Genomic DNA, 102,257 nt, shown 5'->3' with positions numbered 1-102,257 from the left:
CTGAACATTTTGCCAACAATTCATGGCTCTTGCATCACGACAATGCACCAGCTCACATGGCACTGTCTGTGAGGGAGTGTTTAGACAGTAAACAAATAGCTGTATTGGAACACTCTTCCTATTCACCTGATCTGGCCCACAGTAACTTATTTCTTTACCAGAAGACAAAGGAAATATTGAAAGGAAGACATTTTGATGACATTCAGGACATCAGGGTAATATGATGACAGCTCTGATTGCCAATCCAGAAAGAGTTCCAAAATTGCTTTGAAGGGTGGACTAGGCACTGGCATCAGTGCATAGCTTCTCAAGGGGAGTACTTCAAAGGTGACCATAGTGATATTCAGCAATGAGGTATGTAGCACTTTGTCTAGGATGAGTTCATGAACTTAATTGTCAGAACTGGTATGACTGTTTTGCTGTGTTTGCATTTTAGAATAAGTAAACTTGAACCATTCAACTAAGGGAATAAAAAACAGATTTTTAAAAATCATTCCTATGGAAGTTCTTAACTGGATATCACAGAGCGTTTTTATTGTAGCATAATAGTTAAAAGCCATTCTCTCTGGGTTTAAGAACCAGACTCAGAATACTGTGAACTTAGAGAAGTTACTTAACCTTCATTTCTAATGAACTACCATGAGTTACTTAACCTCTCTGCACCTCAGTTTCTTTATCTGTAACCTTAAAGTCCCATAAAGATAACAGTATCTACTTCACAAGGATATTTGAAAGATTAAATGAGTCAATGTTTGTAAAACTCTTAGAATATCATCTGGAATTTAGCACAAAACAAATGTGCTGCACCTTGGGGTGTGTGCAGAAGTTAAGTAACTTGCTCATGGTCTGTGGAAGTAAATAAAGGAAGTGGCCTGTTTCATATTTATGCAGAATCCTGTTAGCTGTTTATAATTTGTCAGCTACTATGTTTGTTGAAGAAAAACCACAAATTTTCAGTGACCTGTTTAAGTTTGTTCCATAAACAATAGTTAAGAGAGATTAGAAAAAACAAAAACAAAAACAAAACCTCTGCATGCCTTTTTTACTTTTATAAACTTCATAAAATGAGCCTGTGTTACATTTACAATTAGAAAACAAAACAATACATCTTTCAAGTTTTAAAGAATAGCTTTTGTAGCTCCTGGCCAGTTTCCCACTAAAACCCAGAGCATGACTGATGACAGAAGGAGTAACTATACAAACTTTCAATAACACATAAACTAGTCACATATTTGATAAGCTTTAGATTATATCTCGTTTCTTACGGCATAACACAAATTGTAATGTTCTTTTAATTTTCCTGGTTTTTCTCTCAGGACCATACTGATAAACACTAGAGTATTTTTAAAGACGGTCATTCGTTTTGTTAATCATTCCCAATAAAGAAGATGGACAGTCTTTAATTCAAACTCCCTTTTTTACAGATGAAGTGATTGAAAAAAGGACTATAAAATAAATCAACGATTGGTTCAACAGTAAAAACAAAAACAAGAACCCAGTTAAGTGCATCTCCTGGTAGAGTATAGACGGATACAGAAAAATTTAAATGTAAAAAAAGAAAAACTGAGGCGTGAATCTTTCCATTACAATTTTTTTTTCTTTATACAATGATTCACATACTCGGAGGTTGAGTTTCCATTTAGGCAATGTTAGAAAGAGCTATTTCCATTTTATTTATTTAACAAACATTTATAAGGCCATTAATCCATGCTGGCTCTCACAAATGTTGACTCATTTTTCCTAACTACATTGGGGTAGGCAAAGAAATCTTGAACAACTTCTAGGTGACAGGTACCAATTAAATGCAGGCAGCGTCACTGCTCACCAAGTGTCTGCCTATGGGGTGCAGGCTCTTAACCACTGAGCTGGGCTGCCTGGAGCTCTGTCTCCAAACACCCATTCCTAGGTCAGAGGTCATTCCTTTCTCCTCTCCCACCTCCCATCATATTTCCATGTCTCCAAAAGGTCTGAATCCAACCTGGAGAATTACACTTTAAACCCTCTATACCTAATGTTGACGCAATCAATGTTTTACTATTTGAAAAAATATTGATAGGTTCAAAGACTGAAATGCTCCAGTCAGAAAACAGATACATCAATGTTTGTTTCTAGAGAAAAGGTGACCAACACTGGAGGTCCTGCAGCGAATGAAACGGGGTTTGATGAACGATGCGGCATTTCACATTTCAAACGCACACACGACCAGAGGAAGGCTGCTACACAGCAGGTCCCTACTCTCCAGTGTCCAAGCGCTGTTTTGTCCAAGGATAGACCAGGAGAGGTGATTCCCGTAAGCCTGCAGGATGAGTCCTTTGGCAGCTTCAGGGTGACCTCTGGTCCAGTATTTCCTAGATCAAATCCGAACCCCTCATACATGGAAAAGTTCCAACATTACAGAGGGAAGAAGGAAGTTCAGCGGGATACGGAAGAAGAGGTCATGTTACACAGACCACGACGTTCACTGAAATTAACACTCACTGGATTCAACTTTTGGCACTGATCCCTGTAACCAGCAAATGGAAAAGAAGACCAAGATAGAATTCTAAGTGTGATTTGACAATATACAACTAGGGAACAGGTCGAACATTCTCTAGAATCCGAGATGAAGACGGTATTTTTAACACAGCATTCACTTCAGGTGTATGAAATTCTCAAAATTGAAATTTAGAGAGAGAGACATAGAATACATATTAATAGAAGATAGATAGATAGATAGATAGATAGATAGATAGATAGATAGATAGATAGATAGATGGATGATAGAGAAGTAAAATTTACCCCCTCACCCCTCCTTGATTTATTCCCCCAGGTCTGTTAACTAAAGAGACATTAACTCTTTCCCTCTAAAGATGTGCCACCCTTGTCGAGGATCTCACAGATTCGCCCCCAGCGTTTTCCCACCTCCGCGCACTGGGGTCACAGGGCGCCCACGGTCCCCCCCTCAGAGGCGGTAGCTCGTGCATGGCAGCGACTCACTCACTGCCCCTTTGGGGATCTGGGCTGAAACAATATCACAGAGTCAGTGGAGTTATGCGGCAGGTCCCGCAAGGCCACACTGGCGGGTCCAGCCTCCAACTCCCCCCAGGGGCGGGGCCGCGCCTCCGGGACCCGGAAAAGACCTGAAGATCTGGGAATTTCCCGAGTCCAGGGACTTCGAACTTACCGCTTCAACAATGGATAAAAGGGGTTCGCTCGTTTCGGGGAGCCACAGAAGCCTCTCCACCAGCTCTCCCGCCAGCTCTTGTACTCCAGGCACCGCCGACCCGAACCTCCGAGCTCAGCCCCATGGCCCGCACCGCAACCGCCGCCACCCCCTGCGCCCCTCGGCTCCTCCGGGCCGCGCTGCTGCTCCTGCTCCTGGTCGCCGCCTGCCGGCGCGCAGCAGGTGAGATTGGTGCTCTGGGTTCCCAAGGGCCGGACAAGGGACGGGTGGGCGCCCATCGGGGGACAGCCCCGCTAACCAAGTCTGTTGTCCCCGCAGGAGCGCCCGTGGTCAGTGAACTGCGCTGCCAGTGCCTAAAGACCTTGCAGAAAATTCACATCAAGAACTTCCAGAGTGTGAAGGTGACACCCCCGGGACCCCACTGCGACCGAACCGAAGTCATGTAAGTGCTGCCTCTTGCGCTGCTGCTGCTAACAGAGTCCTGTCACTTCCACCGCCCCGATGCCCGCACCTTGATCCGCCAGCCCGACCTCCTGTCTCACATGGATTCTCTCTTCTCTCCGCAGAGCCACTCGCAAGAATGGACAGAAAGCTTGTCTCGACCCCGCAGCCCCCATGGTTAAGAAAATCATCGATAAGATGCTAAAGAAGTGAGTTATGTGACTAGAGTCATTGGCTACAACGACTGCTTCCTGAAAATCCTATCAGTGAAACCCAGGGTGTAGCTAAAGGAGTGAAAAGTCATTATTTCACAATTAAATTTGTCATTAAGATCATTAATCTGCTCTGGTGTAGAAGGATATCTCCAGTACCTTCCATCCCCATACCCCTCTCCGTCCCCATTCAAGTGAATGAAGCTACCTTCATTAAAATTCTCAATGGCGTTGGCCAGTTACTCTAAAAAAGTTTTTCACTTGTTAAAAAAACACTGGCATTTTACCCCCAGCCTTCTGTGCTTCATACTTTAAAAACAGATCCCTTGTTTCTCTGCAACATGGGCCCTAAAACTTAGTTAGTGGTGAAGAGCAGGGATTTTGCAGTGACACTGCACTGAGTGCAAATCTGGATCCCACCTCTTAGTCATGTGACTCAAGGACAATTGTTTGGCTAGGGAAAACTGTAGTAACCACTACCCAGGGTTGCTATGAAGCTGAAGTGAGACCCAGTGTGACAGATAATCAACTGTCACTCCCCCTTGGTTCTCATCTACCCAAAAGATTCTGGCTGTTTGTAGGCAATAATTCAGTAGAGACCACAGACACCACCCCCATCCCTCCTTTCCTGAATAAGAGCATGCAATAGCCTAGAGGTCTCTGCCACAAAGTCTAGAAATAACCACTTGGTTACTTCTAGGCTAGGAAAACTAGATTCAGAAAATTCTGGAACCTAGAGGGCAGATCAGAAGAGTGCTGTGAAACCAGCTTTCCTGAGCAGCTACTAAAGACAACTGTTTTCTCATTAAAGGGGCAGCTCCAACTGACCAGAGGAAGCAGGAAGCTGATTGGTGGCTATACTTGAAGCAGGCCCTATCCTTACAGAAATCAAAGGAAAAAGAGGAATCTTCAGCTCCCAAGGCCACCTGGATTGGACTTACTATGTTTTGAGCATCTCTTAGGAGAATTCTTCTACTTATTTATTTATTTTATTTATTGGCTGGTTTTCTAAGATTCTGTGTTAATATTTTACATGTAAAATCATTAACTATGTGATTAACTCTACTTGTGTACTATACTTTTATTTTATGTCAAACCCGTTAGTTCACTTTTGATTATTTAATTTGAAGGTAAAATGTTTGCAGATATTCTCTAGTTATTAAATTAATATTTCCGAGGAGCCCACAGCATGCCAGCCAGCTGCTATGACAGACGCTGGAGGATCTAAGCAAATAATGAGGTCATTGTTAGAGTAGGGGAATGCCTGTGTACATTTATTTTTGTAACTGTTTAAAAGGATGTCGGTTGTTCTTTATTGGAACAATTTCACAGTATGTGATCAACATTTCTCATGTTGAAGCTTTAAGAACTACAATGTTCTAACTATCCTTTAGACATTTTATGTCTTTCTTGTAAGGCATAATGCCTTGTTAAATGTTAATTATGCAGTGTTTGTGTCTTATAACAAAGAGTTTTAAATATTTATTGATATTTTTGCAAAAAATATGACAATAAAGTATTTCAAAATAGACAATTTTTTTTTGTTTGTTTGTTTGTCTTTTTCATTTTCTGGGAAATCTGATGATTTACATCAATGTGTCTCGACACTTTTTTTTCTCCTGGGCATTAAATTGGCTATACATATAAGTTAAATTATAAATTATGCTTAACTTCATGTGGTGATACCTGTCACTCCCCTTGGCTCTCACCTCCCCAAGAATGCTCTTTTCCAAACTGTGGGCTGTCCCTTTTCCCTTCAGTGGGAGAATCACTGATACATACTGTTTTTTTGTTGATTTTTTTTGTTTGTTTTAAGGAACTCCTTGCTACCTTGCTACTTGAGTTTATTTCCTTAAAAACGTTTATATTTTTATTGTTATCTTAACAAGGACTCTCATTTAACAAAGACTTTCATTTCGTTGTTTTTGCTAAATGATTTTTCAAATAATTTTTGACAGTTTAATTAAACAGGCAGTGAAGTAGTGGTAAAATAGATTTTTTTTCTTCAGAATTCAAATAATTTGTATCATCAGTAGAGCAGAAAAAGTGAATGGTTGAGTACTTCACCTGTGAAAAGATACCATTTATTTTAGGTTGAATTTTCTAACTTTCATTGCTAAGGAACTAACTTAAGTTTAATGTTATCCCAATCCTTTATATCAATTCATCAAAGATAATGGCTTTAAGATTTGAGTGCATTAGTTCCCACTTTTCCTAGTGCAATTTTGATGGAATCTGATAGGTAGTTTAGTTTGAGAAAGTCTTCTGGAACTTGCTATTCAACGCTGTCCCAGGATGACAGCAGCACTCCAGGTTTCCAAGACAAACAGAATTGGTAAGTCAAGGAAGGGAAGATCCCTATAATCTAAAAGAAACCATCTTCCAAATCTGAAAAGAAAGATTGTTGGTGAATGTGTGGGGTGTGTGCTTGTCTCTGACTCAGGACTCATTTAGGAAATCCTGAGCCTTAGGTAAAAGCCTTCTGCAGAGGCAAGAAGGTGGGACTGGCAGCTTAAGTACATAAGATCAAGTTCTAGCTTGACCCAAGTAGCTGGGTAAATAAGGGTTCTAAGTAGCAAGAAACAACCTCTGTGAGTTTTGTTTTTTCACTTAAAAGTTAAAAAATAATCTCTTCATAACTCCAATGTTACTAGTTATAAATTAGATGAGAAGGAAGAAAATCTGTGAACTGTACAGAAGTAAATAAATGAAAACCATTCTAGAAGCTCCACAAATGCTAGCATTCATTCCCCAACCCCAAGTCAAAGGACATTGGAAAATATTTACAAGTAGGACCCCAAGGATTTAATAAAGCCCTCACTTCTAAGACCAGTCCTTACACTCAAAACACTGTCTTGAGCTTGCTGTACTGGCCGCTTAGCTCTTGTCAATATGGAACACAGAGCATAAAAAGTAGAAAAATGTGTCTGTTCATATGGTGGTTAAAGACATAGGTTTCAAAAAATCAGATAAACTTTGTATTAAATTCCAGCTCTATCACTTGTTGACTGTGTGATCTTGTGCAAGTTTCTTGACTTCACCTAACCTCATTTCCTTTTCTATAGAAGAAAGATAATAGCCGGATATATTTTCTGAAGTTGTTGCAGGGATGGCTTCAGAAATATTCCTCTGGGCCTCAGGCCAACTCCCTGGATATTTTCTCAGTGCAGTCCTGGATCAAGTGGATAGATAGTGCAGTTTTCACACCAAATTGCCCTGAGACTTTGCAAATACAAAGCAGACTCTCATTGAGTGTGTAATGGCAGGAAATGGGACACAGGACATGTGAGGTGCTGGTCATGGGGTAAAGGAAGTAAGAGAAGAATATTATGTGACATATCACAACATTAGCAGGAACGAGAAATGGCAACAATGACTGAGGTTTCTTGAACAGTGTTACCAAAGGAGCTAAAGTCAGAAAGGAGGAAATATGGCTGATTCTATTCTGTCCTTGTGAGGCTACTTTTGTGTTCTACTATGAAGGTCACTCAGGACTTCCAGAACTAACTGCAGAGCTATTAGAGGATGGCAAAGGTAACCACGGTTACGAGCCCAAGCAAACTCCCTAGTCCTAAAGGACAGTGGAGTTATAAGCATTCACTCACACAATCACACTCCTCTTTCACACGAAAGTGTTAGTTGTTTCTTTTGAATTCCTTTGTCACCCTGGTTAAATTCTCCAAGTCCATAGACTACCTCCTTACCCCAGGTAGCTGCCGCGGTGGATTCTCGCAGTCCCTTCACCGTGTCTGCAGATCCTTACGACTCTTAGTCATCCTTCCCTTCTCGAGCCCCACGTTGGGCACCAGATGTCACGTCCAGCGCAACACGGGCAGTGAGGGTGCGAGAAGGGGCAGTTTGGGTTAAGTTTTTAAGAAAGAAACAAACAGAGACTTAATGTAGTTAAATCTCTCCAAAGGCCAGGGGTCTCTCGGTCTCAGAGGACTGGAACCCAGAATAAGGCCGACTGGGGGTTTTTATTGATAGGTATACAAATACAAGAAAGTAACATTGTTTCTTACATGGTCTGTGAGACTCATATATCATAACAGAAAAACGTTTATTCCAATCACCCTTTGTCTGTAAACAGCCGAAGTACAAGTTCTCATAATGTCTTACCTAAGGTATGTACCTTCTCAGGGTCAAGTCTCTCATATTGTAACAGCTCTGTTGAGATAAGTGAGAGAACTGATCTTTGTTGTCCTCATGACTTCTCTCACAAACAGGTGCCAGGGAAAAGCCAGAGCCGGCAACAGCTTTTCCCAGGCAGGGGGAAGGGGAAGCAAGGCTCTTTCCCATATTCTTCTAAGGCAGCTCATTGGGGGTCCCCACTCAGTTCCACCTGGCTTAGGTTGTATCTCACGTGAGATATCTTACCCGTCTTTGGCTGCAAACCATCTTTTGGGGACCAGACAGAGAGACATAAGGTGTAAACACAAGGATGGAACAGAGTCCCAGAAAGGCACAGTCTCACAGACTCTTCTTTCCTTAAGGAAAGACACGGGGGGACAGTTGGCTAGGCTGTTGTGTGACTACAGAGGGGCATATGTTAGAAAGAGTTTCCTCAGTTCACAGGCAAAATGGCCTGTCATTTAATGCTCTCAGAGGCAACAATCATTGAAGGGCAGGAGATAGTGAATGAATTTTCTATTTTCCAGTCCCCCTTGGTTGGACAGTGAGAGAAGTTACACTATATATCTATATCTATCTACATCTATGTCATCTATATCTGTATCTATATATCTATGTCTATTCTATATGAGTATCTCTACACACTTTCTGCTTCTCTCTTTATTATGCTCGCACTCTCTTTAAAAACCCTTGAACATATTTATAATAGCTATTTAAAAATCCTTGTCTCCTAATTCTGCCATCCTGTCATTTCTACCATCCTGTGATCCTGTCAATAGAAATAGAGTCTATTTCTATTGACTGAATTTTCCCCTCTGGTTCTGGGTTACAATTTTCTACTTCTTAGTATGTGTTGTAATTTTTTATTGGGTGCAGGAAATTTTGAATCTTGTGTCGAGATTTTGTTTTCTTCTTTTAGAATCTTGATTTCTGTTCTGGCAGTCAATTAAGTTACTGGAGCATCAGCCTGATATTTTTGAAGCTTGTTTTTACGCTTGGTAGGGTGGTCTAGAGAGAGTGTTATGGCTTAAGGCTGAACTGCTATGTCCCTTCTATATCTTTCCTGAACGCTCTAAATAATCACAAGTTCTCTCCATTCTAACAAGTCAGGCCTCAACTATTTCCCCATCGCATATGAGGTCTGAGAATTTCTCAGCTTGCAGATTCCTAGCCAGTCTCTGCCTGACCTTACAGAGTTTCACCCTGTGCATGTGTGACTTTATGTTGATCAAAGAGACCCAATGGACACTTGACGCAGACTTGTGGAGCTCTATTTTCCTGCATAGATGTCTCCTTTCTGCAAGTCTACTCCAAAACTTCTAGTCATGTCGGTTTTCCTGAATTCAAATCTGTGTCTCTTCAACTCAGTAAGACAACTGTACTCTGTTTGGGGTCACCTTCCCTGCACAGTGATCCAGAACTGCTCTGGTAAAAAGCAGGGGTGACTATGGACCTAACCTTGTTTGTTTACTTTTTATCACAGACACTTGTTACCTACAGTGATATCTCATTTATTACATAGACTTTAGTAGCTTTTTTCTCTTCCCTACCCCACTTCCCTACTCCCCTGCTTCCCATCTTGTTCTTCCTATAATCATCTCCAAGTTAAATTATGGCACACAAGTCTCTGTATCAGAATCTGCTTTTGGAGGAACCCAAACTTGGTCACTTGGATTTCCCAGAAATTAAATCTCAGGGCTAAGACTCATGTACTACTGTTCTATCAAAGAGTATAATACCAGAGAATCTGAGGGGAGAAAAATGTGAAGTGGGGCAGAGGAAATTGATAACTAACAGGAGAGTACACAGCCACAACCACACTGGCCATCACTAATTACAAGTGACCTTCACTTCCCAAGAGGCTCTTGTGAGTGTTTGCTTTCTCACTTTGAAGAAACTATAAAACCAACTCAAATCAAGACATTAGAGTTGCTGGATTTACATTAGAGAGTCATAAATCACCCAAACAGCAGGGCATCAGCCTCTGATTTTTCTTTTTTGGCTGAACTTGAAGTCAAAACCTTGCAGCTGGGTCCAGAAGGCCCTAAAAGTGGGTGTAGGTGGGGGAAGAGTCAACCAGGACCTTATTTGCACCTGCAAAGAGAAAGATGACATTTTTGTCCTCCAAATTAAAAGTGACACATACTCTTTTTTAAAGCAAGAGATGGTTGGAATTGTGCCTTTTGCTTCCAACAATTTCCTGAAGAAGAAACTACATATTTTGGAGAGGAGTAAACGAGTCAAATATTAAAACCAGAAACTGATCTTTTCGCAGCCAAGCAGGAGTTTGGTTCAAAACCCGAGAGAACACACAAAAAAATTAGTTCTTTCATTTTATAGATGGGACTGTGGAGGCTCAGAGGCCACTAAGGAATTACCAAATGCCACAGAATGTTTTTATTTAAAAATGGACTAGAACTCAAGTTTCTGATATTTAGTGCAGGGCTATTTGCATTAACAAGATCACTGTGCTAATTGCCAAACAGGATTATTAGCTTGAACATTGGTTCCAGGATGGGCTTTCTAATACTTGTAGATCCAGTCTCAGAGTATTAACTAGTAACTAATAGCCCATTCATACCATAGCAATTGTAGGGTAGTCTAAAGAAAATATGATGAATATTGTGGTCAAATCATTTGAAATAAAAAAATGGGATCAGCCACTTTGGGTGATCTGCTAAGTTACTCTGTTATGCTCTGTTATAACAGAGTAACTTCTACATTTATCTCCCCTAAATGTAGAAGCTTAAAACAACAAGCATTTTATTCTGGTTCATGACCCTGTGCATCAGCAGTTTGGGTTAGGTGATTGACAGCTGGACTGGGCTCAGCTCAGTGGCTTGTCTGATGGTTTCTCCTGGTGTCACTCATGTGACAGTAGTCATCTGGTGACAAGCAGGACTGCCTCACTGGCATGTCTGGTGGTTGGTGCTAGCTATTGGCTGGGCCTCATGTCTCTATCAGATGAGCTCTGCTCTCTCTTATGGTAGCAGCAGCATTTCAAGAGGACAAGAGTGAAAGCTCCTAGGCTATCTGCATTTTTACCTGGAGTATCCACATCACTTCTTCCACATAATGTTGGCCAAAGTGAGTCATAAAGTCAGCACAGAGTCAAGGGGTTTGGGAAACAGATTTGACACCTTGAAGTTAGGACCTACTAAGAATTTGTGGCTATATTTAATTTTTCACAATTACTTAATCTTTCTGACATATCGGATTTCCTCACCTGTGAGATAGAAACATCCCTTGTGAGGTTTCCAGATAATATACAAAAAGTTCATAAAGGTGTATTGACATAAAACAGAACTCAATAAATGATCCTTACTATTATCACATTATGTCCTATCTCTGTTAGTGTTGATAAATATTTTGAACAATGAAACAAAATTACAATAAAAAATTGGATTTTTTTTTTTAAGTAACTTGAGTGTTTGCATAGATCCAAGGCTGTGTGAAATTTCAACTAATAAAATAAATGGTCTATAAAACCTTAGAGGTTGACAATCTGAGTATTTTAAACAATCTAGATCCCACTATAAATTAATTCTGCTCCAGATCTGGCATAGATTTTAGTAGGTCTAGAATTAGAGACCCATATTTGATAACAAAAATCCATGGATCTTTTATCACCATCTGTTCAAACAAACTCCTTAACAACTATCATGATGTCCTAAGCTTATCTTTAAGAGTTTTGAAAAACTAAATTATTTTGTGTCTTTCAACATTTGGTTGTCTTATCTTTGTATACGTTCTTATTATCATCATAATATCTATACATGTTGATAACACAACACTTCACAACCTCTACTTGGTACGGAAGGAAAATGATGCTAAAATAAACTAAGGTTATGTATGAATAGTGTTTCTAACCTATGTGCAGATTTCTGGTTTGTATAAGGCCAAGATCTGATCAGTCAATCGAATGCTGACAAGTTTTTAAAACTTACCTCATTTTGAAATTAAAACAACTTTTTCCCCCTTCCTTAACATGCCAAGACCCTTGCCTTAATGTGTCTGGGTTTCTCTAACATAATACCATGGATTGGGTGGCTTATAAACAACAGGTATTTATTTCTCACAGTTCTAGAGGCTGGAAGATCGGGAAGACAGCATGGTCAAATGAGGGTCTTCCTCTGGGCTGCAGACTAGTCTTGTATCCTCACATGGCAGAAGAGGCTAGGAAGCTCGCTGGGGTCTCTTTTAGATGGATCTAATCCCATTCGTGAGGGTTCCACTCTCATGATCTAATCACCTCCAAACCTCCCCCCCAACACCAGAATACTGGGGGTTCCAACATGTGAATTTTGGGGAGACACAAACATTCAGAACATAGCAACTCTTCACAACACTGTGCCTCTTTGCTCATTTCTCTGTCTGGAATGCCTGTCAGCCTTTTGTTATGATGCACCTCCTTTCATCTTTTAACAACTCCAGTGTTAGTGCCCCTGTGAAGTCCTCGGCCACCAGAATGCCTCAGGTACACATCTAGTATAACACAGATCACTTTCTGGTTTAAGCTACTTACATGTCTGTCTCTCCAAAGAGGCTGTGAACATCTCAAGAGCAGAAACTCAGTTTTCATTCTTTAAATACATAGTGTATAGCAAAGGCCCTGGTAGATAATAGACGCTCAATGAGAACTGGCAAAAGAAAAGACCTACTTATCATTTAGCCTAGGTTTACCGCTGGACTATACCAGCCCTTCAGTAATCACTGATTTCTTCAGTTAAATGCTGTTATGCATTGAATTATATCCCTCTCCCAAATTCATTGGTTAAAGTCCTAACCCCCAGTACCTCATTTGGAGATAGTCTTTACAGAGGTAACCAAATTAAAGTGAAGTCATTAGGGTGGGCCCTAGTCCAATATGGCTGGTGTTCTTTTATAAAAAGGGGAAATATAGGGAAAACACAATGTGAAGACGAAGGTAACCATCTACCAGCCAAGGAGAGAGGCTTGAAGCAGCCTTAAGAAAGAAACAACCTTACCAACACCTTGATTTTGGACTTCAAACCTCCAGACCTGTAAGACAAAAATTTCTGTTGTTGAAGCCACCCAGTCTATGGTACTTTGTTATGGCAGCTGTAGAAAAATAGTACAAATGCTTAATGTTTGATTTGTTAATGCAAAAAAAAGAAAGAAAGAAAATGTGGTCACTATGGGATAATTGAGGTCACTTACAAACCTTAAGGAAACAAATTGAAGTTCCTAAGTTCTTGTTTCAGCTTCAAGCCCATTGTAACTGTTGCCTTCAAACCAAAAGTAAACTGGAGTTTGCTGTTCTCGACAGGACAAGCATAACTGTAGTCTGAACTTCAGTTTCTTTGTCAGTTACCTATGCAGTAAGTGTATTTAGAGCTTGGCAGATTCTATTATGACCTTGAGTGGAATTATACAAATAGGCACAAAAGCCATAAGCAAACACTTGCTGAGGAAAACCATGTTAATTTTCTACTTTGTACAAACATGACCTTTGAAAAGATATATATATATATAGTGGCTCTATGACTCCATTCCATAAGTCACCATCAAGAGCAACTGGCACTGAACCCTTCATAATTATGAAGTTTCACCCCCTCCTACAAGAAAGAATAGGTTCACTTCTCTTTCAACAAATTCACCTCATCCTGTCTCAACCCCACAATTTAAAGCTTGAAAAACAAACCCAACTTCCTTATTGACTTACAAGTGACATACATGCCACTTGATAGGCTGACCTTTCCTTCTTCAGTGGGCAGAGAGTACAAGAACAACAAAACTTCTCAAGGTTGCAGAGAGCACATAAAAGAGGGCTCCAGTGTTGATCCCACCATTCAGACAAGGATCAAGGTCAAGCCACAGACATGAGTGACGAGAGCTCAGGAATATTCCTCCTGCTGGCGGTCCTTGTCCTGGGCATCTTGGGTAAATCAACTATTGCTTTTGTCTTTTCCTTCATGGCACTGGAAAAAGTTTAAAAAGATTCCAAATCTAATGAGATTGTATTTGGCATTAGGTAAAATGTAGAAACTGTGAAATCAATACCTAAGCAGAACATACGAGTATATTTAGATTGTGGAGTGTCAAAAAATTTCTTCAGTTAATTTTTAAAAAGCTGTTTAACCTTCAAAAAAAATATCTGATTGTAAGTGTCTGTGCTTTTCTTATTAGAGATGATAGTGGGAACATGACTGCAAACAAGTTTATGGTGTTTATTGTGTTTATTTTAATGGTGGTAGGCCAATAGAAATCATCACCTTCAACGGATAGAATTCACACATAATCTTTATGTTTATAACTTTTCATAAAAGGAAATCAAGTTGACTTTACTGTTACATGAGTTATCTTATTGACCATCCATACTTTGAAGAAATGAATTATTGAGCTAGTGTAATTACCAGTTTCCCAAACATAGTAAACGTTCAATAAATGTTCATTGGTCATCATAAGAGCAGATGATTAGATTTGTGTGATTGTCTCCCTAAATATTTCTATCAGTACTTACTTTGTCTGTTGACTGTCCTGCTGCACTAATTTCAGATTTTGGGCGAAGAATTGAGCCTCATGGTTGTCTTTGTTGTTACTCAGGGTTCTGCTGTTCTTTTCTCACACAGCTGATCCCTGTGAGAGCCAAGAGTTGCGATGTCAATGTATTCAGACATATTCTGACTTTGTTCCTCCCAAATTCTTTACAAATGTTCGGTTGATACCAGAAGGTGCCTACTGCAGTAGAAAAGAAATTATGTAAGTACTGAAGATGTGGGGAAGAATGGAAGCTTCTAGTATAGGCTTTTCTTTTTTAACATTTTTCCTAGTTACATTGAGATATAATTGACATATATCATTGTATAAGTTTAAGGTGTACAGCATAATGCTTTGAAATGATATATTGCGAAATGATTATTGTGATAAGTTTAGTTTCCATCATTTCACATAGATACAATAATATATATATTATATATATAAATATGTGTATATATATTTATACATATATACATATATATGTTCTTTATTCATTCATCCATCGATGGACATTTAGGTTGTTTCCATATTTTGGCTATTGAAAATAATGCTGCTATGAACATGAGGGCACAGATATCCTTTTGAGTCAATGTTTTTATTTTCTTTGGATATATTCCCAGAAGTGGAATTGCTGGATTATATGGTAGTTCTATTTTTTTTTTTTTTTTTAAACAGGACTTTATTGGGGAACAATGGTCAAATTGTTGTCCTTTCAATCTTAGATGTGGAGGGTTCTGTTCAGCTTCAAGTTGTTGTTCTTTCAGTCTTAGTTGTGGAGGGCGCAGCTCAGCTCCAGGTCCAGTTGCCGTTGCTAGTTGCAGGGGGCACAGCCCACCATCCCTTGCGGGAATCGAACCGGCAACCTTGTGGTTGAGAGGACAGGCTCCAACCAACTGAGCCATCCGGGAGCTCAGCGGCAGCTCAGCTCAAGGTGCCGTGTTCAATTTTTTTAGTTGCAGGGGGCGCTGCACACCATCCCTTGCGGGAGTCGAGGAATTGAACTGGCAACCTTGTGGTTGAGAGCCCACTGGCCCATGTGGGAATCGAACCAGCAGCCTTCGGAGTTAGGAGCACGGAGCTCTAACCGCCTGAGCCACCGGGCAGGCCCCGGTAGTTCTATTTTTAATATTTTGAGGACCCTTCATACAGTTTTCTATAGTGGCTGTACCAGTTAACAATCCCACCAACAGTGCACCCATTTTCCTTTATCTCCACATCCTCATCAGCATTTATTATCTCTTGCTTTTTTGATGACAGCCATTCTAACAGGTGTGAGGTGATATCTCATTGTGGTTTTGATTTGCATTTCCCTAATGACTAGTGATATTGAACACGATTTGATGTCTGCTGGCCACTTCATTATCTCCTTTGGAAAAATAAATGTCTACTCAGGTCTTTTTTAGTACTATGCTTTTCAAAGCTGGCATTTGCTTATAAAATGTACTAGATTGACAGTGCAGGCAACCAGGGCTCTGAGCATTATTCCTGCACAGTGTGGGAAGATAATTGCCCAGTGTTTATGCTCTCATTTCTGAAAGCATCATGTATCCCCTTCAAAAAACAAAAAAGCTCTCAAATGGAAACATGGTTAGGGTGCAAATTCTTCTGAGTGAAGTTTGAAGTCAATGAACATGCACTTGTATAATAAGCAAAGATAGCCGGTCCTCTGTAAGGATGAATGAATAATTCTTGATTATCTGGAAATCTCTGCTACACACAGGAATAGGCAATAAGTTCAGTATAGCCTAGTGGCTCTGGAAGCTGACTTGACAACATTTCTGAAGCATCAGCGTACAAACATAGCACTTAGAGACTGTGAGGAATATTTCTGCATTTTATTGAAACTTTTTAAAATTATGAACTATAGCATGCATACTGTTTCAGTTGTTCATTGCTAAGTAACACATTATCACAACTTAGTGGCTTAAAATAAACCTATTTATTATCTCACAGTTCTGTAGGTCAGCAGTCCAGGCAGCTGGACTGGATTCTCTGCGTAAGGTTTTCTCCTTCCTTCCTCCTTTTCTTCTTTCTTTCTTTCCTTCCTTCGTTTCAGATATAATTAATTCATAATATTGTTTTAGTTTAAAGTATACAACATGTTGGTTTGAGACATTTATATAGTACAATATCATTACCATTATAGTGTTAGCTACCATGTTTCCCCAAAAATAAGACCTAGCCGGACCATCAGCTCTAATGCGTCTTTTGGAGCAAAAATTAATTTTTTTAAATTTTTTATTATATTATATTATATTATGTTATATTATATTATATTATATTATATTATATTATATTATATTATATTATATTATATTATATTATATTATATTATATTATATTATATTATATTATAATAGGGTCTTATTTTATTATAATATAATTAGGTGTTATTTGCATTTAACCCCTATATCATGTCACATACTGTGCATAATTATCTGTGTGTGTGTGTGTGTGTGTGTGTGTGTGTGTGTGTGTGTATGGTGAGAATACTTAGAGTTTCAAAAGGGATTAAAGTCAAGGTGTCAGCTGGTCTGAAGCTTGGTCTAGAAGCTCTGGGGAGGAATCCACTTCCAAGATTATTTATGTTTTTGGCTGAATTCAGTTCTTTGCAGTTACAGGACTGAGTATCCATATTCTTGCTGGCTATTGGCTGAAGGTCACTGTCAGCTCCTAGAGGTTGCTTTTGAATCTGCCTCTTGTTGAGTTAATCTCATACTTCAAATCTCTTTGACTTCCTCTTCTGCTATCAGCCAGAGACAAGTCTCTGCTTTTAAGGACCATGCAACTTCCTTAGGCCCACTTGAACTATCACATTTTGGTTTAATCTAGTCAACTGATTAGTAACTGTAACTACATCTGCAAAATCCCTTTGGCCCTGTAATGTTACATAATCATGGGTGTAATATCCCATCATGTTCACACTCCTGGGAATTAGGGAGGGAAATGTGGTGGGTCTTCTTAGGATTCTATAACACCTAGTATGCATACAAAAGTATATGAATACATATCTGTACAATTTAAAGAGCAATAATAAAATAAATACCTGCTCATCTGCTACCCAAGCCAAAATCTAGACCATAAATAGTACATCAGAAACCTCCAATGTGAAATTCCTGCTATGGGCTGAATTGCATCCTCCTTAAATTGATATGTTGAGGTCCTAATCTTCAATACCTCAGAATGTGACTGGAGGTAGAACCTTTAAAGAGGTAATTAAGGTTAAATGAGGTCATAAGGGTGGGGCCTAATCCAATATGACTGATGTCCTTCTAAGAAGAGAGAGAGACATCAGGAATGTGTGCAGACACAGAAAAGGCCCTATGAGGACATAGTTAGAAGAGCACCATCTGCAAACTAAGGCAAAATGCCTCAGAAGAAACCAAATCTGCCAACACCTTGATCTTGTACTTTTAGCCTCCATAACTGTGAGACAATAAATTTCTAATTTTTTAAGACACCCAGTTTGTAGCATATTGTTATGCATAACAAACTAATACACCTCTCAAATCATATACTCAACCCCTTCCAAGAAGTAACCACTATTTTAAACTGTGTTATTTCTTGCTTTTAAAAAATAGTTTTACCACTTATATATAAAACCTAAAACAATTATTATTTATTTTGTCTGTGTTATGGAATAAATGTGTTACCACCCCCAAAATCCGTATGTTGAAATCCCAATCCCCAACGTGATATTAGGAAGTGATTAGATTATGAGGGTGGAACCCTCATGAATGGGATTAGTGCCCTTATACAAGAGACTCCAGTGAGCTTTCACCCTTCCATAATAGGAGAACACAGCAAGAAGATGGCCACCTATGAACCAGGAAGTGGGTCCTCACCAGGTACCGAATGTGCCAGCACTTTGAATTTGGACTTCCCAGCCTCCAGAACTGTGAGAAATAAATGTTTGTTGTTTAAGCCAACAATTTTGTTACAGCAGCTGGCCAGGGATAGGTCAATGGAATCATACTAAATGTATTCTTCTGTGACTTGCTTCTATTATTCAATATTAAATCATCTAATACATACATTTTGATGTGTTTAGCTGTAGTTTATTCAATTTAAGTGATATTGAGTATTCCATTGTAGGAATATTAACTCAATAAATACAATTTAAAAAAAAACCAGTCCACTATTCATGCACGTTTGGGTTCTTTCCAGATTTGTACTGTCATCAAAGTTCTTATGTCTCCTGGTTCTTGTATATGAGATTTTCTCTAGGAATGATTTGCTATGTTTATGGTGTACACATCTTCACCCTTACTAGGTAATGCCACACTGTATTACAAAGTAATTTTACCACGTGACACTGCTTCCTACATTTAATCATCTGTTGCTTCACATACTGGCCACTACCTGGTGTTGTCAATTTCATGGGTATGAATTGGTATTATTATTTTTAAATTTTTCATTTTTATATTATTAATGAGGTTGAAATTTTTTTCATATGTTTATGAGTATTTGTGTTTCTCTCCTTTGTGAAATTACTATTAATTTCTCTGCTTCTTCTCCTATTTGTATACTATCCTTTCCCCCGTTGACTCACAGGCATTTTTCACATATTCTGGCTATTAATCCCTTGTTAGATTTATGGATAGGAAAGTTCATTTTTCAATTTGTGGCTCATATTTTCATTCTTTTTATGGTGCCTTTTGTATTAACATTTTTATATTTTTAATATAGTTGAGTTTAGCAATATGTTCTTTTCTGGTTAGCACTTGTAATGTCTTGTTGTAAAAAAACAAAATACCTCCCTTCAGAGAGTTTATAAAAATGTAGTTCTATATTAACTTCTAAAATTTTTACAGTTGTTTTTCTTTTGTATTTAAGAATTTAATCCACCTGGGGTTGATTTTTGTATAAGATGTGGAGGAATTATCTAATTTTGTTTTATTTTTCTATATGGTTCTTCAATTGTTCCAGCACTGTTTATTAAAATTTCATCACTTCCTCATTGATCTACAATGCTACTTCTTCTATAAATTGAGTTCGCCCAATGTGTCGGGATGGTTCTGACCTCTTTATTCTGTCCCATTAATCAATTTGTCTGTACTTGTACATCATCTTTGTTATTAACATTTTATAATAATTCTTAACACCAAGAAAGGAAAATTCTCCCCTCTGCTCCTGGGTGGCTTTTCTTTTCTTGGACTTTTGCTCTTCCACATAAATCTTAGAATAAGCAGCTTGCAAATTTGCACTAATTAAATTATAAATTTGGGTGGAATTTCTTTGAAATTAGAGATTAATTTATGAATTATCAACATCCTTATGACTCTGATTTTTCTATTTCAAGAATGTAAAATAGCTCCCAATTTATTGAGGCCTTTTTAATGTCTTCAAAGTTTTACCATTTTCTCTATAAAGACCTCCCGTATCTTTTATTATTATTATTAAAAACATTTCTAGTCCCTTTATTTTTTTGATACTATCATAAAGATTAGCTTCATAAAATTTCACATTCCAGCTGTTCTTAGAGTTCAGACAAAATTTTCCATTGCTTTTGTAACCACCAAGCCTTTACTTGTGTAGTCACATCTTCTGAGAATAATGGCAGTTTAGTTTTCCTCTTTTGAAAACACTATGCCTTTCATTTGTCTTTCTAACTTTGCTGAGATGGCTGTGGTGGTAGCAGGCACCCTTGTCTTGTTTCTGCATTCAAAGGAAATACTTCCAACTTTTCACCATTATGTAGGATGTTTTGTGGCTATCTTTGTGTTGGTAATTTGCTAAGGAGTTGTTAGTATATTATTATCATTGTAGATTTTTTTCATAACTGGTATTTTATTTTGTTTTTTACTTAAACCCTGAAATGTGTACCCCAGCTTAGACTGGTAAAATAATCTGGTCCTCGAGTAATGAACTTCAAAAGGGTGGAGTTTGTGGTTAAGTAAAGTGCAATTGAAAACTACAGAATTAATTTAAATAAGCAAGTTATGCTCTCCCTCTTTCTCCCTGTAATAAATGAGGCTTTAACAAGGGCTTAAAAACTAATAAAATTTGCACAGATATAATGATAAAGAATATGTAGTAGTGGTTGATAACTGACACCCTGGAAGATACTACACTTACGTAGATTTTCCAGAGCTAACACTATACTTTGTACATCATAAGACCAATAAATGTTTGCTGATTAGTTGACATCTCAAAAGTCTCTAAGAAAAGATGTTATTTTTCAGTTGATTAAAAATATTTTAGTGAGACACTATGATTTGAGTAAAAGTCCTATTCTAATAATATGATTAATGTTTTTTTTTGCGAAAACCATGTGTTCATTTTAAGCATATGCATTTCCTGTTATAGAAATTCTAATGAATAAATTTAAAGCATTATTAAATTAAGTGCAGTTATTATTTAACCAAAACACTCTTTTATTTTCAGAGTCACATTGAAAGATGGGAGATTAGTTTGTTTGGATCCTGAGGCTGAATGGGTGAAGACTATTATCAAAAAGATTACGGACAGGTATAATTAATACCAGGGATTCTCATATTCTTGCTTTCTCTTTTCTTTTGGTTAAATATTTATTTAGAAAATATACAGACTCTGATCTAAATTATAATAAAATTACAATACGATTAGAATAAATCTATACCAGGGAATCCAAAAGTGTGGCCCCCAGACCAGCAGAATTAGCATTAACGGGCAATTTGTTAGAGATGCAAATTCTCAGGCCTCACCTCAAACCTACTGAATCAGAAACTCTGAGGGTGAGCTCAACAGTCTGCGTTAACAAGCCCTCTAGGTGATTCTGATGTACTCTCAAATTTGAGAACCACTGGTTCACACCTTCTGTTTAATGGGATATCCAAGTTGACCTATGTTATAAATATCATCATTTAATATGAAAGAAATTAAAATTATTAGAAGCTGTCTTATGCATACTAGCAAGGAAGGCAATAGACCCATTTTATAAAAGAAATTTTAAGAAAAAAAATTCCCCCTTTGAAAAAAATTATTTCTGACAATATTTCTAGAAACTAAACTCCAAATGGCATTTGCAAATTTGTAGATGGAGCAGGTGATAATGGGAGTGTATCTGGATTAACTTCTGAAAATAAAATGATTTATTTTTTTTAGCTTTTTGTGATAGCAGTGGTTAGAAGGAAGCAATAACCACTCATAATAAACACAAACTAAAATTTGTGGGTTTTTTAAATTGAAAATTAAAAAGGAAAACAAATTAAGGGAATGTGAAGTTTATGATTCACCTGAGGATTACCTTGGTAGTTGAATGATGCAATGTGGGTGGGGGAGCTTGATTTTTTTAATCTTATAGCTATGATTTAGTTTGCCAGATCCACCAGCTCTAAGTTATGTCATTCTGGATAATTCTCATAACACTGGGGGTTTACATGCTTTCATTTGTTCTTACTTTGCTCTACCATGGGAGAGGTAGAGACAATGCACATAAAGTGTTTTAATTATGGCTATTATTAATTTTCAACTAAAAAACACATGTGCTTCTTTCTTTATTCTTTAGATTTTTTGTTTTTTGTTTTTTTCCTTACAAGGGATTATTCATGGGTAATGCTGTGTATCTGTATAATTACATGTCACTCTGCTTGTATTATAGTGCCCCTAACTAATGGACATACAAGGAAGATCACATCCTATGAGTATCAAGAGCCCTTTCATCATGAGCTTGGACATCCTCCAGAAATTTCTTTGAAAGTAGCACAAATTTATGCTAATTTAAGACTAGAATGAACTGCTTTCTCTACTTATCCTGGAAACATAAAGATTGTTTTCAGTCAAGTTACTGGCTACAAGTGAAGAGAGTAATGGGGGGAAAGGTGATGACATTTCCATTACGTAAGAAGGATAATCCCCAAAACTCATACAGTAGGTAAGAGGTTTTCCTGTTAGGATCAATATATCTTAACAGATTCCACCTCCTCCATGCTGTTCCTTACCACCTTGTAGTCCACTTAACTTTCTGGTGAGCTCTGACATTTGACCTTATATTTCTTTCTACCACATCCTTTGAAATCACCCTTAATGACATCAATATTTTTTAAAATGAACACTCTGGTCTCTTGACTGCTCAACCTTTTAAGTTCCAAAAGCCTTAATATCCACCTTATTTTAGTCATCCACGACCTTGGATCTCAGCATAATGTAAGATTATTTATCTACAGTGTTCAAACTAAAATATTTCTTTCAGAGGAATTTTTCATCCATTATAAAATCTGAAGTAAGTATGCATTTAAGAAGCAGGAAATGGGATGCCATACGGTTGTATAATAGAATTTTCTTAAATTTTAAGAATTCACTTTTAAATTAAGCAAATCTGATAACATCAGCCAAGAGTAGGAGTGACCCAACCTAGGACACTGTAAGGTCATCATGTAGGGCAAAAGGGACAAGAAATTTATGACCATCAAGACCCAGGGAAGATCAAGGATGGTGCCTCAGAAAGAAGAGATGGAAAACACAGAGCTCAAGCTATGTTGTAATCATCTAACTTCTTCTTAGACTTTCTGCATATGTGACACCATATTGAGTGAATAAACACCAAAATTTTTTTTTTTCTAGTTTAGAAGAAAAACTGTGTTAACAGATGAGTGATATTCTAATGGAGTCCATGACCAGGAATGCTGCTTCAGAAGTGTCTTAGTCAGTCGGGGCTGCTGCAACAAATTACCATGCACTGAGTGGCTTACACAACAAACATTTATTTCTCACAGTACTAGAGCCTGGAAATCCAAGGTCAAGGTGCCAGTATGGTCAGGTTCTTGGTGAAGTTCCTCTTCCTGGTTTATAGATGGCCGTCTTCTTGCTGTGTCTTCTTATGGTAGAAAAAGGGACAGCTAGCTAGCTCTCCGGCCTTTTCTTATAAGGACACTAATACCATTCCTGAGAGTTCCATTCTCATGACCTAATTGCTTACAAAGGCCTCACTTCCAAATATCATCACATTGGAATTTGGGTTTCAACAATTGAACTTTGGAGGGACACAAACATTTGGTCTAAAGCAGAAAGGGATTCAGTCAATGTGTACTGGAACTCTCAGGACTTTTCTTGTCATCTGCTGTGTCTTTGCCTCCCTCTGCTGACTTGAGGTTTCTTTCTTTCTCTCTGCTTTTCTGGTTTCTATGGCAAGTCACCCACAAAAAGTAATTTGCCTTACCTAAGATTCAATTTCCAGCTCCTAGGATAGAAGACCTTATTTACCATATTGACTCAAGTGTCCACATAGGTCCAATCATCTGTGGCCAAAGGACCATGGTTACATGGTGCTAACAAAGCCATCTGGAACCCACCACTGTAGAACAAAGAAACAGAGAAGTGAGAGTTTTTATGCATGGGGCAGTTACCTCCAAAGGATTCTATCACTGCATGTGTGTGTCTGCATGTGCAAGAGGGGAAACAATGCCAGATAGAAAGAAAGAGAAAACACAGTTTCTCAGGAGAACCTAGTGCTCTTTAGATAGGCAATATGTACATATTGAAAGAGTCTTAGGCAAAAAGAGGTTTGGGATCTATAATTCTGAGCAAGTTATCTGAACTTTTCTATACTCAGTTGTAAATGTGAAAATATGGCAAAACAAGGCAAAACAAAGTACCTCCACCTTACACAGGATTGTTAAGAAGGTTTAATAAAATTGAAGTTGCTTTGAAAGTTAACATTAAAATCAAAAGGTGTTGTCATTGTTATTAAAATTAGAAAAATCACTTACTGATCAGTGCTTAATAAAGCCAGTTTTATGGTTCCTATTCACTTTCTCTTATCCACAATCATATGGACCAAGCCTCTAAACTTGCCTGAAGCAGGTAGCAAGTTTCACTGCTGTGGATCATGACAAAAATATTACATTATTAAGCTGTACACTAACAATTAGCCCTAAGACTGAGCTCAATAAAAGAACTATCTCAGGACCGTAAGTAGAAGACTCAGAGTATTTTAAAATACAAAATTCTAAATTTCAAAATAAAAGGATCTAGTTGGCACAGTGTGAGTCACGCGCCCACTTACTGGTCTGGCCCCCTGTGAACAGAGACACAGCCACCAGGAGAACCCAGGGGGAGGCAGGTCATTCCCCACGAAGCTGGCAGACAACTCAGGGGGACTCTACAAGTCCAAGAGCACTCTTCTCAAAACTAAGGATAAGTGAGTATGGAACTTCTGGTTCCAGTAGGGTTATTTATTAAAAGAAAAATTTTTTGGACAAATAACCTAAAAGCCCTTATATTACAAATCACCTAGAAATACTAGATAAGATGTGAAATAAATATTTTCAAATGAATAGAATAGTGCTCTAGAAAGTAGGAAAAATCCTCAGCATCTTCCCCCAGACCCCTCAAAATTAGAAGCAGAAAATAGAAGAGGAAATCTCATAGGTAAATAACGTATGTTGTGCAGAGTGAGGATTCAAGGTAATTCTATCAGTAAACTAGATGTTGGCGTTTTAAGCTCACATTAGGACAGATGACATGACTGTGAATCTTGGTAAGATATAGAGTTGTAACAAAGATCCTTGTATAAAATTAGAGCCTTCAGTAGAAATACAGATACTGAAAAACACAGGTTTGTGATAAGGAAGCGTGTCTGCCTTAACATGAACAATGATTGGGGGGAAAAAATTGTCCCTGAAAAGTTTCTACCAAGAGCTTGCCCTCAGGCAGGTTTGGGATTCCATTATAACACCTGTATGGTCTGAGAGCATACATAGACGGGGCCTCAGGTCAATGTCGGGTAGAAATGAAAATAAAACTGCCCTAGCAAGATATACCTTCAGCATGGATCTCACAAGAGTCTCAAAGATAAAGCCATGTTGAAGATGAGTCTATAGTCCAAATTTATATAACTCTGGAGGAACCAGCCATCCTAAACAGAAGTCAAGACCCACAATATACAGCATCTCTAAATTGAAAGTGTTAAAATCAATAAAGGCGACTGTTATAAATATGCTTCAGATCCTTTGACCTCAAAGAAGGAATTGAATCATAAGAAAAGAATTAAATACCAGAAAACCAAGAAGATTGGGGTGGGGGGGACAAACATATAATAGGGAAAAAACAAATTTTTTAAAAAGGAAACTTTTAGAAATAAAAAATATAATTATATAAAGTAAAATCTCATTGGATAGCTTAAACAGTAAATTAGATTCAGCTAGAGAGACAATTATTTTAAATGCATCTAGGATGCAGTAGAGAGATAAAAAATACGAAGATACAAAAAAAGGTTAGAGACTTCAAAAACAGCATGAGAATATCCAACTTATCTCTGAAAGGAGTTGCAGACAGTGAGGGGAGGGAGAATGGGTGAGCAGTAATATTTAAAAGGATCATGACTGAGATGAAACCCCCATGTTCAGGAAAACCAATAGATTCTCAGCAGGATAGAAAAATAAAATTCACACCCAACTACATTGTAGTGAACCTGCAAGTCCCAAAATAAAAAGAAAAGACCTTACAATGAATACGGACCTACCATGTGTCAAGTGCTCCAAAAGGAGCAAGTCAAACGTGTGGCAGGTCTCTGGAAATGCATGCTTTTTTTTCTACAATAGAATTGCTTTGGATGAATTAGTTGTAGAAGAATATCAAATTGCTGTAATTCTTATGCACATTTGTAATGAATGACGGAGACCATCAAATTTGGTTTGTGTTAATTGTGCCTAAAGGTGAGACAGTTTCTAAAGACTGTTGTGAACTATTAAGAGGAAGCCAGGGTTAGTAATTCATTGATTTATTTGACTGATATCACTAGAAACGTTTCGCTTCCCTGTGTTTGTGGTTCAAACACTATGTAGCTAATGACTCACACATTTCACAGTTTTTGTCTGTGATTTTTTTTTTTTCTTTAGAGTTTTCAAAGAGATTTTCAAAATGTAACCTGCTGGATACATTGAGAAAAGGATGCTTTCATTACTGCTGCCCCCTCCCACCCATCTTAATGTGTTAATGTGGGGAAGTGGTAAAATTAATAGTTAAAACAGGATTTGGAACAGACAGACCTTACTAGCTCTGCCATTCAGAAGTTACATGATTTCAGGCAAGTAACTATTTCTAAATTTCAGTGTTTTCTTTGTCGACAGTAGGATCTACTTTAGAGGGCAAGTGAAAGAACTGAAGAAGGGAATCCCTTCCCTTCTTATGCTCTGGAAGTCATATCAAATTACTTATCATCTTTCTGAAAGTACTATTCCATTTCTTGGCTTAAAGCTTTTATTCATACTGTTTTCTCTACTTGGTTCGGTTCCCCTTGCCCTGCCTCCCTCTGCTTTACCTGACCTAACATTTAGAGGAACTAGGATCTCAAATATATGGTGGTGGTGAACACACAATGTGAGATATAGATGATGTATTACAGAATTGTATACCTGAAATTTATGTAACTTTACTAATCATTGTCACCCCAATAAGAATTTTTTAGAAAAGGAATTGAAGAATAATTTGGGTTTATATATCACCTCCCTTAGGAGGCTTTCCCATACCGCTAAAGTCTGGGGTATTTGCTACTTCTCTATATAAGTTGTCAAATTACAATTGCTTCACATTTTACCTTTTTCACAGAGGAAACTTTTAAGTCAACACAAATTTAAATGACTTGCCAAGGATTATAAAACCAGCTAGTGGCAGAGCCCAGGCAGGACTCCAGGATTCCTGATTTTTATCTCCAATTACCTTCATTATTTCCGCTTCAGCCAGCTCCACCCTTGTCACGCCCTGACTGTGGGATGCTGAGACAGAAATCCTCCAGAAAGAGACCCTCTGTGTATTTCTGGGTGAGGTGCATTTCTTCCCCATGACGCAGTAATTCATCCGGTCATCTAAGACATCTGACTGCTACTCCTTGCCAGGTATACTAGCCTCCCTTCACTGAGCATAAAGTGTGATAATCTTTGTCTGGATCAATGCCTGTCTCTGCATTTTCTTCTTGGCACCAACAAAATTATGTTATTTTAATTTAGTTAAATCTCCTTCCAGAACTCACCATTCACATGGGGATTTTTCTCTTCCCCAGAGACTCAATAACTGTCACTGCTGGAAAAAAAAAAAATGTTTCCCCACCTCTCACCACCATCCCCTACCCTGAAACACACACAAGTTTATCCATGATTATGCCCAACCCATGGACCAGGGAACTCAAGGAGAAGGAGGTACATATATTATCTGACCCCAAATCCCTTGTTTTTCTATTTTATTACATGACAATTCATCCAGCTGCCTAAGCCAGAGACTTAGGGGTCATCATAGACTGCCTGACTCTCTTCCTCTGTCCTCCATCCAGTCGTGCTCAGGTCCTGCCATTTCTAGCCTTTTGCAACCTTTATTTAATCCTCCCTCCTCTCTTTTCCCTCTGCTACAGTCTTAGTTCTGGCCTTGTCAAACTTTCACCCATATCCCTGAAATGGCCTCCTAACTAGTCTCCACAGCTCTAGTGTGTCCCTATTCCAATCAGTCTTAGTCACTGCAAAATGAGTATTCTAAAATGCAAATCTCACCGAGTAAGATGAGATCCCTCAACTATAAGGCAGGGCAATAATTAAGAACGACCATTAATTGGATCCTTTATGAAAATTATCCATTATTCGTAAAATTTGCCTTAAAACACATTGGATATACCCAGCTGTGACCCAGGTCTCTTGAAGTCATTCAAATTACAAAATTCCTAGGGCCATCTGCTCAAAAAACATATCCACACCCCTACTGTCCCACAATTTTATTCAATTTACTATTTCTTACCCATGGGCTAAAACTTACATCAACAAATAAGTACATGTGTTATATTTATTGAAGGAAAATATGTACATGATAAAAATTCAAATTGTGTAAGGGGTTACGTAGTTGATTTTTTTTTTCCAACAAAAGAGGAAAAGTAAAATTTCTTCCCACCTCAAATCCTAGGTTGTCTAGTTTACATCCTCTAAGAGTCATGATTATTTACCAATAATTCAATATATTCCTAGAAATAAGAGCATTGCTTCATTTCAGTACACCTACCTTTCTCTCTCTCTCTCTCTCTCTCTCTCTCTCTCTCTCTCTCTCTCTCTCTCTCTCCTTCTTTCTTTTCTTACTCTCTCAGGATGGGGAGTGGGGGCAGAATATTTTATTGAGGGTATGTATGATTGTTAGTTTACCAGTCCAGTCTGATAGATATTTAGGTGTTTCCAGGATTCTGGAAATATTCAGGTGAATATTTATGTATTCAGTTTTTGTGCACATGTTATGCAATTATGTCTTTCTATCTGTCATAGAATAGGAATTTCTGAGTCAAAGGGTACATGCATTTTACATTTTGATAAACAGTGCCAAAACATTCCCAAGAATTTGCATTAGTTTAAACTCCCTCTACTAGACTATGAAAATGCCTATTTCTCAACATCCTCAAAAGAGGGAATTGGCCAACAAAGATGAAACTGCAGCAAATAAATGAAAAATGATAAATCTGGATGTGAAATTCAAATCAAACATAAATGGAGTTATAGGAGAAATAGCTGACCGTGGGAATGCTGACACTGATGCCTTGGGAGAGACCCTCACTATGCAGCCAGAGGAACTTAGCAAAGGTGACTTTAGGGACATTGATGAGGAGAATGGTGGTGATGAAAAGAGTGAGGCATCTCAGAGGAATTGATGCAGGCAAAAAACTTCACATTGAAGTCTCTTCAGAGCTATTTCATGACATTGAAAGCGCAAAGGATAAAATGGATGGTAAATGCAGGTCCAAATTTAGAAAGAAATTTAAGAGCCAAGGTATAGAAAAGATGCTCAATCTTTTCTATCTCATGTAAGTTTTATACAAGAAGATGACAATATCGCTTCTCGGCCTTTTGGCTAAGATCAAGTGTGAAGAAGATGACAAGCACTGTTTAAACTACTCTTGACAAGTTTTTTTTTTTTGTTTTACAAAGAAATAAAACATTCATACTCACTGTTTATAATGTTTGAAATTACAGTGTACTAAATAAGCTTCAGTTTCACTATTTTTTCATTTCTGTATATATTTATAACTGACAATAAGGGAGATTTTAATATTTTGACAAAAATTTTAGAGGTGATGGAAAAACTGTTTTTCCCCACAATCACTAAGATCACTTTTACGTAATCATAGCTTGCATAGTTATTTTTGTGGCCCCATACCTCAGTGTAAAATGAGGACAGAACAACCTATATCAGATAGAGTAAATATTATAGTAACCTTTAAAAAATGTTCCCATATGCTAGATACAGAAAGTGAGAATATCCCATTACTGGTTAAAATAAGTATAGACAGAAACTCTAAAATTAAAGTAACAACAATAATATTAATGGCAATAGATAACATTTATTTAGCACTTACTATATATGCCAAACACCTTAAACATTTTTATACATTAAGTTATTTACTCTCTACAACAATCTTATGAAGTAGGTACTGTATTATCCCCATAAACAGATGCAATGGGATGAAGAGATTTAATAATCTTGTTTCGTAGAATGAACACAGAACTGTTTTTATTTAACTTTAACCAGTTTCCAAGGCTAGATTCTAGAAAATGGAGAGAAAATAGAATCTTTCACTGTCTTAGACCAAGTCAGTTTGAAACCTACCAATACATGAAAACTCTGCTCCATATAGCCTAAGAGCCTGGCATATTTACATTAATTTAATAATTGAACGGGTGTGTGTTGCATGCCTCCATTTGCGTGGCCCACTTCTAGAAACTGAGGATACGGCAAAGCTCTGTCCTCAAGGAGCTTATGTCATAGTGGGGGAGACAAGACAATAACAAACATATCACATACTATCAGGTTACACTATGATATATTCTGATATTTATATCAGAAAAATCAGATAGGACAAGAAAATTGCTAGGATATCTTAGAAAGACTTTTCTGAGGAGAGGTCATTTGGACAGAAAACCTAGTAATATGAGGGAATGAGCCATGTGACTATCTGGTGGAAGAACATTCCTGGCGTATAAATGAGCGAGAGCAAAGATCCTGAAATGAAAGTATGAGTGGCAAGTCGGAGGAAGAATAAGGAATAAATGAGAGGAAGGGTCTCAGAAATGAAGCTGAAGAGGTAGACAGTTACTCTAATAATGGACTTTGAAGTCACAGAAAATATTTAAAATTTTCTTCTTAGTACAGTGGATGAAGCCATTGAAGGACAGAACAGAAGAGTGAAATGCTGTTTCATTTCAAAATATCCTAGCTAGAATGTAGAGTGGTGAGGATGGGAGGCTAAGGTGATGGCAAAGAAACAAGTTTGGTGGCTATTACAGTAGCTCATATGAGACAGCAGTGGTGGCTTGCACTAAGGAGGTTACAGGAGGAGGACAGAGAAATATTGAATGAATGATAGGGTATGAAAAAAAGTGAAGGGGCAAGGCAGGCAACATACAACGTGTGACAATTAAGTTGGCAAATGTGCCAGTGCGTGCTTGCATTAGCAACACTGTATAAACAGCTCGGTAAGGTTTCATAACCTTGGTATATCAGTGTCTCACAGCTGTGTTCCTGTTGACATGTGATGGTGTCTTGCTGAGTGGCATTTATTATTGTTGTTGTGTGTTTTGTGTGCCGTCGCGAGAATGTCTGAAGTTGAATTAAAGCAATGAAAAAACATTAAATTTCCTGTTAAACTTGGCAAGAATGGAAGTGAAATCAAGGACATGTTGGTCCAAGTTTATGGGGATAATGCCATGAAGAAAACAGCAGTGTACAAATGGATTAGATGTTTTTCTGAGGGAATAGAAAGTGTCACTGATGAAGAGAGGTCAGGGTAGCAAGTAAAGAGCAGAACTGATGAAAATTCATAGAACTGTGCATCAAAATCAACTGTGTGAAGCACAGCAGACCAAGTACACATTGATAGAGAAACAGTTGGGAATATCTTAACTGAAAAGCTTGGCATGAGAAAGGTGTGTGCAAAACTGGTCCCGAAAGACCTAATCAATGAACAAAAGAAAAGGAGAGTCGAAGTTTGCCAAGACCTTTTGGAGAAGCAAGATGATGTTTTGGGCCATGTTATCACTGGTGATGAAACATGGGTGTACCAATATGACCTTGAAACAGAGTATCAAAGTGCACAATGGAAATCAGCCAATTGTCCAGGACCAAAAAAGTTTTGTCAGTCCAAATAAAGTGTCAAAACAGTGTTGCTAACTTTTTTGATATCAGAGGGATTATTCGTTATGAATTTGTACCAAATGGATATTTAACCAAGTTCACTATTTGGAAGTACTGAAAAGGCTGCATGAAAAAGTTAAATGGAAACGACCTGAACATTTTGCCAACAATTTATGGCTCTTGCATCACAACAATGCACCAGCTCACATAATACTGTCTGTGAGGGAGTTTTTAGCCAGTAAACAAATAACTGCATTGGAACACCCTCCCTATGCACCTGATCTGGCCCCCAATGACTTCTTTCTTTATCCAAAAATAAAGGAAATACTGAAAAGAAGACATTTTGGTGACATTCAGGACATCAAGGGTAATATGAGGACAGCTATGATGGCAATTCCAGAAAAATAGTTCCAAAATTGCTTTAAAGAGTGGACTAGGCACTGGCATCAGTGCATAAGTTCCCAAGGGGAGTACTTCAAAGGTGACCATAGTGATATTCAGCAATGAGGTATGTAGCATTTTTTTCTAGGATGAAGTCACACACTTAATTGTTGGACCTCCTAGTATCTCTCTCTCTCTCTCTCTCTCTCTCTCTCTCTCTCTCTCTCTCTCTCTCTCTCTCTCACACTCTCTCACACACACACACACACACACACACCCTTACACATTCTCAGTTTCTGCATGGATGTGGTCATATTCTTACAGGCAGCAAATAAAACATATTGAACTTGATGATGGTAAGTGTGTGTATGCTGCTCATTGCCTTTCTACGAGTTGATTGGTGTCCAACTGCTACCAGTCCAGGATGACCTTGATTCTTAAAACTTGAGGGTTAACATTACCTGGACTTAACCATTCAGTGTGAAATATGGTTGAGGGCTGGTTTACACCTGGTTCTTCTTTATCCTGTCTGTGTAGTCACCTGAGTCATGAACTTATTGAAGGAAGTCTTCTATTAGACTGACCATTATATGTGGGTGATCAAAATTAAAGTTTATATTTTGGGGAATTAGCCAACCTCCTTAGGGACTAAAGGTTCTTTCATGCAACATTTATTTATGAGCTTTTGATTTTCTTCAAATCTTGACCTAATGTTTTTTTTGTTTTTGACTCTTCAATTTTTAAAAATATTTAAAAAAATATTTTATCTAGAATCTTTACCTGTTTTCTGTAGAAGTGTGACTCCAAACAACCTAGCCTGCCATTATTGGGAACCAGGAGTCTCAATCCATCTGTACTTGAGAAAAGTTTACTCAGGTTTTCAAAGCTCTGACATTGCTTCCACAGTGCTCTTCTTGTTTGCCTCATATATATGTGATTTCTTCCTTCTTCAAAACCCCATGTCACCTCTCTGACCCTCTCTCATTCTCCTGTTAGTCATGAATGCACTTGGTGGTTCCCTTTTTTTCATGTTAGATTCTTAATGTCAGGTGCAGGTCTCAGCTCCTGAAGCAACTAGTTTAAGCTTTGCACAAAGCAGATACTTAAGATTTATTTAATTGAAAAATATTTCAAAGTATTGCTTAAGAAACCAACTTTGAAACAATCACTTCGGTTATTTCCCATATTTCTCAATTGCAACAAGGAATCATCTTGAGTAATAAAAAAAATGTCCCCAAGCGTTTTCCCTCACATTCCACTTAACCAGAGTTTACATAAAATAAAGTTTATTCTTCTAAAAAGCTCAGATGCTGGAAAATTCAATCATCATTATTTCAACTTGTGACAATAAACATGTCTCATTAAACTGCTTCACAGAACTAATAAAGTAGCTTCAGTTCACAGAGAAAGAAATAATTTGGCTCACAAGAGCCAAATAATTTGACATAATTCTACACAGATGTGCTCAAGCAAAATGAACTGATAAACTTCAAGACAATGTATGAAATCCTGTGGGAAAGGAAGGAAATCATTTGCATAAAACAAGAAGCACATGATTCCTCATTGCCAGGAATCTCCATCCATGAAGATCAGATGAAGAATGGTAAAATACAGACAGCCTCAAGAGGCTAGAATAACATTTGGAGCTAGTGAATTTGGAACAGTGCAGAAGGAGATGTTCTAACAAGTTTGTACTACACCTTGATCTGACATCTTTGCAAGAGAAAGGTACTAGCCCTAAAGGAATGGTGTTTATAAACCTCTCTAATATAACGAGATGTTATAAGTACCTATTAGAAAGAGAGAGAGAATGCAGTTATGAAGCAAAAGCAAGACTCGGTGCACACTGAATACAGATATTAGTGCAGTCTCTATATGTTATTGAGAGGGTTAAATGAGATAATCTAACAAGTTTGTACTACACCTTGATCTCTATATGTTACGGAGAGGATTAAATGCGATAATCACTTACACTCATATCCTATTGGTATCATACGGCTTTGTAATATGGCTATGCTTCGGTGAATGGGCAGCTAGGAAATGTAGGTTCTCACTAGACAGTTATATTCTGAATTAAAGGGAAAACAAACTGTGGTTTCCCCTAGGTGTCTAACACATAGGCAGAGGAAACAGAAAATATAAAGCCCTAACATGGGAAAGAGGTTGGCAGGCAGAAGGAGCTGAATGGAGACCAGAACGGCTTGGGGAAAGTGGTATGACATAGGCCTAAATGCCAGGATCCCATACTGCAATCAGTTTACAGTCTACTGGGAGAGATAGAGAAGTAAGCAAACATGACGAATGTTGTTATAATTGTAAACAAACACCAGGTGTGGTAGCAGAGAATCAGAACAGATTCATTTTTTCCTGGGGATTTTGTGTAGAATGGGTGTTTGTGTAATTTTCTTCTGGGGAGTTTGTTTAGCTGGACCTCTGTGACTAAGAACACGGGTGTGAGGCGATAGGTGGGGCCATGGGAAAGGAGATGAAGAGCGTTTGAACAGAGCAAAGAGCAAGAGCAAAGGCAAGAAATCAGAAACAGACAGGGTGTGCTCTAAGAGAGGTAAGAGCTGTGACATTATCAGAGAAACATTAGCAAAAAAACTGTTTGCCTCTGCTACTCTTAAATATCCCCCAAAGAGAAATTCTACACAGTTAGGCATACAACTAAAAAGGTATTATAACAAAAGATCATGGAGTCAAAATGTAATATCAATTTCTTGAGTTATGTTCAAAAAAATTTCAAAAACAATGCTCTCTATCTTCATCTAACATCATTGCCAACTTTGTTCATTTTTCCCACTAAGGAACAACTCCGATGCATCAATGTTTTGTTGAACTGAATTGTTCTGATGTGCGAGTTTTATCAAAAACAGAAAATATTGCTGCACTCTTATCTGAAACATGCAGGCACTACAAAACTAATTTTTTATTTACTCTGAAAGTTAGTTTAGTTCAATAACACTTAGAACTTTTAGTGTTTTCCCCTCAAAGCTGAAGACAGGTGCAATACTTTCATTAACTTACTCATACAGTTGTTCATTCAGTAATGTTCATGGATGTCAATAATCTGTACTAAATCCTAGGCACTGGGAATGTTAATAAGACATAGCCCTTGACATCAAGAGATACAGGGTTTCATCTGAATGGGAAAGGAACTAACATCACAGTACAATGCAAGACAGAGTAAAAGACATGATATTATGTAGGTGGAAATAAGTGCAGAGTCAGTGAGAGTTACTCTATGAAGAGAAAGAAAACAGAAAACTTTGTGGGAAGAGAACCGTTCGAGATCACCTGGACATTGCTTTGGATTTCTGAAAGACAAAGAGGAGTCTCCTGGTCTGTGAAAAAAATCATGAATAGCTGACTATGATTGGCTAGTTTAGGGGTGGCAATTAGTCTAGAGTAGATGGGATGGCTAGTCAAAAGAAGGAGAAACGAAGATAGAATATTAAAAGAGAGTCAACTTACAAAGAGCCTTGAAAGCTGGGCAAAATATTTTTGTATTTGTTTCATAAATAATGGGGGGATACTACAAATCTTTAAGTAGGGAGGGCCATGACCGGATCGAAGTTTTAAAAAGAGAGCTCTGAAACCAACATGAATGGTAAGAGGCCGCTGAGCACAGAAGCATGGTCTCTGCAGCAAATCCCGCCCCTTGACAGCTGTGACACTGAGTAAATGTGGTACCCACACCGTACCTTATTTTCCTCAGCTGTAAAACAGGAATAATAATGATAACTATTTCACAGAGTTTTTGTAAGGATTAATGAAGTAATTCATGTCAAGGGTCTAGAACAGTGTCTGACATTTAATAAGCACTACATAAAGGTTTATACACACACCCCAATATATACTTTGGAGAGAAATGGAAACAAGGTAAGTGAACAAACAGCTATTTTGTGCTAGGCCTACAAAGATCACTTGAAGGATAGAAGCAAGGGATGTGTAAACAGATTACCTGGTGTCCAATCCTAGGTAAACTACTTCTTAATCTTTCTGAGACCCTTCTTTGCAAATTAGAAACAGTAACAGTAACTATTTCCTAGAAGCAGGAGGGATTAGTTTAGATAACATATGCAAAGTGCTCAGCAAGAACCTGGAACCTGATCATTCACACACACAAACACACACACACACACATACACACACACACGACTTTATTATCAAAATATGTTCATTCAAGGAGCTTGCAATACCACACCTCTTTACCCCTCATAACTCCCAGACCTTGGGATGAAACTGACATAGGACAGAGAGCACAGACTTTGGAATCAGGGAAACCTGAAATGAATTCTTATTCTGTCATTTAAAATAGCGAGAATGTAGACATTTTTCTACAACTAGGACAATCCTGTTTCCTCCTGAGATAATTAGAATACTTCCCACCTCAAAAGGTTGCTGTTAAAATCATATAAAATAATTTACATAAAGTAGCTAGACTGGTGCACAGTAAGTACACAGCAGCAGTTGCACCCCCATCTTTTTGGGGCTCCCTTTCACATCTGCTCTGAGAAATAGGTTACACACCCAGACGTCCGCCTGAGTATGTCTAGCCTCAAAGACAGTCTTGGTGAGAAGCCAGGCAGGAGATGAGGCACTATTTTGGATCAGGAATTAGAGGTTACAGAAAAGGGGAAAAGTAGAGCCAAACTAACTCAACCAGTTTCACTTGCCAGACCTCTTGTTGTCTCCCTCCCACTAACAGCTAACAGAAATTAGCCATAGACTAATTAGCCATATACAGTGGGCGAGTGAACCATTGTGCAACATTACAACTGGATAAAGCATGGAAAATTAGGAAAGAAAGAAGGGCCAACAAACAAGGCAGTTGGGGGTTGAAAGCATGGCGATAATTATAAAGGATCTGAAGCAGATGATAGCATATACATTAATTTAGAAGGAGTGTTTTGTTTTGTTTTGTTTTGTTTTGTTTTGTTTTGTTTTCACATGCAAACACAAAATTAGACCACCTAATGAATGAGCTTTCTTTTTATTTGGGAGGTGTTATTGTATAGTGATTAAAGAAGCTGGTTTAGAATAGTGATTGTTGAGTTCAAACCCTAAGCCCACCACTTGTGAGCAGTATATGAGTAACTATAGGCAAGTTATTTGAAATTTCTGACCTGTGGTTTCATCTGTAGTTCCTAAATCATTACATTAATGTAATGATTAAATATTATAATCCACACAAAGCAGGTGAAATAGTCTTGGCATATAGTATGTGTTCCAAAATATTAGCTATTGTTACTGTAATTTAAATTTTTAGCTGAGCCAACTAAAATAAGGATAACAGAAGTAATTATCTATCTATTGTAAGTGGTACAGGTGACAAGTAAGATGCGTAAGCCTGAGCAATCTAATTTATTAGAGTTAGTATAGAATTAATTAGAGTTAGTATAAAATTACTCTCCTGAAAATGACTTTCCTACTACATTCCACATCTTTTTTTCCCATTTAAGAAAATGGATGGATCTTGAGATTCTTATGCTAAGCAAAATAAGTCCCACAGAAAAAGTTGAGAACCATATGATTTCACTGATATGTGGGATATAAAACTGAAAGCAACAAAGGAACAAGACAAACAAAAAAACAAAAACTCATAGACACAGACCACAGTTTAGTGGTTACCAGAGGGTAAGGGGGGCAGGGGGTGGGAGATGAGGGTAAACGGAATCAGATATATGGTGATGGAAAGAGAACTGATTCTGGGTGGTGAGCACACAATGTAATATATAGATGATGTATTACAGAATTGTACACCTGAAACCTGTGTAATTTTACTAACCATTGTCACCGCAATAAATTTTAATTAAAAATATTTGTTTTTCTAAGCTTCTGATATATGGCATTTCTCTGTTTCTTGAGAAACTGCTCTTATTAAAAATTTTTATCAAGTAACTTGCTTCTCAAGTACCTTCTGGCTTGGCTATTGCTCATAGATCTTTAATCTAGTCATTAGCACTCCTCCCTGTGGTTTGGATTTTACTGCCTTTCCTTCTTACTCAACGGGAAGATCGTAATCTGGCTAACACACCTTAGAGGCCACAAAGCCCTTTTCACCTTCTCGCTTTATGAGAGCGTTCTCTTTACCTGGAAAGTGCCCTCTGTCCTCTTCTTAGCATTTGTCAAGCACATTTTTGTGCATAACATTGTGCTGGGTACTCTGAGTCTACAGATGCAAAACATGGGACTTGTCTTCCAACAGTGTAGAATCTGAGAAGATATAAATTTCATGTGCATGAAACAAGTAGAAAGCAGAGTCAAGGCAGTTATGAAAATAAGGAGGATAATAGGGTAAACACAGGATTTGGGCCCACCAGAGGCCTGAGAATAGATATACAGTGTATTGTTTTCTTGGAGACAGTCATCACTACAATGGGGACAGTGAGGGGAGGCAGTGAAGAAACATTTCTGTGGCCAGATGGCTAGCTGGCAGCACCACAGCCGGGGGCTTCATACTTCTTGATCTACTACAGCCCTTTCTTGCCAAATAGTGAACTTCCCTCTGTAGAGACATTATAAGTAGACATCATAAGTAGCTACTCTTTGGTTTAAATCTCCCTTGGTAAACAATGTGGGAAACATTGTTTACCAAGGGAGATTTAAACCAAAGTGTAGCTGGCCCATAGAGTACTAGAGTACACGAATAACTAACATTTTGTAGGATATTATAATATGAAAGAACTTCGGCTTACCTTGCCTTAGTTACTGTTCACAACCAACTACCCTATGAGGGAGTTACTATTATTCCCATTTTCAAATAAGTAAAATAAATGTAATAGTAGTGAAGCAAATTTCCTTAAGCTACTAATTTAGCCTATCACCATTGCAGGTGGATTATTTCCATATCTACTACCAAAACCTGTGCTACACTATACTGCTTCACATTTGGGATTAGAAAGTGTAGATTTGTGTGTGTGTGTGTGTGTGTGTATGTGTGTGTGTGTGTTGTGTTGGGCGGGGTGTCAAGATAAGGGTTATTCTGTGAATTAATCCACCACTTAGAACATTATTTCTGGAGGAAAAGCATTTCAAATACTAACAAGCCACCCTGGATTAAAAATTTTAGAACATAACCCATTTATAAATTGGAATCTGATGATACAAACTGAAAACTGGACTTGCAGCCTAATATTTTATTATCTGATTTCTCTGTCAAGCATAAAGATATGGATTTCCTTTTCAGTATATTTTTTTATATGCTGATTTACTGGGTCCTTGAAGATCTACTAATATAGATCTATTTTTCTCTTTCACATTAGAATAACAGTTAATTATCATGCCAGCAGTGAAATGATTCCCTCTATCACTAATAGCACGCTTCTTTGGTAAGATGTATGATGCATTAGTGTCCAAGAAATTTTCTGCTATAAAACCTCATTACAAAATGATGTTTATAATATATTTTACTTAGTCTGCTTGGTTTTACATTAAGCTATATTCCACACTTTATTCCATTTTATATTCTAGTTTTTTCTTGTCTAAGTTCCAGTTTTTGGTCATAGACAATCAAGCCATATAAGTTTCAGTGCATTCTTAAGTCTTGTAAGCTCTTGGCTGTCTGTCCCAAGAATATCCCATCACCACTCTACTGTGTGCTCTAATCACATGTACCCCAGCCAGGACACTTTTTCTGCTAAGACATTTTACTAATGATTAAAGATAAATGTTAAAAAGTATGTTGAAAGACTCTGACTATTCTCTTTTCTATGGTTCTAAAAATTTGCCAACATGTGGTTGATAGAATGAGGTCTTGGGAAATAAGTAATCTAAGAGATGCAATGTCACCAATTAATATTTTTACAAGACTTTGATCTCTGTTAGAGTTGGCCAAAATTTTAGAGTGTTTTCATTTGGCCAACATTTTATTTATTTTATTTTATTTATTTATTTATTTATTTATTTATTTATTTATTTATTTATTTATTTTTAACTTTTTTTTTTTTTACTAGTTTCAGGTGCACAAAACAATGTAATGGTTATACATGGATGGGCCTAGAGAACATTATGCTAAGTGAAATAAGTCAGACAGAGAAAGACAAATACCATATGATCTCACTAATATGTGGAATATAAAGAAAAGAATAAATGAATGGCCAACATTTTAGAATGATTTCAACTATTATATGCTAGAATATGACAACTATGTTTTCATTATTTTTAAAACCCTCATAAGTGTTAATATTAAAGCACACATATAATTAAAATAAATTTTAAAAAGAAAAATATTAAAGCATACACACACTGAAAAATATGACATTGGTTGTGGGCTGAACAGTGACTTATTTCTATTCTCACCTCTTCTCCAAATGACCTTGGCTTGGATGGATTGGTTTGTAATTTTCCTCATAATTTGCACTTGCTATTGAGAAAAAAAGTTAAAGTAACTTGTCCAAACATGTAGTCATTGTCAAGGCTGGGATTAGACCCCAGGTTTTCTGATTTCTATCTCTTAGTCCTAAACTTGACACACAGGATTCTACTCCTCTGATCCCTATTATTATAAGCCTGGTACCAATATCTCATCTAAACAGGAAGCTGTCATGGACAATACAGTTGGTCTTTGTTGGTCTTCTGTAGGATCCCATGGTCATCTTCTTGGCAACTCACTGAGCTCTTCCTAGTCCTTTCATTAAAAAGTTGAGATTTGTTTGCCGGCTAACTTGTGTTGACCTATCTTTTGTTTGAAATGTGGGTTTAGCACTAAGTGTGTAATTGAAAATTGGAGCTTATCTCTTCACAGTGACTTTGTGAAGTGTTGAGTTATGGTATTGAGAATAATCATAGTCCTGCTTATTTACAGGATCTTCTCAGGTCATGCCTGTGAGACATCTTGTGGGTTGGGAGATTTTCCCTTTCCCTCCTGCTTGATATAACATGTTACACAACAATTCCAAGTAGAAGCCTGATCACAGAGCCCTGCACCCAGGGGAAGTCAGGAGACTTAGGAGAACATACAGCTGTCCTCAAACGTAAAGTTTGCTTGTCCAGACAAAAAACAACAACAAACAAACAAAACAAAACAAAACAAAAAGCTTTCAGCCACCAGAGAAGCTAGGAAAGTAATAGAACTAGCTTGAACCAGGCGGTAGAATCCATATTTGAATAATATTGTGAGGCAGAGAGAAAGTGAAAGGCTGGAAGAGGGAGACTAGAAAAATCCAAGAAAAGTAAGACTTTCTGGGGTAAGTGGCAGCACAGATAGAACTCTGGATCCAGAAAACACTAAAGTATCCAACGCCTATGTTAAGGGGTAAAATGATTGATTAGACTAGCTGGCCACCATTTAGAAATTATGTAGTCCTCTAAATGACTGGAAATTTGGAAATCTTCAGGTGTAAAAGCCACTACAGAGGAGTAAATAAGGGGTCAACAGGCAGAAAAAATAGAAAGTTTTATGGGAAGTTCTAAATAAATTTTCATTCAAAAAAGACTGGAGCTCTAAAACAAAATCATGTCTTTGGCACAGGAATTACACTTCTAGGGATATATCCTGAAAGATAATCTTAAATAACTGCATAAAATGTTTAAATACAAAGCTATCAATGTAATATTTTTATGGTAAAAAATGAAAACAATGTAAATTCTTAAAAATAAGGAAATAGTTAAATAAATGATAATATACCATAGAAAATGAAATCACAAAAATACAACTCAAAATAGTTTAAATCGAGCCTTACGATATATCAAATGAAAAATCTGAAAACTTTGCACCATTCCATATGTGTGCAAAACTTTATATAGACAATGGTTATTTCCTAGCAATGCAATTATGCATGACATTTATTCCTCATTGTTTTCCAAATTTTCTAAAGAACATGGGAAGAAATATAACATAATGAATAAAAACTCAAGATCTGCATGTGGCTGTCTGGCTTCTCATTTTCACTAGCTTTACAATCATGTAGATTTTACCAGCCTTGTGATCTTGGGTACTTTACTTAAAATTCTTGGGGCCTTAGTTTACTCATCTGTGAAAATGGTATAATAATAATAGCTATCTCATAGAGTTGCTTTAAAGATTAAATGTAACAATATAAAATGCATAGACAAATCCTGGCACACAGTTAATGATTCAATAAATTTTAGTCATTCATTACCTTTAAGAAAGAATATGTGTGTGTGCAAGTTTGTGTATGTACGCCCACACATATATACATGTGCATATTTAAGTTTTAGAATGATGAAAATAAACTCAGCGGCCCTTTCTGTAAGACAGCTGAGTATTGTTCAAAACCCAATTTAATAACATTTAGTTTACATTGAGAAAGACATAGGGAGGAAACTGATGAAGGGCAGGCTGGCTGGTCAGGGCCATATCAAAGCCTCATCCCTGTAGCTTCATTCATCCCTGTTCCTCATGGATCACATTTGTCCAGTCCTCTCTTGATTGTTTAATGTGACATGATATACCTAGAAATACAGGTTTTTCTACAAACCCTTGAATGTGGAAAGCATTATGCTCAAATACTATTTTGCCATTCTCTGAAGACTATGAATGCCATTTTCCCCCTACAAGCCAGCTGCAGAAAGGAGAGAAATATTAGAAAAAAATGCATTGAATTGACTTTGTATATTTTTTCCAGTGCTCTACAAGTTATTGTAGGTCTCAGTCTCAGAGTCATTTTTGCTCCAAAGGGAAGCAAAGTGGATTGGAAGAGCCAATCGTCCAGAGAATAGAACTGCCAGAGAACTAAGCAGTTTAATCTCTGTTCTCCATAGTGATCTCTATCCATGGAACTCTATGTGTTAGCAGGAAGACACAGTTTGTATTTAAGCTCTGGATTTGCTATAGCTGAAATTGGGCAAATTATTGGATTTCTGAACATTGCATTTCCCATTTATAAATTAAGATTTATATAGATACTTCAGAGAGTTATTGAAGAACAAATTAAATAATACTTGGGGTAAACTATGCAGTACAAAGTAAGCATTCATTAAAGTAGTAGTTACTGCTCTACAAGATAACAGGGAACAAACAGACATGTAGAGTTTCCATAATGATAACAAGAGCTAATACTTGTCAACATTTAATATGTGTCAAACACTGTTTTGAGCACTTTATCTATGGTAATATTAGCAGGTAATCATCACAACAGCCTTAAGAGTTGATGATGTCAAACTTGGCAGAATAAGTAAACACTGTCTACTGTCTCCCATGATCACATTAAAATTACAACTAAACTATAGAACAATGAACCTCAAGAATCATTGGAAGACTAACTGAACAGAACCCATATAACTAAGGATACAAAGAAAAGGCTACATCAAGGCTGGTAGGAGGAGGGGTGGAGACGTGAAATGGGCTGAACCCAAACTCACAGATAATGGTTGAGAGCCAGGAGGGACACCTTGGCAGCAGATGTAATCCCTGAAGAGTGAGGAGTCCCAGCCCCACACTGAGCTCCCCAGTCCAGAGGTCTTACGTGGGAAGAGACATCCCCACAATATCTGACAGTAAAAATCAATAGGGATACCATCCATTATTCAGTGAGACAGAAAGTGGCTGGAAACGAAGACATCCTCTTAAAAGCCCTGCATACAGACTCTCTCATTTACAACCACTCACTGTGGGCTCCGGTGGAGGTACAGCAACTTGAGAGACACTAGAGACATACAGGAAAGGACTGAGTTGTGTGGCTGCAGGACAAGGGCTACAGGGACAGCTGCCATTATCTGTTTGGAGCTCACCTCCAGTGTAACCTACAGGAGAGTGCCATCTTTCCTGTGTTGAATCCTCCATGACAGGGCCAAATTTGAGACCACATTGGTCTGTAAAATCCATACACATGCACCACCTTGGTGACTCCCTTGGACCCCACCCTGCCCAGCCAGTGCTGCATCACCTGGGTACTCTCAGCTCCTGGGGGGCCAGCCCCATTCCACAAGCTGCCAGAGGCTTATACAGCAGCAGACAACCCACGGGGGCTTGGGAAACATTCAATGGTGGATGGTCAGCCCCAGCTTGTGCTGCAGTCTTTCTTGGGCAGTTCTCAGGGTTCTATGAGCCCAAGGTGAACGACAGCTGGCGTGGTATTCACAGGGCAATTTGAAGAGTGGCCACAGGCTCAGCACTGGCACAAGAACTGAATCTGCATTAACTTTGTGAAAATCACCAGCCATGCCCTGTGACTCCCTAGAACCCCACCCTGACCAACTCAGATGGCATTGCCAGAGACACTATTAACACCAGGTCAACATGCACCTAAGGAGGTTCTTTCAGTGGCTGAGCCTGTGGGCAGCTAGCAGGTGGCAACAGGCCTTGGGGGGCTTTGGGCCTTTTGCTAAGCTTCCCCAGGTCAGATACTGGTGGCAGCGACCTTGATTCACAGCAAGGCCACTACCACATGACTCCAGGTCCAACACAGGCAGCAACCAATTGCATATAGCTTTGTGGCTCCTACTAAGGAGCCCCAGCTCAGACACAGGCAAAGCTGAAATTGGCCTGCACATGAACACTTCCTAAGAGGCACCAGAAACAACACACCCAGAGGCTGGCCTCAGACCACACCACAGCACTGACTGATTAGCCCTACAAGTGGCGAAATCAAAGGGTGGTCTCAATAGCAATAGGGGTAAATCCATCTCTGAGGGGTCAGTCCCCACACAGCAGCTCATATATTGTGAGTGTAGCCAATCTTCACAGCCAGTCAACCTGAGAGTCAATACCACCCACTGAAATGCCCAAAGTAAATAAGGCTCAACTAGAGCAGAATACATACAACACACACAGGGGATTCCTGGAACACATGCACAGGTGATCAAGGAGACTGTGCCACTAGACCACACAGGACACCTACTACATAAGGCCACCCATAAAGACCGGAAGACATAGAAGATCTACCAAATACTTAGAAGCAAACACAGAAAGAGAGCCAGAATGAAGAAACAAAGAAACATGTCCCAAATAAAAGAACAGGAAAAAACTCCAGAAAAATAGCTAAATGAGATAGATGCAACTAACCAGAGACAGAGTTTAAAACATTGGTTATAAGAATGCGTAAGGAACTTAGTGAGACTTTCAACAAAGAGATAGGAAGTATAAAGAAGGACATAGAAAGCATAAAAAAGAACCACTCAGAAATAAAGAATACAATAACTGAAATGAAGAATATACTAGAAGAAATCAACAGCAGATTAGATGAAGAAGAGGGTCAAATCAGCAATTTAGAAGACACTGTAGAAGAAAACACCCACTCAGAACAACAAAAAGAAAAAAAAGTGAAAATAGTTTAAGGGATCTCTGGGACAACATCAAGTGCAACAACATTCACATCATAGGAGTAGCAGGAGGAGAAGAGAGAGAGCAAGGAATTGAGAATCTATTTGAAGAAACAATGACTGAAAACTTCCCTAACCTGGTGAAGGAAATAGACATACAAGACCAGGAAATGCAGAGAGTCTCAAAAAACATGAACTCAAACAGGTCCACACCAAGACACATTATAATTAAAATGGCAAAGGTTATAGACAAAGAGAGAATCCTAAAAGCAGCGAGAGAAAGGCAGTTAGTTACTTGCAAGGGAGCTCCCGTAAGACTATCTGCTGATTTCTCAACAGAAACTTTGTAGGCCAAAGAGAGTGGCAGGAAATTTTCAAAGTGATGAAAAGCAAGGGTTTACAACCAAGACTACTCTACCCAGCAAGGACATGATTTAAAATTGAAAAAGAGATAAACAGCTTCCCAGACAAGAAAAAGCAAAAGGAATTAATTAACACCAAGCTAATAATACAAGAAATGTTAAAGGAACTTCTTTAAGAAGAAGGGGAAAACAAACAAACAAAAGATAAAAAATATGAATTCTCCAAATGGCAAGAACTATGTACCTATCAATAGATATATAAATATAAATGGATTAAATTCTCCAATCAAAAGACATAGGGTAGCTGGATGAATCAGAAAACAAGACCCATGCATATGCTTATTTACAAGAGACCTACCTCAAACCTACCTATGTATGTCAGATCAAAAGACATACATAGACTGAAAGTGAAGAGATAAAAAAAGACGTTTCATGCAAATAAAAACAAACAAAAAATCATCTGGGGTAGCAATACTTATATCAAACAAAATAAACTTGAAAACAAAGACTATAATAAGAGACAAAGAAGGATATTACATAATGATAAACAGACTAATCCAACAAGATTGGATTGCATAGTAAACATCTATGCATCCAACATAGGAGCACCTAAATATATAAAACAAATATTGACTGACATAGGGAAAGATCAATAGAAACACAATCATAGTAGGGGACTTTAACCCCCTCTTGACACCAATGGACAGATCTAGATAGAAAATCAACAAGGAAAGAGTGGCCTTAAGTGACACATGAGATCAGGTGAATTTAATTGATATTTTAGAGCATTTCACCTCAAAGCAGCAGAATATACATTATTTTCAATTACACAGGGAACATTACTCAAGATAGACCACGTGTTATGCCACAAAATAAGTCTCAATAAATTTAAGAAGATTGAAATCATATCAAGTGTCTTCTCTGACTACAACGGTATGAGACACAACATCAGTTACAAAAAAAACCTGAAAAACACACAAACATGCAGGCGAAATAACATGCTACTAAACAATGAATAGGTTAACAATGAGATCAAGGAAGAAATTGAAAGATATTTTGAGACAGAGGAAAAAGCATTAATTATGGTTGCTACTGGAGTTGGGGTTTTGGGCTCTACTGATTTGTTGGGGCTAAAGCAGGGAGCAATTGGTCATGGCATTAAGTCCTGATGTCAGTCATGACATTGTTCTGTCTGGTTTACAGGGGATGTGCTCTGTAAAATCTGTGGAGCACAGTCTTCTTAGGACTGCTTTTGTCCTCTTAGCATTCATAACAATGCAGGACTACCTCAGGAAACAAGAAAAATCTCAAATAAGCAACCTAACTCTACGCTTAAAGGAACTGGAAAAAGAACAACAAACAAAGCCCAAAGTGAGTACAGGAAAATAAATAGTAAAGATCAAAGTGGAAATAAATTAAATAGAAGCATAAACAACAATAGCAAAGATCAATGAAACCAAGAGCTGGTACTTTGAAAAGATAAACAAAATTGATAAACTTTTAACCAGATTCATCAAGAAAAAAAGACAGCCAACCCAAATAAATAAAATCAGAAATAAAAGAGAAGTGATAATGGACACCACAGAAATACAAAAAAAATTGTAAGAAATTCTACAAGCAACTATATGCCAACAAATTGGACAATCTGGAAGAAATTGATAAATTTATAGAAATGTACTATCCTCCAAGGCTTAATCAAGAAGAAACAGAAAAATCTGAACTGACCATTTACTACTAATGAAATTGAAGGAGTAATCACTCCCAACAAATGGCTTCACAGGTAAATTTTACCAACCATCCAAAGAAGAATTAATACCTATTCTTCCCAAGCTATCCCAAAAATTTCAAGAGGAGGGAAAGCTCCCAAGCTCATTCTATGAAGCTACCATTACCCTGATTCCAAAACCAGACAAGGCCTTATAAAAAAGGAAAATTACAGTCCAATACCAGTGATGAACATAGATGTAACGATCCATGAATTTCATTTCTTTAGCATACATATTGCTTTAATCTAAGTTAGCTTTGTTTATCCTGATAGAACTGTAAGTCACTTGTATTCTTTCCCCAGATCCTCCTCCCTGTATTCTATTTCCACTCCTTTTAATCAGTAATCCCTTAGGACATAAAGTGCTGGTAAACACCAGACTTATTTAAGAATAAAGCTTCAGGCCTACTAATCATGACCAAAATACAATAACTAAACCTCAAACCAAAATAAGGTTTTAATCAAACAAAAATAACATCTTGGCTTCAGTTATGTTTCAGGTCCAGACTCATGAAAGCAGAACATCCCCACAGAGCACATCCCCTGTAAACCAGACAGAACAATGTCATGACTGACATCAGGACTTAATGCCATGACCAATTGCTCCCTGCTTTAGCCCCAACAAATCAGTAGAGCCTACAACCCCAACTCCAGTAGCAACCATAATTAATGCTTTTTCCTTTATATAATCTAGACACTAGAGGCTATTGGGGAACCACGTTTTAGAGAGCACTAGCTCACCTGTGTCTCTGGGCTTGGCGCCAACTCCTAAATACACCTTTACTTTCTTTGCTGCAAACTCATGCTCATGTTTTCTTTTTGCTTGGATACATGTAGGCAAGCAGACACTTTGAGTCTGCAGTAACATAGAGCAAAATCCTCAACAAAATATCAGCAAAACAAATTCAGCAATACATTAGAAAGAACATACACCACGACAAATTGGGATTTATTCCTGGCATGCAAGATTGGTTCAATATCTGCAAATCAATTAACGTGATACACCACATAAACAAAATGAAAAATAAAAATCAGATGATCATATCAATAGACGCAGAAAAAGCATTTCACAAAAGCCAGCATAGATTTATGATTAAAAAAAAAACCCCATCAAGTGGGAATACAGGGGATATATCTCAACATATAGTAATAAAGGCCATAACCCACAGCTGAAATCATACTCAAAGGGAAAAAGATAAAAGAATTCCTCTTAAGATCATAAACAAGACAAGGAAGCTCACTTTCACCACTTTTATTCCACATAGTACTGGAAGTCCTAGCCACAGCAATTACACAAGAAAAAGAAATAAAAGGCATCCAAATTGGAAAGCAAGAAGTAAAACTGTCATTATTTGCGGGTGACATACTATATAGGGATAACTTCAAAGATTCCACCAAAAAACTATTGGAATTGATAAATGAATTCAGTAATGTAGTAGGATGCAAAATTAATATTCAGAAATTGGTGAATTTTATACACCAGTAACGAACCATCAGATAGAGAAATTAAGAAAACAATCCAATTTACAATTGCATCAAAAAATAAAATACTTTATAGGAATAAATTTAACACAAGAAGTAAAAGACCTGTACTCAGAAAATTATAGAACATTGAAGAAAGAAATTAAAGAAGATACATATAAATGGAAGTATATACCATGATCATGGACAGGAAGAATTAATATAGTTAAGATTTTCATACTACCCAAAGTAATCTATAGATGCAATGCAATCCTTATCAAAATACCAATAACATTTTTCACTGAACTAGAACAAATAGTCCTAAAATTTATATGGAACCATTAAAGACCCCAAATAGCCACGGCAATCTTAAGAAAGAAGAATAAAGCTGGACATATCACATTTCCTGATATCAAACTATGCTACAATATTAATATAATCAAATTATATTATCAATACAACCATAACAATCAAAACAGCATGGCATAAAAGCAGACTCATAGATCAAGGGAAAAGAATAAAGAGTCCAGAAATAAATCCACGCCCATATGGTCATTTAATTTATGACAAAGGAAGCAAGAATTGACACTGGGGTAAGGACAGTCTATTCAATAAATGATTCTGAAATAACTGAACAGATACATACAAAAAAAATGAAACTGGACCACCTTCTTACTTCATATACAGTAATGAACTCAAAATGGATTAAAGACATAAATTTAAGATCCCCAAACCATAAAACTGCTAGAAGAAAATACAGGAAGGAAACTCTCAGACATTACCCTTAATAATATTTTTACTGATATATCTCCTCGCACAAGGGAAACAAAATAAACAAACAAAGAAATGGAACTATATAAAACTGAAAACTTTCTGCACAGTAAAGAAAACATCAATAAAATGAAAAGACATCCTATTGAATGGGAGAAGATATTCGCCAATGATACATCTGATAAGGGGTTAATATTCAAAATTTATTTAAAAATCTTATACAACTCAATACCAAACAAATAAGCAATCCAATTAACAAAAGATCAGGAGACATGAATAGACATTTCTCCATAAAGGGTATAAAGATGGCCAATAGACATATGAAAAGATGGTCAACCATCACTAATCATCAGATAAATGCAAATAAAAACAACAATGAGATATCACCTCACACCTGTCAGAATGGCTATCACCAATAAATCAACAAACAACAAGTGTTGGCCAGGATGTGGAGAAAAGGGAACACTTGTACACTGTTGGTGGGATTGCAAATTGGTGCAGCCACTATGGAAAACAGTATGGAGGTTCCTCAAAAAATTAAAAATAGAACTACCTTATGACCCAGCAATTCCAATCCTGGGTATTTATCCAAAGAAATCCAAAACACTAACTCAAAAAGACATAGGCACCTCTGTTCACTGCAGTGCCATTTACAATAGCTAAGATATGGAAACAACTGAAATGCCCATCAATAGACGATTGGATAAGACATTGTGGTACATACTCATATATACAATAGAATATTACTCGGCCATAATAAAGACTGAAATCTTACAATTTTCAACAACCTGGATGGACTTAGAAGGTATTATGCTAAATGAAATAAGTCAGACAGAGAGAGACAAATACCATATGATCTCACTTATATGTGGAATGTGAAGAATAAAATAAACAAACAAACAAAACAGAAAGAAACCCATAGATAATGAGAACAAGCTGATGATTAGTAGATGGGAGGAGGGTTGGGGGGCTGGGTGAGAAAGGTGAAGGGATTAAGAACTACAAATTAGTAGTTACAAAATAGTCACAGAGATGTGAAATACATTATGGAGAATATAGTCAATAATATTGTAAAAACTTTGCATAGTATCAGATGGGTGGTAGACTTATCAGGGGCATCACTTCATAAATTATTTGTCTAACTACTATGCCGAATACTTGAAACTAACATAAAATAATACTGAATATCAAAAAAAAACACAACCTATTTCTAGGATGGTGGGGGAAGAGTTGGATAATATTATTAATTTACCCATTATTATTTACACAATGTTTAAATTATCCATTTATAATTAAGACTTTTATGTATGAAATTCAATTTGGAATAATTTTAGAGCTCCTTGCAACCTAATTAATATTTTTATTATAAAATATCCCTCTAGACTGTGAAATTTTCATTGACAAAAACCATATCTTTTTATCCCCAAGTTTGCTTGGCTGACAGAAAATATACAATACATATATTCTAAAGAGAATCTATCTGCCTCGGTGGATGGAAATAGCTCAATACAGAAATTCGTTTCATTTAAGATTTCAGTGGCTACAAAGGACTGGATTCAAATCTTCTTCATTCCCAATACATATTTTCATACTTGGAGATCAGAATTTTATAATAATTGTCAAGATCATTCATCACTTTGTATTGAGCAATGTCTCACTATAGATTTTATACTGGGTATTACAGGTTGTATTAGTACTTTGGCATCTCTGCTGCATATTCAGTGTTCTCATCATTTTCTGCTGTTTCCATGACCGTATTGAATCAACCACAGCGTAGCCCTTTTCTTTCACCTGCTTTTACTCAAGGCCTGTGTCCACATCAATTATCAAATCAAATGTGTACAAATCAAACCAGTCATTAGACAATAAAATTAACCAGGGACCAGGACATACTCTGAGGGGTCTGGGGTCTGGCTAAATGGCCACAATCATGGCTGATGTCAGACACATTGGGATTAGTGCATCAGTGAACCACAAGCAATGCAACAGAATGCATACTAACAAAAAGTCCTTTAAAAAATATGGTTTTCTGCATTAAGACATCAAAATAAGCAAATGCCAAAGAATGTTTCAAATCATTATAATAAATCTGTTTGACCTCTTAAAATCTTTAGAACTGCATTTCTTGAAAAGAGTAAATTGCCTTGACCGTTTCAGGGAGGAGTCAGAGATTAAATGACTTTTACACAAGATATTTATTTTCTAATTACATGAATATTTAAAAAAAAACAGGACTTTGACATAACTTTAAAACATTCATATGTAAGTGGTTAGTGGCTGGGGGTATTTAACCTTTTGATTTACCATTTTATTGGCTTCTGAAAATGTTGTGGTTGTTCAGGAATGTGTTTTGATATTCCAATGGGGATATGGACTAATTAGAAAAGTCCACAATTTTCTTTAGACTTTTATTCTTCAGTGATACAAAATGACCCTCATTTAAACATGCAACTACCTATGCTAATTAACGGTTGCCAATAAACGTCTCTTTTAAAATAAGCCAGCAACCTTTTTTAGAGTACCAGAGAAGGACTCTGCCTGAAAACATAACCCCTGGTAGCTGCAGAACCTCATTCCTTCCACTTGCTCCCTGAGAAGGGCACACGTATGCACACAGGCAGGGAATGGTAAGATCTGGGGTCTGCAGCAGCTAAAGGAGCATGGATAATATTTAAGGAAACACATATCATTTATTAGCACTGGTTTGATTTTCAATTAAAATTTCAATTCAGTAATTCTGTAACACAATTTATGGTGAAATGGGCACAACTTTTAGTCCATAATCATAGGTATGCAAGAAATGTGTCTATTTTTCTGTGGTTCAGCTCAATTCCTATTCTTAATCCTATTCTACCTGGGTGTTGGACACACAACCTCACTTGTTAGTTGGTCCTTTCCTTTTCAAAGAATTATTTCTAAGTTAGGAGGACACAGAACTGAGATCCTAGGGTGACCCCTCTGGACATCATTGTCAATTGTTTACTTGGCATCCACAATTATGTCCATATTTCCCATCTGCCTAAATTCCTTAGGTACATGACTCTCTCCACAACTTGTGGCAAAGGACTGAAAAGAGGTGAATCATTGTTTCTTCCATGCCATTGCTAGGACATACACATCTCTATGCTCTGTGAGGAGATCTGAAGCCTCCTCTGCCCAGATTTCTCTAGTACAATGCTTGTTATCAGATCCCACAAATCTATTTTGGGTTTTACTACTTTTTCAACACTCTTCTGGGAGAGAAAGAGCATGGCATCCCTCTCTCTGAACTCCCCCCCCCAGTATATGTTATGATCCCCCCACCCCTTCAATCCATTTCACCCCGACATCAGCGAAAAGTATTTTTGTCTCTAGAAAAGGGTTTCCCCAACCTAAGAACTATTCACATTTTGGACCAGATAATTCATTGTTGTGAGAAGCTGTAGTGTGCATTATAGGATATTTAGCAGCATTCCTGGACTCTACCCAATAGATACCAACAACACCCTCTTTCTCAAGTCGTGACAATCAAAAATGTCTCTGGACTTTGCCAAATATCCCAGGGAATTGGGGGGGGGGGGTGAACACAAAAATCATCCAGTTGGGAACCACTACTCTAAAGAAGCCCTTTTCAAATCACTTGTTTCAAGTATTTTGTCTAAGCTCTAAATCCTCAAAATGCCCTCTGGGCTTATTCTATCACACCAGGGCTAAAAGCAAGGGAACAATGTATGAAAGGAGAAAAAAAATGGTATATAAAAAAAAAAATCCTTCCCTAATAACACCTTTTCTTGATCATTTAATAATAATTCCTTCTGTTAAGTAAATGAATAACAGCTTGCATGAAGTCTTCGCAAGAGCGATCAGATTGTTGTACTAATTACCTTTTCAAAAGTGAGTGTAGCCTAAGAAGACATCCTCAGTATTGACAGAATAATAATCATGAATTATATAATCCTTTCTTCTTTTCCAATTGATTAGTTTAAAAATTAAATTATTATATTTCATAAATTCAAAGCAGTGTAAAATTAATCTGATAAACAGCTATATGTCCACCAATCCCTTTAGGAACTAAAATATTACCACTGCATTTGAAACCCCTGTGGATTTCATCTTCTTTACATCTTCAGGAGTAGCCACTATTCTGAATTTGATGATAAAATGTGCATAATCACATGGAAGTTCTCCCTGCTAGGCCACCATGTAACATACATAGCGACTCCAATAGTCAACACTTTGGCTCTGGCTACTGGCAGTAGAACATTTCAAAATAAAAAATGTTCAGACAGAATTAGGATAAGGAGCTTTGGCTTATTTAAAAAGATGAAATCTGCTGATATGCTAACAAAACAGAGAATAACAACTCAAAATAGCCACTCAAGTAACTAGATGTTTCTTTGAGATACAAATCAATCTCAGTCCCATTCTCCCGATCTTGTTTACATCCTCTTTCTCCCATTATCCCAGCTGCCAAAAGGAGGGAGAAACATCTTAAGTTGAGAGCAGAGGGTCACAGACCCTTCAATTTTTCTATACTTCTCTCCCTTCCTGTTGCTTTCCCACAACATCACGCACTTTGTTCTTTTAAAAACAAAACAAAAAAACAAAAAACTTCTGAACATTGTGGTTTTAATCCAAGTTCTTTTTAATAAGAAGATATGTGGTATCACAGGAATAGTCACTGTTTATTAGTACTCAGTCCCATATATGATTTTATAAGATCAGAAATACTGTCAAAGGATAATTACATCTTTTTATCCACTATCAGTAAAGTGATACAATTTCTAAGGAATGAAAATAGATGGAATTGGCAATCAGGTCGCCTGAGCTATTGGGGTATGAAGAGATCAAATAGTAACAACCCCAACTAATGCTTTGAGGAGACGTTTAATGGTGACCCAGGGAAAGGATGTAACCCTGTGAAATGAGGATGTGTTTCCAGCTTGTATTCCAAGCAGGAATTGACACTTCCTGCTAGCATTCCTTATATTGTCACATATTGCTGGGAATTCTCACCACGGAGGAGCCCTCTTCCCCCAAAGAAAACATAGAGATTTCAGGTTAGAGAAACAGAGTTACAGAATCACACAACTATTTTCCAAGATAACAAATGTTGTATAATATTTTGCAGATCATATTGAAGGAAAGCAAAACTTTCTAAAGATATGGAGTAATAAGGACAACTCAATAATTGAAGTTTGTTTTTCCATAAATATGTAACCATAGAATATTATCAGGGATGAATAATATGGTCCAGGAAATAAAAGAAAGCAGGAAATAGACATTCCTGCAAAGACAGGGTAGGACAGAAGCAGCATGGAACATTCAGCAAAGGATTAGACCAGCATAGATGCTGCCTTTCTTACATGCTCTGATGAACAGTTTCCTTGGATAAGAAGGGGAACTGTAGAAGAATTCACTGTATACTTGAGCATTTGTTCGATGTAAATAGGTATGAGAAGACAGGCATTCTTATGAGTAAGTATCCTCCATGTTTCTTCTTTTCTTGTTTATCTAAGGATGAAGCTAGTGTGTGCCAAGGTCTTTGTTATGTTGCTTGGAGGAGGGAATACTGGGGAGGTGTAGGAGTGAAAACTAAAACCTAGGTTCATTTTCATTAGAAAGAACAGTGAACTCATGAAAGAAACGTCTGTTGAAACTTAAAGACTAAAGAAGGAGATGGATATAAGAATTGAGAAGAAAGTTAGGTAAGCCAGGACTAAAGTGTTTTTATAAATTTGACAGAGAGGTGAGATTTAGGGGAAGGGACTATTAGGTTTTTAAGGAGTTAGTTGAGTGGAGTAGATTCCTAGTAGTTTTGCTCTGACCTAAACCATGAGATTCTTCTCTGCGACATTGTAGACAGAGTTTGGTAAACACGAACATTACTTTTCAGCTGGAATGCACCAGCTCAGGGATGACTCAACAGTTGGGGCACTGTCTTCCAGGCTGTGATACATATATTCAAACAATGGTCATTGTATGCTGCTTGAATACATACTCGGATGTGGATCTGGGAAATACCAGGTAGAGTAGTACTCAGCTCTCTAACCACCATTCCCAGCAACTATTTGCATATTTTGTGCTTCCAGAATTCACAATCCTAAGTTCTGATATCTCAAAGGTTCTGGCTTCAAGGAGAAGAACTTGGGACCAGTGCCCACTGATGAGTTCCCCTGAACCTAAAACTACAGCTGCCTCCTGGTCATGTTGGACTCCTCATGCTCCTGGACCAGTAGATAGATCAAAGAGTTAACTCTATTGGTTGATATGATTGACCCTGATTATCATGAAGATTTAGGAATGCTGATACATATTGGGACTTGTGGTGTTTCTAGGCCATGGGGAAAAGGGCAATTTCAAAAACTGTGGCCAAATAAAGGCAAGACAACCAAAGGCTCAGATCCTTCAGGGATGCCACCAGGTAAGCCAATGAAATCAGTTCAGTTTCTAACCAAGGATAATGAAAATCTAGAAGGGATAAGGAGGAGGGAGATGATGAATACTAATGAGGGCCTAGGACTAGATGCCGTAGAGAAAGTGTATCTTGTTCCACTAGGACTTAGTGACCATGTTAGCTCGCATGGAGCTCTGCTGAATCTGAGTGGTGCAGGCGGCAGCCTCTGACATTTATGTACTGTTCTCTACATCCATATCCCACACTTACCTCTGATTTCAGTCACAACTGTGGGGAAGAGAGTTCCAGATAATCTCACATTCACCTTGCATGGGTAGCTGCCCACCTCAAAAGCAGAAATCTTTCTGCATTCTGCTGTCAGAGCTTTCCCCGAGGTAATGGACGTCTGCCTGACTAGTGTGCAAGAACAGCTATAAGAAGGGGTGGAAGTTAATGCCCCTGGGGACAACCCTCAACTACTGAGTGAGAAGAAGCGATAGTTACATACTCCAGACTCCAAACCTTTAAGGCAGACAATTCTAGGAGGCGTGCTGGGTGCCTCCTAGAAGTTCCTGAGGAATAGAGCCCCTCTTGCCCATCGCAGCAGCTCCTCAAGGGACACTTATATTTGCTTCTACCCTTCCCTGTTCTACTTCTCCATTCTCTCACACTGGTGTCCTGAATCTCTTTGTAAATGAACTACCAGCACTTAAGGCCTTCTTATGTTCTGATTCTAGGAGAGTGAAAATTATGGCAGTTCTTTAAAAAGGAGGGAGAGGGAGCAAGAATATTTTGTCTACAGAAATAAAATTATTTCCGGGTGTTCTATAGATTGTAAAATCATTTATCTTTCCATTATCCAGCTGCCCACTTTCAAGTTCTTTGGTTTACATTTCTTTGGTCCTATGTTGTCTTCTCTTCTTGGAACTAGCCAGTTACCCAAAACTCATCTCCGTTTAGTCTCTGGTTGGTCACATTGCAGTCCCCAAAGCTGTGCCCCTCACTTTGCTTAGGTTTATGTTACAGCAAAAAAAGGTAAGACACCACCAGAATTCTGGGATATGTTTAGCACTTGCTCAAGAGGCTACAGTTCTTATACATTTTTATTAAACAGTCGATTTCCTCACAGTCCCTGTGGTTAGTTGTGTTTGGAAGTATTTGGCTATGAAGTCAAACATCTAAGTATGGTCTTCCTTTAGAAAACACCAGACTGTGAGTCAGAATTCCTTGATACTTTTCCATTATTCCACTTATGTTGAGAAACCTCCTACCCTCTGCAGGCAGTTTCTCCATCTGTCATGGAGCCAGCCAGCACTTGTGTCCCAGACGCAGAGAAACAGAGTTGAGAGTGCTGGGAGCCTCTTTGATACTTAAATCAGGATCTGGCCTAATTCTGCCACACTCTGTTATGTTTATAATCTAAAGAACTTCTATTAGTTGTCTTATCTTGATGAGGTTGAAAATAGTCTTTAACTACAAAAGAAGAAAGAATGATCTTTCCTGCTTTTACGTAATAATTTACTTCTGATATTAAACTACTTCGGAGATTAAACTACTTCTAAGTGAGGTAGAAGTCAAAATCACTTAAAATATGAATGGACTGTTAGTTCTTTACATCTCTTTCCGAACTTCATCCCGACCAAGTCAATACTATGCTTCCTTCTAATTTTACTAATAAGCATTTCTTCAGATAAAACAACGCACAAATTCAGAGTACACTGCTAGGAAGCTAAGAATGCCATTTAAGAGTACACTGTGAGGACATACGCGTAAGCCTATCCTATACTGAAGCTCTGCGTATGAAACTACAGTTGGGAATGAGGGAAGGGGTATGGGAGCAAAGGATTGTATGTAGCTGCAAAGTTCATTTCCTGTGATTTTACTTTTGGTATGGGAGTGTGTGCGTGTGTGTGTATACACACACTCCAGGCTCCTGTTTGTGTGTTGTTAGGGTATTGTTGAGAGGTAGTCTGCAACAAAATATAACCCCCACATATTATCTTATAGAGATGACTTTAGTTGTGTACATCTCTTTAAAGTTCTTTGACAAAAGCTTTGGCTCACTCACTTATCTTAGGATCAAGCACTCTGAGCAGATCAATTACTTATTTGATCTGCAGCACTGGTGGTGGTGGGGGGGGTGAAGTTTGCCTGATTGAGTCAGTGCAAAGCAAATGATTGTCAAGAAATTACTTGTAAGTACTAAATTAAAACCACAAAAGCAACTGAAATTCTGGGCAGAAAGTATAAAATCTGATAATCATGATTCCAGTGTTTATACTAAATCTGTAAATGCCAAAATATTGGTGTAATTTTACACAAAATAAAAGATCTTCCCATTGGAGGTTAAATTAATTTTTTCCATTTTCTCATGCTATTGTGAGTGAAAGCAGTGATGGTAATCTAGTTGCTATTACGTCCTTATTATGTTCCAGGTAAAATGTTTAGCACTTTATAGTCAATCTTATTTAATTCTCACAAAAACCTTCATGAAGTATGAGTACCTTGAAGTGACTTATCCAAGCTATATTACTATTAAGTTAAACTACAATACCAAACTTCTGACTCTAGTGCTATAAATAAATTAATGTCTAGGCTAGTTTTGGAAATTAGCTACACTTCTAATTGTAAGAATGAGTCAAACTGTAGGATTGTAATTAACTCTTATTGGAAGCAGAGGGACAGAAGAGTGGAGGAGCACATAGGTTAATGTAATAATAGTAATAAAGTTCTAGTTCTGACGGTCACAGTGTGCGTGCATGAGTGTTCATTTTTATTATACTTTTCATTATGCTTTATACTTTACATCTTTAGTAAATGTTTCCTTCATGTGTATCAATTTTTACATAATACAGTAGCACATTGCCAACATTTTGGAAACTATTAATTTAGTGTATCAAGCTTTTGGTTTCTTCATATGTTAAATGGAGATAATAATACTTATAACATTGTTGTTAAAATTAGATGAAATAATATATAAAAGTATGCAACAGAGTGGCTGGTATATATGCATATATATATGTATGTGTGTGTATATATATATATATATGATTATCATTAACTCTATGTATGTATGTAACTATTTATATTTATTTTGTTCCAATTTTTAGTCATTAAAAGTGTAACTTAGTTTGGGGTAAGTTTTGAAACATCATGCATAAATATTGCATTTAATCCATCTTGAAATGTTTTAGGCATACAACTACATTCTTAATGAAATTGGCTGTGTCTTAATAATACATTTATCTTGGAAAATAAGCACTAAACAGCTTTCTGTAAAATGCAGAGAGCATATCGAAAACATCTCGTGTTACAAATGCTGCCTAAGGTCTTGGTCATGATTGCTAATTGCAAAAGCCCTTGCCATAAATCAATTGACAATAGAATTTTAACAATTCATGTAAAACATTATGCTGGAAATTCTGGGCATAAGGCAAGTCATATTTGATTATGAATTGTGATTTAGCTATACTACAATTAGATTGTATAATTTTGCCTTCTTACTTACAAGACAGATACAGGAAAGACTTCTGTAGGTTACTAAATTCAACAATTCCATCTTATTTCTGCTTCTTGTCCTGAGACAAAAATCAAGTATGTGGTAGAGTGTGTGCAATCAAATCAAGCATCTCTCATTTACTTTGAAAAGTCTATGAACTCATTCAAAAATATAATTTTCTTTATTTTTTTTGGCAAAAATACATACTCAGACCATCACACTAAATTCCAGACTGCACTTTTCCAAGCAATTTGGGCTAACCACACTTCTGACCAACTCTTCTTCCACACAAACAAACAACCATGGAAGTTATCATATCATGTAGATCTGGATTTTAAGGTTCAATTCAGAATCAATTGAGAAAGATCATCAGGGATGTCTGGATCTTCCCATTGGAGGTTAAATTAATTTTTTCCATTTTCTCATGCTATTGTGAGTGAAAGCAGTGATGGTAATATAGTTGCTATTTCGTCCTTATCATGTTCCAGGTAAAATGTTTAGCACTTTATATTCAATCTTATTTAATTCTCACAAAAACCTTCATGAAGTATGAGTACCTTGAAGTGACTTATCCAAGCTATATTACTATTAAGTTAAACTACAATACCAAACTTCTGACTCTAGTGCTAAGACTCTAGTGCTATTACATATAGCAGTTATCATATGCTCAGTTTCACTGTATTAATTCTTTGACCATTTATTCACATATTATCTATTTGCTGCAATCAATTGCCAAGAGTTGCTTCTAGCAACACACTACCTAGCCTGAAAAGAATTTTTCACTGTCTGAAAGGAAATTTTTGAGGCTCCATCTTAAGACTTCAAGGATTCTGAGATAAGAGGAAGAAGTAACAAGTTAGTCATGATCTTATAAAGCCTTTAATCAGAGGCTTTCCTGACAGGATCTTACATGATTTATAATCTATAGTTTTTCTCCGTGTTTCAGGTAGGAGAGGATAAAGAGGAAAGGGTTATAAAGCTGTTTGACAAGTACTAAAGTAAAGCCAAAAAATAAGTAATTGCTAAATAACCAATTTGAAAAAGAGTGAAATGGTAAAGATTAGAGGTTTTTCTCAGTCAAGCATGCTAGGCCATGTACGACTTGAAGTGTTCAACGTCAAGAGGATGACTTATTTACCACTCTTATTGAAACTTGCCTTGAAGAAAAATGTCTAGACACATTTAACAGCCTCCTTGCTCATTTCCAATCATAAGACTTACTTTTCTCTCTTCTTCTAGCCAAATGGACAACCAACTGATAGTAAGTGGACCACCTACACTTTGGATTAATATTATTACCATGGATTTTTTGCTGCAATATCTTGCTGTTTGATTCATTTCCTATGAATGCAGAGCCATGAAGGATATGGATTTGGGGCCACCTTGTGACAGATTTAGAAAATTTTTTGAATTTTGGTTTTCATTCCTAAATCGTTATTGTTCAAAAAACGTCTTTTGCAAGAGTATCATATGATAACGGCTGATTTTTACAAATGAAAGGATGGTCACCAGTATCATAACATATTCAGTTACACATATTGACTTGGTTCTGTGTGCCAGCCACTGCCATAAACCATCACATACATTATACCATTGAACGCTCAAGTGATCCTATGAAGTACATGCCATCGTATCTCCATTTTACAGATGAGGCAAATGAGGTTTAGAAAGAACAAGTAATTTGTCTAAGTTCATGCTGAGAACAAGTGAAATCTTAGAGAGCTCCAAAATATTCTGGTTGCAAATGTGAAAAAAATGGTTCTATATGAAAGTACAAAATTACATGAAAATATTCAGATGTAAATCAACATATTTACCCTTTACTAACATTTTAAAACTTCAAATTGCATCTCATTAGCATATTTTGGATTAGAGGTTCTATTTTTACAAAAGCACAAAATAACAACAACAAAAATAAAATGCAAAAAACCTGGCAGAACACCATAAGAACTAATAATATTACGAATAAATTCAGTATGATAGAAATTAAAAAGCTTAAATATATTCCATCTTTCATACTCATATCCCTCTGATCTTATTCTTGACCTTTTAAGTATATCATGTTAAAAGAGGCTGTGTGTGTGTGTGTGTGTGTGTGTGTGTGTGCGTGTGTGTAAAACCAAAAGAGCAGGTATTTTCTAGCTAAAATTGATACTAAGTACCCTTGGATTCTATTTTCAGTGTACTGGATTTGTTATTAAATCATATGTCTTATATTAGTCCTTCAGGGATCTCAGACATCATCAAAAATGCAATCATTGTATTCCACTTTGTCATCTGTATTTCCTATCTCAAATAATGGCAGTAGACATGAAGTTCCACTGCCCAGCTCCCCCTTCAAGGATGAACTTGCTGTTTCAGTGCAGAGAGCTGCCTTGACCAAGGTCACATCCTGCCTGGGGCAGCATGCACCCAGTTCCTTAGTGAGACGGTGAAGGTGGGCCATTGCAGATTTAGGCAGGACAAAAATGTTGGCTTTGGGGCTTGCCCTGCTGGGTTGTCTAAGTCTACTGTGTTTCCCTGAAAATAAGACCTAGCCGGACAATCGGCTCTAATGCATCTTTTGGAACAAAAATTAATGTAAAACCCAATATTATATTATGTTATGTTACGTTACGTTACGTTACGTTACGTTACATTACATTACATTATATTATACCCGGTATTCTATTCTATTCCATTCCATTCCATTCCATTCCATTCCATTCCATTCCATTCCATTCCATTCCATTCCATTCCATTCCATTCTATTCTGTTCTATAAGACCCAGTCTTATAGTAAAATAGTAAAATAAGACTGGATTTTATATTAATTTTTGCTCCAAAAGATGCATTAGAGCTGATTGTCCGGCTACATCTTATTTTTGGGGAAACACAGTATACAGGGCTTGCACATGCAATTTGACTGTTCACCTCTGCCCAGCCCTCCTTCTTCCCCCTTTATTTTCTTAGGTTTTTGATACTTAACAAATGTCTTGAACTCCAAAATCATTTGAGAATCTACCTCCTGTTTTTATTTTATAGAGATGAAAGAAAAACATGACCTAAAATTTTCCACCTCAGCCGTGTTCAAGTATATAGTAGAATAGTGTTAGCTCTATGACTGTTGCACAACTACTTCTTGAGAAGCCAAGCTTCATCAGAATCTGCTTCTTGAGAAGTCAATCTGTGCCAACACTTTTGTGTTAATGCTCTAAATCCTTTTCAGATGTTTTGAAGTGCTGCTCTCCTTTCTCGGCAATACCCTAACCAGGCTTGCAATATAAAATCGTGATGATAAAAGATGACAGAAAACCCAGAATACAGAGTATTTGCACTGATCAGCCCCCTTTTTAATGGGATCTGTGAATATTTTCCATTCAACTTGAAAATTTGAGTTTTTCTTTTTTCTAGCCCTCACGAGAAATACTTAGGAATTGGACGGCTTTCTCCCGAGAAGTTGAAGCACACAGCTAAAGGTACTTTTTATTAGAGACAGGCCAAAAGCAATGTGACAGATCCCTAACAAAGTTTTTGACTTAAAGTTTTCCTAAAGTCCTGAGCATCATATTCGGAGTTTTAGAGTTCATTGCCTTTACTCAAAATTGATGCCCTATCAAAACTCTGTGCTTTGGTATCTCTGTAACATGGGGAGGTTACTACAAGTTACTATAGTGGTTTTCAGTCCTACTGTGGCAACTTAAAGATGGCTGAGAATTTTTTTGCTAGTCTTTGCATTGAGAGGTGGAATCTAATTCCCCTCCTTTTGAATCTGAGTTGACATTAGTGACTTGCTTAACAAACAAGATGAGGCACAAATGATGTGGCGTGACTTTCAAGCTAAATCAAATCAAGACTTGCAGCTTCACCTTGATCCCTAGGACCACTCACCCTGGGAGCCTCTGAGTAGATCAGTGTTTTCCGGGGAACCATAATCCCTGGAGGCTTTAAAAGCAAATCCTTAAAAGCAAGTAATAACAAACAATGAATTAAAAAAGAGTAAAATTTTTTGTGCTTTTTTTTTGGAGAAATTAATATCGTTTTATGTTTACTGTTGTGCTCCACATTTTCAGTTATTAATAAACCAAAATTGTTATTGCTGCTTTTTCTCCCTATCATTGAAGAGGCAAATACATGAAAGAAACCTATTAAGTAGCTACAAAACAAAAAAAGTTTAGCACAATTCCATCATGTAATTGAGCTGGCTTTTCTGAATCTTCCTTATTAGTTGCATGATAAATGAAGAGTATCAATTGAGAAAAATCAACTCACCTCCTCAAAACTGTCAGTACAGCCTTCTGCACCCACTTTTGCTGCAGGTCTAGACAGAGGTCTCTTTGTGAAAGCTTCACACTTAATAAAGAGAGATTTTTGAGATGAAATATTTACCTGGTTTAGATTTTCCTTTGTCATTGAAAGCATTGCCTTTTGGGTTCAGTGATGAATCGAAATGATTGCATCAGGATTGCTTCACAATTTTCTGGAAGCCATGGGCAACTCACTGCCAAAGGACACTGAACACAGTTGTCACAGTGAAAGGAATTCCCAGGGTACCGGGGTCAGAGTGCGAGGGTAGCCAACATGCACCTAAAGCTGTTTCATTCACACTAATTCCCAATTCAAATTTAATTATTAGTTCAGAAAATTTCTCCTGCTTCGCTGATTCCTTTAACTCTAAAGAATGGAGGTTAGCCAGGTCCCCAGACTGTGCTTTGGAATTTGCTTATATCAAATAATCGAAACCATTGCTATGGAATTTAGAAGTAAAGGGACACAATAGTTAAAACTAAACAGACATCTGTAACATACTAAGTTGCATAAAGACAAAGATTTTTTTCTTGCTGTTTTGTTCACTACTGAACACCCAGCACCTAAACATTCCATGTTGGCAGAAACCTAATAAGTAAGCACTTTTGAAAGCCTTTACATGATTTTTCAATATTTACAGCATGATCTATTCTGAATCATTCTTAATTCTTTGATAAATTTGGGATGGGAAGGAGTGGAATGTGTCCTCCTGCGCTGGCACTGAAGCAGTGCACTAACACATGGCACAGTAGAAGCAGAGAAACAGAAAGGGGTAAAGAACTAGTTTCATCGAAAGGCACAACTCTGCTAGATCCTCTTTGAACTCAAATATGATGATTTTGAGGACGTGGAAAATGCCTTAATTTTAAGAAACAGGTTGCCGCAAATAAAAGACCTGATTTCTGGCCAGCCCTAGAGATCAATGTCCTCTCTTTGAAAATAATTCTCACTGACTATTTGAATAACATTCTACATGATGACTAATATTTGTAGTTTTTAAAGTTAATATGGCAACTCTATGTGGCACTTTTTCTTCTATTTGATTTTGCAGAACTCTCTGTGATACCATAATGTTCTTTATAGGAGGTAAGCTATGATCTCATCAGCAAAGAAATCACCTTCAGAAAGAATTAATAGAAACATATGACTATTTCACAGATGTCTTACATTAAAAGAAAAAACTTTAATGCTAATAGAAGAAAACAAGCAAGTAGAGAAACCACATGCTAAAAACACAATATTATTTCTCATAGAATAGGATTTCAGGAGGGTCTAGGGTCCATTGCGGGGTCTTTATAACACACAAAACATGATAGTTATCTGAGCATTTGTCAACAGAATGCTGAGTAAAAAATATATATGTGTTACATGGTCCAATGTTAATAGACAATATTTCTCAACCGTGGCTCCAAATGGAATATAATATAAATTATAAATTGATATATAAGTATATACAGTAATACATAGCTTTATAAAATTCAACTAATAGTCAGACATATACTTATAAATATACGTGTTATAGAACAAGATCTGATTTTTAGTGACCAAATGCGCACATCAATTAAAATATTACACTTTCCTAAATAATTCAAAATCAAATTCACATCAGGCTCACTTACACATTAGGCACAGTACACAAACTAATTTTATAATAAATTATTTTAGAAGACCATGAAGATGTTTCAATACCTTTTAAAATCAAAAAAAACAAACAAACATGAAGCTTTAGAGTGAAAGACAGTATTAATTTTTTGCATAACAGAAAAAAACAATTGTGGGGCCTACAAAAATCTACTAAATTTTGCCTGAAACAGAAGAAAAATATTAAAAGTTATATCAAAAATAAATTCAATATTGATATCAATGTGATGGGAGAGCTCCACAAAGGCAAAAGTGTTTAGGGCCAATGAAAGTCAGTTTACAACCCTGTCAACATTAAATTAATGTAAACAGAGATTGTTTTGTTTGTTTGAATACAAAGCATTTTGGATAGCTTTGCTTTCTGAGGATCATAATTAGACAAAAGAAAGATGGGCCTACCTTCACGCAGTGCTACAAAAAATAATAAATTGCCAAGAGAGTAAGGGGGCAACGGTCAGCCTGGAAGTCATGTTTATCCTGGATCCTTTCTTTCCTGTTTCCTAGAGCCTCTAGGCACTAGTACACTTAGCTGTCTCTTAGAACTTGTGTTGGCTGGAGTGCTCCTGGGGCTTTTTATATTATTACAACACTAAATGTTTGTGGGCCTTCATCCTTACACTATGTTACTGGAAGTAACACAAAATCCAATACGCCACACTGCACTTTGAAACTGACCCTGAGAGAAACAAACACCCCTAGGTCTCTTAACAAATGCTCAGCATGCTTACAATTTAACCTGATTTAGTACAATTACTATTTTGATTAATGTACATGTCATTCTGTTAGAGCTGCTGTAACAAAAATACCATAGACTAAGTAGCTTAAACAACAAACATTTATTTCTCACAGTCCTGGAGACTGAAAGTCTAAGACCAAGGTGTCAGGAGATTCCATGTCTGGTGAGGACCCACTTCCTGGTTAAAGACGACCTTCTTCTTACTGTGTTCTCACATAGCAGAAAGGGTGAGGGATCTCTCTGGGATCTCTTTTATAAGGGCACTAATCCCATTCATGAGGGCTCACCTTCATGACCAAATCACCTCCCAAAGGCTCCACTTTCAAATACCATCACATTAGGTTTCAACTTATGCGTATTGGGGAGACAAAAACATTCAGCCCATAACAGTATATACCTCTTAATTTGATTATTTGTATTTATATCCCTATGTTTTATAATATTTTTATTTTGAAATAACTTTATACTTACATGAAAGTTGCAATAACAGTATAAAGAATTCCGGAATACTCTTCATCCAGATTTCCCAGTATTTTCTAAGAACCAGAGTTACAATTATCAAAATTAAGAAAATAAGTGTGATACACTGCTATTATTTAATCTACAGACTTTATTCAATTTATGACAATTGTCCCAAAGATAGTCTTTCTATATATGGATAGCTTGATAGATAAGTAGATGGATACAAGTAGATGGATGGAAGGGTGGATGGATGAAAAGAGAAAGAGAGAGAAAGAAAGATAAAACTACTCCAGGATCCAAATTTAGGGTCATGTATTTTATGTAGTTGTAATGTCTCTTTAGTCTACTTTATTCTAAAACAGAATTTCCTCAGTTTGGATTTGTCTGATGTTTCTTCATGATTAGATTCATTTTGGGGAGCAATATCCCAGGGTGAGGTTGTACAGTTCTCAGTGTGTCATCTAAGAATATATCTCTATTTCCGTATGCACAAATAATAGTTCAAAGGATTTTGCACCTCAGCAAATAAAACATTAAAGTATCAATGTATGCCCTAGAGAAAAAAAAATGAGTTGTTGAATGAAACTCCCTTCCTGGGTTCCCACTCTTTTTCATCTTGTTTTGTAGGAATAGTTTCAGTATCTGGGTATAATGAGCACTGTCCCAGAACCCTTGCAGTCATTTTAATTAATAAATAATTTATTTTGACCTATCACCTTTCCTCTTTTCCGTAGCTCTATGCAGCAGTAGGCAGTTGCTCATAGAAGGTGTGTGTGTGTGTGTGTGTGTGTGTGTGTGTGTGTTTGGGGAAGAAGGGGTGGAATCTGTATTAAAGTCCTCACTAGTGAAGCAAGGCAAATGGTATAAGTATTTGGTTCTTCATGTTTTTACCTTTTGTGTTTTTTTCTGAACTTAATCATTTGTTCTTTAAATTAATAATGTCATTTAATAAATTCTTGTTATTAATTATTTAGGTAATGCTTTTCAGCATGTTATGCGTCAGGTATTGTGGTAGGGGCTGTGAATAAACAGTGAATAAGATAGTTTCTTTCTTTATAGATTCCGCAATCTAGTGAGAGTACTGACAGGTGAGTGAAATGCAGTGGGTAGTGTTATAATATGCATAAATGCAGAGGCCATGGCAGCACATGGACAGGACCTTTCAACCACCTTGGGGGAGTTGATTTATGAACTGAGCTCTAGGTTGGAGTGTAGAGCTCTTAAGGCAAAGGTTGCAGGGAGAGAAGTGGCACTCATAGGGAGAGCACTTACATCCACATGCTTTCTCCTCCACAAACACTGGGCCTGCTCGTAGAGATAACTCTAACATGGGAAATTAGTGCATGGAATTTCAGGCTACTTGTTGACTCTTCCTGGAAAAAAAGTAACCCCAAAATTTGAACTTTTAAATATTCAGTGAAGTTGTTGATAGTACTCCTAGGTCCATTGACAAATATATTCTTTGCCTATTTTTTTATCATTGTTATTATGATTGTTACTATTATTGTTCATTTTCCAAGGGCTCAGAAAAAAATAAGCAGCTACCAAGGTAGTTAATAACTGGGTATTTACCACAATGTTCTGTTCAGCACATTCAAATCCTCAATATATACCAACAATTTGGGCATCAAATGGTCTGAGTCAGGGAAGCAGAGCCTAGAGCTGGACAAAGGCTGGGCAAAGCTGGGTAGCCAGCCATGGATAGACTTCAGTAGGGCAGCTTCTATCCAAGAAATGACGACTCAAACGCTTTCCTGCAGCACACATTCCCCTTCTAGACAGTTCAGCAGTCATAACTAAACTAATGGACACTCAGGAGAACACAATTACTTTTCTACCTCTGCTCCCATCTTTTTTATTTATTCCCCCTATTTATTATATATCCAATCTGGGTGCCATAGACTATAATGCTTGCTTTGTAGAAACTCCTAGAACAGGTTAAATTAAAAAGGCTTCTGTAGGAACCACAACTCTCTCTCTGTCTCTTTAGGGAACCATTATTCCTTCTCATACATCACTGAGTATATCTTCTCAACAGCTTTGAAATCTGTCTCCTTTCTTCCTTCCATTCTTCCTTCCTCCTTTTCCCCCCTTCTTTTCTCCCTCTCTTTTTCCCTCCCTCCCTCCATATTTGTAATGCAGAACTATGACAAAACTTAAGAAGAAAAGAAGGATATCTGGGGTGCACATGAACAAAATCCTCTGCTTATAATGTTTCATTTTGATGATTGGAAGAATTTTCCCCAGACTTGCTTCTGGCTCTGTGTATTTCAACCTTGTTTCTCCCTTACCTACATCATGTGGGTGTTGTGTACCTTAACATCCATTCTGATTTCCTCATCAAAAAGCTGGGTGAGTAGGCATAATAAGCAGAAGGATATTCCTAGAAGCTATTCTCACATGAGGCTGGCTAGTAAAAACAGAACCACTCATAACATGACTATGAACCAATAAAACATATATCATTAAGTCTAAATTAAATTTAGGTATTCTCAACTCAACTGCCCCTTAGCCAGATCTCAAAAACACAGATACATTAATGTCATCCAATGCAAGAAGTGTAAAGAAGGGAAGTGGGAGCAAGAAAAAATAAGCAGTCCTAATCAATTTGGTTAAAATATATGACTTCAGTAAATTTATAAAAAAAATATATGACCCTTACTAGTGTCCCTCCCAAAGCCTTGAAGAGTCCTGGAACTTAAGCTAAGTAGCTTCGTGATACATCCACCTATGGCTGTGATGAAGTTCTCATCAATGTGAGTGGCATAATTATTTAAAATATATAAAAATGTTCATCCTTATATGGCCAGAAAACAGGTTATTGGCAAACATTGTAGGAAAGAATTCAAGGATGCACTGAATAAGGCAAGCAAGCAAAGCCAAGCAAGCAGAGGATTTATTAAAAGAGGGGAAGAGAGTACACTCCCAAAACAGTGGGAGTGGGAAGGCCAAGAGAACAGCAACTGCACCGAAGAACAAAGAAGCCTAGGATTTTATCAAAACGAGGGCGCGAAATATTCAAGGTTTAGGGATGGCATTATAAGCGTTTCCCAGCAGGTCCTCATTGACTACTTTTTTCCATCAGGAGGAAGAATTCCCTTGTCCCTACTTGGCCCTTGTGGGAGCTGTCATGGTGACACAGTGGGTGGAGATTTTCCCCTGCCATCAATGTTAATACTATTAGAATCAGTTATGATTAACTAAAGTTCTCCTTGAGAGGCAAGATGGCATCCTGGGTCTGTTCTTGGCCACCAAAATCTAGTTCTGGCTGATCTGGTAGCTCCACCTTTTCTTAAGAATTCTCTCATCTCCTCCCTCCTATGTCTGCCCTTACTTCATCTTCCCTTCCTCCCGCTCTCTCCCCATGACGCTTTTAATCCTGCCTACGGTAACATTTAGATTAATAACTGTGGTACTAATAACTGGTAACGGTGACAAATATAAAAGGACTTGTTGTACAGTCAAAATGGTGAATCAAATCTAGCTCACTGGAATGATTTTATGAAAAACTCCCATTAGGGTAAATCCAAAGAGATTTTTCTTTCCTTGGCACTAAAGTCGTATTTCGCACTAGTCATAGACATTTCTTTCTGTCTTTCTGGATATCCACCCAAACCACTCTTGCACTGTTACATTAAAATTTGCATGTTAAATTTTAATTAATCAAATTTGTAAACTAACTCTTATTTGGTTTTCTCTTATGTAGCTCCTCAGAGAAAAATTAATGTGGGAGATTTTTTTTAATAGATGACGTATCCTTAGGGTAACGATACCCATTACTCTTTTTTCTCTTGAGTTGTCTGTAATTGAAATGCTCAGAGAAAGGGACTTTAAAGGGAGATTTAGAAATCCTTGGGAAATTCCACAAGTGGATAAGGCTTCATAGCCATGTCAACAAACGATATTGTCCAGGAATTGGTGCGTCATGCATCAGGCATGCAGAAATTAGAATGAGGTTAACAGAAGGCAGCTGGGCTCTGAGCCTCTGGCCTCTGACTGCTGAGCCAGAATAACTATGAAAGCCTTCCTGTCTTCAGTAGATTTTTCTTGAATGTTCACTCTTTGTGAGGTGCTTAGGATTCAAATTCAGCTCCTTTTTTTAAGGGGGGAAAAAACCAAGAAGTCACTTAGGAAAGGGTTCACTGGGCTATAGGGAGACTCACAAGCAGGAGGGGGCAGACCTGGAGACCTTAATCCACATGGTGAGGTGGAGGTTGGAAGAACTTGAACTTTCAGGACATGCCCAAGCAGGGGTGCTAACTGGGTTGAATTTTAAAGGATACATAGGTTGTTCCTGCAAAGAAAGAGGGAATAGTGAGCAAAGACTTAGAGGTATGAGAACTTGAAAGACTGAAGCTGAGGGCAGGAGGAGGGATAGATCAGGATTCAAGCAGCAAAAAAAAAAAAAAAAATGTAAACACTATCCTGAAGACTATAGCATGGGGACAGATATTGAAGATTATAGCCAGGAAAAGACATGGCCAGATACATATCTTAGAAAATTCACTTGGCAGAAGTGAGTGAGTGATGGATGGTGAAAGCTTGAGGTTAGACCACTGAGGAGATCTGGGTCAGAGAAAGGAGCACACAGTAGAGGAAAGAAATTCACTAAGAAGTTAAAAGTTACATGTTGGAATACTCACAGAAGCAAGTAGAAGGAGAAATAGAAATACTGACAGGACAATCATGAAGCAGAACTACTGACTGATGTTAAGAAATGCTAACAACACAACCAAAGGTGAAATAACAAGGACATAAAATTGTAGCATACACACAGCACACAGGAGTGACATGAAATATATCAAAACCTTAACAGCCATAACCTCTGGAGAGTGAGATGACAGCTAATTTTTATTTTCTTTTTTACACGTTTCTATACTTAAAATGAATCCTATTTATGATGTAAAGAATAAACTTTGTTTTCTTTGTATAAAATAGTATCTTAAAAATTATTGTTACATGAAGAGGAGATCAAGAGTATGTAACCAAAAATTGACAGATATTTTTACAGGTGTGGCAGGCAATTATTTATGAAACTATTACTTTTTTATTTTCTGTTTGTAGTATTTTTCAGCACTATATATTTGTAATTTGGCATGATTTCTTTTTTTATTCAAAATAAATGTTCATTTTTGCACCTAAGTTTACACTGTAATTTGTATTCTTTCTTTTAGAGCAGCTCCATAATAGTATGAGCTTTAGCCACAACAAAACATGGATCTGCCTAATTTATCATGTTTTTAAGCCACATGTGCATATTGTTCGATTGCTGTCTTCAATAGGATAGCCCTTGTCGCCTCACTTGGAGTCACATGGCTTCACCCAGCGTTCAAGAGTAGTGCCTATAGCTCTCAAAAAAAAAGCGCCCAGGTTTGTAGCATTTGCTGATTTCCATGGTGCAAACGTTACCACTTGGGGAAATTTATACCATCGAGAATTAATAACTGGTCTGCAGAATTCTTGATAATTTAACACTGTGTTTTTGTAATGGCGTGAGCTGGCTTGAGCACAGAAGTGACCTAAGAAATGCTGAGACCCACTCGCTGACCAAAGATGAGCTCCTGCAGGATCTTTGGGATGGAAACTCTCTTATTACAGAGGACTTATTTCTGCGTTTTTCTTTTAATGAAACTATGACCATGTTTTACTCTAGTGAATCAGTGTGCATATCTGGTTCATCAAGAGTAGAATTTTAAGTGGGGGGGTTGAATAAAATGAAGTGGTTTTACCCCTCAAGTGCCAGGCACCTCTACTCCTGGGTGTAGATGACAATTACAATTCCTTTAGTAAACTCATAGCCACTCTGAGAAGAAAGAAGGAGTGGGAGAAAGAAATAAAATATCAGGGAAACTGCCCTGTGTTCTCACCCTTCCCCAGGGCTTCTCTTAAACCCAGCCCTGCATGTGGGGCCTTTGTCTTTCTGTGAAAGAAACACTCTTTGGCCTTAGATTGCAGGAACATTGGGAGTGCTGGACTCTAAAGTATGCCAATATTATCCATAGCCTGGGCCAAAGAAAACCAAGAAATATTTGGCACAAAGAAGTTGTCTTCGAGAAATTATTTCCAATGTTATATTTTCATAAACTTGTCACAGGCCTGCCATTTCAACAAAAGAAAGAAAACACCATAACCTTGAGTCTGCTGGCATCCTGTTGCCCTTTGCAGCCAAGTTTAAACTATTTCACCTCTTGCTTCATTTCTGCTCCTCTTAGTGGACTCGAGGCTGGCAGATCTGAGGCTACGGGCTGTCCCTTTGATTTTTTTCACCAATTATGTGTGCTTAAGTAATGTGTATTATGTAACACACTTTCATTTTGCTGATATTTTAGTTTGTTGAGCCATAAGCCCAACACGTTGTTCAAACCACAAAGCAGCATTTCCTGTGGCAGTGCCAGTCAGAGAGAAGCTATAGTCAAAGGTAACGTACTAATGATGCCCCTGGCAAGACCATATGACTCCACATTCTTGCTTTAAGATCTAGATTCCTCTCCACTTAATACACTGACATTGTACGTAGGATTTTAATATGAGGCTCAGCCTTCTGAGAAAATATCCCAAGACACATGGTGACTAGTTCAGATGTCTGACCTAACTGTGAAAGTTTGCAGACAGGAAATGACAATTGCTGTCCTGCTGTTAATGCGTGAGCAATTTGCTGTCTCTTGAGTAAAAAGTGCAAGCTGAGAAATAAACTCCTGCTGTTGAAATTTCTACACCTTGGAGTACTTCAATAAATTGAAGTAACAAGCCAGTGTTTTTTACTTTAATAGTGAAAGAGATTTGCTTAAAACCAGACCAAATTAACTGACTTAGAACAAGCAAGTTGTCAGTTAGATTCTTAAACCACTGAAAAATAGGCCTGTTTCCCATTGCACAAGTTTTCAAAGATGCTTTGAGGAACCATTGAAGGCAAGACAGTAATTCTTTGTGTTTCCTAATAATGCCACATTCTCTTATGTTATTTAAAATGTGTTATAGTTAAAATAGCATTTTATTAATTGGCCAAGAAATAATACTTGAAAGAGTATTTTATCCCTTAATGTGGTTTTCCCATCAGAGGTCTTAACCATTAAAATTTATTATCAACACTCCATTTCTCTTTCTTCCTAAGAACGTCCTATTCCAAGTCGTTAATCACTGGTGTTTCCAAACATTATAAAGGGAACCTTATGTGTAGATTAAAAACATAAATAGAAAATAAATAAATCTTGTTTCAAAAAAGCAGTAAGTCCTCTGAAGGGGACCAAAATGAGCACAAAGTTAAACATTATAATAACACTCAACTTTTTTTCCAAAATTCATCCACTCAGTCATGTATTCTAGGATGTCTTTCCAGCAATTCTTCCCCAAATGCATTCTCTCAATATCTATGCACTCAGGTCTATCTCTAACAGTTATGAGGTCTTGGGGGAGAGTCCAAAGCGAGATCCACATTACTCTGTCTAAATATGTGAAAATTTCTAAACAAGCTAACAAAATGTTAAATAAAATAGTTCTACCCTCCTGCCTTGACAAATATATATCAATAACATTTTAGAAGTATGCATATACATATATGTAGATTTCAGAGCAAGAAATATTGCTAGGAATAAAGGAAGTCATTTCATAATGATAAAGGGTCAACTGTTCAAGAGACTATAACAAGTTTAAATGTGAATGATGATTGTTAAAAACTATATTTTGGGCAAAAGTCATACAATTTTACACTTAAAATTGGTCAGTATCATTAAATGTAAATAAAATTTCAATGAAGCTGATGAAAAAATCCCCAAGTGGATTGATTGTAGTGCCTCTCACATGCTGTGTGGTATCTTCCCTATGTTCCTTCTACAGGATAAACCTAATGCTAGGTGAGGCCTCTGGTCTCATCAGCTTGATTGTCATTCTGAGCGTCAGACCGCTACTGAGTGGGCAATGAGTATTGCAGTTATCAACTCCTATTGCAGTTCTCCCCATATAATTTTCAGCTATTTATCCATTCTCTCTGTCATTACCCCCAGGATAGGTACACATCATTCATTTCAAACAGTCTATGAAGGGCACCTTGCTCTGTTTCAGACGTTGTGCTATATATTGGGATTCAAAAATGAGGCTCTGCCCTTGCTCAGAGGCTAATATAATTACAATCTAATGTGCCAAATGTGTATATAGATTAGGAATAAAGTGCCATAAGAAGACAGAGAAGAGAATGATTCATTCTGTCTGAGTGACCTTGGAAAAGCATAATCATGAATGATACCATCTCATAAGTATTTATTAGATGCCAAGGATCATATCTAATATTCCCAATAACTCTTCAAGGTGGGTAATATTATTCCCACTTTAAAACTGAGGAAGTAGCCTCAAGAAACTTAAGGGACTTGATCAAGGTCGTATATATGTAAAAGGTAGAAGAAATCTGGCTGATTCCTAACCCCCTGATCTTTCTACCATCTCTTGCTTCTCATACAGGCAAATGACATGTAAGTAATTGCTTCATTCAGGTACCGACAGATGAGCTTGATCTTGAAAGAACAGTTGGAATTTCTAGGGGTTGGGGGAAAAAAACAGAACTGCAGAAAGAGGGAGAAATGAGTGCCCACACACTAAAGCCTGGATGTTCATTTCATGTTTAGAAGAGTTTATCATTCTCTGTAGGTGGAATATGTTCATGCGTATGTAAGGGGTAGGGCAGCAGTACATCGGAGAGAGAATAGATAATCATTTTTCAAAGTATTTTGCCCCCATTTTCAGTTTCTCTATTACATTTCATCTCAATGCCACAGAATTATCTTGCTAACATACAAATACAACAGTATCACTCATCTTTGTACAAACATTCAGGGTTTCTCTTTTGCCCCTAATGTAAGGTCCAAAGTTCTTAGCATGGTACTGAGCCTTGTTTTCCTAATCTTTGAAATGGGTATATTTTGAATACCTATTGGGTTACCTGGGTTACTGTAAGGAGATTTCTACACACGCACACACACACACACACACACACACACAATTTCGGCCTTGTTTTATATATAAACATATAAAATGTATATTTTTACTAAATGTTAGTGATTATTAGTAGTTATAATTGTTTCATTATTATTATTGCTATTCTTTGTATCATAATAGTCTGGAAGGTTGAGTCAGACAAGTCGCAGTGATGTTTTGGTGAAAATAAGCAGAATGGTGTTAAAATTGAAATTAAAGTATTTCAGTTGATTTTTTTGAAAGTTAGCACATTAAGAAGTGGGATGCAAGTGGTAAGGTATTATGATTTTACTCTTTTCTTTATTTCCCTTTGAATGCCTGCCACAAACAACATCCTTAGTTGGATATAATTAGAAAGTATAACCCAAATGGCCAAAGCAGTAAAACAAATTTTGCTCTGTGCTAGTCTTTATTTTAGATAATTTCTGCTGAGAACACTGTGAAGCTATCATCCTTATCAGCAAGAGCATCAGAAGCCAGCATGTCTGTCGGGAAAAGTACAGGACTTTACTGGAGCTCTCTGTTTTGCAAACTTGCAGGGAATGACGAAATTAAAATGGCATTACTTCAACTTTTGTTTTCCTTCTGACTGGAAATTCTCAGCAGATAGTGTCTACAAACTAGAAACATATAGATAACAACCTCAAGTGATGGAAAAATATCAACGAAGGAATATTTTTGCTTGTGGAAGTTCTTTTTCTAAATCTTGTGCGCTAAGGATTTAATTTTACACTGTTACCCATATACATAAGAAACAAAAGTTTCACAAAATAATACTTCAGCTAATTATATGTGGTGCATTATGGTATGTTCTCTTTTTTGTTCTATCCTATTGTATTTAATTCCATTACAGTCTAAAATACTAGTTAAAACCCACAAAATTGATTTCATGACCCACTAATGTATCACGACTTGTAGTTTAAAAGCATTGCTCTAGTCTCTCGATGACAGAGCCAAGCTTTGACGGTCCATGGTGGAGTCCACGTCCTTGTTAGTGCCTTGCAGGATTCTTGGAAAGTCGGCAGAGATATGCTGCTGAGACCAGTGAGACCCTTTGCGCACCCTGCCTATTATCTACCTCCAGTCTGATGATCAAACCCTGACCTAGTGTTGGAAGTCTCTGGCCACTGCATAGGGCGAAGTGTTTGGAGTTGAGATGACACTAGCCTATCCACACTCTGGGGCTAGTAGTTGTCATCACTCCCACATTTTTTATTGTTTCCTAGTATAAACTAGATTGAAGGTTTTTTAAAGTGCATTGTTTTCAAGGAGGGCTTAAAAAATGAAATGCACTTATTAGACCGAAGATTTACATGGTTTCTTTCTTCCCCAATCACTTCTTTCCTTGTCCAGAGAAAGACTGGCTTTGAGCCAGTAAGATTCTGAGTCAGACAGTTTGGGGTTTGAATTTTAACTACACTTTTAAGGTTCTCTACCCCACTTTTCTCATCTTTAAAATGAGAATAATGATATCAACCTCATAGCATTCTTGAAATTAATGAAATGACATTATGAAAAGCATAGGCACTGCATCTGACCCAGAATTGGGACCTAAGAAATAGTTCTCTCCCTCCCTTCCTTTGGTGCTTTACCCCTCAGAACACGTATCAGCTCCAAACTGCAGTGGCCACAGTGCCTGAGCTAACAACCCGCTAAGGACACCGCAGAGAAGCAAGCGTGTTTCTACTGCAGAACCACAACCCAGTGCAAAAGTCGGTAAAGAAACATTTAGCATGATGACTATAAACTACATTTCCCAAAATATCAAATTGAAAAGCCTGCAAACCTTGTCAATCACAATGTTTATAAGGCTATGACGTGTACAGAGTATCTGGTGATTGAGAGGCTGTCTTAACTTTCTCTTTAGTTTTTTTTTTTTTTTAAAAAAGAATAAATAAACATAGTGTATAACCATGTCAATTATTTATTTTTTTACTGAATCAGACACAAGGGGACTGTCCCAGTGCTGTTTTGTGTGGGTGGCAGAAAAACTTGAAAGAAAAGGAATCACTAAGCATAAACAGAGTTAGGATTATCAAATCTTAGTTATAAACAATGTTGGTTAGTTCTCCCCTGTGATTCCAAAGCACCATATCCCAACCATCAGCTCTCACTCTAAAATCTCAAATTATTTGTTTGTCCTTCTGATCTGCTCCTCTAAAGGAGCAAACTTTATCCTCCCCTAATATATCTATATTCTTGTAAAATGCCAAACACAATAGATGCTAAAAAATTGTTTTTCAAAATTTAACCATAAGGAGAACAATGTCCTTAATGTGAAAGTTTTTGGTAAGAACTTTTTTTTTTTTTTTGCTGAGTTATCAACTCAACTAACCAAGAACTGATTATGAGAAGCAATGCTACTGATTACCTAATTACTGTCCTGATCTTATTTTCAACACTCTCAAATTATTTATGGATGTGATAATCCCCTACCAGGTCTTTACCATCAGCAGTACTTCTGTCTTTTTTCAGTTAAAAAGTACATCTGAGAACTTTCAGGGTTGTGCTGAGGGTTCCCTCATCTGTCCACCCACATCCTCCAATCACAATACACAGTCTCACAAAACGTGCTCCCTAAATAATATTTAATTATAGTTAGACATATCTAAGGTAGAGTGTATCACGTGTGATACGTAACCAAACCATCCTCCCTCCCTTTTCCTCCACATTTTCCACCCACCTGTCCTAACTGGATCTCATGGTTCTTTAGCCTCCTCCATTCAGAACCTTCAGAAGACACACTAGTTAAGTCACCCACAAGCCAAACCTCACCTCTGACAGCATTATCTTCAGAATGATGCCACAGTATTATAGACACAGACAGGCAGTACTAAGACTGCAGCCTTTTGTCCTTCTAACTCCTCTACTCTCAGACTTACACTGAACATGCTCAACATCCCACGGGGAACTCAAAGTTTCTCAAAGATCCTCATCATCACCATTTTTTCAATTTATCATACTTTATTCTGCTTCATTCACCTTCCAACTCAGCCTGTACCCTGTAGTTAGTCAATTCTGCAAATTACTTTCTACATAGTTTATACCAGACTAATTCCTCACTCTTCCTTGCCCCCATTGTTGTCTGTTTTTGTCCTTAATCTACAAAAGATTGCTGAAGAAATGAAATCATGTGAATTGATATGAGTATAATTTAATGCTCTTAGTCCTAGGCGAGCTTTTTCTGATATTTTAAAATCTTTTTGCTTATTAAGGTCAACTCCTTTGAACTTCCACAAACTGTTGACCCAAAGCATCACCACTTCCCTCAGACATCAGCCCTGTCATTAGCCCTGACCACTCAGCCAATGACCTGTCCTACTTCACTAGGCTGATCCCTAAACTCACCTCCGTACATCCTCAAAATCCCTCCGGATCGTCACCTTTTTCTCCTTTTACTTTCTTGATACTGGAGAATACTAACCCCACCCTGACCCTATTTGCTAAATATAAGCAGTCAATAAAATTGATTACTTAACCTCAGCTATGGAAGTACAAATTCATCTATGACTTATTCCCTTTACTTTTCAAAGCTATTCTTAATTTTAGTTATTTTATTATTCCTTTAAAAAAATCCACAATAGTTTATACAGCATTTACCTTCAAGCAGATTTTACAAATGCGAATTGATTTGATTTTCATAATAATCCTAGGAAGACTGTCTGCAAGACTTTAAATGGGGTACAAATGTTTAGGTTGGCTGTAAGCTGGTGGGATGAAGAATAGAAAAAAAAAAAAAAATGAAGCAGGCACGATCTGAAAAGCTGTAATGAGAGATTGCATGGTTCAGAAAAAAGGGAGAGACTAAGTCCTATTTCTGCTTTTCTATTTCTCAGTTCCAGCCCCGTGCAATGGCTTGCTATTTCCTGCCCTGGCCATTTATTAACTTCCTTCTTGGCTTTCTGTGTATACCAAATAAACACTAAATGCCACCCCCACCTCCACGCCCTGCACACAGTGCTTTTTATTTATATCCGGTTTCAATTACATGTGACCAAAGTGTGTGTGAGTGTACACATACACACGCACACACACTTTCTGTATGTCTCTATAAAAAAATGCATGCACAAATGAACAGAGTCAAGAAGAATAAAAAGAAAAATGTATTTCTGGTGAAAAGAATATGTGGAGGTGTAGTGAAAAACATTGGAAAATGTACTATGGACAACATTCAAAAATCAATTTTTTGATTCTTTATTCCTAATTCTTCTGGCTAATAACCATATCATGACACAGTGTATGAAACGTCTATTAGTGTTTTATACACTCATCTATTGACTTCCTAAATTTTGCTCCCATAAAACCAAAATCATCATGATGTTTTTATTCTCCAAAAACGTCTTCCTATAATATACTCACACGCTATTTCCATGGGGAAGTTTCCCTTTTCCTGTGTTTACTTCCCTTTTATAAATTTGTCATACCACTATTTTGTCATGCTATATTATATGATCATGGTAGCATTTATTTAATCAGGATTACTTCCATAAACATTTAGGAAACAATTTTAAGAAAATAGAGATGAAAACCTAATTTAAAGCAATCCTTCAAAATCCTTTAAAATGTATCCAAAGCCAATATTTTTTAATGGTGCTTAGTATAACTTGATATGATTTAAAATAATTGCAAATTGCTCAAGTCATCAGAATTTTTACTACAGGTACAAGAGCAACAGAAGTTACCTAACAAACATAAGGGGGTATATTGGTAGATATTAAAGAATGTCAAGTTTACCCAATTTTGTATCTCTTGTAAAACCTGTCATAACATCTTATATAAAGGGAATGCTTTGTAAAAGTCATTGAATTGAATATCCACTATTTCTTCATTTTCTCCATATCTTGAATCTTTTATTTACACTATGCCTCCCACACACCACGTAGTAAATGATGAATTTCTCTACACAGGGTCCTGGAAACACCTTGGGATGGATTTAAGAACACTTCAGAGGAGGTAACATCTAAACTGGTTTCTCATTCAGAACAGACAGGGTCCACACACAGACGTCAGTGACAGAGTCCTGCTCTATCTCTCCCCTCCTCTGCTATACACATTAAGCTCCAGATACACGAACTGCCGGCTGCTCCTAGTAGACACAAAGATCATTCAACTCTCTGTGACTTTGCTCATTTGGTCATCTCCTTCTGGAATGTTTCCTCCACCCTTCAATCTCCCCATTCACCTGGGAAAATCTCATCCATCTTTTAAGACTCAACTCAAGGGGCACCTCCCCAGAGATACTTCTCTGTAGCTCTAAGAGTTCTGCCCACCTCACTGATAGACAGGGTTAGGCGTCCCACCTCTGTGCTTCTATCATCTCCTGGGCATACTCCACCGTGGGATGTACCAAACTACTTCATAATTTTCTGTTTATATATCTATTTTCCTATTAGACTGAAAGTTTGGTGGTAATAGAATGCATCTGATACCATTTTGTATTCCTAGAACCTAACTTGACCCCAAACTCATAAATGCTAACTTATAAATGAATAGATGGAGAAAGGAAGGAAAAGAAGAATTTAAATACTGAAGAAGGTGTTAGAAAGATAATTTTAGAAGCAATATGAAAGATGGAATATATTTTTCAGGGCTCTTTCACAGTGAGTGATAGAAACATGACTCAAATTGGCTTAATAAGGAAAAAGAATCTATTGCTATATAACAATGAAAATTAATGGATTAGGTAGGGCAAAGATAGAATCAGGGGCTCAAACAATGTCCCCAATAATCCTATGTCTGTATAGGCCAGGTCTATGACAGCACCATTTTCAGGCAGTCCCTCCCCAAGCAAATACAAAACTCCGGTTTCTATCTAATCAATTAGAAATGCCAGCAAGAAGCAAGAACTTCTCAGTTCCTTTTGTTCTACCACAACTAGCGCTGTCTCTGAATCAGTCCATCTTAATTCCTTGGCTCCACTTTGAACCAATATTGGCCTGGGCACAGGCAGGAAGGAGGAACCCAAACTGCCTTCGGGTCACAAACTCTCCCTCCTGAGCTCAGAATTGAAGCTATCTTACCTTAATCATGTGGACTGAAAAGGGTAGAAGAGAGGATTTCCAAAGGAAAACCAAGGTTGTGTTTTAAGAAGGTAGAAGGGTAAGTGTCAGATAGAAACAGCAGATGTGGTAGAGATTGAAAGAGGAGGTTAACACTGATACTCAACGGAGCACTCTGAGAGAGAGGCATGGGAGACTTTGGGATCTCGTGACATGTTTAGTTACCTTTACTTTCTCCAGAGCAGAAGCATCACACAAACAATAGCTGTTAGGAAATGGGAGGGAGTGGGATGGCAGTTATGTCAGCAAAGTTCTGAAGGCAATCCAGGATTAAAGCAGAACCAACACACTCATTCTTCTTGGCCAATTAGCAAGGTCGGTGCTCAGCATGGAAGAGTGACCCTAGGTTTTGAAGCCATATTATACTGTATTAGTCAAATCTGATCAACACGATAAAAATTACGCATTTGAATGGAACTTAGTAAACTGAGCTTTTATTTTAGAGGTAACTTCACTGTGTTAATGATTGTATGGATTTACAGCTTTTGGATATAAAAGTGGCATTTAGCACATGTTAAAACAAGCAGCAAGTTATCATAGTAGGTAGGTTTCATAGCAATAGTGCTCTTAAATTTTTCTGAAACTTAGTATGGGGTTATTATGAATTAACTCATGGAAAGTGGTATATTGTGAAAGCAAACTAACAAACAAAAAACTACTTTTTTCTGAAAGCAAATGATTTTGGTTAAACAAGTTTGAGGAGTCATGTTGTAGATAATTCTAGAAATAATGGATTAATTCTTGACATGTCTCATCCTTTGGTTGGTACTAAATTCGACTCTTTCTTGGTATTTGCTTACATCAATACATTGGGTTGGGTCTGGGAATTATTACAGCTAATACTTTTGATTGTTTGGGCAGTCAGCTATTAATTCCAGAGGCAGACAGTCATTTCTAAATACATTTCTAAAGACAGTCATTTCCCATAAATAGATTGGCGAGAATTTTACTCTTATTCCCACTTTATATGGGAAGTGATTGAAAGTAAAATTTTAAACAAACATTGAATTTTTAAAATCTATTCGAAGATCCCCAGAGAATACAGGTGCACCTGCATTTCAAAATTCCTAATGCTGAAAAATTCTAAAGATAAAAGATATTTATTTGAATATATATGTATATTTGTTTGTTTGTTTGTTTGTTTACATAAAGATCCACCGTAGACTGTTTCTGTTTAGGTAAGTGCCTTAATCAGTTGGGGCTGCTATAACAAAATATCATATACTGGGTGATTTAAATAATAAACATTATTTCTCACAGTTCTAGAGGCTGGGAAGTCCAAGACCAAAGTGTCTGCAGACTCCAGATCTGGTGACAACCATATTCCTAGTTTGTAGGTAGTTGTCTTCTTGCTGTGTCCTCACATGACATAGAAAGAGAGAACAAGCTCTCTTCTTATAAATGTATTAATCTCACCATGAGCACCCTGTTCTTACGACTTTATATAAGCCTAATTACCTCACCAAAGCCCAGACTCCTAATACTAACAACAGTATGAATTTTTGGAGGACATAAACGTTTTTGGAGGACATAAACATTTTTAAGGACATAAACATTTTGGTTATGAATTTTTGGAGGACATAAACATTTAGTCCATAACAGTAAGTTTGAAAAACACTATTTCTATTGTGTTTATTTAACAAATATTTATATAGCACTTAATATTTGCTGATGTTTTACAAGTGTTAACACACTTAATACTCATACCAACCCTGTGAGATGAGCTAACTCACTTTTACAGAGGGAAAACGAGAGCAGAGAGATATTATATAAATTGTCCATGGTCAGATGGTCAGATGGCAAGTGAGTGTGTCACTGAGATTTCAGCCCTGACAGCATTACCCAACTCTCTCTGCTCCTGAGGCAGACCACTTTCTTGGCATTCAGCTCTTCTCACTGGATAGAATATCTCAGTGGTAGAATATCTCACACTCTCTGGAGGTCTGCATCTACACTGGAGAATTAATTTAAACCATCTACAGTTTAATCTAAAAAGAGACACTGAAGCTGATGGTGAAAAGTGAATTACAGTCATCCCTCCATATCCGTGGAAGACTGGTTCCAGGACACACACCCCTACTCTACGCTCAAGTTCCTTATATAAAATGGTGTTGTATCTGCATATAACCTATGTATATCTTCCCATATACTTTAAATAATTCCTAGATTATCTGTAATACCTAATACAATGTAAATGCTATGTAAATTGTTACACTGTATTGTTTAGGACATAAGGACAAGAAAAAAAAACAAAAACCTGTACATGTCAGCCAGATGCAACCATCATAAACCTAACTATAATAGATGTCAGCAAGAACAGCAACGTTTTTTGTTTGTTTGTTTAATATTATATTTTTTATCTGCAGTGGGTTGACTTAGAGGGTGCTGAACTGGCAAGGAGGGCGGGCTGTATCCAGTGAGAAGGCTTCAGCTACACAGTCTTTGAATGCTTTATAGACATTCTTAGAAATTCTATAGACATTCTTAGAATTCAATGCACAGAAAGTACATTGATAGTTATTTCTCAAGAAAGAATCCCATGAGACAGGCAAATTCAGACAACAGGGAGTGGAATACACTAGTATTCTAGTATTTACTTATTTTGAAAACACATCTGTTTGTTGCTCAGGAGAGTAATGGCGGGAGTAGTCTTCTGGTGACTATGATCTTTTCTGTCCATGGACAGCAGTAGAAAAGTGGACAGCCCCTGACAGCTCTCCAAAAACTGTCAGGAATAAAAACACAGCCTCCCGTAACAAGAAAAAGTGGTGCTCCTAGCATTACTAGAGTTTGGGAAGTCCCAGAATTTCAAAGAGAAGGAGGATGAGAGATTACAACACTGTTATCCTAAAATAAACACTGAATCAATCTGTGCAATGGTCTGTCCACTCGCCCTACCCCCATGCCCCACCACGGAAACATGGCACTAAGTGTGATTTACCTGAGCTCAAAATCACCAGGAATAAGACAAACGTTCTTACATGTAATCTGAGATGACAGATGTATTTTTAAAGAATACGTTTATCACAGAGATAAATAAAATTTGCAAAACCCAAATTCAAGATAAAGAAACTAGATACATGAGAGGCTGCCATTCCCCTCACATCTCTTACAATTCCAACAACTAAACTTTGAAAGAAGTAATTCCCTCCCTTAAAGACAGAAGCATGTGCCTAAGGAGTCTGCCTTCCCTCGCCGCCCTGAGCACTGGGGTCACTGGGCGCCCATGGTCTCCTCTCACAGGCGGTAGCTCATGCCTGGTGGTGACTCACTCATGGCCCTTTTGGGGATTTGGGCAGAAACAGAATATTGCAGAGTCAACCCTGTTATGGGGCAGGCCGGACTGGGCGGCCCCACAGGTCCTGCCCCCGATTCCCCTCAGGGGCGGGGCGGCGCATTTCCCAGGTCCGGAATTTCCCGAGCCCTGCGGCTGCGAGCTTTCCGCTTCGACCATGGATAAAAGGGGTTCGCTCGTTTCGGGGAGCCACAGAAGCCTCTCCGCCCGCTTTCCCGCCAGCTCTTGTACTCCAGGCACCGCCGACCCGAACCTCCGAGCTCAGCCCCATGGCCCGCACCGCAACCGCCGCCGCCCCCTGCGCCCCTCGGCTCCTCCGGGCGGCGCTGCTGCTCCTGCTCCTGGTCGCCGCCTGCCGGCGCGCAGCAGGTGAGATTGGTGCTCTGGGTTCCCAAGGGCCGGACAAGGGACGGGTGGGCGCCCATCGGGGGACAGCCCCGCTAACCAAGTCTGTTGTCCCCGCAGGAGCGCCCGTGGTTAATGAACTGCGCTGCCAGTGCCTAAAGACCTTGCAGAGAATTCACATCAAGAACTTCCAGAGTGTGAAGGTGACATCCCCGGGACCCCACTGCGACCGAACCGAAGTCATGTAAGTGCGGCCTCTTGCCCTGCTGCTGCTAACAGAGTCCTGTCACTTCCACCTCCCCGATGCCCGCACCTTGATCCGCCAGCCCGACCTCCTGTCTCACATGGATTCTCTCTTTTCTCTGCAGAGCCACTCTCAAGAATGGACAGGAAGCTTGTCTCAACCCCGCAGCCCCCATGGTTAAGAAAATCATCGATACGATGCTAAAGAAGTGAGCTATGGTTTTTATTCACACATTGGTCACAATGCTAGCATCTGCCTCCAGCGAATTATATCAGGGAAACCCAGGGTTTAGCCGAAGGAGTGGAAATCATTATTATTTCACAATTAGATTTGCCACTAAGGTCATTAATGTGCCCTGGTGCCAGAAGGATATTTTCAGTGCCCTCCACCCCTATTCAAATGAGTGTGGGTAAATATATCTTCCTAAGAGATTAAGTAGATTTAGCTAAAATGCCTCCTACCCATTAAGGAACAAATATTGTTTACCTCAGTCCCTTATTGGCTTCAAACCTGAAAAGTGGAACCCTTGGTCTGGGGCAACATGGGCCTTGGAACCTTAGGACTTTGCAGTGAGACCTCCCTGAGGTCTAGTGAGAGTTTTTTTAACCCCTTCGAGCCTCAGCAAAGTGGAGTACATAATCATAGCTATTCCCTGGAGTGTCTGAGGCTTAAATGAGGTTTTGCATGTAAAATTTTAATCCAGTGTGATAGTGAGTAGTATATTTTAGCTCTTTCAAGCCAATAATAAACTTGAGTCCACAGCCCCACTTTTCCTAAATAAAACAGCAAGCTCTCTGCCCTACACAGGAGTAAGCACAGTGGAACCTACTCCAGGTGCAGGGCTGGGCCAGGGTCTGCATGCAGAAATCCCACCAGCCTCAGGGTCCAGTGTGAGAGAAGAGCATCTTTCCTTAACACCTGTAACAGTAACCCTTTCTCACCATAGGGACGGTACCAACTGACCTAGAGAGAAGTAAGAAGCTCATGGTGGAAGTTCCTAAAAGGAGGTCCCCATCCTTACAGGGACTGAAAATGAAGAAGAGAACAACTGGCTTCCGGGACAATTAGAAAGAGATTATTGTGCTTGACTGTTTTTTATGAGAGAACTATTTATTTATGTATGTATTTATTTTTCAAAGTTCATATTTTAATATCTTACATGTTAGTATTTAAAGGTGTGCTTGTGTTTTAATCAACCATAAGTATGTTCTGATTGTTATTTAATTTGAAGATGGTGGGTCTTAAGTGCTTCATTAAACTAATATTTATTGATAGGCCATTAAATGCCAGACACTGTGATAGAGGTGGAGGAATCAAAGGAATTAGACAGTGAGATCAATATTAAGGTCTGGAAAAATTTGTGCACATCTATTTCTGAACTTGTTTAAAAGAATGTCAATTGTTATTTATTAAAACTTTTATACTATGTGGTCTACATTTTGATGTTGATGTTTCCCTTGGACATTTTATGTCTTGCTTGTAAGGCATAATGCCTTGTTTAAAGTTCATCATGTGATGTTTCTCTTTGTCTTGGAGAAGTTAAAACTACTGTTACATTTTTACAAATGACATTAAAATAAAAGTTCTGCAAAAATAACATGCTTAGATTTTGTTTTATTCTTCGTGATCTTTGGTTCCTACTAGGTGCCCAGGGTGTTGTACAGTTAGACTGTATATCATACCTAACTTTAAGCCTGCTCCTAGCTTAACCTTATAGTTCTCTTACTTAGGAATGAATATTTGACACACTGCCCTCCCACCCATCTTGAAAATCCTAGTTTTATATAAAATACTGCTGTTTTTTGTTGTTGTTGCTGTTGTTGTTTTTTAAAGATTTTATTGGGGAAGGGGAACAGGACTTTATTGGGGAACAGTGTGTACTTCCAGGCCTTTTTTCCAAGTCAAGTTGTTGTCCTTTCAATCTTAGTTGTGGAGGGTACCGTTCAGCTTCAAGTTGTTGTCCTTTCAGTCTTAGTAGTGGAGGGCACAGCTCAGCTCCAGGGCCAGTTACCGTTTTTCTAGTTGCAGGGGGCACAGCCCACCATTCCTTGCAGGAGTCAAGGAATTGAACTGGCAACCTTGTGGTTGAGAGCCCACTGGCTCATGTGGGAATCGAACCGGCAGCCTTCGGAGTTAGGAGTATGGAGCTCTAACCACCTGAGACACTGGGCCGGCCCCTAAAATACTGCTGTTTTTAACCCTGACCAATTCATTATTCAAAATTAGATCTTTATAAACTTTTATATTTTTCTAAATATTTTAACAAGGTCTTCTATTAAATGCTTTTGGTAAGTGGTTTTTCAAACAAGTGTGCAATCGTCCCCTTTTAATGGGGCTGGGAGCTAAAGATGGAAAAGTAAATTCTTAAGCACTCAAACAATTTGTGCTATTTATAATAATAATAATAATAATAATAATAATAATAATAACCTATAGAAGGAGATGCAAGATGGCCACCCAGCAAGACTGGGAGACATAGCAGCCATACCTAACACATAGAAACAAACACAGAGAAGCAGCCAAAATTAGGAAACAAAGAACTATGTCCCAAATGAAAGACAGGAGAAAACTCCAGAAAAAGAACTAAACAAAATGGAGACAAGCAATTTACCAGCTACAGAGTGCAAAACAATGGTTATAAGTATGCTCAAGGAACATAGTGAGAACTTCAATAAAGAGCTAGGAAGCATTAAAAAGGACATAGAAACCATAAAAAAGAACCAGTCAGAAACAAAGAATGCAATAATTGAAATGAAGAATGCAGTAGAAGGAATCACCAGCAGACTAGATGAAGCAGAGGATCGAATCAGTGATTTGTATGACAAGGTAGTAGAAAACACCTAATAGGTACAGCAAAAAGAAAAAGAGAATCAAAAAAACTGGGGATAGTTTAAGAGACCTCTGGGACAACATCAAGCATAACAACATTCACATCATAGGGGTACCAGAATGAGAAGAGAGAAAGCAAGGGATTGAGGATCTATTTGAAGAAATAATGACTGAAAACTTTCCTAACCTGGCAAAGGAAATAAACATACAAACCCAGAGAGCATAGAGAGTCCCAAACAGGTCCATACCAAGACACATTATAATTAAAATAGCAAATGTTAAAGACAAAGAGAGTCCTAAAAGCAGCAAGAGAAAAGTACTTAGTTACCTACAAGGGAGCTCCCATAAGACTGTCAGCTGATTCTTAACAGAAACTTTGCAGGTTAGAAGGGATTGGCATTAAATATTCAAAGTGATGAAAAGTAAGGACCTATGAGATCTGATAATTAAGTTCGTGACATCATCCTAGAAAAAGTGCTACATACCTCATTGCTTAATATCTCTATATTCACCTTTGAAGTATCTCCCTTGGGAAGCTATGCACCAACGCCAGTGCCTAATCCACCCTTCAAAGCAATTTTGGAACGCTTTCTGGAATGGCCATCAGCGCTGTTGTCATATTACCCTTGATGTCCTGAATGTCACTAAAATGTCTTCCTCTCAATATTTTCTTTATCTTCAGGTAAAGAAAGAAGTCATTGGGGGCCAGATCAGGTGAGGAGGGAGGGTGCTGTAATACAGTTATTTGTTTACTGGCTAAAAACTCCCTCACAGACAGCACCGTGTGAGCTGGTGCATCGTTGTGATGCAAGAGCCATGAATTGTTGGCAAAAGTTTCGGGTCATCTAACTTTTTCATGCAACCTTTTCAGCATGCCAAATAGTAATCTTTGTTACCTGTTTGTGCATTTGGTATAAATTCATAGAGAATAATCCCTCTGATATCAAAAAAAAGGTTAGCAACATCGTTGCAACAAGTTTGTGAACTTAATAGTCTGACCTTGTACAACCAAGGGTACTTTAACCAGCAAGGCTATCATTTAAAATCAAAGGACATCTAAAGAGCCTTCTAAACAAAATAAAGCTAAAGGAGTTCATCACCACCAAATCAGTATTACAAGGAATGTTACAGGGACTTCTTTAAGATTAAAACAAAATCATGAATAATAAAATGGCAATAACTACATACCTGTCAACAATTGCTTTCAATGTAAGTGGTTAAATGCTACAATCAAAAACATAGGGTGGCTGAAGAGATAAGAAAACAAAACCCTTACATATGCTGGCTGTAGGAGACTCACTTCAATTTGAAAGATATACACCGATTGAAAGTAAAGTTATTCGGATAAAAGTTATTTCATGAAAATGGAAATTGAACAAAAAAATTGGGGTAGCAATACTTATACCAGACAAAACAGACTTTAAATCAAAGCCTATACCAAGAGATAAAGAAGAGCCCAGTAATCCCACTTCTGTGTAATTATCTGAAGAAACCGAAAATGCTATTTTGAGGGGATATGTGCATCCATATGTTCATTGCAGCATTGTTTACTACAGCCAAGATATGGAGGCAGCCTGGGTGTCTGTTGACAGAAGAACGGATAAAGAGGAGGTCGTACATATATACAGTAAAATATTGCTAAGCCAGGGAAGGGAATGGGTTCTTCCCATCTGTGGAGGCATGGATGGACCTGGATGGTATTGTGTTGAGTGGAGTATATCATACAGTGAAAGACAGATGCAATGTGATTTTGCTTATATGTGGAATCTAAAGAACAAAATAAACTAGCAAAACAGAAACAAACTCATAGATACAGAGAACATTTTGATGGTTGCCAGATTGGAGGGGAGTTGGGGTGTTGGGTGAAAATGGGGGAGGGATTAAGAAGTACAAATTTGTTGTTACACAGTAGTCATGGGGATATAGGGTATAGCCTAAGGATTATAGACAATAATATTGTAATAACTACGGATGGTGTCAGGTGGGTATTAGATTTATCAGGGTGATAGATAGGAGGGGACTTGGAGGCAGGGTGAAAAAGATGAAGGGATTAAGAAGTACAAATTGGTAGTTACAAAATAATCATGGAGATGTGAAGTAAAGCATAGGGAATATAGTCAATAATATGGTAATAATTATGTGTAGTCCCAGGTGAGTACTAGACTAGTCAGGGAAGTCACTTCTTAAATTATTTAAGTACCAACCATATGCTGTACACCTGAAATGAATATAAAATAATATTGAAAGTCAACTGTAACTGAAAAATTATAAAGGGGTGGAAAAGGTGAAAGGCAATAAATGGTCCAAATTTACAAGTATAAGACAAATAAGTCATGGGGGTGTAATGTAAAGCATTGGGAATATAGTCAATAACATTGTGATAGCATGGTACAGTGTCAGATAGTTGCTGGACTTATCATGGTAATCACTTCTTTAGATATATAAATGATAAATAACTAATGTGTACAACTGCAACTAATATAATATTGTATGCTAACTATATTTTTAATAAAAATCTTTTTAAAAATGACCTATGGAGATAAAGACATACTATAAAGTAAATATATATGGCAAAAATAGCACAAAGGATAGGTAGGGAGATAAATGGATTTAGAACATATTTATTTAACTTAGGGAAAGTATTAAATTTAGGAAAATTGTATTGTGGCAAGAACATATATTGAAAATTTTAGGGCAAACTCTAAAAAAGTTTGGATTTAAAATTCTGAAAGGAGATAAAATGGAATACAAGAAAATACCTGAGTAATGCAAAGGCAGACAGAAATGAAGAAATACAGGAACAAAAGAACAGGTGGGACAAGGGGAGAAGGGACAAATCTTTCTCACAGAAGAATGCCTAATACATAATGTACATAGAGTGTCTCTCCTAAAGGTGGAGTTTAATTTCTTTTTCCAAGTGAGTTCAGGTCAGGCGTTGTTATTTACTTCCAAAAAAGAAATTAAGAAAAGGGAAAAACAATAACATGACAGTAGAGAATCTGGCAGATACCACCTTAACCGAGTGATCAAGGTTATTATCACGTTGTGTCATGTGAATATCATGTACTGCTCCTACATGATGTGATGAGGATACTTCATCTCCATGATATTCTTCCCCTAAACCCATAACCCCACTATGATCATGAGAAAATCATCATAATCATAAAAATCCAAACTGAGAAACATTCTACAAAATATCTATCAAGTATTCTTCAAAACTGTCAAAAGTCATGAAAAACAAGACAATACTAAGAATCTGTCATGGATCAGAGGAGACAAAGGAGATATGATGTAAATAAATCCAATTGTAGTATGCTGAATTGGATCCTGGAATAGAAAAAAATGATGGAAAATTTGTGAAATCTTTATAAAAGACAAGTTTAGTTAATAGCAATGTACCAATGTTAATTTCCTAGTTTCCTAAATGTATTATAATTATGTAAGATGTCAACACTAGGAGATACTGCACAAGAGGTCCACAGGAACTTTACTATCCATACTCATTTTTCATAAATCTGAAATTATTCCAAATTGAAAGTTTAGTTTTAAAAAGATAAGAATAACAAACTAGTAGACTTAAATCCAACTATATTAAGAATTACAATAAATTTAAATAGAATAAACACTCCAATTAAAAGTCAAAGATTTTGACTTTTTAAATACAAAGATTGTGTAAATAAGGCAAAAAACATATGCTGCTTAAAAGAGACATAATTTAAATATTAGGACCCAGATAGGTTGGAATTAAAAGAATTGAGTGTTATATCATTCTAAAACTAACTGGAAGAAACCGGGCATGGATATATTAATGTATTAATTACTTATTAATAAGTATCAATCTATTATCAATATAAATTATTAATACATTGGTTAATAACTGATATATTAATTAAGGTCTGATTAATGTATTAGGACTTAAGGAAAGAAGTAGTCTTAGAGATAAAGAAGGTTGATTCAAAATAAAAAGGGACAATTCTATAAGAGACAAATAATTTGAAAATTTTATGAACTTAATAACATTTATCAAAATATAAGAAGGAAATGGAGAGAAACTAAAAGCAATAGATGAAACCACAATCATAGTTAAAGATTCTAACAAACTTCTTTCAATACTTAATAGGCAAAGCAGTAAAGAATCAGTAACAGTATAGAAGAGTTAACAGGATCAAACAACTGGGCCTGAGCAAGATAATAGACACTTCACCTGACAATTGCATAAATCACATTTTTTTCCCCAATGCACAGGGAACTTTCTTATAAAAGAGACCATATATGGGCCATAAAAAATGTATCAACAAATTTCAAAATGTTGAAATGCTATAGATGTTGTTCTCTGATCAAGTATTTTTATGATTTGTAATTTTCCTAGCTGAAATATGTACCCATATTTCACTGTGCATGATATATTTGCTGTGGTTTATAACTCAAATTCCCAAATTTTGCTTTCATAATACATCATACATATACATAATTATGTAATACATAATACATCAAAACAGGGTCATCATGCTGTTTCCATGCTTGTTATAACCAAGTATCATCAAGAATATTTTCATGGAGGTATTTCCTCATTTCCTATATTTGTTTCTTGGAATTTTTTGGTAATATTGGCTTTCCTTTATTTCTTTGGTTTATAGTATATGCAATGTCATTAATCATTACTACTTCCACAAAAATTTAAAAAACAATCTTAAGAAAATAGAAATACAAAGTTTATGTTGAAATCTATTTTTTTAAAGCCTTGGAATAATGCCCAATTCTAACAATGAATGGTGTTCAGAGTTAATTGGATTGCATTGAAGTACTTACAGATGGTTGTAATCATCAGGATGGTTTTACTGATGATCAGGAAGAGAAGGAAAGACTAGCTGTGCTGCAGAAGAAAGTATGCAGGTTTAGGTATTAAAGAACTTCACATTTGGAATTTCAGTTTTATCCACAGTCCCTTGTATGTTCTATGTGCCTAATAAACATCTTTTTAATTGACCATGTACCATCCCCCTATTTTCTGCACACACCTTGAATCTTAGTTACCTCCCACATACACATGGAAGATGGCCAATAAAGGTCACAGTGTGGTCTGTCAAGAGAGCCATGGAAACACCTTGAGATGCCTTTGGAGGCTTTTCAGTGGAGCTAACATCTAAACTGGGTCCTGGTGGACAACAGGATCCCATAAGCACATGGCTTCCAGTGTCTGAGCCCTGCCACCTCCTTCTGCCTCAACCTGTCTCCTCTTCCCGATCACAGAGTGAGTTCCAGCTACATGAGCCACTTGCTGCTCCAGGTTCTCACCATGCACTTTCCAATTGCCATGTCTGCTAATTTGGTCCTCTAGAATGTTTTCTGCCTCTCAGTGTTTCCCTTTCACCTGGAAAACAGCCTTAAGGTTCACATGAATGATCATCTCTTTTCAGGAAGACTTCTCTGACATCTGTCATAAATTCTCTCTATCGGAGTTGGCTTAGGTGCCCCTCCTCACTTCTAATACCTTGGTAATGGTTTACCATGGTATTTATCAGGCTTTTCTAAAATCTTCCATTTATACATTTATCTCCCCTATTGCATTGAGAGTTAGAGGGTAACAGAGTCCGTCTTATTCCTCTTTATATCTCCAGCAACGAATCTCATCCCCATATCATAAATGCTGCAAAAATGATCCATAAAAATGATGAAACAAATGGAGACAGAAAGGAATTAAATTTGAGTTTAAACACCCTTCTGCTTAGAAAGATAACTCTGGCAGTAAGTGGAGTCAGTAACAAAAACACAATTCAAATTGGCTTAATGAAAAGGGAATCATTTGACCTATGAAACTGAGTAGATAAAATAAAGCTGGATGCTGCTGTTCAAGTTCAAAATTTCGTTTCAGTAATCAATTTCACTCCACACCTGTCTCCTTTTCTCTATTCTGGCTTCATTTAGGCAAGCATTGGCAAAGTTCCAAACTTGTATACTAGGAGGTACGACCCAGCAGGTAGCAAGGACTTCTTGTTCTAACCATTTTCTGACAAAAAGGACTCCAGGGAGTTTTTTCTGACTTGACCAGGTTTAGGTCACTTGCCCACTCTAGCACCTATAAGCGTGGTTGAGGGTTGGACCCAGACTGGAAAAACTGACTAATACGGCTTGGGGTCATTAGCTCACTCCTAGAGCTTTGGAGTAGGGCCAGTCACCTTACCTGAACTATTCAGATTGGGAGGAAGAAGAGAGGGTTTCCAAAGGCAAATAAGGTTCTGTAGCCAGAAGAAGGAGGAAAAAGCCTAAGTCAGGAAGAAATTAAAATATTCTAGAGACAAAACCAGGTAGATGACACTGACACTGGACAAAACGCTCCAGACTAAAAGAAGAGGATGGATCCAAGGATTGAATGCCACATTCAGACATTTTCATTCTTTTCCCCTTAGAGCCAGAGTCATTCTATGAGAAGCAGTAATTGCAACAAAATGGGTTGGCAGTTGTGTTGGCAAAATTTCCCAAGGACATTATGAGGAAAATAGCACTGCATTGCCCATTCCTGCGGCTCTATATCTCAGGATGCCACAACAACTCTGGATTTTAAAGGCAGATCAGGTAGTGGCCATCAAATCTGAAAGATGCAGTAAATATGGTAGCTCAAAATGAAATTTAACAACCAATGCTTTTATTTTAGGGATGACTCTATCTTTTAAAATTGGTTATTGTTTTAAAGTTAAGGCATATAAATCTGTCATCCAGCTCATAAAATCAATAAATAGTTGGATAAGACACTTGGTGAAACAGGAAAGAATTAGATTATTTTAATAGGCTTCAGAAACACCATTGTTTTTAAATTTTCTGAAAAATAAATATGGAGCTGCTACAGATTCAATTATGAGAATTAATATGTTAAGGTAGAAAAAACCCTTTTCTGTACTTCATTTTGTAGCAACTGATGCTTATTAAGCAAGTCCTAAGCATAAAATTATAGATAATTCCATAAATATGAGGCTGCTTGTAAATTTTGGCTAGTACTGTAAATTTTCTGATTCTCTATTCATGCACCTTGAGTATTTATTTGCTTACACCAGTACTTTGAGTTGGATCTGGAAAGCATTAGAGCAAACATTTTCTGTTTTCTTAATTTACGAAGACAGTAGCCTCCTGTTAATGCTGCAGGCAAAATAGTTCAGTTATTAAAACATGACAATGTATCCAAACAGTCAGAAGAAAACTGTGATCTTTATCTCAGCAAATAAAAGCTGACAAAAATGCCCAGTTTTCCTTCTGGGAAGCTCTCATCCCACTGACCAAATTTTGGAGGTAGAGTCCATTGATTTGGAAAATCAGATTGACAGATGAATAGATATAGATTTTATTAAATTTAAGTATATTATATTCATGCTACAAAAGAAAATTCTTGGTGTTAGTGAAATAAAACACTGGAAATATTTGAGCAGTTTCCTATTTTTAAGCTTTAGGAAAGGTGAATTTGAACTATTCAACAATGAGAATAATAATCGTATTTAAACAAAACAGAACAAAGCTGCTGTCCTGAAGTTATCTATAACTTGTCCCAGAAAAACAAACAAACAAACAAACAAACAAGCACATTTAAAAAAAAATTGTGTAGTGGTTAAAACTGCACTGTCAAAGTCTGAATTTTATTAACTGTGAGACTTTGGAATATTACTTAAATTCTCTGCCCCTTGATTTTCTTGTGGAGAAAAATTGTGGAGAAAGAAAACTGGTAACTACCTCATGGGAGCAGTTGAGAAGACTAAGTGGGTTTCATATATTTGTAAAGGATTTAGAACATTGATTATTACATCAAAGTGTTATTTATTATAACACTTAATGTTTACTCACCATCTTGTAAGCACATAACATATGTGAATTACTAGGGATGTTGAAGAAAAAAGGAAAGATCTACTAAAGCTTGTTCCTTGGACAAAAGTTAGAAAGTCTTAATAATAGGGCCGGCCCGGTGGCTCAGGTGTTTGGAGCTCCATGCTCCTAACTCCAAAGGCTGCCCCTTCTATTCCCACATGGGCCAGTGGGCTCTCAACCACAAGGTTGCCGGTTCAACTCCTTGAGTCCCGCCAGGGATGGTGGGCTCCGCCCCCTGCAACTAAGATTGAAAACGGCACCTTGAGCTGAGCTGCCTCCCGGATGGCTCAGTTGATTGGAGCGAGGGCTCTCAACCACAAGGTTGTCAGTTCAATTCCTTGGCTCCTGCAAGGTATGGTGGGCTGCACCCCCTGTAACTAGCAATGGCAACTGGACCTGGACCTGGAGCTGAGCTTCGCCCTCCACAACTGACTGAAAGGACAACAACTTGAAGCTGAAAGGCACCCTCCACAACTAAGATTGAAGGGACAACAACTTGACTTGGAAAAAAGTATTAGAAGTACACACTGTTCCCCAATAAAGTCCTGTTCCCCTTCCCCAATAAAATCTTTTAAAAAATAATAATAATAACCTAGCAAATATCTCTGCCTCCACACACAACAGCTTAAGGAGAGAAAAAAAAAAGTCTTAATAATAATCTCATGTTTTTTCTCTGTTATAATTTTTCTATAATAAGGAGATATGCATCTATAATCAGAAAAATAAAATTATATTTTTAACTTTTAAAGAATAGCTATTATAATTCTGAACTACTGATTATCTCAACAAAACACAGTATTTTCAATTAAGAATCCCAGAAAGATAAAGTTAACAGCAATAGTCTCTATATAAATTCTTAATTATTGCTGAATTACTCATTTTATAAATTTTAGGTCATCTTTCACTTCTTACCCCCCACTTCCTTTTTTTTTTCTATTTAAATTCACTGTTCTTTTTCTCAGGGCTACACTGATGATTACTGAAAAACAAAAAACAAAAATATAAAGGCAAATCTTTATTGATAATCTAGTAATTCATAAACTTTTCTAATAATCAAGATGGCACATCTTTACTTTTATTCATATTTTATAGTTAAAATTACTGAAGCTAGAATAATAAAATTACCCCAAAATTAAACTACACAGGAAAAAAAATTCATTCTAAGTTTCTCTTTTAAAAAATACAAAAATTTTATATTGGGTGGAGTTTTTTCTTTCTGCAAAAATGATTTTCTCTTTGGACAAGAACTTTATACCCAGGTGAATTTCAGCTTAGTAATATGGAAAAAGCAATTTCTATTTTATTTATTTAAAAATTCTTTTTAGCACATTATATGCAGTGGTGTTTTACAAATTTTAACACATTAATGCATCATAACAACCTGTTGAAGTAGATATTACCATCTATCTCCATTTTACAGAGAAGAAACTATGGCACAGACAGGTTAAACGTCACGTACTGGTAATTGGGAGAGCCAAATTCCTACCTGGCCATGTGCACGTCTCCTGGCACCTCTACAGCATCCCCTCCCTTCTCTTGATTCCTTTGCATTGGGTATTTCCACACCTCTCCAGAACTACACCTAAATCTCTGAAACCTACATATAATCCAATAAAGGGCATTAAAACTGGGTGAAAAACGAGCTACTGAATGACAACGGTTCCAGCTTGAAAGGTCTTATTAGAAATCACTAAAACCAAAATATGACCATGATTATGTCTTTAGAGAAGAAATCAAATCACTGCAGGCAACAAAGTCCATATAATACGAAAATAAAATGAGATTTGTGAACATAAAACAAGAAAGTGGGATTAAGTAAGTGATCTGTCACTTGGATATTTCACAGGAACACATCTTTCTGCTGCATAGATGAACAACGGGTGCTACTCACACCAGATATCATTTCCTGATTCCTATGACCTTTTTTGTGCGTGGACAAAACTAGAAACTGCGGACCCTGTAAGCCCAATGCAGCCTTCCCTCACCCCAACAGCTCCAAAATGACCACAAGCCCCTTATTTCAAGGATTAATCAATGCCCTGTACATCCAAAAGGTGGTACTCATGGATTACTAGAGCTCTGGAAGTTCCAAAATTTCAGAGGAAGGAAGTTGTATAGGATTAGAACACTTTGTCCAAGATTAAGCACTGAATTGAACTTTTGACACTGGTCATCCGCTCACCCCTGATATAACAGAGTGTGGTTTATTAGTGCTCGCAAAATAACAGGAACAAAGCGAATATTCTGCTGTGTCATCTAAGATGACAGATGTATTTTAACGGAGTGCATTTATACAGACGCAAATAAAAATCATCAAGCCAGAAGACATTTATGCACACGTAACAAATGGAATATCAGTTCTCTTCCCCAACAGACTAAACTCCGCCAATCCTGATGATAACGTTCGTCAGGACGCTTGTCTCCGCTAATAACGACACGTCTCTGGCGAGGCGACTCACTAATCCCCTTTGGGATCTGGGCGGAAACATTACATCGCTGTCAGCGGAGCTACGCGGCGGGCGGGGCCGCGGCACCGGCGGGTCCCCCCCGCCCCCTCCTCCCAGGGGCCGGGCCGCAGCTTCCGGATCCCGGACTGACGTACACATCCCGGAGTTTCCCTGGCCCAGGGGCTGCAAGCTTTCCGCTTCGACCATGGATAAAAGGGGTTCGCTCGTTTCGGGGAGCCACAGAAACCTCTCCACCAGCTCTCCCGTCAGTCAGCTCTTGTACTCCAGGCACCGCCGACCCGAACCTCCGAGCTCAGCCCCATGGCCCGCACCGCAACCGCCGCCGCCCCCTGCGCCCCTCGGCTCCTCCGGGCCGCGCTGCTGCTCCTGCTCCTGGTCGCCGCCTGCCGGCGCGCAGCGGGTGAGATTGGTGCTCTGGGTTCCCAAGGGCCGGACAAGGGACGGGTGGGCGCCCATCGGGGGACAGCCCCGCTAACCAAGTCTGTTGTCCCCGCAGGAGCGCCCGTGGTCAATGAACTGCGCTGCCAGTGCCTAAAGACCTTGCAGAGAATTCACATCAAGAACTTCCAGAGTGTGAAGGTGACATCCCCGGGACCCAGCTGCGACCGAACCGAAGTCATGTAAGTGCTGCCTCTTGCGCTGCTGCTGCTAACAGAGTCCTGTCACTTCCACCGCCCCGATGCCCGCACCTTGATCCGCCAGCCCGACCTCCTGTCTCACATGGATTCTCTCTTTTCTCTGCAGAGCCACTCTCAAGAATGGACAGGAAGCTTGTCTCAACCCTGAATCGCCCATGGTTAAGAAAATCATCGATAAAATACTAAACAAGTGAGTTATGTGACTGGACTCATTGGCTACAATGACTGCTTCCTGAAAATCATATCAGGGAAACCCAGGGTGTAGCTGAAGGAGTGAAAAGTCATTATTTCACAATTAACTTTGTCTTTAAGATCATTGTTTTGCTCTGGTGCCAGAAGGATATTTCCAGTACCCTCCATCCCCATCTCCCTTTCTATTCTCATTCAAATGAGTATTGGTAAAGGTGTCTTCCTAAAAGATTAAGTGGACTTGGCCAGTGATCTAAAATGATTCCTACTCATTAAGGAGCAAGCACTGTTGACCTCAGTGGCTCCAGACCTGAAAAGAGGAACCCCTGGTTTTAGGCTACATAGGTCTCTAAATCTGAGTGAGGAGCAGGGAATTTGCAGTGAATCCCTGCTCCAAATGTTAAGTCCAGGCTCCACCTTTTCTTATTCCTGTTACCCCCCAGGGAAGGTACTTAATTTCTCTGAGTTTCAATAATATGGGGAAAAAATAATAGCTACTTCATGGAGTTTGCTATGAGGCTTAAGTCATGTCATGAACGTACTTTTTCGTGTGACCTTATGTTGTGGCTTTTTGAAGCTATAATACAATTGTGACCACAGGCCCCTTATTAAACAGCATTCAGGAGCCTTGCATTTTCTGCCACACAGGGCAGCAGTAATATAGGTAGTAACCACTTGGTGTAGGGCTACACAGTCGAGTTTCTGAGTCCTAACAGCAACCATTTTCTCATCATAGGCACAGCGCCAACTGACCTACAAAGGAGGAAGCTTACCGGTTATTGCTGCGTCCTTAGTGAATTCAGAGTGAAAGAAGAGAAACAAATATCTCCTGGGGCCACCTGGACCATGTTTAATATGTCTGACTATTTCTTATGAGAGTCCTCTATTTATTTACATATGTATTTATTTATTTTTCAAAGTTTGTGTATTCATGTTCTAATATTTAAATATGTGAATGTGTTTAGTAATTTGCTGTACTGTCAAAGGGTCATTTTTATGTGAAATCAAAGTTAGTTCAGTCCTGACTATTATTTAATTTGAAGATGATGCATTTTAAATGTTTTTTATTTATTAACTAATGTTTTTGGTTGTGGGGGAGAGGGACCATACCGTGCTACCCACTATGATAAAGGGTAGAGATAAGTAATGAGGGATCCAAGCAAATAGATCATTGTCAGGGCAGGGGAATGTTATGTGTGCATCCAGTTTTGCACTGTTGAGAAGAATGTTAGTTGTTATTTATTGAAACAGTATGTGGTCAACATTTCTGATGTTGAAGCCAACCATGTTCTTAATATCCCTTGGACATTTTATGTCTTCCGAGTAGGGCATAATGCCCTTATTTAGTGTAAATTATGCAGTGTTTCTCTATGTCTTGGAATAGAGAAGTTAAATATTTATAGATGTATTTTTACAAATAACATGAAAATAAAGTTTTTTTAAAAAAATGTCTTGCTTGGGTTTGTGTTTTACTTCATGACCTTTCATTCCTCCTAAATACCCAAGTGCTGTAAATTTATAATAGACTGTAGCTCACACCTTCTTAACGGCTGTCACTCGCTGGCACTCCTTAGTTTTACTCCTGTTCATAAAGACATATTTGATACTTTTTTCAAAGCCCTTGCAGGCACCCACCTTAAGAATCCTTGTTTACTTTAAATATTCATTTTGTTTTAGTATAACCAACCTGTTATTCAATTCTAGTTCTTTAAAATTTTTCAAATGTTTACATATTTTAAAAAGCTTGCATTTAAACTATTTTGTTAAATCGTTTTTCAAACAATTATACAATCTTTTCCCTCTTAATGAAGCTGGAAGCTAAATTGTAGTAAAGTGGATTCTTCCTCAGAACTCAAATAATCTGTGCAATGGGGGGAAAAGTATAGATAAAGCGAGTGCTGGAGTGCTTCATCTGTGTAAAAGTTTAATAGAGAAGGGCTTCATTGTCTAACCTTCCTGGAGAGATAACGATCTCAAGTGTAATGCTGTTCCAGTGCTTCACCGGTAGAGTGATGGGTTAAATGTTTCTAAACATTTAAATTTGAACTTAAATTGCCCCAGGATGACAGGAGTACATCCAGCTTCCACAGTAGAAAACAAAGGCTGTCGTCTCATGATAGGGAAAGGGGAAGATCTGAGTCACCTGAAAAATAACATAATCCAAATCTGAAAAGGAGTACAGTTTGTGCCCAGGTGGGGAGGGCCAGCGTGTGCTTGTCTCTGATTCAGAACCTGTTCCTGGGCACCTTTATAACCTTCAGCAGGAGGAAGACGGTGGGTGCCCAGGCTTGTCCTGAGCAGCTGGGCACAGCTTCTCTGAGCCTCCGTGTCCTCCCCTGAAAATTAAGTATAATAGTCTCTGCATAAGGCCAATAGTATTTGCTCAGAATCAATGAGATAAGATGGAAAAGCAATTTTTAGATTGTACAGAGGTAAACAACTGCAAATCATTCTGGAAGCTCCATCATGCCTGCCCTCATTCCTTCCTTAACCTAAGGCAGGGCCATGTGTTTTAGGCTGTGGGAAATAAAACTTCCTTGGATTTCTTAGTGTTCTTGTGAAAAGTCCTAGCCATTTCATATACCATGAGTATTAAATCTGTAGCCATTTGCTTAATTAACTGCTCTGATCCTAACAGAGAACAAAACTTCTCTAATCTCTCCCAGGAGGACCCAATGGTTACATCCAGGAGTAGGTCTCAGGTTAAGCCCCAGGTTACTGGGGAGACTGGGATGCTATCTCCTTATGTATTTACATGTCAAAAAAGATGAAGCCACAGAATTTAGAGATATCCATAGGTCCTAAAAGTGGAGACTGGAAGCTATCTGGCTCTTGGAGAGATTTATTTACATACCAAAAAATTGGAGTTACGACGTTTTCAGAGGGGATT

General features: G+C 37.6%; 3 protein-coding genes, 2 long non-coding RNA genes and 1 pseudogene across 14 annotated transcripts; 5 read left to right on the top strand and 1 right to left on the bottom strand.

The window, feature by feature from the left end:
• Positions 1 to 3,055: 3,055 nt before the first annotated feature.
• On the top strand, positions 3,056 to 6,740 carry LOC109440590 (growth-regulated protein homolog beta). The gene is made up of 4 exons (XM_074324457.1): positions 3,056 to 3,385; positions 3,482 to 3,605; positions 3,730 to 3,813; positions 4,628 to 6,740. Exons 1-4 carry the CDS (start codon positions 3,286 to 3,288, stop codon positions 4,641 to 4,643), a joined length of 324 nt encoding a protein of 107 aa, XP_074180558.1. The 5' UTR covers positions 3,056 to 3,285; the 3' UTR covers positions 4,644 to 6,740.
• A 970-nt stretch (positions 6,741 to 7,710) lies between these two features.
• On the bottom strand, positions 7,711 to 66,564 carry LOC109440609 (uncharacterized). 10 transcript variants are annotated; one of them, XR_012493694.1, is made up of 6 exons: positions 65,690 to 65,826; positions 63,614 to 63,694; positions 23,588 to 23,722; positions 14,432 to 14,649; positions 12,473 to 13,889; positions 7,711 to 10,041 (listed from the first exon to the last, which is right to left on the bottom strand). It is a non-coding gene; the product is annotated as an uncharacterized LOC109440609 (long non-coding RNA). The 10 variants fall into 10 exon arrangements; XR_012493692.1 differs by having other exon boundaries at positions 7,711 to 12,969; positions 13,133 to 13,889; XR_012493691.1 differs by lacking the exon at positions 65,690 to 65,826 and adding an exon at positions 66,498 to 66,564 and having other exon boundaries at positions 7,711 to 13,889.
• Positions 13,721 to 23,591, top strand: LOC141569963 (C-X-C motif chemokine 15-like). The gene is made up of 4 exons (XM_074324458.1): positions 13,721 to 13,851; positions 14,541 to 14,670; positions 20,836 to 20,919; positions 22,031 to 23,591. Exons 1-4 carry the CDS (start codon positions 13,791 to 13,793, stop codon positions 22,041 to 22,043), a joined length of 288 nt encoding a protein of 95 aa, XP_074180559.1. The 5' UTR covers positions 13,721 to 13,790; the 3' UTR covers positions 22,044 to 23,591.
• On the top strand, positions 29,222 to 29,362 carry LOC141570319 (U2 spliceosomal RNA; annotated as a pseudogene).
• Positions 66,565 to 84,943: 18,379 nt separating the features above from the next.
• On the top strand, positions 84,944 to 86,992 carry LOC109440602 (growth-regulated protein homolog gamma). The gene is made up of 4 exons (XR_012493688.1): positions 84,944 to 85,175; positions 85,272 to 85,395; positions 85,520 to 85,603; positions 86,342 to 86,992. It is a non-coding gene; the product is annotated as a growth-regulated protein homolog gamma (long non-coding RNA).
• An 11,664-nt stretch (positions 86,993 to 98,656) lies between these two features.
• LOC141569962 (growth-regulated protein homolog gamma-like) lies at positions 98,657 to 100,815 on the top strand. The gene is made up of 4 exons (XM_074324456.1): positions 98,657 to 98,940; positions 99,037 to 99,160; positions 99,285 to 99,368; positions 100,104 to 100,815. The coding sequence occupies exons 1-4, from the start codon at positions 98,841 to 98,843 to the stop codon at positions 100,117 to 100,119; spliced, it is 324 nt and encodes a 107-aa protein (XP_074180557.1). The 5' UTR covers positions 98,657 to 98,840; the 3' UTR covers positions 100,120 to 100,815.
• The last annotated feature ends 1,442 nt before the right edge of the window (positions 100,816 to 102,257 follow it).

Source organism: Rhinolophus sinicus, linkage group LG02 (assembly GCF_036562045.2).
Source record: "Rhinolophus sinicus isolate RSC01 linkage group LG02, ASM3656204v1, whole genome shotgun sequence".
Taxonomy (NCBI): Eukaryota; Metazoa; Chordata; class Mammalia; order Chiroptera; family Rhinolophidae; genus Rhinolophus; species Rhinolophus sinicus.
This window is presented reverse-complemented; position numbering and strand designations above follow the sequence as displayed.

Coding starts and splice junctions, on each gene's coding strand:
- LOC109440590 (XM_074324457.1), top strand. CDS start 3,286: ATGGCCCGCACCGCAACCGCCGCCACCCCCTGCGCCCCTCGGCTCCTC. Junction 3,386..3,481: donor CGCCTGCCGGCGCGCAGCAG/GTGAGATTGGTG, acceptor TTGTCCCCGCAG/GAGCGCCCGTGGTCAGTGAA. Junction 3,606..3,729: donor TGCGACCGAACCGAAGTCAT/GTAAGTGCTGCC, acceptor TTCTCTCCGCAG/AGCCACTCGCAAGAATGGAC.
- LOC141569963 (XM_074324458.1), top strand. CDS start 13,791: ATGAGTGACGAGAGCTCAGGAATATTCCTCCTGCTGGCGGTCCTTGTC. Junction 13,852..14,540: donor CCTTGTCCTGGGCATCTTGG/GTAAATCAACTA, acceptor TTTCTCACACAG/CTGATCCCTGTGAGAGCCAA. Junction 14,671..20,835: donor TGCAGTAGAAAAGAAATTAT/GTAAGTACTGAA, acceptor TTTTATTTTCAG/AGTCACATTGAAAGATGGGA.
- LOC141569962 (XM_074324456.1), top strand. CDS start 98,841: ATGGCCCGCACCGCAACCGCCGCCGCCCCCTGCGCCCCTCGGCTCCTC. Junction 98,941..99,036: donor CGCCTGCCGGCGCGCAGCGG/GTGAGATTGGTG, acceptor TTGTCCCCGCAG/GAGCGCCCGTGGTCAATGAA. Junction 99,161..99,284: donor TGCGACCGAACCGAAGTCAT/GTAAGTGCTGCC, acceptor TTTTCTCTGCAG/AGCCACTCTCAAGAATGGAC.